The sequence below is a fragment of the Cygnus olor genome, chromosome 3, assembly GCF_009769625.2.
Source record: "Cygnus olor isolate bCygOlo1 chromosome 3, bCygOlo1.pri.v2, whole genome shotgun sequence".
Taxonomy (NCBI): Eukaryota; Metazoa; Chordata; class Aves; order Anseriformes; family Anatidae; genus Cygnus; species Cygnus olor.
In genome coordinates this window covers 77,096,550-77,237,648 of record NC_049171.1, presented here as the reverse complement: position 1 = coordinate 77,237,648, position 141,099 = coordinate 77,096,550, and the positions used below count along the sequence as shown (strand labels likewise).

The 141,099-nt window shown below is 43.3% G+C and overlaps 6 protein-coding genes across 8 annotated transcripts; 4 read left to right on the top strand and 2 right to left on the bottom strand.

The window, feature by feature from the left end:
* Positions 1–24,235: 24,235 nt before the first annotated feature.
* On the top strand, positions 24,236–64,759 carry TRIM67 (tripartite motif containing 67). Of its 3 annotated transcripts, none has more exons than XM_040554412.1 (10): positions 24,236–25,251; positions 30,814–30,909; positions 34,772–34,894; positions 36,185–36,295; positions 38,349–38,502; positions 44,524–44,669; positions 47,666–47,804; positions 49,290–49,593; positions 54,657–54,819; positions 55,828–64,759. In XM_040554412.1, the coding sequence occupies exons 1-10, from the start codon at positions 24,364–24,366 to the stop codon at positions 55,891–55,893; spliced, it is 2,190 nt and encodes a 729-aa protein (XP_040410346.1). In that variant the 5' UTR covers positions 24,236–24,363; the 3' UTR covers positions 55,894–64,759. The 3 variants fall into 3 exon arrangements, with proteins under 3 accessions (XP_040410346.1, XP_040410345.1, XP_040410344.1); XM_040554411.1 differs by having other exon boundaries at positions 38,349–38,508; XM_040554410.1 differs by having other exon boundaries at positions 38,349–38,508; positions 44,512–44,669.
* Positions 64,760–64,894: 135 nt separating this feature from the next.
* Positions 64,895–70,276, bottom strand: C3H1orf131 (chromosome 3 C1orf131 homolog). Its single transcript, XM_040554416.1, has 7 exons — positions 70,075–70,276; positions 69,665–69,969; positions 68,835–68,885; positions 67,627–67,722; positions 66,915–67,001; positions 65,867–65,922; positions 64,895–65,221 (listed from the first exon to the last, which is right to left on the bottom strand). Exons 1-7 carry the CDS (start codon positions 70,217–70,219, stop codon positions 65,092–65,094), a joined length of 870 nt encoding a protein of 289 aa, XP_040410350.1. The 5' UTR covers positions 70,220–70,276; the 3' UTR covers positions 64,895–65,091.
* A 97-nt stretch (positions 70,277–70,373) lies between these two features.
* Positions 70,374–90,531, top strand: GNPAT (glyceronephosphate O-acyltransferase). Its single transcript, XM_040554413.1, has 16 exons — positions 70,374–70,463; positions 72,903–73,091; positions 74,443–74,619; positions 76,042–76,171; positions 78,607–78,734; positions 79,184–79,259; positions 79,850–80,001; positions 80,092–80,222; positions 80,893–81,116; positions 83,449–83,694; positions 84,665–84,744; positions 87,103–87,243; positions 88,210–88,309; positions 88,404–88,497; positions 89,671–89,732; positions 90,040–90,531. The coding sequence occupies exons 1-16, from the start codon at positions 70,407–70,409 to the stop codon at positions 90,081–90,083; spliced, it is 2,031 nt and encodes a 676-aa protein (XP_040410347.1). The 5' UTR covers positions 70,374–70,406; the 3' UTR covers positions 90,084–90,531.
* Positions 90,532–90,720: 189 nt separating this feature from the next.
* Positions 90,721–96,022, top strand: PDCD2 (programmed cell death 2). Its single transcript, XM_040554414.1, has 6 exons — positions 90,721–91,081; positions 91,163–91,411; positions 92,470–92,655; positions 93,700–93,815; positions 94,774–94,890; positions 95,603–96,022. Exons 1-6 carry the CDS (start codon positions 90,784–90,786, stop codon positions 95,780–95,782), a joined length of 1,146 nt encoding a protein of 381 aa, XP_040410348.1. The 5' UTR covers positions 90,721–90,783; the 3' UTR covers positions 95,783–96,022.
* Positions 96,023–97,495: 1,473 nt separating this feature from the next.
* LOC121068832 (TATA-box binding protein) lies at positions 97,496–106,527 on the bottom strand. The gene is made up of 8 exons (XM_040554415.1): positions 106,402–106,527; positions 104,872–105,113; positions 103,880–104,211; positions 102,862–102,949; positions 100,830–100,921; positions 99,484–99,651; positions 99,087–99,181; positions 97,496–98,159 (listed from the first exon to the last, which is right to left on the bottom strand). Exons 2-8 carry the CDS (start codon positions 104,923–104,925, stop codon positions 98,080–98,082), a joined length of 909 nt encoding a protein of 302 aa, XP_040410349.1. The 5' UTR covers positions 104,926–105,113; positions 106,402–106,527; the 3' UTR covers positions 97,496–98,079.
* Positions 106,528–106,530: 3 nt separating this feature from the next.
* On the top strand, positions 106,531–112,914 carry PSMB1 (proteasome 20S subunit beta 1). The gene is made up of 6 exons (XM_040554417.1): positions 106,531–106,717; positions 107,565–107,672; positions 109,055–109,136; positions 109,577–109,706; positions 111,208–111,314; positions 112,638–112,914. The coding sequence occupies exons 1-6, from the start codon at positions 106,611–106,613 to the stop codon at positions 112,821–112,823; spliced, it is 720 nt and encodes a 239-aa protein (XP_040410351.1). The 5' UTR covers positions 106,531–106,610; the 3' UTR covers positions 112,824–112,914.
* The last annotated feature ends 28,185 nt before the right edge of the window (positions 112,915–141,099 follow it).

Here is a 141,099-nt window from a genome sequence, read left to right as displayed (position 1 = left end):
CCATTAGATTATAAGTGCATTTTTTTTCACACTCAGGGCCTTTAGGCACCTTATTGCCATATCATTACTACTGCAACAATCTTTATGCTGGCTTGCTGTTCAACTTTGTCAACCGAATAGTCAAAAAATTTACTTTCTGGGTTCTCGGTGACTCATCTCTCAGTTGGCAACCTTATCTAGCCTTTGTTCATATTAAACAAGGACATAAAGCTATTAGAGAGTGTCCAAAGGAAGGTTACAAAGATGGTGAAGGGTCTAGAGGGGACGATGCCTGAGGAGCCGCTGAAGTCATTTGGTTTGTCCAGCCCAGAGCAGAGCAGGCTGAGGGGAGGCCTCATGGCGGCCTGCAGCTCCTTCACGAGGGGAGCGGAGGGGCAGACGCTGAGCTCTGCTCTCTGGGGACAGCGACAGGACCCGAGGGAACGGCATGGAGCTGGGACAGGGGAGGGTCAGGCTGGGTGTTAGGGAAAGGTTCTGCACCCAGAGGGTGGTCGGGCACTGGGACAGGCTCCCCAGGGCAGTGGTCACGGCACCGAGCCTGACGGAGTTCAAGGAGGTTGGACAACGCTCTCAGAAATGTGGTTTGGTTTTTGGGTGATCCTGTGTGGAGGCAGGAGTTGGACTCGATTCTTCTGTGTCCCTTCCAGCTCAGGATATTCTGTGAGTCGGAGTTCTTAGCTAGCCTTTAAAATCTAAACCAACTTCTTTATTTAGTCTGACCTAGTTATAACACGGTGACAATGGAAGCTGGAATCTTTTGCAGTTGTCTGTTGCGCTTTTGTGGAACATGCTTTCTTTAGCTGTATACATCTCTCAGTCTGTGCTATTTCCTAGGACCAAGATGCAGAAATGTTACTTACAATTGTCCTTTGTTAAGGATACAACCTTAAAAAAGAAAACACATTAAAAGTACATCATGTAGTTTGTGTCATAAAGAACTAGGAAGTGTCAGAATAGAGGTGTCCCAGACCATTTCCTTATGCAAATGCATTATGGTATATTTTTAATTTCATATTCTTATGTGATTTTTTTTTTCCTCATTCATTATGAGAATAGACAATACTTGTGTATCATTTATACCTCATTTCTAATACTCTCCTTTCTGGATGTGATGATATATATTCACTATAGAGTACAATGGATTGATAAATTATGAGAGCTTCCTGCAGCCTTTCCTATAATGCTCTCCCCTGTAATAACTGACTTATCTACAAATGCTGATGGATTCTTCTTTATGACACCCCTGTGATAGTAGATGGTATTATTATTCGTGCTGTGGATAGGGAACCAGGACACAGAGAGCTAAAGGTAGGTCATGGTAAAACATGTCTACTAATTTTAAGTGTCTACTTTGTGATTCTTAGGGATGATTTTCCTTAGAACATAAAGCTTTTTGCAGCAGTTTAACATGTATTGTAGCAACCCCAAAATGTCTGTATGGCACCTTTAATTGAATGTTACCCCACCCTTCTGACAGAAGGACGTGAGCCTCAACTTTAAGCTACCCTGCACAGGGCAGCACCTTTGCTCTAAGCCTTTGCAGTGTTGTGGCTAAGGTCACATTTTGTCCACTGTGCTGCAGGGGTACCTTAAACTTGCCAAACAAGATGCACCAGAGCTCACCTGTCACTGCCATTGGCATTTTGAAGTCCTGTTTGTTTGCAAGATGTCTCTCATTGGGTCAACTTGCAGTCATGACTGCTTGCAAATGACAGGTCAGGATCCAGATATCACAAACTAGGCGTATAGAAGACAAATTAATAATTAGTGACGCGTGGTTTACTCTTCCATTTCCTCCTGTAGTCACAGTGCCTGAACATACTCTGTTTCTCATGAGGCTCCTGGTTTTCATCACTGATGTGGAGAAACAGAGATCAGATGATGCTGTTCTGTGATGCTCTGGGAATGCTGCAAATTTTGGTCCTTTGGCTAAGGAGAAGTTGCTGGGCATAATTCATACACGATACACAACTCCACGTAGTGGCATATCCAAGCAGAAGTTAGATTTTCAGCCAAAGATCGTTCAATTCTTAGGTGTCATAAAACCACATTAAAAAGTGTTTTAAAATAAAATTGTAAGGAGTCCCAATTTTGATACTTGTTGCTGTTTTTTGTCCCATGTTGCTGTTTTTTCACCAGTTCCCGTCCTTGCATGGACTCTGTCCGAACCAGTGACTGCTAGCTATGATCTCTGACCCCTTAGTTCCTACACCTGCCTTTTGCTTTTGTCCCTTTTTCAACAGCTGCCACACATGCATTCTTGCTGCTGCCTTCCTCAGCTGTTCTTTAATATGTAACTCTGCCCTTTATTCTTCTGTAGAGAAGTCAAACTGCTAACTCTTCCTTTTTTATAGAGAACTAGAAAAGCAAACTTTTGACAGCAGGAGGATAAAAAATATATATATAGGGGATGGGAAGGGTAGATACAACAAAATGCTGATTAGGATTGGGAGAGCAAGGGCAACAGGTTCAAAAGGAAGGAAGAATCAAAGAGGTTAAATATAGGGACTGGTATGTACAGGTCTGTCAGTGTGGATGAGTAACAATTTCTCCACTGAAGGCATCTGCCAGCCAGCAATAATGTGCTTGTAGGTATGTTTCTTCTTTTTGTTCATGGATAGCAGCTACTCCAATCAGAGCTCCCTTCTCTCTCTCTCCTTTTCGCAATGAGGATGATATGGATTTTTGAAATAATTTACGCCCAGCAGAAAGCAATGAGAAGCAGTATGAAAATCCAAAGGCTGGGTGCATATGGCAAATAGCCAGTTACATTTCTGCAATCACTACAGGTCTAATTCCTCTCTCACACTGTTTTGTTTTTCTTTCTTGGTTTGTTTCACATTTTAATCTGTTACCAAATGCTACTGGTTTGTGTGGTGGAGAGAAAAGACACAATCAAAGTCTGTACTTTCATATCAGAAATTCTGGCTTCGGATTATAGAAGGATCATACTCAGGATAAACGTTGACTTGGTCTGATAGTAAAATTGATGGGAGTTAAGATAACCAACCATTTATTTTCCTAACGATGCCAAAATCTGGCTTGTTCATGTCTCTGTTTAACCTTAGATCAAACTATAAATCTTCTTCATAGTACATCACTGTGCTCTGCAAGTCCAGTTTTAAAATCTCCTGTGTCCTCTGACTTCATTAAATCAGCTGTAACAGTATCAGTCTATTCTTCCTACCTCTCTGGTCTCATGGATTCTTCCCCATTATGTTAACTAGCAGAAAAGAGAGTTGTCATTTAGACCCCACCAAATTCATATTGCTGCAACATCCTCCTCTTCAGAATGAGGCTTCTTTCTGTTGCAATTAACAAAGAAAGTCATTTTAGTATTTCCTATCAGCTGGTAAAAGCAAATCCACCAAAATGAAATGAGAAACAATAGCATGTTGTAGAAATTAATCATTCCAGTATTATGTGGAAATTCGTAGGCATAAAAGAACACGTCAGAGTTTTGTGAGATAATTACGTAATAAACGAGCCTCATGCCCGCAGCTCTCAATGGCATTGCACATCTTCCCTCAGTCTCCTTCTGCATCAAAAATACAAAAGGAACTAAGGACTTTAAAGTGCCTTTTGATTTTTTTCCCCCCATGCTTCCTGTGAGCTCAGTATAGTTCTGATAAGCTTTGGGCTGAATCATTTGCCTCTCCAAAATGATGGCTTGAGTGGGCCTTTATTACTGCTGCTCCACCGTTCGGTTCAGTTTGTTAGCCTCCCAACAACAGGTTGCTTGCTCCTAACTTCCAGTAACAGCTTTCCAGAATCTGATTACTGAAAGTAGATAGCCAGGGGATCAGAGCTACAGGCTTTAAGGGTATTTGTCTTATTATCCTAGTGACACTGAGCAGACTCTTTCCTTCAGTGAGACCTGCATCGGGGTCAAACCTTGAGGATGCCGCCTAAGCCGTGCCGAGGTCATTTGAGGTAAAAATGACGGAAGGTCTAAATCTGCAGGCAAAATTGCAGGGCAGAAATGAAGTGCTGCTGAAGAGGGATGCCTGCTGATGTGCACAAGTAGTAAGAATGATTTGTGCTTACGGATTGCAGAATGCTGCAGATTCTCTAGCAGTCTGGTATCTGCCTTGCAGTATTTTTGAGTGGGGAGTTGTAGTCAATCACTTTTTAAAAGAATTATTTCTCTGCAGAGTGTCCAGTTGTAACCAAACATGGAAGTTTCCATATACTATCATGTTCAGCTAATGTTAATAAACATAATGTCTTGCTTCTTTCTTCTGCATTCTCCCTTAATAAATCTACAGGTGACATTTTTTTCCAGGTTGAATGCAAAAATCTGTGAGATAACATATTTCCACAAGATAGATGCAGGTTACGCTGCTCAGAAGATAAATACTCTTCAGCCATGAATAGCTATAATGTTTGCTCTTAAAGAGGGGTAATTTTATATTCAGACATACCTCTGTTCTTGAAAAATGACCTTCCTCTTCCACCAATGCAAGTGGAAGACGAGTGCTGAATAATCAAAGGCAAATCTGAGGCCATAAAAAAAAATTCGCATCCTTCAGTTGAGCCAGGCCAAATTCCATTAGCACCTAGCACCTCCCGCCTGTGCTGGAGTACTGCCTGGTGGTGAAAACAGCCTGCACGTCTGTGCAAGCTCTTGGAAGGGGAGAGCGATTAGCAGATGTCAGTGGTTGCCCTACCTTCCTGCAGCTCAAGTTGCACAGAGTTCATGAGGCTAAAGTGCACGTCTGAGAACAAAATCTGAGTGCTGAATCGTGGCTGTGACAAAGCCCGTGGTCAGGTATCCTTCCATATACCCAGATCTCTTTGTCTATTACTGAGGTAGGTCAAGGACAGTAATTTAACAGTGCATAACATTATTTCTAAATAGTTTAGAGGAGAAAAGTACTCTTTGTAATTGAAAGTTCATTTAGGTAGATAGAATGTAATTACCTGGCACACTTAGAGGAGCAAAGCTATTGTGAGTCTCTGATGAAAACTGTCATCAGTTATTTAATGGCCAACAAGTGATTAGAATTTTTGTTTCATATTTCATACGAGAACAGCACATTCAGCAGCCCAGTGACCCCTGAATTCAATGCAGGGGCACTCAGCAATTACTGACTCAGAGGCAGATGTTCTGCTAGCTGAGTTATGTTCATTGCCTCTTGCAGCATTTGAGTACGTGGCACCCAAACAGCAACAAGACCGAACCTCACTTAGTATGGGAAATCAACTTTTGTAATGGTAGAGACGAAGGAATAACTTTGAAATATAACCAGCATTTAAAACTGAAATATATTCCGTACAGCAAACATAAAGCTTGAAAATAACTTCTTGGCTCGAGTACCTGTGATACCAGATTTCTACCCAAAGTGAACCTGTCAGAGAAATGCCATCAAAGCAGTTCACGTTTCAAACAGCAGAAAAACAATTCACACACACACACACACACCCCATCAAAAAAAGCCCCCTCTCAGGCTCTCCAAACTGAGTGGTTGCTTCCCTGACTTCTACCCAACAGCTTTAGCTGAGCCTGCCAAGAAGGAGGATGCCTCTCATCACCTGCTGAGCTCTTTGTGCTTCGCAGCACAGTCACCCTTCTCAGGTTATTGCATGCCGGCAGACATCCCTGTCCCAGATAAACACCTAAATGGAGAGAAAGACATCCAAAGCACTGGGGGATCCAAAGGCTCGGCTCAGCTCACCTCTGTGAAGTCCCTCTGGTTTCCTTTGCTCCTCAGAGCTGTTCTTCCTTAGTAGAAATGCTGGGGGAGAACAGTATTGGCAAGAGCCGTAGTTGCTGAATGAAAACTGTTCTGGAGTGCAATGATTCCTACCCATACCTTAGGCACCTGTTGTATTGTTGGAGACAACATGTAGCAGGATCAAACCATATGATAATTCAAGCCATTTTGCCACGTTACAACTAGGTGCCATCTGGAACATCACACACACAGCCTTAAAAGAAAGAAAAAAAGCAATCTACAGTATATATTATAGTTGCAAAAGGAAACAAAAAATAAAGCAAAGCAAAACAAAACAAAAGACCAAAGCCCTTCCAGGGGGAAATGTTGTAACAAATATCCACAAAGAAGGGAAGCTGTGAAAACCCGATATCTGTGCTGGAAATGAGATCAGATCAGGCCAATCACTGCAGCACTAATCAGCCACTGACGGGAACAAACAGGTGTGCAAATGAGTTAAAAGGCAACAACATGGATTTTTGAAGTTTTTTTGGCAAGTTTGGCAAAATAAGAATCGTTCTGCCAAGGCAAATATGAACTAAAGCATCCTTTGTCTTTCTTTGATAAGTCTGCCAAGGAAGATGGAAGCCTTCAGAGACTGCTTGAGGAGGAACCACCAGAAATACAATTACTACGTCTGCACTTGCCATGAACATGAGCTTTTGGTAACAGGACATCGTTCAAGTTCATTGCTTCATAGGCTCCTCTTTCTTTGTGTGTACTTTGTGTATCAATAACTAGCAACTTTGTACTGATGTATCCATGTAGTTAGGAAAAAATACATTGCTCAATATTTTTTTGAGTGTAATTCATCCTAAAAGTCATTTTTAAGGCCCATCAATAACTTGATTTCTGCTTCAATCCAAAATGAACACTAATGAGGAAAAGCGGTGGAGATCTTTAACAGACCTTGAGTTTACAGATCTGAAAGGCAAAAGGAGCACTTGTCTTCTCACTCACCTTTCTCCTTCAGCATTTTTTTTAAGAACTGTGACAGGTTAAAAAACATAATTTTTGCAAGGCCATAAAGCCACTACAATATGAAAAATAGGATTTAGAGTGCAACGTTTACATGCTTTGAGTTCAACTTACCATTTTTACATGGTCAATTACTGGAGTACAATTGCTTTTTAATTAATTAGGAGTTTTCAGAACTTTTTGGAATACCAGTGACCTGAAATAACTTCAATATACTTATCAATTCTTGCCAGTTTTCAACTTCAAGCAAAAAATAGCAAGAACTAGCTCTTTTATGTTCCGAAAATTATGTAAGTGTTCAGAATAGAATCAGCATTATTCTGTCAGTGTTGCAAGAGCAGGTTATGTGCACCCGGAGGCACCTGCTTCTTTGATGAAGTTGTTTATATTTACCAGCTCTGTTCTTGCCGAGTCATTCTTTGCTCTGATACTGCTGTGAGACAGCTAGAGAGAGACATAAGATGATAATTTTATATCACTTTGGTGAATTGTCACAGATCAGAAGATAAACAAGAGCTAACTTAAAAATACCATCATTTTTTAATCATTTCAGAACTTAAATACTTTTCTGTCTCTGCTCTGGACTTGTTTCTGATAATGAGTTTAGTTACAGAGGGAGCTTGGTGAGGTCCTTGGGCTGGGATAAGCTCCATATAGAAGGCCTGCACACGTCCTGCTCATTGTGCAAGTGGTCCCCAACCCCGAAGTGTTAGGGTTTTGCAGAACAGAGGTGGACAAGAAGCTTGGGAGCTGGCTGAGGGAGCCAAGGAGAGATGCTGACTGCTCAAAGTGGATGCTCGTTCTCTAATGAAGTATTGGTGGAAGTTGAGAGGTGAGTGACAGCCCCATAAACGGGGATCAGGAAGGAAAGACTGTGTCATTTGTAGTACCGGCCTGTGGAAAGCACGCTGTCAAATAGTTTTATCACAGAAAATGTAGGGAATTTTAGGAGGGATTTCATTAAACTAAATATTGATAGGAATGTTTTATCACATTTCACAAGCACCCACTAAAATGTGTTGGGTTTTCTTAGCTGAGGGCACTTAACATGTGCTCTGCAAATGTTCCTACCCAGTGGTACCAGATGATCTGAAGGACTGCAGGCGACCAAGCCCTAGGCTGCTGTACAATAGCACTGTTTCACTGCCAAACCCCCAACTGTGCAGATAATCTGTCTTTAGCATTGTCCTGACCGGTTTTCAAGCATTAATGCTCGCCCATACAATTGAGTGCACCTCAGCCTTTCTCAGTTTTAATCTTCTTCAGCTTTCCTCAAGTCTTTTTTTTTTTCTTTTCTTTTTTGGTCACGTAGGAGTATCTTCACCTCTGCAGACTGAAAAGCCTGGTTTGAAATAACCACTCCTTTTCCTCAAAACTTCTCCTTGAAGCATTAAGTGTGCTGCCACATCCATTCGACCATCGGCATAGCAGGAAGACAGCAGGTTGCGTAACGCACTTCTCTAAATCAACTTGAGCAGATGGGAAGGCAAATAGCTTGAGCCAGCAAAGCGCAGCTCCCCTTGGGCACTTCTCAGATGGCGGTGGAAGTGGCAGTGCCCTGCTGTCTCAGTGTTGTCCTCTCGGGTGACAGAGCCAGCCTTGCCTGAAGAAAGTGTTGTCCCCCTCTGGCTGTTCTTCTCCTTCCCATCTACAGGACTGCACAACTACATTCTTTTAAACGTTGCTTGTGTGGTAATTGTTCTCAACCACCATGCACTGCTGCATTTTGACTGGTATTTAGGTGAAAAATAAAGGATAAATAAATAATAGGCCACTTAATTAAACACACAAGTAAAATATAAACAAGAACAACGTAAGTTAAAAGATGGCTAAAAATAGTGGTATTAGTCTTTTAATGTTTTACGCTCATGTGGTAGGTAGCCCGCAGCTGTAAGAGAAAATTAGACCTTGTTTTTTCTTGTGTTGTCAGTTTATTAAAAGCCCACAATCACAACTGATTAATTGATCAAAACCAGAAATATAAATATCAGAGGAAGGAGGCACTACGAAGCTAGCCTGAACAAATCACTGCACTCTATTGAAGTCTTACAGGAATAAATTTCTGTTTAGCTCTCATCATCTGTTCTTTGGTGTAGAAGCAGATGGTTATATAAAAACAGTTGAAAGATCAAGCTAAAGCTGACTGTTGTAATGGACCTGCAGAGAAAACATGCTATATTTTAAGACAGTTGAAACTGAATCCATTAGCTTTGAGCAGAAGTTTAACCCACAAAATTTGCTAATGCAAAATGAATTGCATAAATGAATGTCGGTGGTGGTGTCACGCACATAATTTTAAAGCTCCGGGTGAGCTAGGCAGTGAAGGAGGGACACATCCATGATGCGGCTGGCTGGGTGTGCCGTACATTCATGCTGCCTCACGCTAAAAGGCGGAGGAGCTGAGGACCATTTAGCACCCTTGCCCCAGACAGAGCCACGGTTCATACCTAAGAACCTGTCGAAAGGCTGTAAGAAGATCACAGACCATTCTCCTGTCCCTGCTTTGATAAGACAGCAGCAGTATCTGACCTCTTTTTCTTCTCATACTTCACCCAAAGACTGAACTCGTTTCCAGCCTGCTTTCCTTGTATAATTTATTTATGTCAGTGGCTGGGAAATTGCTATCTACTTTAAGCTTTTAGGATTTTCAAAAAGACTACAGCCCCATCTGCAAGGATATTCCCTTACGTATGCCCTCTGCAACTTAAACCATGCTAGACCTACTTTAGGATGACTGCAATATGGGCCAAAGAACTAATAAAGCTGCAGAGGGCTTAGAGTGTCGGATACTTTATAGTCTAGGGACAAACACTGAGACAGCCTGGGGTGGCAAGGTGCTGAGATAGACCTGAGTCTTTCCAAGCTGTCTTGGTCCTGATTGCCTGTATATGCAACGGTTGGGTTAACTGAACCTTGAATTTCCAAGCTCTGTTTTCTCCCTATCTCCTGTTTTTGCTCTGAGGTTTCCTAAGTTTTATACCACCCTGTTCTATGTTGCCCTTGCATCTTAACCCAGTGCTGTGCATTTCCATCGCATTCCTGAAGCTCCTTTAAATGAGTCATTCTGGAGCATTTTGCTGTACTTCCTCGTCTTGCAAAGGTTGAATACATTTATCCGTATCTTTTTGAAGCCTCAGTGTAATATGAAGCACCAGGGGAGCCCTTCCGGCTTTTATTTTCTCTGTGGGAGTCCATGCTCAGTTTATCATCTTTGCAGGATGCCATGTGAGCAACAGAGTTCATAACTGACACGGGAGGCTTGAAGGGGCTATCGCTATCTGTGCAGATAGAGCCCATACATATTTCATCACTTTGGCAGGGGTTTCTGCAGGTCTTGTGATCTTTGCAGGGATCCTTCTGGGAAATTCAATGAGGAGAGTCTAAGGAGGGGTTGGAAGACGAGAAACATAAGGGCAGCTTTGTGGTGGTTGCGTTGGTGGTGGAAAAGAGAGATAATGACATTGAAAAAGAAGTAGTGAAGTAAGAACAAGGTGAAGAGATAAGAACAGCCTCTTCTAAGGTTAAGACTTCTGCAGAGAAGAAGGAGCTGAGCTCAAAGAACATCAGGGATTTGGCTGGAGCAAAGAAAATGGGGTAGAATAAGCAAAAGCCAAGTGCTTGTTCAGGGGATATCACCCCAGCAGCTGGGTGAGGTGTGTAGCAAGGGATAATGAAGGAGAAGAAGTAAGGAAGAAAGATGTGCCAACAGGAAATGAAAAGTTTGCGGGAAACAGTGCTGAGAAAATAGGACCCACAAAACAGTTATTAAAAGGGTCATCAAGGAAGAAAGGAGAAGCCAAAAGGCGGGGGGGTGGGGGGAGGGAACAAGAACAGTTATGCTGAAATGCATGCAGGGGAGAGGGTGCTCTCTGATTCTCCTGTTTTTCCCAAAATTTCAGTTAATGTGCGTAGTGAAGACATGTTTTAGGGACATAGTTTAGTGGGTAATATTGGTGGTTGGGGAACGGTTGGACCAGATGATCTTGGAGGTCTTTCCCAACCTTAATGATTCTGTGATTCTGTGAAGAGTTCTTATTTTCACCTCTCTTTGTTTGCATCTTTGCATGTAGCTTTTCCATGCTTACCCACTTATACGTGACTTTTTGGCAATTACCCTGCAGCGTTTTCACAGAAGTTGCAGCTGCGACAGGATACAGCTGTCAAAACCCTCTGACAGCTCACAGTGTGAGCAGTCTTCGGTGGACAGTAACTGATGGACATTTCTGACACCCTCTTTCTCAACAGCTGCAGGAGTTTCTTGTTTATTTCTGCATATACCTCAGGATCTGACTTTTGACAGCTACGGAATCACTTCTGTCACTGAGAGCTGATGGGGGTTTCCAAACCAGATGCCTAGAGCTAATGTGCCATGGCTACACAGTGGTCCTGGTGGAGGCCTCCTCTGTGCCAATCTCTGTGGACTGCCTCTGAGGGAAAGGTCAGGATTTCATCTGTTTCACCAGGTGTTTGTCTGGAGGAGCACGGAAAGATTGGATAGCTGGGGCTGTGTTTATTTTGGGAAACGCTGTGTTTTCTGTCTGTGAGAAGGAATACATTTGGAGATGTGTTAGTGTTAAACTGGAGATGTGCTCTCTGAAGAGTCTTGCAGACAACGTACCTTATCTGCCCGTAAAAGGAATGAGCAGGTACATGCTGGTACTGCACAAAGCCAGCGTCTGCAACAAGAGCTCAGCTCTTCATTGACAAGCAAAGTGCAGCTGACATTTGCACAGGACTTTGCGGCAGTTCCTCACACAATATTACACAGATTGGAAAAAGCAGTCCCTGAAGAAACAGATGAAGACACGTTCCTCGGGGATTACTCTGTGACAAGACTTCAGAACACGTCGAGGAGCAGCGCGCAGCATCTGTAGCCAGAAGCCGGGAAGCAATAACAGTTCTCTTGCCCAAGGCACTGCAGTCACAAACGGGCAGCCTGCCTCTGTGAAACTGGGGGGCAGAGAGAGTTAAAGGCAAACCTTGACATTTGGAAATTAGTCAGCCACTCTGTATCACTCCTGCTTGCCTGCCTTTTTGGCAGCACAGCAGACTGGTGAAAATGTTCTCCTGTTCACTGACAATTTGGAAGCAAACTGGCAGATCTGTAACTGGAGCATATGTCAGCATTACCTTCGATCAAAATGCCTCGTGGAAATATTCATTTTACTATCACAAAAAATAAAGACATGGTTTATCATTTTGCCCCACTCTTTCTTGTCTTGCTCCTTCCCCTGAAGAAACATTGAGCACACCTTAGTAAAGGGGAGGCAGATTGAAACAACATCTCACAAAACAGACTCACCAGGCTCCCAGGGCTCTTACTCACCTCCCACCAGTTCAGTTCTACCCCAGAATTCTCCGAGGCACCCAATTATTTTAAGGATAAATCAATTTCCACCCAAGAATCCATTTCATATACTCATATAGCCTGAACACGAACCTAAGGCTCGCCCTTCTCAAAATTGTTGCCCATCTCTATGTCAAATGTTACCTTTGCAAAAATTCTCATCCCAGTTAATCTTTCCCTTCTCCATCCCCGTCCCACTCTTTTCTCTTTCCAGTGTCATATGTGGCTCAGGATCTTAGCTCAGCCTCCCTCCCCGTGGAGGTCACAAGTCCTCAGGGTGGAGGAAACTGCTGCTGAGAGATGAGGGAGAGCTGAGAAGCAGTGAATCCCCCACACATTTGAGGTAGACAGGGCTCTTCTCAGCTCTCTGTTTGCTTTCGGATGTGTTTCTTGTCCATCCTGCAGCTCTTGGGTGAAAGTGAAGGAAGGGCTTTTTTCCATCTCATTTGGTGAGGCAAGCAGACAGTCAGGCGGGGCAGAAGGGTGAGTGGCTACAGACTAAGAAGCAAATAAAAATCTGAAGTCACTGCAATCAAGTTGCACAAAGCCAGAGACTGACTGTGAGAGAGACGTCAGACAGCTTTGTGCTACAGTTAATGTTAGAAAATAGGTTTTTGCCGTTGTTATGTTAGAACTCCTGGGCTTTGACAAACACATCTTTCAACTTTTTGTGTCTTCTTTCTCTAACAGAGCTCTCTTTCAACAATTCAGATAAAATCTCTTTGGGAGCTGCATTTCTGTATTGAAATAATTGGGATCTTAAATTATTCCCATAAACTGTTAGTGCGGCATCAATCATGTCTGTCATAAAAATTACGTCTACCTTAGCAGTAGGAATATTGTCTCAGGAGGGGTCTGCAAATGCAAAAGAAGCAACATATACAGGGAGACAGAATGCTTTTTATTAGCCCAAATGATAGACCTGACGAAAGGCCATTGCATCAAGACTTGTCCATTTTCTCCAGTACTGCAAGCTGGTCTAATAAAAGATACTGCTTCTCCCCACTAACCTTATGTTGCTGACAGTACCTGTGCTTTGATCAGGGTCTGCAGTTTGCTTCAGACATCTCCCCAGGACATTTGCTTGTTTTAATCACCACTGGCTGTCTCTTTTGCTATCAAAGGAGTTCCTTTTGCTAGCTTTTGATATGGGGAATGCATTACCCTGTAATCAAAGTGATGTTAACTCATCCCTGGGCATCTGGAAAGAAACCTTGAACAGCAGTTAGTGGCTAAATGTAAAATACATATTTATTAACAGCTGTGCAGGCTGAGCTGTGTATGCATATATATGTGTTTGTATGTATATAGTTTGTAATGTTGTATTTGTATTGCTGGAATATAAAGACAGCTGCTTTTCTGTAATCCAGATGCAGGGCATACTATCTTTTTAAATAGAGATGTAAAATAGAAAATTTTAATGCGTAGGAAAAATAGTCTGGATTTCTTATTATATAATACCATTCAACTGAGTGTCTTAAAACATCACAAAAGCACACCTGAATACTTCCAGAGATCTTGTGACCATTATTGCAGTTATTAGTAGTGGACTGACAAATGGCACAGTAAAAATACTAGACATTTTAAATATCAAAGTGGAGGAAACAAGTAGAAGAAAAATCATAAAATCACAGAATTATTAAGGTTGGAAAAGACCTCTGAGATCATCTGGTCCAACTGTCCCCCTACCACCAATATTGCCCACTAAACCATGTCCCTCATTGCCACATCTACCCTTTCCTTACACACCCCCAGGGACGGTGACTCCACCACCTCCCTGGGCAACCTGTTCCAATGCCTAACCACTCCTTCTGAGAAGAATTTTTTCCTTATATCAAAAAAATGCCATCCTGGTCTCTGTTGGGTCACCTTAGCAGCCTCTTCCAGAATTCCTGCAGCTCTTGTTCACCCCTAGTTCCTGTCCACCTTCTCTAGGTTGTGGTAGAGCTACAGAAAAGCAAGCTGAAAAAAGCTCAGAACTGACCAACAGGAATTTCTTATGCAAAGATACTCAGGTAGAACAGGTTCACATGCATTTAAAAAAAGTTTCAGCTTAGAAAGTCCCATCTTTTTCCCGCATGGGAGATTTTTGTCAGTGGTGGTTGCACCTTAGTTTGAAGTACAATTACAGCTTCTGCTTGAGAAATGAATGAAGATATTGTCCTACCCAGCAGCCATCACAGTGAGCCCTCTGGGACTAGTATCAATTTCAGAAAAGACTGGGAAGACAAGGGGAATGTGCTTCAGTGGGCAAGAAGCCGTGGAGGGGAGCAGTGCCCTCGGGGCCTGGGGCAGGACCAGCTCTGGGGACACTAGGAAGGCTGCCAAGGGACATACGGCCCTGCGCTCTCACCAAGCCCTGGGCAAGGCAATGACGTGCGAGGTGACGGGCTCTGTGGACACGGTGTGTGGCCTGTTTCCATGCATTCAGAGTGTAGCCCTTCTTTGTTCAGCTCCTTGAGTGATGATGGTCCATTAAGTCTGTATTTCAGAGCAGGCATTGCTACCCACAGTCAGCACGTGAACAGCAACGGCTGTCAGCAAGGCCAGGAGCAACCTGGTGCCCAGAAGCAGACAGGACAGTGAGCAGAGTGAGGATCTGTCGTACAAACTGTTTTCTCACCAAAAGAATGATGCACCCCTCTCCTCTCTCTTCTGCACAGCACCACTCCAGCTCCTAGCCAGAGCCTTTGCTGTCGCTTCAGCAGGCAGAGTCCCCAGAGGTGGCATTGGGACCATCGACCGTGGCCCACCTGAGGGCTGGCGTGGGCCTGACCTCGTCCTCTGGGCTCCCTCTGCTGTCCTTGAAGAGGCACAGGCCGGGGACTTACATACACGTATATATGTGTTATTATATATATATATATATAAAAATGTAGAAATGCCTGCAGAACAACTGAGGTACCTAGCTGAGCATAAACATCCTTACCGTGACAGTTGCAGTGTGGTGAGATGTGTCCCACCCTTGACCACTGAACTCCAACTTGCTGCCCTGTGCCCTTTGCACATCACAGATGGAGATTTTACTAAGAAAAAACAAACAAACAAACAAACAAACAAAAAACCACAACACCCAAACCAAAAATAAAATAAAACCAGCAGCATTCAGATAGGAAACATTCCAATTATTACAAGCAAATGTAAATCACCACACTGTCCTCACACAAAACATGTGCTGTGCTGCTAAATGAGCCACTGCAAATTCTTTAATATTCCACTGATTTTTGTCACTCAGCAACTACTGTGGCGGTTCAGCAGTGAGTAGGCTAAACTGCATTTTCCTAGCAGAAAAATAATGAAAGAAAATGCAGAGATAGAGATGTAGAAAGGAAACAATGAAACTGGTGGCACAGCAGGACGGAAATGAGGAGAAAATGAAGTTTGGCTGTCTGAAAAGGTTAAGTTGCAGGCAGCACTCCTGGAAAAGGGATCAGGGGGTCACCATCCTATTAGGAGATCAAGGGGAGGCAAAGTTGTGAAGCAAAGTGGAATAATTTAAAAGAAGAATAGTGAGAGGGAGAGATTAGGACAGCACAGCATACTACCAGGGCAGAGATCTGCTGAGTTTGTGACAAAGGAGTATGGTGGGATTGGTATAATGTCTATCTTCTGACCAACTGGATGGTTAAAGAAAGGTGTCAGCACATACTTTGAAAATGCACGATTTCTGCTTGCATTTAAAACTGGTTGTGTCTTAGGGGAGATAGCTCAAGTGAAAAGAAGAAAAAAAATAATACAAATGACTGGTCAGGCAAACACCCACTACTCTGCCCTGGCAGCCTGGCCAGATGGTCTTCCCTCTCCACAGCCGGATATCAGAGTGCCCCTGAGCAGCAGAGCTGATCTCAGCAAGTGCTGCTTCTGCACAGAACTGCCTCCACACAAACGTGGACTCACCCATGTGAGGAAAGCCTTGCGTGCATCTGTACGATACATGTATGCCACTACCTACAAAACTGGGGGAATTCTTTTAGCTCCTCCACCTGTCTTATTTTTTTTTCTCTTCCTCAGATTCTCTTTATCATTTTTTTTCATGTCTGTTTTGTTACACTCCTCTTTTGTGTTCTTCCCTCGGTATCCATTACTGGCTATTGTTAAAGACAAGAGGGACTGGGTTCATCTTTGGGCTGCTGTGATAGTCTTTTTTTATGTTCTTCCTTGAGTAATGCCTCGCTAAAAATTAAAACATTTGGTAAAAGGACAAGTGAAATAATCAGCTGCATTCTTTTTTCTTAGGGTAACAAAAAAGCATTGTTTGAAATTAAGTTTGAAATTAAGTTTGAAATTAAATTGTTTGAATTAAGGCTATACTTGTATACACATTGCCAGGGCTGTGATGTTTCGTAAAGTGGCCACAGTATTTCCTGCACATTTTTCTTTGTGTGAGGAGTTTTTCGTTCTGTTAAATTGCATATCCATAGAGGATTTTGGGGCACTCAGCCAGTCAATCCAATTTGGAGTTGGATAGTGGCTGTTGTGGACTAAGTCCCTTATCTGTCCCCTTCAGCTGTCTTATTTCTCTGCTATTCACAGAAATGTAAAATTAAAAGTGGAATCAACTCAGAGGCAAGAGCCCAGCAAAAGACTTAGGAAGAAAAAGTTAAGGGGGGAGATCTCTCTGCAGCTGGGATAATGTGCTGACATCTTTGTTTTTAAATATGCGTGCAGAAGATTTTGTATTTCACATATATTACCATTTCATTTATCTTTGTGGGTATCAGAGCAAGTATGAGGAGAAAATTGAAATCAGATTGATAATGCCTTTTTTTTTTGAAGAAGTGGGATTTATGGAATTCTGGTTTACCACATGCTGTGTACTGAGAAATGATTAAGCTAGAGGAATGAATAGGGGGCCTGAAAATGGCTCGGCCATTCCTACAGGGCTATAGCAGAAGCAGAAGGAGGGACTGGTTAGCATACATACTCGATTCCATTCATACTTCATATTATGTCCACACTATGGTGAAAAAGGAGCTCATGCTATTGAGATCAGTGGTTACAATGGTGCAAAATCAACGTAAATAAGAATTTAAATCTGATGGACCAGACTGTCTGGTGTGCTTTATAGGATTCACAGCTGTCTTTGCACCCTTTAACTCTGGACTAGGGAGGGCTTTGTGTTTCTTCTAGCCTAATGCTTCTCAGTGCTGTAAATGATGACAGCTTCATATGTCCCTTGATGGCCTACATTACAGGGGGTGCAGAGGGATCTGCTCATACCAGAAGGAAAAGGGAAGCAGCGTCTCTACTTCTTTAATAATGTGAAATAGATTAAATGTCATATATTATTTAATATATATAATTCATATATTATACTATTATATAATATTTATATATATTATATATAATTATATTTTATTTGTTATATAAAATAGACAAAAGTAAAATGTCACAAAGGGAAAGAAAGTACAAAGGCAGGAATAAATTGTTTTTCAAGTCAGAAAATGTAATGAAGCCATAAAACCCACTGCTGACGCGAGTGTGGTTGATTTGGCTGGCTTCCACTTCCTACCTCCTGCTGGGCACCTCCGCTAACTGCTGAGAGAGAAGGGACATAAAACTCAGGTACGTGAGGTGTTGTGTTGACGAAAAAGAGTATATCAAGCTTGGCATCTTGCGGGCCTGCCTCCCCACCTGATTAATGCCAGTGTCTCAGGCCATGGTCACGCTGCTCTTTGAATCACTCTCAGAGCTGCTGCTAGGGGCCACTCCCTTCCCCTCCTGTCCTTGTGGAGTCACCAGCATTTGGGAATCAGAGTGCTGATGCTGGAAACCAGCCCGCCTGAGCCCTTCAGAATTATGCTGTGGCTGTGAGAACGGGTGGGTAGGGGTGGTGGCACAACGGACCTCCCTTTACAGCAGTGACATGGATTTACACCAGATTACAGTGCTCGTATAGTCACCAACTGATGAGGCATGAGTCCCAGCTGGGCCCAGGCCTGTGCTCACAGGAGGTCTCTTCTGTCTTGACTCTGATGCATACAGATGTATGAGTTCTTGCCTGCTCAACAGAAACCAAACTAAAAAGAGAAGGGCAAGCCCAAGGCAGTCCCCACACCTGCAGCCTGCTCCAAAGGCTCTCTGTCTGTGCCTCACTCATGATTATCTCCTACATTTCTTCCTAGTGATCCTGCTTCCTTGGCTCTTACTCCTTGTTCCTCCATGCAGCTTCCAAGTCTCCTCCTGATTTTTGATGCTCCTGGATGATACTGCAAAGGATAGAGGAGGCTTTGATCAAACCCACTAGAACTTCATGGGAATTTTATCCCAGTAGCTACAGCCAAAGCAGGTTGCACGGGTCTCCAGGTCTTTTTCCAGTTTCTGGAGGCCTTGTGAGAAGGTCTGATCCCTAGTTACTTACAGAATAGAAAAACAAAGCCCATCTACTAGGGTATTTATAGATTCTTTATGGCTCAGGGAAATTTACTCACTATCTGTTATCTTTTGCTAAACAACAACAACATTTTCTATCTTTTCTTATGTAAAGTCGAGCTGGAGTAAAGCTACTTAGGAAGGGAAGCCTCCATTCTTGATAAAAGACCTTTCTCAGTGAGTCACAAAGCAATCAACTCCCTAGCTCAGTTCACAGTATATTGCCTGCTCTTTCAGGGACAAAAATTCACTATCCCCTTTAAGTATTTTCTTTGTATGTGGAGAGGTTGCCACATGGTGGCAATTTACATCCACTTTACAATTGTATACACACAAATACCTAGCCTAGCCTTGTTTCATTTTCAAGTGTCTGTTGTTTTTTCAGCCCATCTTGTGCTCTTAGGAAATGCTAGCACTTCCGTGTTAAGATCGTTTATTCTTCTTCTTCCCCTGTTTTTGTTGAGGGAGTTTGTCCTTCTCCTCTCACCCTTGCCCCCCTACTATGCTTTGAATACCATCATTTCCCACTCTACTCTGCAGTGGTGCGGCCTCACCTTGAGTACTGTGTGCAGTTTGGGGCACAACAGTATAAGAAAGATATAAAACTGCTAGAGAGTGTCCAAAGGAGGGCTACAAAGATGGTGAAGGGCCTAGAGGGCAAGATTCATGCAGAGTGGCTGAAGTCATTTGGTTTGTCCAGCCCAGAGCAGAGCAGGCCGAGGGGAGGCCTCATGGCGGCCTGCAGCTCCTTCACGAGGGGAGCGGAGGGGCAGGCGCTGAGCTCTGCTCTCTGGGGACAGCGACAGGACCCGAGGGAACGGCATGGGGCTGGGACAGGGGAGGGTCAGGCTGGGTGTTAGGGAAAGGTTCTGCACCCAGAGGGTGGTCGGGCACTGGGACAGGCTCTCCAGGGCAGTGGTCACGGCACCGAGCCTGACAGAGTTCAAGGAGGTTGGACAACGCTCTCAGATATGGGTTGATTTTTTTGTGGTCCTTTGTGGAGCCCGGAGTTGGGCACAGTGATCCTTGAGTGTCCCTTCCAACTTGGGATATTCTATGAGTCTATGATTGCTTTCTACCTCTTCCCAGTCTTCCTGCGAAAAGTGAATACAGGAACAGGTTTGGATTTTACGTACTCCTTGGCTAGCTTTTCAAAAAAGCCTGGTAAGCTTCTTTTCCTTTTAGCCATGAGTGGGATGACCATGGGGGCAGCTGGGCAGAGCAGGGAACTGAGGCAGACCCAAGGCAGAGAGTTACGACTGACTGCAAGTCCATGCTCAGCACAGCTTTCTGCAGCCCTTTGCTCAAAAGGGCACAGTGAGCGTGCGTTTGTGAAATGCAGTCGTGTTTCTCAGAAATTTGCACAGTAGCTTAAAAAAAATGGGGGGGGAGGGGGGGCAGAAAATGCTACCGGAGTTATCTGTAATACTCATGTTGTGAAGGCATTGATGATGATCCCAATGTCAACAGTGGTTTCCATTATACGTGGAGGTGCAAGGTCCAGCGCTCCCTTCTCTCACCTCTTAAGAGCACCGTTCTGAGGTCACTGCCTGCAGTTTGAATTCTAGCAGAGAAGGAAAGGATCTTACTCCAGAAACAGAAACAAAGAGAGGGCTCCTCACATAGCAGAAAAGCCAGAATGTCCCTGGAGTGATTCCAGAGGCTTTCAGTCTGAAGGATTTTTACAGCATCACTGAAACATGAGATCTTACTTTTCAAGAGTCCTGATTATAGATTAGTGCCTTTTGTTTTTCCTCATGATTTCTTTTCAACAGAAATTTGTTAAGAAGTGTTGAAATGGACCTCTTACAGTAATTTGTGCCAATTTACCTTTCTGTTGTTGTTGTTGTTGGCATATGTGTTTAAAGCAGCATTTTCCTCTATATCAAATTTAATCCTTAGATTGCCAGAGTACAGTTAGGAGTGTATTTGTCAAGAAATATTTAGGATCAAGCATTATTTTTTGCTATTTAACCATCATAACAAACATACACTCAGCAGACAGTCTGAATAAAATTGCATTGTATAGAATTGTCCTCTGTTGTGAGTTATATTTTTTATGGCAGATTTAATCCTCTGACAGAGAAAATTCAATACGTAGCTGCATTTATATTACAGATACAGTCTTCTGCTAGCCAACAGATAAGCTTTTTATCAGCAGCCATGCTTCTGTGGCACTCTTCTGGGCTGCTGCCAAGCTCTGCCTTCTTTTCTTTCATGAACGGATCAATGTGCAAACATTTAAAAAACCTAAATAACATAATAGATACTTAAATGCAAGCTGAAAAAAAAATCAAAACTGTTGCACCTACATAATGTAGCTAATGCAAATCTACAAAAACAAGGAAATAAGGAAGAGTGGTAGCACATAGCTACCATTTCCAAAGCTGCCCTGCCCCAGAGACTGCATGCATCAGCTTTTCCTCTAATCCCCAGCAGAAGCAATCTCCCATGCTTCTGCCACATCACCCCTCACACAGAACGTACACCAGCCTCAGCTGCGGCTAGTAATGCTGGAAAGAGGAGAGGTTACAGCGTGGCTTGTTGTTTGTTTATGAGCAATGGCAAGGTGTGATGTGTGTGTGTACCAAAACACACATCCACTGGTTAGTACTCTAGCCTAAAATTCAAAGATAGTAGCAGCTGCAACTGCATTGTCCTCGGTGCTTGCTGAGGGCATCCTCCCCTGCTAAATGAGCAACATACATTTATAACGGTGCAGCGAGACTCTTCACCTTACACTGCCAGACACACGCTGGCATTAGCCCAGATGTGTTTTGTCATCTTCTGTTTTTGTGAACACTCTCGCTCTGTAGTTCTTTTTGCAATGGAATAAGCGCCTGTGGAGAAAAGATTTTTTTTTCTCTGTTAACCTTCAAACTGCAGGACATGTGCTTTGAGTGATGCCCGTTAGCGGGAACAATGCTGGAATACTGGGATCAAAAAGTTCCCCATGGGTGAGGAAACAGCCGTGGTAAAAGAAGAAAACTGAAGAAAGTGAAGTGACCTGCATGGACAGCTTTAGAAGAAAAAAAGCTGAGAAAAATGAAAAAAAGGAAAACTAATTGGAAAGGGGTTAATGTGTGAGGGCATTCTAAAATATAAAGAAGTACAAGAAAGGAAATGGGGAAACAGAAAAAAAAGATGTAAGCAATAAAACAAGAGAGGCAAAAAGATGAATCAAATCTCTTTACTGAGGGCTTGTACTGCAACCTGCCTCATCGTCTTTTTAATACATTTATAAATAAACTTCATTAGCTTTTTTTTTTTTTCTTTTTTTCTGCCAGGAGGATATAAAAGATGCTAATGAGTTCTTACAAAGGGTAAATAGTTTAAGGGGATGATATTAGTGATACTGAAGTACTAAAATAAAGATCAAAGCCGTGACTGCCAGAATAGGGTTTCTAGGTTATTCTATGCCGTTACAGTTCTAACAGATTAAAGACTCATTTGAACATGAAAAGAGGAAAAATCATTGGGATCATCTCTGTTATAAGAATGGCTTGATTACAAAACATAGTGAAGGCCCGATTCTATCGGGCTGATTGGGCTGCGCAGAGCTTTAGGAATAACTCCATTAACATCAGTGGGACCTACTCAGCAGGATCTGTTTCTTGGCAAAACTAAGGGTGTCCAATGTTAGTTAGTGGGATTTGCAGGGATCACTCATGCTTGGTGCCAGTTTTCAGTGCTTAGATCAGTTTCTGTTCTGGCCTCTGAAGCAGCAGAGATGGTACTGGTGTCTTGATTGCTCACTCCCATCGTCACTTGCCGTTGTATAGATTAACATTCGTCATGAGGAGGAAAACCTGTGCTCTGCAACCTAAACCCCTCAGAGCGGTTAGTAGAGCAATTGTTGTTGCTAATTTGGTCAGCAGCCGATGGTGCCATGTGGCTGCATGTTTCTGTGCTCACCCTCTGCAATCGCCTGGAAGCCAGCTCTGCTTTGACAGATGAGCTGAGCTGGGACACCAGCCCACACGGCTCTCCCTTCTCTCAGAGACAGAGCTCTCCTGGACACAGACGTTTGAGGCAAGCTTATGGAGCAGGTGGAAAAAGATAAAGGTCACACCATCAGGGCAGAGAAGACCCGCTCAATTTTTTGGCTTGCATTCCAAATGTCATCTATTACGGATATACACTCTGAGGCCACATTGGGCTTGTGGAGGAGTTCAGCTTGACTGATCACAGTGGCACTTCACAGATGCTTTCTCCCCTCTGTAGCCAAGGGCAAGCAATATTACACTTTTATGTAAACTGTGGAGTAATGGTCAAAATGGAAATTTAAAATTCACTGTATTAGAAGTCTGGAACTTGTCAGCCATGGCTAAAAAGCACCTGTAAAGGTGTACTGGTAGGGTTTGGTGTTTGTACCCATTCGTTTTCACCCCTTCCTGTCTGATAAGCCCAGTTTTGTTTATGTCTCAGAGCTGCTATTACCAATATACACGTTATGATCGCTGGCATCTTAACACACAAGACAGGTAAAGAAAGAAAACAAAAGTCCAGGAGAAAAAAATAAAAATAAATAAAAAGCTACTGTTTAGGATTGTGGCTTCCAACATATACTTGAAAATTGTGATTTGGATTCACCTATAGAGATGCAGGAAGTCTTTATTATACATCCCTCCCCACTGCTGACAGATGGTAAAGCAGAGAATGGAGACCACAAAGGTAACAGCATTTCACCCACAGCTTTTTCTTGCAGTGTAGTAGCATAAGGCAGCTGAGAAATCAATGGTATTTGAGAACATTTCTTGCACGGCTGAGGTTTCTGGGTGGAGGTAGCCCAAACACAACCCTTCTATCAACTCCAAGTCTTGGCACAGAGGTCACATGAAAGAAAAAGATACCTAGACAGAAGACAGGCGGGTTTATGTGGGTCAGGGCTTTTTTCTTTTGTGTGCCAGAGGACAAACCTGCCCCTTTCAACCTTGAACTGAGCAGCTACAAAGCTTGAAGCCACCCGGGACTTTCTTCCCCCTCAGCTTGTCATGAGAATGTCTAGGCAAGAAGGAGAGCTGCAGAGAGGAAGGAAGGAAAAAACGGGAACCTTTAGTATATTCGTGCTCTCTGTCCCCTTCCCTCCTTTTCTACGCATCAACAGTTTTAATAACCTGGCAAAAACAAAACCCGAAACTGGAAAATACTTTCCTACCCAGTACCACAAAATGCTCATCATGTATTAAGAAACATTAAGGAGAAGTGATGTGTTTAATATGGACTTTTTCTTTTCTTTTTTTTTTTTTTTCATTTTTCACGAGTTAGTAGTGCATTTTTTAAAAGCTGCTCAGACACAACCAGCTTGCATTTAAAAAAAAAGGAATCTGCTTAGGGAACTGAAGTTGATGGAGATGCGGCTTTTGGACAAGATACGCGAGTGAAAAAAAAAATAAAAGCGGAATCGCTCCTGCGCGTAACCTCTCCACTATGAAAATAAACAGAGTAAACCAGACGGAGGGGGGCTCCCACTGCTGGTTTTTCTTCCGAGGGGGCTGCTTTCAGCCCGTGAGCTCCCGTTTGCCACCCCCCCACAGCAGCGCCGGGCATTTCGTGCCCGGCCGGGTGCGGGTGAGCAGAAAGTCCCCGGGGCGTTGAGGAAAGGCAACCCCGCCCGCCCGCACAATGGGTTTACTGAAACGGAGGGAAAGCACCGCCGCCCAGAGACCCTTTAAAACATGTTTTCGCCGTCCCCAGCCGCGGCGAGCGCGATCACTTATTCGCTGCGAGGGGCTCCTCCCGCCTCCTCCCGCCCCCATAAAGCCGCCCCGCGCCGCCCAGCGCCACTGGGCCAGGGCGGGCGGGCGGGCGGCGTCCTCCGGGCTCCCAGCCCCCCGGCCCGGCCCCGCCGAGCTGTCCGCGCCCGGCGGGTGCTGAACGCCCGTGGGCGAGGGGGGGCGCCGGGGGCAGCCCCATCCCCATTCCCCCCCGCGCACGAAGTCGGCGGCCATGGAAGAGGAGCTCAAGTGCCCGGTGTGCGGCTCGCTCTTCAGGGAGCCCATCATCCTGCCCTGCTCGCACAATGTCTGCCTGCCCTGCGCCCGCACCATCGCCGTGCAGACCCCGGAGAGCGAGCAGCACCTGCCGGCCCTGCTCCACCCGCGGGGCACCGCCGCTCCGGCCACGGCCCCGGGGCCGCCCGGGGGCTCCGCCGCTCCCCCGGACCCGGAGTGCGCGGCGGGCGGCGGCGGGGACCACGCGGACAAGCTGAGCCTGCACAGCGAGACCGACAGCGGCTACGGCTCCTACACCCCCAGCCTCAAGTCCCCCAACGGCGTGCGGGTGCTGCCGCTGGTGCCCGCGCCCCCCGGAGGGGCGGCCGGGGCGGCGGCTCCGCGGGGCGCCGGCCCCGGCCCCGCCGGCTCGTCCCTCACCTGCCCGCAGTGCCACCGGAGCGCCTCCCTGGAGCAGCGCGGCCTCCGCGGCTTCCAGCGCAACCGGCTGCTGGAGGCCATCGTGCAGCGCTACCAGCAGGGCCGCGCCGCCGCCGCCAAGTGCCAGCTGTGCGACCGCAGCCCGGCCGAGCCGGCGGCGGTGCTGTGCGAGCAGTGCGAGGTGCTGTACTGCGCCGCCTGCCAGCTCCGCTGCCACCCGGCCCGCGGGCCCTTCGCCAAGCACCGCCTGGCGCCGCCGCCCGGCCACCCGGGCGCCCCCGGCGGCGACGGGAAGGGGGCGGGCGGCGGGCGAAAGCCGGCGACGTGCGCCGAGCACGACCTGGAGCACTACAGCATGTACTGCGTGAGCTGCCGCAGCCCCGTCTGCTACCAGTGCCTGGAGGACGGCCGGCACGGCAAGCACGACGTCAAGGCCCTGGGCGCCATGTGGAAGCAGCACAAGGTAAGCCCCCGAGGCGGGGGGCCGGCGGGGTTTCGTTGTCGCGACATCGCCTCGCCACCCCACAGCCTCTGCTCGGGTTGTTCTGGCACCAGCAGGCTCCCTCCCACGGTTGCCTTGCCTGATCCCAGGTATCAAACCTCAGCCTGAACCCCGGCAGACACCTGGGGTTATCAGCCCCGCCAACTTGCTTGTCCATGCCATCGTCCTGTCTGGGCCTGAGAGCAGTGGAAGGAGAGGGGATGGCCTCCGTTTCTCCATTTCACCACCTGGGACTCAGTGGGAGCTGCCGCAGTCTCATCTCACCACGTCCTCTTCCCTGTCAATGCCTCAATGAGGGCGAACGGCCCGCAGCCACCCAAAGCTCTTAGATGAGAAGGTGTGGTAGGGAGGCTCACAGGACATTGTGTTGTCTCCAGGGCCTCAAGGAGATCTTCCATTCCCCTCAAAACCCAGAGGCCAGAAGGAATGGCTGGGCGACCTTCATGGCACAAGAGTGAGGAATAGTAGGATGGGCTCTGGGGACAAGTACAGCCTTTTCCAATTCCCATGATGTTGCGGTCTGATTCATTCTTCTCTGCAAATGATGGTCCTTAACCCTGTCTGGAGCCCCCCGTGTGATCTCAGTCAGTGACTTTGCAGCACAGGTGGTACAAAATAAGTCTTTGCAACCATTTGAATAAAGAACAAGACGTGACCATAAAAGTTTATAAAGTGTATGAAGTTAGCTCACTCTTGTTAAGAACAATGGATGCTGGGAAAATCATTTAATACACATGAACATTTAAAAACCTCTGAGCTGAGAGCAGTTCTTTGGAGCTTCCAGCTACATTGGGGGCAAAGGAGTCCTATGGGCCACGCAAAGGGCACTTGGCTAGCTCTGCTGGCCGCAGGATTTCCCCCTCCGCTGCAGTTAGCACTGAGAGGAGCCCTGAGAGATCCTTTCAGACGGTGCAGGAAAGGACAAAATCAAGTCTGGTCTCATCTTCTAGCCGTGGAGTGGCTGAGCATGAGCTAGCAAAATGAAAAACAATGCCTTTTGGTTTTAGGACCTCCAAAAGATGCCACTTGGGGTTGAAATGCATAGTTTGTCCATCTGAGAAAGACAAGCTCCTTCCAAATGTGTGTCCATTGCATACTCTTGGCCAAGGACTCAGCTACCTCCTCACTAATGTGACTTGCTTGTGCAGGGGAGAAGTTCTCTCGACTCAGAAGGAGCAGATCACAGATTCGCAACTATCACTGATCTACTAGTGGCAGATTCCAGTTCTGAGCAGAATTATTTCCATGAGCAGCAACTAAGCTCACTGTTCACATGTGGTTAACATTTTGTGTGTTGTGAGGGACCAGCTTGCGTTGTGTTACAGTCTACTTTGAGTGAAAACTGGTTGGTGCCTTTTTGAACAGTGTGATAAACTCTGCTGCGATCAGAGTGTGCCATTGGTCATTTTACTTCTTTTCTGATGTCAACAGAATGAACAAGAGCAAGTTGGTTTCTATTTTTACTGCATGTTTTCTGGGAGTATGGTATCACTGAATGTGATTTCTCTTGATTTATAGATTCAATCTTAATGTGAAAATGCTAGTGAAAGCCAAAAAAAAAAAAAGACTCAAAATTAACTGATCTGGGGACTCTGAAGTTGGTCTCTTGTGAATATTACTTTCCCCAGAACAATGCACTTGGCTGAAAGTAAATATAGTGGAACCATACAGTCAGACAGCCTAAATCAGCAGCTCACATTCACTCAGATAAATTGCTCAGGAGTTAGATACTTGTGTTTATAAATAGTTCTCATATAGCTTATTACCTGTAGTTACTTCGGCCAAACCATAAATTACTTACACTGAAGTACTGTGCATTGAATGGTATGCCGAATGAGGTTCAATTCTGTGTTCTCCTCGATAACCCAGCATAGCTGGCAGAGAAGCTGGTGGAACGGCTTCTTGGTGAGCACACTGAGCCTGGGCAGCTTGGTGGCTTGGCAGTTGTTCCCCATCAGCTGCCTAGCACCTGCATATCCCATTCTAAGGCAAGGGGCTGGTATTCTTCCCCTAAAAAAGGCAGCCAATGCCATGTTCCCTCCTCTCATAGGGCACGGTTTCATCCCACAACAGCAAACTTCAGACTAACAGTTTTCCTACAGACCCTAGAACTGTTTGTCCAGAGCCCCTGCCCATCTTCACCTTCAGGACCGTTTACAGCCACTTCTGCGTTAGTCTTCTTCTCAGGCTCTTTGACTTCTCCATTGTCTGAGCCTTACATAGAGATTCGTTGGGAAATTACAGAGTGTGCAAACTCATCCGTGCAGTGTTTCAGACCATGCAGTGAGAATTGCATTTACCCTCAGCCGTGCTGCTAGCCTGATGGCTGTTCAAGACTGGTTGGCCCCTGTTAATGGTGCAGGTTTTTCCCCGTTACCCTGCTGCACGTAACCTCTCCTTCAGAGGAATGAAAAATGGTGGAAAACAAAAAGAGGGCCCCAATGGCATGAATCAGTGTAAATAAATCCACTGAGTTAGGTGGGCTATGCTCACTTACATGACCTGTGCATCTGGACCAACAGCCAGAGAAGTTGGTTGAGGCCCATAACAAGAACAGAGGACCCATGAATATGAGGAATGATGGTGGACATGTTTCAGCTCAAATGGTTGTATACGCATAGAAGTGGAGTCTGCACACCTGCTTTTATTTGCTGGTGTGGAGACTTGTGTTCCCCAAAACATGCGGGCTCTTTCAGCATTCAGCACCAGGGTAAGCTTATCTAATCAATAGCCAATCTGCTGCTAAAGAGAGAGAGAGGGAAAACAAGCTAAATGAACACGAACTGTGCGCTTGAAAAAGGACTTTGGCATTATCTGGTTCATTTTCTACAATCAAAGGAAGCATCAGTCTTCCATGCCTATCTGGATTTAATTACTCACCCTCATTATCTCCCTGTTCCTGTGTTTGATAGAAGTAGAAACTTGGCATCCAGAATCCTCACTTTTTTGTTGCAAGAGCAGGTATTATAGTAAAGACAGCCATCGGTAGAGTACCGTTTGTCAGGAGTTATTAATTGTCGTAAGCAATGGAGCTTGTAACGTTTCAGCTTGGCTTCAAGTAAATATTCTGCAGCACGCAAGACTGCTCTGAGCGTACAGGGCATTTTATGGTTTGGTTGGTTTATTGAGGGCTTAGTCATCTAGCTGTGTTTGATTCTAATGGGAAGTGCAGGACCAGATGCCACTGCTTTGTAAGGTATCCTTTACAATCACTTTGAAAAACAAGGCTATTATCTCTAAGTGGGTTTCGTAAATGGAGATCTGGTCTTCTCTGTGGTTCCGTGCTGCAGTCACGTTAATGCAACTGCAGTTTTTAGTGAACACGAAAATTCCCTTAAGAGCCATTTGATCAATGACTTTGTCAAGTGTCTGCTCCAGTCCCTCGCAGTGGTAGCGTGACTGGAGCCGGGCATGACTGTGAGAATTGACGGCAGTGCCTGTGGTGGCCACAGTTCATCTGCGTTGGCTCAGATTTCTACCTGATGGCCACAAATAGTTTTTGGTTCATCTTATCTGGCAAAATACGCTTTGGTTTGTAAGTGAGGGTTGATGTTGGAAAAGTTTTACTTTTGTCAGGACCAATCCTTGGTTTTTGGTTTGACAGAAACACTGGGACAGTTGTGTTGGACCAGTTGTTGGCAGAACTTACGATGCTCGTGCCCCCTATTTCTTTCTTGCTTCCTCCCCACCGCTTTGTCATATGCCAGCTCCACCTTGTCATATGTCAGCTGAACAAACCAAAGGCCCAAACACCTTGTGTGTGGGGTGGAAAGTGCCATCAAAAAGGGTGGGCTTTAAATTATGGCAACCATAACCAGCACATGGAGGGCTGATTTGCAGTCCTGATCAGCTGGTCTGGCCGAAAACGGGGGCCCTTTCAAGGAATTAGAGTTTTTTTTGTAGCCTCAGGTGGCCTTCCTATCAAATACGCTTGCTTTACATTTTTGTGAGGTGGCACAAGTCTGTGTAAGAGAATGTTAAATATTTAACTGTTGAGCAACTAACGCTGTAATTGTTGATCTTCCTATTACATTTGTTACAAATTAGTTGTAGTAAAGCATATTTTATTTTCAGGTTTAGCACTGATGTGATGCCTACAGCTGGACTTAAAGGGGAAAATTTGTGTGACTGTGAGGAAATGGTGTGAGGATGGCTTCTTTCTCTATAATTCAGCCCCAGTTGTGGAGAATGTGTAGGGGACGTTCAGGCAGGAGGTAAACCCTGAACAAGGTCAGTGTGAGGAAGTGAGCTGTGTCATTTTCAGGGATGGGGTAATTCACTTCCCCTCAGGAACAAGAGGGAGGCAGAGAACGAGTGGGGACTTCCAGGATTGCAACTAGGTCTCCTCTTAGGGGCTTGTAGCTTTTATGCCATCCTTCATACGAGGCTCTGTCTCAAGACACCCTCTAGTCCTAAGGAGTCAAGAGACTGCAACCTTTTGGGAGCCTGACATCAGCAAGAATACTTAATTTTCCTTTTCTTTGTCAGTTATTGTTTCTGTTTTGTGAGGGTATTACTTGGATGTTGGCAGTCTGATGGTTACCAAGTGCGACTAAGGAGCAGACCCAGAAGAGAAGGTCCAGCCAGGAGGACTTGGCATAGGAGCCCAGAGCCCCATGCTGGGTGCACACCCTTGTCAGGGAGGCCGAGTATGACAGCAAAAAGAAAACGTCCCCAGTGACACCCACAAGGGGACCAATCCCATCTCTCCGTGTTACGCTGGATTTGGGCTTGCCATGGGCTGCCAGATGGAAGAGCATGGTTTCCGTAGTCCCAGCCAGGCTCCGAGGAAGCTGCTCAAGGAGTGTGCACTCAGACCACGGGTTCCTCCAGACGGAGTTTCCTTCCGACATGGAAAGTCCATCAAGAAACCACTTGTTCAGTTTAGAGATCTCAGGTGCCAGCTGAGCAAAGGGGAAGTTGGGTCTTCAGTGTGTACTTACACACTGATCAAGTCCTCATCTCTCAGCAGTAAAAAGCTAACAGAAGATTTTTTTTTCAACTTTTCCAGAAATATTCACCCATTTGTTGGGTTGGAGCATGGGAAACTGAAGCCCCCATTACTATGAAGTCTGAAAACACAGATTTGTCTTTGAAGTCGTAGGTTTGGTAGAATCTACTACATTTACAAAGATTTCAGGCTTTGATGAAAAAAAACTACTATTTTTGAAAGCACTTGGGGATTTTTTGGCATGACAGATGCTACTGTGTAAGACTATTATTTCGTTATATATGTGGGTAGTTGTCTTGTAAAAAGTATTTTGAGTTACAGAGTCACTGTAATAAAGTGTAATGTGCAGACACAATACTTGACTGCCCCCACATGCATATTTCTCCTTTATTAAAACTTATTACAATTAAAATCTTAACTCTTCTCTTCAAGCACAAACAGTTTGTGTGTGTAAGAATACATGTGACAGCACGTAAGCCTTTTAGCTCATTGTTAATTGTTAAAAGCAAGGATTAGTAAGAGATATTTTGCATTTTATCTCCAATTTTTCCTTCTATTTTTTTTTCTTGCAGGCACAGCTGTCTCAGGCTTTAAATGGTGTTTCAGATAAAGCAAAGGAAGCTAAAGAATTTTTGGTTCAGCTGAAAAATTTATTGCAGCAGATACAGGTATGTAGAATATTAGCTGTTGTGATAATATGTGATCAATAGAACTGAGTGAATAATTTATCTGATGACTTTGTCTCCTTTGCTGTTCTCATATTTCCTGGAATCATCTAACCTTTCTTGAATGTATTTGCTAGGCAAAATTACTCATCAAATAATGCCTGTACACCTCTTTTAGCTTCTGGATTGTTTGCTGTTTATTGCATGAAGCTGATATTCAATACTGGACACTGGAGCTGTGTTGATTTGTATTTGATTGAATCCAGCCTCCTGCCTGATGATAATTCCTTGAATTTAGGATAAGTTCTCATTTTTACCCACTCAGAACTTACTACTTGTTTTTCATCTAGCAATTTCTAAAAATGTACTCATTTCTGGATAAAATCCAGCCAACCTGTTTATTGGAGAACTTGTAGGAAGTCAAAAAAAAAAAAAAAATGAAATGAATGCTGCTAAATCAATTTGGTTGTCTATTGAAGGAGAAGATATTTCCATGCATGTAATTGCCCAGCTTCAACAGTGAGAATAGGGCTCATGGTGAGTGCAATAATTGAGAGCACAAACCCCAAATGAAACAAGTTATGTTTTCAGCTAGATTTAAGCTCTGATCAGTGTTGGAGATTAGGTGATCCTCAACTTCCTTCTCACCCTGCAGAGTGGGGCTGGGGATGTGCTGCTGTACTTTGAGCTTCACTGATTCCAGGAGGGGACACTTGCTGTGTGCAGCAGCAGCGCTCTGCTGCCATGTGTTTTGTGTGTGATACGCATCATCTGCTCTAGGATACGCCTGCTCATCTTCCATCAACAAGCAGGTCCTGTTCCTGTTACTAACAAAGCCAAAGCTCAAAAATCTGTATTCGGTTTAGAATGTAATCATTAAAAAGATGACACTTTATGCTGCAAATGATGGATTCATACCACAAGTGCTGCCAGAGCTCGCGGATTGCCACAGAGCAGCATAATTACCCACCCTCACAGCCTTCTGTGACAGGATGGGAAACAGAACAAGCGAAGACTAGGAAATTGGTTAAAGAAAAGAATGTCTAGCTGAAAGAAACCAGCATGCAGCCACTGACTGGTACCTGTCACGTGTCATGTTTTGGATGCAGTGTGAGGTTTTTCTCAGCTGACCTTAGCTATCTAAAAGTTAAATAGCTCATCTAGCCTAGTCACTAGAGCTTCTGTCATTTTCCAAGGAGAAGGAGAGGTACCTGTAGAGAGCCGTTCTTCCTATATGTACTGGCAGCTATTTTAGGCTGGGATAACTCATCCAAAACAATAGTCTGTCACCAGTCTTCTCTTGAGTCACCTACCTCCATTAAAAATGTATTTTTTCCCTCCTGAAACCCAAAGGTGGCCTATTACGACTATTTATGACTATGTTGTAAAATCCTTTAATGTGTTTCAATAAAATCACTGGCAAATTGCTCTGCTTAAGGGAGCTGCTAGAATTAGATAAAAAGACCAAGTAATTTCTTTGATGCTGCTCATTGCTTAAATGCTAGAGGAGGGCTTGAAAGAGGAAATAGTATCTACCAACCACTGTCTAAAATTCAGGTGTGTCTGGGCACAAAGCTGGATGTGACCTCACATGTCGAGCCAGTCTCCAGCATGAGTCTGTCTGAATGAGGAAGGACATCAAATTTCAGCAAACCAGAACATAAGGACTAATCAGCTGCATGTGTATTAGTAAGTGAAACAAGGCTAGGGTATAACTGAGTGCTAGATGATGATCACTCACACCATCTGACATGGCATGGTTTGTCCCATGACAAATTGCACTCGTTCCCAGGTGATGCCTGGGCAGCATTCACCAATGGCACATGCTGGGGATTACTCCCAGGAGGCAGGTTTGGTGCAGCTATGCTGTTTTAGGGGAAGGGGTTTAGATGTGTCATGAGCTGATCTGTGCCTTTTGGCCTTTAGACGAAAGAACAGTTCTTGGACTGTTCTTTGAGGGGGTAGATAGATGTAATTTGCATGTAGGTACTCAGAACCATATATCTCAGTGCAGGGTATTGCTAATAGCTGTCTTATGGTTACCACGCATGCATACAGACACTTACCACTCAGCTAAAATGTATTTTTACACAAAGGAGTGAGCCATATGTTCATTTTATTATCCCGTTTCAATGCATACTGGACCAGTTAGCCATCCACTCATCTCTTCTTTGAGTGTGTCAGAACTACCTGGAGCTGTGCTTTTGTCTTGCCTGGGGCAGTTTGCAAATTCATAATCTATTCTTCTTTTTTCTGTTTTGCAGATCTGTTGGTTTCTCCTCTTCTTCATTCCCTTCCCCTTTCTGAGGTCACTTTTAAATCTTGTAGTCTTTTCTCTTTAGAAACTGCCTGTTCCTTCCTCATTGCCCCTGTTGCTTCCTTGCTCCTCCTTGTTGTGGTCATTATCCGATTTTCACATTTTCCCATCTGCTGTAACAATTTCATCCTTTCTCACTCGGAAGAGGCATATCGCCAAACACCCTGTTTGATGTGTGAACAGAAAATTAAGAGAAAAAACGATGCTCCACAGCCATTTACAGAGTCAGGCTCTGTACACATAACAGTGTGTCAAGAGAAGCTTGACAGAAAGAAGCTTAAGAGTGAGTCAGGTGTGATATAAGCCGAGGAGGGAGAGATACGAACAGGAGGAGTCTAGAACAAGCCTGTGAACAGTAGCCGAGCTGTGTGGTGTCTCTCCCTGCTCCCCTCTCACTGGCTGGGGCTAGGACAATGAAGAGTGAGCCTGCTTTCCTCAGCCAGAGGAAGGGATGCAGGTGTTGTGCTGCAGGGAAAGGAATACAGTGCTGAAAGATCTGGTCTCAAAAGAATGAAGACAAAACTAATGAACAGAAGAGAACACTATAAACAAAAGAACTGGAGAAAGTAAGGAGTTAGGGGTGTGTGATGGCTTTCCATAGAGGTGCTTCTCCTTAAGCACGTTTAAAATAGTCTCACTCTTTTTTCTTTTCTTCTTAATGATGTGGGGAACTGGGAAAAAAGCTGATAGGACAGCTGAGCATCTCCTGGAAAGAGGAGCTTGAAAGCTTTCTCCTTCTTGCCTCACCAGCAGACAAAGCGAGGGAGAGCCTCCCTTTGATGGGTGTTACAGCACCAACTCCACAAACAGGGGAAGCCATCCCCTGGAGGAGGGTCGGCACAAGACACATTTGTACCATTCAACCAGATTTCTACAGCTGCAGTGGGTGTCCAGTGGTAGCAGAGTTTGTGCCATGTTTATTGTATAGGAGTTTATGCAAGGCTGAGCGATACCCAGGCCTTGTTCAAGGCTCAGCAGGGGTACACATTGTGCACCTCACGTGCTGGCCCCTGCCCAGCAGAGAGTTTTACCACAGCATCAATAAAAGACTGCCAAGTGCTTGCTATTTTTGAAAAAGTACTAGAGGCAATACACAAAATCTCAGGAATAATATTCGTACTTGATTAATTTCTCGGTAATCAGCCTACGGACTGCATCCTGGTCCATAATTCTCTTCTAGTTGTCATAATGTAGAGCTAGTGATTTCAAGGGAGCTACACTGCGATAATTATACAGGGTGGGACAGAACCCTCTTACATATATGTATGGTAGGTTTAGATTTTACATTATGTTGTACTACATCTGCTGTCTGAAAAGTGCCAGTAAATCAAGGTTTTCATATTAGCCCACTCTGTGGCATAGCATCTCACTGTTTCGTTTTATAGCATGTGGATATTAATGATACAGCAATAATGAAATCAGAAAGGCAATAGGAATGCTAAAATCTTGAAAAGAAATCTTCTCTGAATGGAAAAACAGGTAAGAATGAGCAATAATGTAAGCTATAAAATGGGTTCTTTGATTAATATGTTTCTCAACTTCTTCTAGGAGAATGGGTTGGATTACGAAGCCTGTCTCGTTGCTCAATGTGATGCCTTGGTCGATGCGTTAACACGACAAAAGGCCAAACTGCTCACAAAAGTTACCAAAGAACGTGAGCACAAACTAAAAGTGAGTGTAACTCTCATCAGCTGTGAATATTCAGCTGAGCGTGGCTGTTGATACCTGGTGTTACTGAACATTTTGTCAAGTTCCGAGCCCTTTACACGGTGACAATGCCTAACAACCCAATCCTGAAGTCCTTCAGCAGGTTCCAGCTTAGCAGTTTAATGGAAATGTGCTTATACACTTAAAATTAGGCATGTACTTCAGTAGTTTCTTGAGTGAGGCCATCATTCTATGCATCTGATGTTTTGGGGCTCACTTTTGAGAGCTGCTTGTTAGTGTAACCTCTGTGATTTGGATTGTGGATCCTTCCAAATGCAAGAAACCCCTTCTGCCCAAGTAAATCTTTGAAGATTTTGGTTTCTGTTCAAGTCTCTGAAATGCAGGCAGGCCACCACCAGATATTGATGTGCTACTCGAAAGATATTAAAGAAATGCTGTAAAGGGAAGAAAAGAAAGCTATGGCTGGTTAAACCAAGTGGCAGTCATAAAATAGACAAATTTTTTGAAAAGGGGAACTGCATAAGTGATTTTGAGGTATTACAGTGCTGGTAACATTAATAGCATCTAAGACAGAAGGAAAAATCAAAGTGAAAAATATAAAGTGAAAAACAATAAAATCTACCTGAAGTAAGCATTCAAAAATCCCCATGCTTAACAAGAACCAACATTTAGGACATGCTTTTAACGGCATAGTTTTATCTTGCTTTTTATTCTCCTTAGCCTGAGGTAACTGTGGAGTTCTGTGACTGAACACAATGCTATTAGGCCTAATTTACAGGAGAATCTAGCCCAAAATCTGGAAAAAATGAGAGGCATTCTTAATCCTAGCAATGCATCTTTAAGCAGAACAGGATCAATGGGGAATTGTGAAGATAATGGTAGAGTATAATCTGCAAGAAGCTACCCCTGCAGTTATCCTCTGTAATATTTGCCTTTTAAGTCAAAGGTTTTTTGAAAGCTCAATTTTTAGTGAAAGCACGATTGTAAATGTGAATACTGCAAATGCAAAAACATGTTCTGTGCTCTTTCTGCCCCAAGCAAACCTGAGCTTTGAGCAATTAATCTGCTCTGAAAATTGAGATTCCCCGTGCACAACATTTTGCCAAACTAATTATCGGTATTTACAATACAGAGCAAGTGAGTGTAGCTGATGGAGATGTGGCAATGGCCATATGGCAGCTAAATTAAGCATAGCTTTAACACACTCATCCGTTTGTTGTCTCTTCTGAAATAATTTTATACATTTCACTGTAAGCTGAGGCAATTATCAGAACTGTACTGATTGTTTTCCAGGTTGTTTGGGACCAGATAAATCACTGTACGCTGAAGCTACGTCAGTCAACAGGGCTTATGGAGTACTGCCTAGAAGTTATCAAAGAAAATGATCCCTCTGGGTTTTTACAGGTATTTTTCTTTCCAGTGTTCTGGGAGAAAAAAATTAGATTGATATGTAAATCTAAAAATGGAATGCTTTGCTAATTAGCACCTTCCACCTCCAAGGCAGGTTCATTTTAACTCCTGTTGATAATGTCTAAAAGGCCAGTTGCAAATACTGTTTCTTAGGTGCAAACTTTTTTTTCTGTACAATTTTAATATCACTAAATCTGATAGTTTTATTCCATCTTCTCTACAACAGACAACTCACTGGAGGTGCGTGCTAAGGTTTGAAGAGTTTTTAAATGTATAGAAGGCCCCTTAGCCTCTGCCTCAGTAACTATTGAGTGAGATTTTATGGCTAGATCTCATGTAAGCCTACAACATGAAGGATTGGCAGGTCTCTCTTCTTTAACATTTGACTTCCTCTGGCTCAGTTCCAGGAGCTGTGCAGCCCAGGTCCCAGGGAGGAAGCAGGAATCTTTCATGGTTACCATTGCCAAGAAGAGGGAGGAGATTGGGCAAATCATGAAAGGGTCAATTGATGAAAAAAAAACCATAAGTTTTACTATCCAATTAATTACTTGGCCTAATTAATCACATTATTAACTGTTTTCCTTAATTCTTATTTTAATGTATTAGCTTTATTGCCTTATTAATTGCCTAAGAAGAAAGGCACATCAAACAAAATGGTTTGTATGTGGCTGTCAGCTGAACAGGGCATGCTGCACACATGAATGCATGAATGTCAGAGGGCTGTCACAGTATCCCTAAAAACAGGATGAAAATTAGCCAATGTAAACCTATTAGCACTCCAGATTGATTGTTACTGTCACGTCTGGTCTCAAGAGTTAGGAATGTGTGGTGTATGTTAATCTCAAAGACTACACAGCATTTTAGCAGGCTGTCAGTTGGATACTACAGAATGAATGCAACCTTTAGGTCTTACACACATGCTTAGATACGTGCTTTCTTTTTGTTTCAGCTTATTTTTCCTATAACCTTTGTGACTTCATTCTTTGCGCTCGCCTTTTATGTAAAAAAGTACTTTTGTTTTCACATTTTCCTGGTTTATTTAACAATGATTTCCAGGTTACCAGCAAACGCTGAAGCACTGCATTACTTAGAGCAACTACTCCTGCAGCCAGGATATTGAAACACAGCCAAGGGATCCAGCACCCCTGTAAGTGACTCCAAGGTTGTAGGAAGGCTGTTAAGATGCTTCTCCACTTAAGGCACAGACTGGTTAGGAGCTGTTGGTGCAGGAGACCAGACAAGTGTCTTACAGTAACAGTAGTGAGGAAGAATATCTGAACTCCTGCAATACAGAAAAAATATCTCTGACCTATCCAGAAGAAAATTCTGCTCTCTGTGATTTGCAGGAATCTCACTGGGAAGGATTCCAGGTATCCAAGCGGTGTTGCTGAACTCAAGGACAGTAGAGTTCATTGATTTCCTCAGAACCAAGATTTTGCTTACAGAGGAGGCCATTGGGATCATCTTAGTGTGACTTTTGGCCTAATTGTCTGTGGGCTGAGCTAGAGCAAAGATTTAAAAATGAAATTCTGTTTTGATGTATTGATAGCAAGTCCATCATATTCTAAGGAAATCTGTCTGACAACTTACTTCCCTCACTGTGAGAAATACCCACCTTCTTTTCCTTTTGATTTTTTATTCCTTTCAGCTGAATCATTTGTGCTAAATGGAGAGACTCTGACATGTAAGCCTCTGTTTGTGCAACTGCTGTTTAAACAGGAGAGCAAACCAATACCGTGCACATCAGAGAACGGAGTTCACAAGTGCATGAGGCTTTCAGAGACATGATATATAACTATCTTAATGGTCTTTATGAATGCAGTTTTTGCTTTCCTACTCTAAGATGAGATTGTTTTTGAAAGGAGGAGACCAAAGGATACCACATAAATGGAACTCACCCCAGAATTACTGGATCCCATCTCAACTCTCATGCTGTCATATTCCTGGTTTCCTTGTGCTGTATCTCAGAGCCATTCTGTCACTTCTAATGTCTTCCAATGTGCTGCTTCATCTGCAGCTTCATCATAAGCCTGATGCTGTCTTTCAGATTTCAGATGCTTTAATCAAACGTGTTCAGGTATCCCAGGAACAGTGGGTCAAAGGAGCCTTGGAGCCAAAAGTGTCTGCTGAGTTTGACCTGACACTGGATAGTGAACCTTTACTGGAGGCGATTCACCATCTGGATTTTATTCAGATGAAATGTAGGGGTGAGCTTTTGTGATTTTGTTTTTCATGCATGTGTTGAAATTGCACTGGGAAGAGGGGGGGGGGACAGAGGGAGGAAAGAGGAATGACTTGAAATTGCTGGATATTTTAAAGTTTTCAAGCAAATTAAGATCACTGGGTGTTTCTGAGAAGGGTGTGCTCACCTCACATGCAGTGACCTGGACAGGCTCAGACAGTGATACCATGTGCAGTTGCATATTTGAAAAGATGACTTCTTCAAAGTAGGACTGTCTGCTAGCTTTGGTGATTCAAAAGACATCAGCTGCATGAAACTTTATGCCATTTTATAGCATTCATAGATTTAACACAGTTAATCAAAATACCAATTATCTCTATCTTGTCAGGAACAGCTGAAGTAGTAAATAAATATTCCCCCCCACACACACATGCTTCATAGGGAGAGAACCCCTTTGGCTTATATCTGGAAAGTGCTGCTAACAGTGCTCAGGTTTTAAAATAAAATAAAATTGGGAGGTGGAGAATTACAGGCAGAAACTAGTTCAATGACTGTAGTGTTCCTTGATTCCAGTTGTCAGAATGATCCTGAGGGGCACAAATAAATGGAAGAGGAGGTTAAGGACATTATTTAAAAGCAGAAGCTGATAAACAGTAGATGCCATTGGCAAAAAAAATATATTAACAAATATGCGCTTGTAATGTACTTGGTGCAGAGCACACAACTGCATCAGGATTAAATAGAGAGATACACAGGCTGGCTAGATGTTAAGCCCATGGAGGTTTCTGTGAATCAGGCCATTTTCTCCACTCAGTGGTGAATCAAGCCTTAGCTACGCAAGTGGGCAACAGGCTAGAGGCTGTCAGAAGTTCATGAATGAGTTAAGGATAATCACATAGTGATGTTGGATGTATTTTGTTTTTTTTTTTAACTCCAAGTAAGCATAAAGATTTCAGTTCCGTTTATCTGTTCTCTCTGAGCTTAATTCTGAACCTAAGAGGCCCAAGATGGAGTGGGTCATTTGGCAGATAAATCTGTGGAGAAAGAATGGGTAAACAGGTAAAGGCCAAAGTCTGCTCACCAGGAATGGCTTACATCTTGACAGGAACAGACTGTGTTAGTGTTAAAGAAGTTACTGAAAAAAAAATCTACAAACTGCTCCTCTGAAATGCTTACAGCCTGCAAAACAGTCAAGAAAGAGTAGTGCTGATAAAGCTTCACCAAATATTCTTGCATTTATCTGTTTAAATCAGTTTATATTTAATGCTGACCATATTTATTATTAAATATATTTAATAATAATCTTCCACCACTCTCCATCCCTAACATTTAAAGAATTTAGCTAAACTATCCACTTAGATTGCTCATTAACCACAGGTCACTTGAGGTGAGAGCAGCTTAGGTATTTGGCTTTTGGATGTTCATCTGGCTTTAAGTGTGAGGACTTAGAGACTAATTGAGCCAGATTCACTGGAGCTTTATGAGAGATAGTGCTGTCAGTTGACAAACCCATTTAAAGTACTATCACTGTTAAGCTCTGGCACTGAGCTAGACACAGCCTGAGATGCAGAGGACAGGGCAGGACTGCTTCTGCTTAAGCCTGTGGAGAGCTTACAGACCAGCTTGGGCACTGCTCCCCAGCGGCACCCTGATAATTAGTCTTTGGGAAGAGCTTTTCCTTGGGCTGTCTTGGCTTTGACCAGGGAGTACCTGCTGCAAATCTCGTCAGGTTGGTCAGTACAGGTGGCTGGTGGATGCTGAGACCTGGCCTGGCTGTAGAAATGGTGCAAACAGGGGTGGAAATGCCATTTATCCTGGTCACCGTTACTGCAGATGCATAAGGGACTGCATTATTCCCCCTGGCACCGATGTGTGCCCAAGCAACGCATGCCACCAACTGGTCCTGAGCCAACATTCGTAGGTACTGAGCATAGTTTAGTATAAGCAGTATATTTTTCAGTTTATGACTGCAAATCTGTTTGTATTTGAACTGCTCACTGTCTGACACGTTGGCATTTTTGTTTCTGAAATTTGCCTCTATGGACATCATTGTGGACATATTTACCTCTATGGACATCAGCCAGCTTTGCATTATCTTCTCATGCGTAGTGGTCTTGCATCTCAACATACAGCTACTACAGAGTAAACAACACAGCATTTTGGTAGTGAGCACCCAGACCCACGAGGATTACCGCTTTGCAGACTGAGAGAGGGAGCTGTTGTTGGTTCTGTTTTGCTATTTGTAGCAAAATCAAACTCAGGGCTTGTATACTTCTGAGTCGCCAATTCCACATACAAAAAATCTGTCTCTTCACATCTGCTCCTCTTTCTCGAATCTTATTTGCCCCAGCACACCAACGAGTCATCAATCTTTGCCAAATGCTTGGTGTTGAGGGGAGTGTTACTAACTCACTGTATGGATCGATCTGACAAGAGTAGATGCACTGAAGACATCAGAGACCATCTGTAAAGGGATTTTTGGGGGAGCCTAAGAGAACAGGGCCAATGTAGCTTTTCCAGCTGCGTGCTGTTTCTTTGCAAATACATTGCGATGTAAGGTCTGTAATATTGTTATCGATGCTTAATGCATGACTGAATTTCTAAATTTTTTTTCAAACTCTGGCCTCATTCAACCTCAGTGAGCTTGCATGGGTCATTTAGAGTGAAAGCTTGCTTGTAAGTAAACATTGATTCACTGTGTTAGACAAAGAAGAATGAAAATGAGAACAAATCACATTAGATTTGCTCTGATGACTTGTTCATGTACCTTACTGGTGGATTCTGTGTAAGCCTGTATCTAAGGCCAATCTCAGTGAATAAAGATCAGGGAGTGTTGTTTTCTTTTCTTTTTACAGAAAGAAAAAGCAATTCAGTACCAAATTAAATGTGCAGGGAGCAGAAATGTGATAGATGCAGAAGTGATGCTTAAGCAGTCATATTGACCAAAGCGTCTCACTGATTGTTCTTTGGTAAGAGTCCCGCAGTCCCCTGTCTAGCTGACCTGCTGAGATACATGCACAGCTCTAGTATTTGGTGGTATGCTGAGCTTTCCCAAATCTCCTTCCTCTGTCTGTGTTTTCTTCTCTTTATTGCTTTTTCTGAGTGCCTTGGCATGAAATTCCTGTCTTCTTCAATGACTAGCTCATTGTGTACAATGAATTTTCTCAGTTCAAGCTATGGACACAGGCAAATAATACATGTTTGAGGTTTGCTTAGTTCAAACAGCTGGAATTGCCATGCAGTCTTGGTTTGTTGTAAAATGTAGACCAGGTACAAAACAGGAAAGAATATAGCTACTTGCCACTTTTCTGTACCACCTCTGAACAGTCACTTATATACTCCTTGTCAGAAGTGACTCCCCTCTTCTACATACCAGTCCCTGAGGATTCCCTAGGCACATCTCCTGCAGCAAAGTCTTTCTTCTTCTCAGCCAAGAGATACACAGCCCTGATAAGGAAACAGGAACTGTTTGATAGTAGGCTTTATCCCTGGGTCAGTCTGTTCTGCATCATGAATGCAGGTCTTTGCCTGTGGTCTTTCCTTCTCTCTTGATAACACCGTTTGTAGTGCTCTTGCTACAGCAGTGACTCAGGGATTTATGTGGCCAAGATGCAGTTCTGGAGGATGTTAAAGGTTTCATACTTCTGAGGGTCCCATTCTCCCACTGCATTTACTCATTTAAAAATTAATCTGAGAGGGTAGAAGGCACCCACGTACAACTTGCTTTGTCAAGATGACAAATAACAAGCAAAATCTTAGAACAGCCTTACTCTACCCTAAGAGAAGATCAACTTTGAAATGCATTGAGTAACGTGTTTTTGAAACTGCTGAGTTGATGTTAGACATCAGTATCACATTTCTTAGCTAAGCATGACCTGCGTGTAGCACTTCTACAATAGCAGGACATTATTCAAACTCATTAATAGGTCTTTTTGTGCCAATGCAGTATCATTTCTCCCTTTATATTTTCATTCTTTTCCTTCAAAAACGCTCTAGAGGACTTTTTAAGTTGAACAAGAAGTGGGACAGCACTGTTATTTAACATCTGAAACTTCTTTGTTTTTCCTGACAGCCTATATTTGTCTCTTCTTAGTGCTGTCCCATGGCTCTTCACTATGAAGTGCATCCCCGTGTCCCACTTATTCACCTCCCTCCGTACTTTCTTATGACTTTTACAGCAAGAGTTCACCCTCTTTCTTCCCAAAGGGAGTCCGAGGTCAAGATAAATCTCTGACCATCTGTGTCCAGCTGCTCCAGGAGGGAGACAGGAGGGTGAGTGCAGCAAGCTTAATCCAGCAAGGCTGGACACCTGCCTGGGGGGAGCTTCTTAGCCTGTCCTGGACCACTGTGCGGTTGTGCAGCACAGGGATTTGGGCAGTTTGTTGAGTGGTGTGGGAGTGTTGTCTATTTTGCACTTAGTAAGCTTTGTGAATGAGGTTTTCATGTAGTTTTGCCAGAGGGAGTCTCAGAAGTAGGGGGGACCCAGCAAATGCTTCCTGAGAGAGTTAGCAGGCTAGCCAAAGTGGCAGGAATGGGAATGGTGGCTGATACAGCCCTATCTTCTCCCAGGTTCATCAATCCCTGAAAATACACATGCTAACAAACACAAACAAAACCCTAAACTAAAAATGGTTTGTTTAAAATTCTCTTTACCTCTGAATTCCTTGCTGTCAGTTTTTTGGCTCCTATAATGCCACATTTCTGTAACTTTTCCAGACACAGTGCCTTCTAGAGAAAAGTCTGAACTTTTTGTGTGGGGAAAAAAACAAGTAGGTCTTTATTTATGATACCCTCTGAATCAGCCTTAAATATCAAGGAAAAGCAACAAGGGTTTCTATTTTGTTTTGTTTTCAGAAAATCCTTCAAGAGCTAGTTTGTTAAGCTCCTTTGTTACAGACCACGCTCATTCTGCAGGGCTACTAACCACCTGGGTTTGCTGCAGTGATGGTAATGCCAGCGGGAAGCCAGGGTAGCGCCTGCATTGTTCATCACAAGTGGGGTGTTGACTTGTGTGTCACTTCCAACGTAGGGGTGAAGCCTTAGCCTCCTGCCACAGTAGGGGGCATTTTCCCCCTATTTTCCCACAGACTGTTGGCTGCACGAAACATGAGCAGTCATTTTTATGCTGAGAGGTTAAATAGAACGAAAGGAACAGCTCAAGGGCTTAGCTCTCTCACAGGCAGAAGGAGGAAAATAAACTAGAGGCTCAAAGTGGAGTACATAAAAGAAGAGCAAATTGACATTGTTAAGAGCTCAGTCAATGAATGCTCAGAGCACTCAGCTCCCTGCAAGACGCCGTGCAGCTCTGCAGAAATGATCCTAACGCTGAAATTAAGCCTTGGGCAGAAGATGAGGCAGGCCCTGTGCGCAACGTATATCCCACTTATCCTGTGTAATTTCAGTTGTGCACAAGACACGTGCCAGATCTCTCCAGGAGACTGAAATTTCACTTAATAATTCCCAGCAAAGGGCGAACAGGGAGCGTTTAGGTGTGCATGGTAGAGAAGGTGTGGTGGAGGCCTCTTTTCCCACAGAGGCACGGCTGAATGTTGTACTCTGTTTACTTTTATTTTTAAGATGTTGCTCTGGTCAACAGTCTCTTGGTGTGTTTTTTTCCTGGGCAAGTCAGTAAAAAAGCGTGTCTGTAGATGACTTCACGGCTCTAATTTTCAAAAGGACGGAGCCGCAAGCAGTCTCCTGTGATGCAGAAGCTCCTTTTGCTACCTGAGCTGAGGGATTTAGATAAACGTTGCAATTGGAACAATTTCCAAATGTTTTAATTTACATATTTCAGCCAAATGGTTTGTCTAGCCAAGTAAAAACATTTAATTATATCATTTTTACCGGCTTTTGTTTCAAGGGCCATCTTTGGGGTTTGGACTAGATGATCTTTAAACCCTTCCAACCCACACCCTTCTGATTCCCCACTGCCACTCACTCCCCACGAGGGGAGGGAAGCAAGCGGCTGTGGTCCTGCTCCCAGCACAGACTGAGGGGGTAGGGCAGAGCTACACTAATCTGTACTCAGTTCCTGTTACAGTGCCACCCGTCCCATTACTGCAGCTGGAGAAGTGTTGCACCAGAAACAACAGTGTGACATTGGCCTGGAGGATGCCACCTTTGAGCCACAACCCGGTGGAGGGTTATATCTTGGAACTTGATGATGGAGATGGTGGCCAATTCCGAGTGAGAATTTCATTCAGCATTTATTTGTGTTTCTTTGTATATAAGTTTCCTCAGGATCTGAATTTGTGTCTGTCTGAGGGTGGGGAGAGGGAGCAGGAAAGGTATGGTTTGTCAAAGCATCCCTGCTTTCATTGCGTGGGTGTAGAAAGCTCTGGATGTGGTTTCTACTCCTTAGAAGGAGACCCAGCTTGGGTAGGAACTTGGTTGAAGCTCTTCCTGGGCAGCTGGCAAAGAGGCCTTGCTGAGGTGAAAGGTGGAATTTCAAGTCACTAGTGTATCTATTGTGTGTCCTCCCTGGAGAACACCCCCACAGAAAATCTCGTACCAACCTACAGGGGCTGAAAGTGCTTCGTGCCATGGAGCAAGGATTTCTTTGAAGCCCCTACTCTTGTCTGTCCATATTTTCTCCCCTTCCAATAGACAAAAATTCTTGGTCCAGAAATGCATTTTTTTTCCTAGTGTTCAGATTTAAAATAGGATCCTGCATAAAAATACAGGATTTCTATTTTTTTTTTCCTCTGAGAGTAGATGATATGAGGCTGAGGGAAGTGTTCCTCAGACATGCTGCGGTGGCCTCGCTAAGTATGGGAGGACATCCCGAGTGCCATCCTCCCAGACCTCCAGGGTGATTCCACAACTGCTCGCTTATGCCTGAGGATGCAGGATGCTTCCATACTCCTGTCCCCTCCCTCCACACCTGAATAAATGAACCACAGAAATAATTCAGCCATCTTTCTGCCAGCCACGTCATGCTGGAAGCAGTGGTCTGCCTACCACAGACAGGATTGCTGCTACTGTGCGTACTTCTGTTACTTCAGGACCAGGCTAGGCTGATGCATTCCCCAGGGGCTAGTGCCTTGAAACCATTACTACAGAGCACATCTGCTCTCTTCACAAGTAGGAAGTTGTGCCTAAAACATGTGATGAGATTTCTTTGGGAGCTGTAAACTGGCTTCCCACCAGAAACCTGAAGGTTAGTAAAGCTGAAAATGGCCTGGAGCTGGCCCACCTAAGGAACTGCCTCCCCGTACCAAACTGCTACTTCCACAGCCAGCAAAAGGCACCTGGTTTGGATGCCCCTCATTAGAAAAAACAGCAATGTTGGCAGGGTGTTTTGGAGAGGGCACAGTGTTTCTGGAACTTCTCAATTCCTTGGTCTGAGTATCATTTGTGAAAAGGTACCTTTGAGAATGACTGGCTGGAAGCTGCTGACAGAGTTAATGTTAGTAGGTGAGAGTGGTATCAGTGCATGATGAATAAGTGCGGGGGATGAGTTGTGACACATTCCAGTGTCTTGAATAAACCATTTCAAGTGTTATTTACATCTAAATAAATAGTTGTGAATAGACAAGATTTTAGGGTGTGCATATCCAGGGTGTGAATGAGCCTTGGTCCATTTGTGTGTGGAATTTTATAACTGGCAAAGGCTTTAGGACTGCCAGTGCTGCCATGACAGGATTTTGGATTGAAAGGATACAACGTAATCTCAATCCTTCAAGCTCAAGGGTCACAGTTTCTAAGTGAACCACTTTGTTTGCAGGGGTAGGAACATCCTCAGTTTTACCCACAGAAAGATAAAATGCAGGCTTCCCAGAAATCCCATTTCAATAAGAGTTTGCTGACCATTTTCCTGAAGGATTATATATCTGAGAGCAGTGATACCAACTGCACTTCACCAATTCTTGATGAGTAGGTTTTAAGAATGTTTTTTGTTTCCCTTCGTAGTGGAGAGCATCAGTCTGAATAGACACAAGCAGTGGTAAGACTATAGTAAAACAACTGTAAAAATAGATGGATTAGAAAATGGGAGAGTTGTCCTACAAATACAACGTTTTGCACAGGCAGCATATTCTATAATACACAGACGAAAAACGGTTCTGTTAAAACTCTTTCTCTCCATGAAAGTTCATAGACAAACTCAGGACTCAAGAGATTTTGTTATTGTAGCAGCCACAATGATAAGCAAGGTGGACAAACACATGCCCTGCTGCGTACTTAAGTAATCCCTTTCTTATTCATTATATACTCCATTCACTTCAGGTTCCTATCAGAGCTTTAATCATCAGGACTACTTCTAGGCATATACTTAAGTGCCTTAATTGAACTGGGGGCTGAGTGCTCTGCTTACTCACAGCCTTAAGCTGTTTACAGCCTTTGCTACCACAGATCTGTGGATTTCACAGAATAAGAGAAGTCAGAGGTGAGAAAGCTTTGGAACTGGGGCTTTCAGCCTGCTGCCGAAACAGGATTATTTCCTTTTCTATCATTTTCTATTGCTGTATTCAGTTTTCCAAGAAACATGAGGTTTCTGGGCTTCTTTCAGTTCATCACAAACTATCATCTGACTGATCCTGTTAATTATTTTGCCTAGCTTTTCCTTCTCCTGAAATATTTTACCTTATGCAAGTGGTTGCTCTTTAATAAATCTTTGCAGACTTTTATTATGTCTCTGCTGTCTAGTTGCTGTTTCATCAGGTGATGCATGTGATCCTAATCTTCAGAAGACTGGATTCTTCTGTCTCTGTCTTAGCAGGTTTCAAAATTATGTATTAATGCAGGCATGAGACAGCCTTTCCAACAGAATTAAACTGTGCTTACTTGTTTTTTATTGCTCCTTTCCCCCTTTTTATGGTCCTATATAAATACAAGAATGGCCACAGTGGTTGAGATTCTAGGACTATTGCCTAAAATAGTGTTTTGGAATAGGTGTTTAGGAAAAGAGGATAAAAAGTAAAATCTTTTCGTGTTCCCTTTCCTGCTGTACCTTCCCAGCTTTACCTTCACCTTAGTGTCTCCAGTGCTGACCTTACTTGATGTCTCCGCTTCTGTAGCTATCCATGTTATAACAGCCTAAACTCTGCATTCACTAAAACCATGAGAAGTTGTTTACTTGTGATTTCTGTTTAGAAGTCTTATCGTGATCATGAAACACAGAAACAGTTAAACTATGTCCCTCTTTCTCTCTCTTTCTCTTTTTTTTTTTTTGGTGTGTTTAGGAAGTATATGTTGGCAAGGAGACTCTCTGCACTATCGATGGCCTTCATTTCAACAGCACCTATAATGCGAGAGTCAAAGCTTTTAACTCATCAGGAGTTGGTCCTTACAGCAAGACAGTTATTTTACAGACATCAGATGGTGAGTTTGTTTTTTCGCCAGTTTTTAAAGTAAAACCTGCAGCCCTCAGTGTTGGGACACTTGCATCCCATTATATCCATTGATATATGTGGCACTTGCTGGCATGGAGATTTTGGATCATCTCAGCGGGGAGGCCAGGGACAGAGCTGCCCTCCAGGCGTGCACCTCCAGGTCAGGGCTGAAGAAGGCAAGTCAAGTAATGCAGGGCTGTGCCCCTGCTGTCTCTGCTGTCCCCTCTGCATGTGAACTAAACGACTGCACAGCATTTGCATCAAGCTGCATGCACCTTTCTGTGTGCATGCTTTTCCAGTGCTGATTGAAGCTAATCCACGTGCAGGTGACCGATACTGCCGAGTGTACGTGCAGAAGGCAGTGCCAAAAACCACACACAGCTGTAGGTGTATTCTGATGGCTGCTGCAGTACACTTGGGCGGAAAACCAAGCCTGCTGTCTCGAGGGGGAACAAACCAGCCCTAACTTCACTAATGATAAAATTCAAGTAGGCCATTTCTTTACACTTTTGGGGGATTTTCCATTGTCAGTAACACTTCAGGTTTCAAATCTGCAGTTTTGTTTGGTTATAGAAGTTTGGTGTCTAATTAGGGTCTTTATTTGTTTTAGTACACAGAAGCAGTTATGCAACACACTGGATATTTGTATGCCGTGCTGTCTCCACTTCTCCATTTATCTTTGGAATTTGTGTTTTTCCTCACTACTGCTTCAATTTCAGAGCAAGGTTTGATAAGACAGAGATGGGAATTTGTGTTTGTTCCTCTGTAATTACACTTGACATCCATAGAGGCATTACAAGAAGTTCATCTTCAGTAATGATATTGTAATGAATTGAGAAGTATGTGCTGTCCTCACTTCAACTTTTATGCTGTGTTGCCAAAATAGGCCAGTATAAATTATTAATACTTTAAGAGCTTTTTCTGTGTTTTTTTCCCCCCCCCCCTTTGATAAACTGGTGGAATCAGTCCTAACCAGCATGGATACAGAGGAACTCCGTTTCTGCTAGAGACAATCCTGAACCAAATCACACTTGTGAGCATTTTCTGCATTATGAAGAAGCCTTTGTCTCCTCTGTGACTTTCTGGTTACTGTATGAGAACAGCAGGTCACTGTCCTTAGAAGCCTCCATTCAGAGACACAGATGACATAAGGCACACGAGTAATTATCACTTCGATACCACCTTAAGCCACCTGGACTGAAAAATGCCTTTCAGGTATTCCTGGGTTATGCAGATTGCATGAAGCACTCTTTTCTTTCTCACTCAGTCACCAGTAGTCACTCTGAGCTGGGTCTCAGTGCAAAGCAGTCCTGTGTAACCTCTAGGATAATGAGAAAAGATCGTCCTTGTTACTTGAGAGTGCGGTAGGGTCTTCAGGAAGGCTGAACCTCATTCACCTAGTGGAAGTAGGGCAGCTGATGGGTGCGTACAGCCAATTCTGTCATAAACCTGCATCTCCTCTTCCCCTGCACAGTGGCGTGGTTCACCTTCGACCCCTCCTCAGCTCACAGGGACATAGTGCTGTCAAACGACAACCAGACCGCCACCTGCAGCAGTTACGATGACCGGGTTGTTCTTGGCACAGCCGCCTTCTCCAAGGGCGTGCATTACTGGGAGCTGCATGTGGACCGGTACGACAACCATCCCGATCCAGCCTTTGGCATCGCCAGGATTAACGTCGTCAAGGACATGATGTTAGGCAAGGACGACAAGGCTTGGGCCATGTACGTTGACAACAACCGCAGCTGGTTCATGCACTGCAATTCTCACACCAACCGGTAAGCACCATCTGCACAATTTTCTCCTTATCGGTTGTTTTTCCTCCTTGTCCTCAGAGGAAGAGATCTCAACGAGCCATAGTCCACCTCCCTGCCAAATAGTTATTTTATTCCTGACAGAAGTCTGCCTCACCTGTTCTTAAAAGTCACCAGTGACAGAGATGGCATCTTGTCCCCTAGCAGTCTGTGTTGGTGTATGTTATCCATTCTGTTAGCAGTTTTTTCCTGAGATCTAGCCTGAATCTCCCCTGCTGCGATTAAACCCGTGACTGCATGTCCCACCCACAATGTCAGTAGACAGGAGTGCCACACAGTCTAAATCCCTTGTATATTTGGAAAACACTGTATTTGTATACCTACTCTACCATGATGGGAGACTGATGTACAAAGTCTGGCTGAGGATATATAGCAGGTCTGTGGCAGAGTGGGAATCAATTTTGATTTAGTTTTCTACTGCCTGTCTCAGCAGGTTTTCCATACTTACTAGGTCAGATGTTGTTTCAGTTATATCAAATGATTAAAAGAAAGGTTTGCAGTCATTTTAAAAACACTAAAAATGCTTGTATTATCTCCTTAGAGGGAAGTTTCTGCCAACATTCACGGCATCCTAAAGCTGATAATAATGTCTCCTGTTGAGTAGTCATTCAAACTCTAAAACATACTTGTATTTTGAGTATGTATACTGCAATTGATGGTAATTTTTGTTTGAAGCAGTTTGATTTTTTTAGTTCATTACAGACAGGTGGAAGAACCTTATAGCTGGACCCAAAGCTATCTGAAGTAAATATGAATATTTTCATTGGCTCCAAAGGCCCATGAAAAGTCTTTTTAGGACATGACTTAGGTCATGTCCTAACTAAATGCAGCATAAAATAACATCAGAATGATAAATATATCAAAAGGTTCTCTGTCCCTTTAATATCTTGATTTGATTTAGGGTGGAAGTAATGTTAAGCTGTGTAAATTTTAATGCTCTGTGAAACAGCTTATGTTTTCTGGAAAAAACTGGCAAACGTTCTGTGTGCTGCTGTCCCAGAAACCTCTTTTATGGATTTGGTCCTAGGCATGCTTCTTCCCGCGAACAACACATGAGCAAAGCAAAAGCTTTCCTTCTGGGAAGCACAAACAACGGAAACACTTTGGATTTCCAATCATCCTGCTTAAACAGGAGAACAAAGTACTTTGTGTTGATGAGAGCTTCCCTCTTTTTACTAGGTAAAACACAAAGGTTTTGCAGGCACATCCAAGGAATGGGCAGTCCAGCAGAATATTCTTTTGAGTGAAATACACTGATGAAGGGCATGTAGTCTCATGAAATCACATGCGCTTCAATGAAATTAGGTCTGGGCATTATATTTTTAACCGTGACAGTCAAGTAGGTCAGGTTTTTAACTCATTAGCTGTGGTAGTCTAGTGGAAACAATTGTTGCTGCCTTGTCATTTTTCCCCACTGGAGACAAGTGCATGATAGCACAATGTCAGTGCAAAGAAAATTTATTGCCAGCTTTTAGCCTCTCGGATGTTATTATATTGGAGGCTTTATCTTAGTAATCATTTCATCCATCCAAATCTTCATGAGACTAAATTAGGACTATAAATAAATGTCTAGCTTCAAGGATAAGCTGGGGTGGAGCTTGAAGGACTGAGGCATGGGACCTGCCAAGTTTAGAGAACTTCCCTGTTCTTTTCGCTCACAGCAAGCACACCAGGATCTGTCTGCATCCTTAAAACTGCCAGGCTGGGCTCGACCTCTGTCATGCTAGAAGAAAGGGCATGAACAGATGAACCTAATGCTATAAAAATAGAGAGACCTTTGAGAACAGGTTATGCAGACACCGGTTTGATGCTTCAGGGCAGGGATATACCTCTGTCAGGTACCTTTCAGCCTTGTTGTTCCTGGAAATAATCAGTTCACACCAGAGGTGTTGTGTGCCCATTGCTTAGAGGCATCGCCACTCATTGCAGTAGATCTGTACCTTGGCAAAGTTCCCAAAGGCAGGAGTACCTTGTGCTACAGGCAGTATGCTAGCTGCTGCATTGGTACATGAAGAAAGAGATGGAAATCACACTGAAATGCTTTATGCTTAAAGACTGTGGGACATCAAAATCTGGACAGGTAATCTTTAAGCCCCCTGCTTATAGAGAGTCTCTTCACTAACTTCAGAGGTCTCAAGAACAGGTTCTCATCACACAAAAATATTACAATTGACTGAAAAATACTGTCCTTGACAATGGACATGGCAAAGTTGTTAAGTTACTGTAAAGTTCATGAAAAAAATACTGCTAATGTGGAGTTAATTCTTCAGTGTATTAAACAGTGTTCATAGATTAAGATTTATTTTTCAGTAATAGTGAAATTTACTCCTATTCTTAAGTCCTCAAGCCAATTCATTCAGTCCAGTTTTGCAAATTGTCCACACTGCTGCTGAAAGCACTCTGAGAATATCAGATCTCACTGCAGCAGACAATGGCATATTTCAGGGTAGCCCAATTCCTGTGTCTGCACTCAGACCTTCCAGCCCTGCACACAACACTGGCAGTCAGTACTTATCGTTGTGCACAGAGATAATGTTTTCAGGACTGTGGGAAAAGGTGTGTGAGAGTTGGGATTTACTTGGAATAATGAAAGTGGTGCGTGTTTTCAAAAATGGATCATTGTTGCAGAAGTACTGTACCAGGTAGCTGTCTCTTCCTTTCACATGGCCTGCAGACTATCAGGAGCCTGTAGTATAACTACCATTAAGTAGTTTTAAAAAGACATTACAGAAAAGTGTCAGCTCTTGGACATGCTGACACAGAAGTGCACGAGGTAAGAGCATCAGTTTAAGTTGGCTTGAGCTAGCAGGCTTTTGTATTACAACTAAGACATTTATTAGAATAAATATCCAGTAATACCGTCTTGATGTACGAAGAGTGAGGAAATGTTTTGTACAAGTCTGCTCGTGAAACTTTAGCTGTCCCATCTTTCCTCCTAAAGGAGGTAACCGTGACAGTAGTCCCAAAAGCACTGGATTTCTCAAAATAAGTTCCCGGAGACATCATGGGATGCCCAGAAGGAGCAGCCGTTCAGCCTCAGAAGCCTTGGCTTCATCCTGCCAGAGCTTGCTGCTCCCTGTGGGGAGGTGGGTGCTCAGTAACGAGGCAGTTGACCTGCTGAAGTCCTGCAAGATTTGGGGCAAGAAAGCCAGGGAGAGCCTGGTGCCTCTTTCTCCTGTCCTGGGCAGTCCTCAGCTGGGTCGTGTGCTGCAGGCAGCATCTTCTTTTCAGCAGGGCTTTCCCCAGAGGCTGCAGAGAAGTCACTCAATGTCACCATGTAGCACATGGCTAATTAGCCCACAAGAAGCAAATTAGTTTATTATATAAGAAAGAGCACAATAATCTCAAATAGGCAAAGTTGCCATTTCTATTTCCCCGAGAGAATCAATGTCATTTAAAAAGATGTCATAAAATCTATTTTAAAACACTGCAGGATATAAAACTTGGTGCACTACAATCAAAGCTGTCCTCCATCAGAGGAAAAAAAAAAAGAAATACGTTATCCATTTGTAAATAGTTCTAGATGGTGGTAGTGACACTTTCCACAGTCTCATTATGAGTTTTATGATTGAGTGCTTTTAAAAAACAACAACCTAGTTCTAAAGATACTGAGGCTAGGTAAGCATTTTAACTTCTTTTGGAAAATAATACGCTTTATGGTTTTGAAGAGCTCAAACACAAACCTGTTAATGCTTATAATACCAGAAATAAAGGGAGCTCAGAACTGCACAGTTTTAAATCTAACACATCTGAGAGCCCAACTCCTGATTCTCAACTGTACCACTATTGTTTGAAGAGCTTTAAATAGAGAAGGCAAAATACTATTGCCATTACTATCACAGATAAAAAACTACTTACACCTTAAGAGGAAATTGTATGTGCCACATTCAGTCTAAAGGAAAACAGTTTATGACACCTAGTGGACATGATGAAAATCTTACCCTGCACCATATTCCTAGTGTATTTGTTTTATCTACGTGATAAAATTTATGTTAAAATTGCATTTATCCTGTGAATTTTGCGTGCCTGAGGGAAACTTGTGGGATAAAGGACAGTTGCTTCCTTTCCTAATGCAAATGACTTGACATCTGATTTAGCCTGAACAAATTGTGTCAGGTTGTAAATGCATGGCAGAGCCCCCACCCCATGACATTAGTGAAGTAGCAGTGCCTGTGGCCAATTTGCATATGTAGCAGATTTCTTGCTCAGCGCTCTTTAAAGTAATACTGGGTTTGACTAACCCCCAAATCAAAGTGCATTACTGTCAAATCATTCATGCATGTAATGGCTGGATCTGTCCTGGCATGATCTGATACCATGGTAGCTCTCAGCAGCTGCTCCTGCCACAACCAATTATCGCCAATACTAATAACTGTGCCCCAAAGCTTAGAGCAGCTCCCAGCCCTATAGCTGAACACCTCATCAGCCACAGATCTACGTGTATCCTTAACCGGTCCCACCTTCCCTTCCTCCCTGAAACCAGGATCTGTTGGACCTATGCTGGCTCCCTGGCCTCTGGAAAATTGGGTCCCCTTAGGAATTGCAGAGGTGAGTCTCGAGCTGTTAGCAGGCATAGTGACTAAATATGAGTACCTAGGACACAAGCTTTTCTGCTTGTTCATTCTCTGCTGTGCATCACTCCACCACAGCAGGGGCACTCTCAGGAGCTGTCTCCAGGACTCCTGTCCTGCACCCTTGGCACTGAACTGATCTGCTTGCCTGCCCAGCTCTTGTCAGCCTAGGGCATCTGTTGGCTTTGGACACCATTTTCAGCACAGAGTTTACAACTGGAGGAGAAATGGACCTAATTTCTCTTGCAGATATCCCCTTTAGGCTCTGATGAATGTGGTACATATATTTTGGGTAAAGGTGCGGTTTGGTCGTTGCCAAAGTGGTGTGGGGCTAATCTTTTCACTGTGCTGCTCCACTCTCCCCTTCCTTAGTAAGACTGCTTGTCCTAGAGAGAGCAGCAGCGGTGTAGCATTCTGCCTTCACTAAACCAACTGTGTGGTCCCTTTGTGCCTTAGGACTGAAGGAGGAGTCTCTAAAGGTGCCACCGTTGGTGTCCTCCTGGATCTGAACAAGCACAACCTGACCTTCTATATAAATGGGCAGCAGCAAGGGCCTCCAGCTTTTGAAAACATTGAGGGTGTCTTCATGCCTGCACTGAGCCTCAATCGAAATGTCCAGGTAAGTCTTCCGTAGTTCCATACGACTTACCCTGCTCAGCTAAAGGAGGGCATATGCTACTGGCCGTTTCTGCTGTGACCAATAATGCCATTTGTAGGTAGTCACTACAGATACTGCCTCTCTCCTTCTCAGCCTGCACTGAGAAGGCTAACTAACGCTTTCTTGAAAACTGGATTTGACCTTCTGTCTTGCCTCAATGATGTGAGGGGTAATGCTGTAAAAGCAAGCAGAAGTGTCTGCACATCCTAATGCCAACATTATTCTGCTGCAAAACCCCCCTTAGAAAGCAGCAGGTCTAAGGCTTCCTCTGCCAGTTTGACTAAAAAGCTTGAGTATCCAAATTCCACATAGATCTTGTGTTTAGAGATAATTAACACTGGCAAGAGACAGAAATGCCAACAGCACAGTTGAGCAAAGCAAAGAGCAAAGACAACATAGGTCAGAGAATTGGTTCAACAGAAAGACCCAGTTGGCACATTGTTCATGAAGTTCAGAGATTTCTCTCTGTTCCCAAGAGATCTCCTTTTGGAGGAACCCTCTTTCAATATAATGCATTTTTTATTTCAAAACCACTGTGTTTGGCTAGAAACAGGAGGTAATGTAAGGGAGAACCAGCACTTCTACCAATGGAAATACCAGGAGCCTGAGGACTGAAGGCTGGTTTTAGTCAGGCAGGACCAACGCAGTCAGGGGTGGAATATCCATCATTTACAATCCCCAGACTGAAGCAAGAAACCTCACATGGCCTTACATTAACATTAGCATTAGTTGCTGATGGCATCCAAATTTTTCAAGGTTTTGTAGCTTTATTGTATTTGATGCACAAAAGTGGAAGACGTGCACTTTCCTGGGCACCTGACTGCTATTTTCAACACAGATTTTCAGTTGCAGCCTTCCTACATCCTTTAAGTACCTGGCTTACATTTACCATGACCAAGTTAAGGCAGAGCATGGCCAAGAAGGTGTGAGGGGGAAGTTCATGGCCAGTGTTATTTCTTCTTCGCACAGGTGACACTGCACACAGGACTGGAGGTGCCACAATGTGTAAAGCAGCCAAAGTTGCCCAGCAACTAATGAAGCTCCTGCCTGAGCCCCTGCTGGATTCTGTAAGCTTTCTCAGTATGATTTGGCACCTTTTAGTAAGTCAGCAAAAAAGCATTCTCTTCCCTACGTAAAATGTTGTACACCATGTTGCTCACTGAGTACTCCACTGGTTACAGCTCGCCCACTCCATCTTTAATTTAACAAGCCACAGCAAGCATACCCACAGAACTGGCACGTGATTACAAATGGGTACCTGCACATAGCTATACTGCACTGCATACATGTGCACACAACACGCATACACATATTTATAAGGTGAAAAGTTAAATGAGTGTATTTTCTCTCCCATGGCTGGATTTGTACTCTAAAGATACTAAGGATGCTTGAAAAAATGGGCAAGACTAGGACTGGGGAACATTGGCTGTTGGAACAATTCACCAGTTGGTGAACTGGATTCCTTTGCCTCCTGAAATCGTTAATTCAAGACAGCGTGTGTTTTGGCAGCTGAAGTGGAGGCTGTGTGCTCAGTTAAAGAATTCACGTGCAAGATTCTTTTGTCTGTTACTTCCAGGGGCTCAAATGACCTTAACTATTCCTTCTGGCTCTAGACTACAGTAAGCTGTGACTCGTGTTCCCCTAGAATGCAGTGGCAGAACGAGAATAAGATTGTTTTCCAAATGCTGTCACATAATAGTTGTGCTCGTTTGAGCTTGCACCATGATACCTGCGCAATTCAGATATGAAAGGTAGAGAGAAAAATATTCTTGATACATTTTCATATTTCTTATTTAAGTGTGATTGTGGGGACTATCACACAGAGAAGATCTGGTTGGTGGTTATCAGCACAACTCTTGAAAAATGATGCAGGGTAGATCCTTTTGAATTTAACTGATAAGAGATTTATTTAGATATGGTATATGCAAAGTATTCCACACAGAAATGCTGCTTTTCAGCCTTGATCCTGTAAGTCCTGGGCAGTTGTAGTTCCAATGTAGCTTTGAGGTCAAAAGCCTTAATTTTCTATTAGATTAGGGTGATGTAACTAATGTCTTGACTTCCATGAAACGTTTGAGCAAGAGAAATTTATAGGATTAATGCTAAATCCATTCTGAAGATTTTTTTCTGGATTGGGACATAAATACTTTGTCTGACTTGACCGTATCCTGAATCTCCCGTGAAAGTAAGAAGCCATTTCAGATGCTGTCCATGACAACGTGAGTCTGACCAACGTGGAACTTCCCATAACCACGGCACTACCACCTGCATGCTGTTGTCAGAAAACATATTGGTTTGTGTGTTTCTTTTCCTCTAAAACAAGTTAACATATGCAGTGTGTGTGCATAGCAGTAATGCATAAGAACAAGATGCAGCAGACTGTGTGAGCCCATGACATCTCAGACTTCGTCATTTGTCATTTTGTCCAATCCTACATAAGTGCAGTGGTATCAAACAAGATACCACAAGCATCAGCTCTTATATCCTATAGATGTACTATGTCCTTTTCTTAAATTCTGCTGCTTATACAGATTTTCCCCTCTAAGCATATGTATAAGCACTTGCGTACTGTTGTCAGACAAGTAATTATGAAGCCTGAAAACAAATACCCTAACCCAAATCCAGCTAACTGCCTTGCATTAAACCACAGCCGCAGGACCAACAGCCCAGGCTTCCCTTAGGGCAGCCTGGTGCAGGTGCACTTTCAGTCCCTGGCCTGAGCACATCACTCAGGTAGTGCTGAGTGCTGGCAAGGCTGCACTGTGACAGAGCAGCAAGCGTCCTCACTGGTGGCATCCCACCCTGCAGCCACTGCGGGGAGCGGAAGGCAACCCGGCATGAAATAGTCACGGGCTATTTCACAGGTGAAATGCAGCCTGCCACCACAGTGCCTGTAACCAGCTAAGCATCTCGTAGCCCACCTCTCCTGCACAACAGCAATGCACCTTCAGGGATGTCAAGACTGAAATAGGAAACAAAACCAACAACAGGAAAAAAATAACTTAAGCTGTTAAGCAGGAAAGCAACTGTACTTTCTTCAAAGTCTGAAATGGATTGTATTAGTAACCTTTTAAACATTGGAATAACTGTGCTACACTCATCTTGATTTCTTAAGGAATAGCAGAGACCAACTGTGTTTTAATTTTGGTTGTGTTTAATGCCATATGAACTCGTGCAGGATTTTCTAATTTAGTGGGTCTGCTTTAACCTACCTCAGCTAGAATGCTATTGGACCCTGAATTTCCTCTTGAGCATGCTCATCGTAAAATTGTCTTCAGTGAACCTGAAAGCTGAGTATTGCCAGTCAGAGCAGTGTGTGGGAATACTGTACATAAGTTGCACATAGTTTTTTATATTGAGGCACATCCCATGATAATTTTAATACAGAAGGCACTCCACTTTCACTTTTCTTATTAAAAACAAACAGACGTTGTTTGTTTTGGGACTGAACCTTTGTCTTTACTCCCAGCTTCTGTGAAGGGAATTCAAATGAGTTTAGATCTTTCCACTCTTCAACCGTTGCCAGATGTTTAAAATTAATTCTGAATGGGTTTTAGAAGCGTTGCAGTACTTGAGTTTGGTTTGCATAGTTGCTTTGGTATAGGTTCCTAGTGTTGTACCTTGGGGAGAATGCAGTGAGTGGTGCAGGTTACTAAGTTTTAATGGAAATACGGATGGTAGGGACCCGCATCAGCTCTGTAGAGAAGCTCCTAGAAGCTCATTGTTGTTCTAACACTCATACAGGTAGGGTACAGACTAGCTACCATTACAGTCTCTTTTTAACCTAGTGGAGATGCAAATAAAATAAAAGGAATACATACAGTTAGAAGTAGGTATCCTGCGTTAGTAAGACTAATTTAGCCTAGGTCTAAACCTAAACTAAGTGGGTGTATGTGTTGGTTGTGTACAAATTCAGCAACTTGGATTTGGCATGGTCCATAGCAATAAACCAAGTTACCACAACAGAGTGTAGTCTCTTGACTTAGCTGGATGCATTTTGGTAGTTTAACAGAAATAACGCTTAAGTAGATAGAATTATGCTAGGAAACGAATTAGTCCACACGTTATATTTATGCAGAGCATCCAAATGGCAGCGGGAGCCATGTGAACATAGAGCAGAGCGGAATTTGCTGTTTGCAGAACAGCGTCAGGTGGGGAGAAGCAGGGCACTTTCACCTCTTTGCTCAGGCGGGAGGTAGCTTGTTTCTCTGCAGGTAACTCTCCCATCTGGTTGTAAACCCAGCAGTCTGCACGTTCTTCATCTACAGCATCTCTTTTGCCAGCTTTTATTTCCTCCAAATCCCTTCTCTGGGAGGGAGCCAGCATTTTGTAGTGCGGTCCTTGCAGAAATGGTGTTGCTGACTATCCAGGAGGAACCCAGGGGACCAAAGGGTGACATAGATACCAAAGGGGACCGCTTTGGATGTCTCTTGCTTCCTTTTGATTCCTTGGGATATTTGTGCAGCTCTCTGGGGCTCCAAGCTCCTGCTCCTCCTATATCCCAGGCACCTGGACAAGCACAGAGCTGTTTTTTTTTGTGGGATGCATCTGTTCCTGGAGCACAGGCTCTTCCTTATAAATAGGAAAGCAGAGCCTTTTGCACTGGGATGAATTTCATCCCCTGTGGTACGGAGTCCACATAAGGCAGTTGTAAATTGACTAAATGTTTACAAAGAAGCAAGTCCTCCTCTAATAAGCACAATGAAACTTGATTTCTGAATATGTCAATTTGGAACATCTGCACAGCTGCTAAATAAATATTGTAGGCAAACTTTTTGTCCTGTAGAGCAACAAGGGACTCTTAGTTTTCACCTATCCACACAAACCCAAACATTATCCTTTGTGAACCATCGTCCTGTCCTGGCTCTTTCCTCTGCAAATTTCCCTATTAAGTTTAGTGGGACCAAACAGAAGAACTGTGCCATCAGGGGCATTGTCAGATCTCCCAATGCGTGCAGTGCTACACAATTTCCTGAACCTGTGTTTCCCTCATCAGCCCAGAAAGAGTTCTTGTGAAGATCTCTTACTAAGAGCACAGGCCTAGCTGACAATCTCTTACTACTTCTGAGGCTGAAAGATGCGCACTAAAATACGTGTCAGTAAGGACAGTAGGATACTGTGATGCATCTTGAATTTGGAAAGCAATTTGACTTCTAAAACATAGAAGACAGGCAAACAGCCCTGTCACCTCCCATATTTCCCATACTGTTAAGACATATAAAGAAAAATATATTGGACCGAATTAAAAAAAAAAAAAACTTACATATATCAGAATTTAAGAGGAAAAGTATCAAATGTAATTTATTATGTGCATAGTGTTCCATCATGTTGTAAATACACCATTACAGTGTATTGCTGTAGTTTGTTCTTGGCTGGTGATCAGAGGTCTGTTGTAGTGCTGTATGAATTCTGTTTTTTAATTTTCTTTTGAAAGTATAATTAGTAAAGATGGCACAGAGCACCAATACCCTAGTTTCCTGGTTGTTCTAGAGCAAGAAGAAATGTGATATGCAGATTTTTTTCTTTCTTACATATTAACATTAAAAGAAGAAAGAGGAAGAGGGTCAAGGTTAAGCTGCCACTACCACCACGTGAAAAATGCTATGTTTGTGATTGCCAACGAGGTGGTGCATTTTGGACCACAATTAAGATGACCTGTTCCTGTGAGAAGGGATGCAAAGTACAACAACCTGTTAACAGCAGCTTACTGGTACCATCTAGTACATCCTTTGTTCACAAAGATGAGAAAATAGAGTTGTTAGACCTAATCTCAGGCTTTATCAGCTTTGCAGCATTCTGCTTAAATAGCAGAGAAAAAAATTAACCTTTGAATCAGGTAAAATAATCTGAAAAAGCCAAACATCTTGGCTAGCTCAACTCTGGAAGGGAGATCACAAGTCCATCAACAGGTTATGGTAACAAATCAAACACATTGCAAACGTAAAGGGCACTTGTCACAGAAAACTATCAAAGATGGAGTGTCATCTTACTATTATTAATTTTTATTAACTTTTTTTTTTAAGTGAGCTGCTTCTAGTTTTTATTGACAACATTTCTAGTCATTCCTCTATCCGGTATTACTGAACACTGCACACACAAATGGCTGGAGTGGCAGCTTGAAGCACAAATCTGCCACAAATAAGATGCACTCAGTCTTCTTATGTGTAGCAGCCCTTATGCAAGCCACAAAAACTAGATGGGTGGGGTTTCTGCATCTTTGCACAATACAGGAGACAGATGTGTGTTGGCTGAGCTAGATATTCAGCAGCATTTTCCCTTTCTGTTAAGTGACTTTCTGTTGCGTTTGTTATTGGAAGCAAATCCAAGCAGACCAGTACTAAATTATTTTTTTCTGCTGATTGAAGGATTTTTAATATTTTCTTGTAAGTCAGTAGATCTAAGTATTTATGGATCCAGATCACATTCTTTCATCCCGATGGCTGCTACCACCTTCCTTTAATGTTGTCAGTAAAAACTAACCTTTGTAGGTAGCATGGTGAGAAGACATTATGTGATGAATATTGAAATAAATGCATGAGGTAAAACTGCTGTTATTTCTGAGTGTTATATGAAGCATGAATAACACTAATTTAAATGTTGGCAACCAAAAAAAGTGCAAAGGAATAAGATCATGGTGTTCACTTCTGGCTAAGTGAAGGATGAGACGTTTCTTCTGTTTTCTTCTTAACCACAGCATTTTTTTCTTTAGCATCATTTCCCATACCTTATACGAATTTGGACCTGGTGAAATATACATCTCTTCTGCATGTGTCTGTCACCAGATCAAGAGGAAAATAGAAACTTTTATAATTTTGTATCTGTAGCAAAAGTTTGTATTTTTTGAATTGGAAACAAACTGCTTTTTGTCTTTTGGTCTAAAACTTTGTGTATTATTATTACTCTTTTGGAAAAACCTGACATATGAGTTAATGCCGTTTTACAGTTTCTAAATAAATTCTTAAAACATTGCCAACAAATTCAGCATCAGTGGCTTTCTTATTATTATTGAAAAGACTGTCACAGTGCACGCCCGGCTGTTGATACCTGCTTTGTTACCAATCAATAACCCAGAGAAAATCAAGATCTCTTCTTCAAAGAAACCATCCATGTCTGAACTTAGCACATATGACGCATCTCTGTCTCAGCACCACCTGATTACCCCTGGCTCATGTACTCTATAGGGTACAGGGGATGTTATGTAGCTCTCACCCATCTTAGATGCTTTCCCAGAGACAGTTTCTGAGTCTCCAGAAAGTCCTGATGGTGGAGGAAGTACGGCTTGAAAATGATGACAGCACCAGAAGGATCTGATTGGAAAGGCCATCATGTAAGTGTAAAAGTCAGACTGGGCAGGAAAGAGAAAGCTTTGTAATACAGTTTAAAATTACCTACCACACTGGTGCTGCACACCTTCATCAGGCAGATGCCTCAAGAAGGACTGAGCACTGCTACAGAGGTAGCACACTCAGACCCTCCAAAAAGGCACTCGTTTAAGCTACACAACCTCAATGAGCACCTGTTAACAAAGAAAAAGAAAGCATAGTGACATGGTAAGAGCAATGCTGGGGAAAGAAACAAAAGCCTGGCCACAACGAACAATTGAGAGTAAGCACAGACGAGAGTGTGGAGACACCATCCATCATGGTGGTAGGGTGCTTTTTAAGCAAGAGACAACTTTGCATCGCTCTTTCATTGTAAAGGCTCTGACTGAGAGGAAGGATAATGACAATGGCTTCAGCATATGTGGAAACAGGAATAACACTGATTGTATTCTTCCTATCTGCTCTTTCTTATGCCTTTTACTGTGACAAAGTTTTCTCCTTTTCTCCCTTGTTCTGCTATCCGACCGCAGGTAACAGGGAAAATTAGATGGTCCTTGCTCTTCCTTGCCTGCAACAAATCTGTTATTTGGTCAATACTGACTTTCACGCATCAGTACATGCCCCCAAAACAACTGTTTGCTGGTTGAACATCCTAAATAACAGAGCATGTAAGTGTAACACATTCTAGTCCAGAGAAACATTAAGTGCATAAAAGGTTCTCAACAGTTTAGTTAGCCAAATGCCAGTCATTATCATTTTTGTTAATGTGTCCAGTAAAAAACTGGACCTAAAGCTATCACTGTTTTACTGAGAACACGATCCTGAAGGTAGGATGGCCAACTTAAGTCACCTTGACAAGGTGATATTAAAAAGCAACGTAGCACCATGTAACAGCAACTTTTTGTAATGCATCCACAGCACTGTGTGTTTGCATGCTTACATGTGTGAGGAAACAACATTCTGAATAAGCTTTTGCTTTTTTCTAAGGTTTAATGTTCCACTGTCACCTTGGCATTTCAATTTTCAACTGTTTATTTTAAGAACTGAATTTCCTTCACCTCTTCTTTAACAGCACTTACAAAACCCGAGACCAGGACTGCATTAATTAGACATTCCATTCTGACCAAAGTTCACCCCTAAAAACCTTTCGGGAGCTGTGGAGGTGGAAAATGAACCCTTTAAATTATCTAGGCTGAGTCAGGACACAAGCTCCCAAGTTATATTATACCCAAAGCCAGATAAACAGCACTTTATCTAGAAGTGGGCACTGTACACTGTAAAACCAAGCTCAAGGATCAACCAGAAATTAAAAGATACAGGCTGTTCTGTAACATCCAAAGCCCATCCTGCTGCCTCAGCAAGTCTTGATGCTCTCTGTTCAATCCTGCTTGGTGATTACACCTTCACGTGAAATTGTGATTTGATATTTCTGCAGTGTGCATATTCAGTAACCAGATGGGATTATTAATTCCGGTTTGAATTTGCAACCAATACCGAATAAGAAGAAATCCAATTAAGCAATTATGAAACGTGGTAACAGTGTTTAGCAATCCAGCAATCCAGTTCTGGAGCTGTGTGGGAAGGGTGTGCAGAAACACTCCCTTCCTCTTTTTATCTTGCTCTATTTTCCCTCTAGGCTTGCTCCTTCCCTCTTTTTAGTCCTCTCTGTGTTGGCACAGCATTATCTCCAAGACTTGAAAGTAAGGTGGAAGGTACGGGGGAAGAAGCGTGTGAGAAAGCATCCCTTTCCGTGCTGTAGTTCTCCCTACCTCAGGATAATTTCTTATCTTGGGAAGGGAGCAGCCTCTGGTGCTGCTGTTCTCATGCTAGCTGTAAGCTGGCTTGGACCTCATCACTTGATGAGGTCAGAGCTCACCTTATTCAGGCTCCCAGGAGGCAGCTAGGAAGCATGCTTCCCAAACCCTCCTGGATAAGCTGAAACTCAATGAATAACAATTAATTCCGTTTCCAATGGAAACACAACCTTCAGAAACAAAAACCCACAACAACAAAACAAACCAAGCTAGAGAGGGCAAAACTGTTCTTTCAGACCGACCAAATTGCTGAAATCAAAATAGCGCAAAAAATTCAGTTTTGACAAAGATTTCATAGAAAAGACTTATGAGGCACAGGAACACTGATCAAAACAAACCTGAGATAACCGTGAATGATCAGGAGCTACTGGGTGTCTATGCCTCATCTGGCATTTGGCTCAGGTCTTGAATCTTGTCTGGTTTTGTACACTGTCTTAATCACTACGACCCCCGAAACCGCGATCTGAAACAGTGACTATCTGGAGTTTTCTGGAGATATTCAAGTTGAGTTTCTAACTCTTACCTGGGACAAAACTTCAGAAAAAGCGCATTTTCATTCTCAAGCAGGTAATTTTGAAGCCTTAAAAGGCTTTGCTGGGCAGGAGAACTGTCTGTTGTGCAGCTCCTCTATCCGCTAACAATTCAGATAAGCAGAAACAGACGTATGCCTGGTAAGCGTTTAAACACGTAAGAACACCTCCTTCAGGTTCAGAGCAAGTAAGTTACTGCTTTTGCCATATTCCTTCCAGATGAAAGCAAAGAGCTATATATTTTAATTCATTAACTGATGGATTAATCTTTTGCTTAGAGCCAATAATTTAGTTCTAGATACTGAAATGAAGTGAAATGCTTTCTTTAGCACATACTGATTAATAAAAATAGCCTGTGCAACCTTCTTAATTATTAAAAAGTCTTACTTTTATTTACAAAATGGTAAATTCTCATATTCCCCTGAAGAACAAATGGAAGATAGAAGAACCTGCAACAAAAAATAAGGTACAAGAATTACAACACGGTGACAGGGCAAGGAGCTATGTTTTGGTGGCAGTGTGAATTCTGTCTTATGGCTTTTGTCCATTTCCTTCTGTATCATAAGTTCATTTGATAACTTTAGATGATTTAATTTTCTTTATGTCACCACTTTGTAGAATCAAAGTCCCATCTCTGAATTTTCCGACTTGTCCTGCAGGCCAAATGCTAGGCACTGATTTCTTCCTTTTGGCCTTCCTGAAATACGAGGGGGGGAAGAAATGTATCAAGAGAAACAGCAGAAACTCATGAAAATGCTCAATTTGGTGAAAAACATCACTTATTTATGCAGTCAGGGTTGGTATTATGGAATACCAAATCATAGCGTGTAACAACCCCAGAACGTTTATTACCATTCGTCATCCAAACTTGTAGCACATTACAAAATGAACTACATTAAAACAAGAGTTTAAAACCACAAAGACTTTCAGATAGACAAAGGAGATAAAGAGTTTCACATGCCAGTGAGCCTGCTGCACTATAATTAAGGATGTCACTTTACCTTCCAAGCCTCTCTACGTTGTAGCTTGTGTTTTGCAAACATTATTTCTCAGTGCAAATGGTCTCAGTGGCATATCGTAGGTCCCCACACAGGGATTCCCAACCATCCCACCTCCAGCTGCAGTCTTAAACATGCTAGAGCAGTACTGACACGTTTTCAGTTAAGCTGCATACCTAAAGCCTCTGGAGCTGCTAGACACAGGTCATCACTTTGCAACAAAGAGTTCTGCAGTTTGAGAAATTTGCGCGTGACTTGTGGTATAAGACTGTGCATAGTTAGACATGGGCAATACACTGGGAAAGCTATACAAAATAAATTAACCAGTCTTAAAACTGTCTCACCTCTCCTTCAGGTCTTTCTTCTTCTTCTTCAGAGAATCTCCTTTGTGTTCCTGTGTCTAAAGATACATATTTTAATGGCAAAGGAACCGAGCATCTCGGCTAAACAACCCTCTGCACAAACAGCACACAGTTTTTTGTTTCACAGAGCGCAATGCGTTAAAACAGGTTGGGAGACCTCCTGACAGGACAAGTGATGCAACGCATCCGGAGGCACCACACCATGCCCACAGCCCTTCCGTCACCTTGTGGAAGGCACAGCCCTCTCATGGCCAAAACGCTGCCCCTGCCACGTGAGGAGGTGCAGATCCAGCTACACGAGGGGAGACCTGCCTTTTGGGTATGTGATAGATCTTTTGGTCAAAAGATCTACTTGCTAGCAGGCAAAGACACCTAGCTGCCTGCCTGAGCGTACCTGTCACACAACAGGGCTCGCCTGCGTTTGGCCATGCACTGGGTTGTGCTTTAAGCCACGTGACAGAGGAGGAGAAGTAGGTCCCCTGGAAAAGAAGGTGGCAGGAGACAGGCTGGTGGAGCAGAAACCTGCCCTGCAGCCTGCTCCCACCTACAGCAGAGGCAGGGAACAGGCTTGGGGCCAGACAGGCCATGCTAGGGGATGGATGCAACAGAAACCTCACCCTTGCTTTAAATAGTGAGCAAGATCCTAGATGGAACTGTGCTGATACAAAACCAGCTGAAGATCTGGCTTTCTGTGGTTATTCAATATGCAACCAACACTATTTGGAGGCAACATTTTTTCTCTTGAGAGGCGTGAAAAAATAAATAGCTGCTGATTTCATGTCATCAGTCTACCAGCCTCCAAAGTTGGGGCACTGAAGCCCACCGTAGCACAGGACAAATTCTGTGCCTTTCATACTGCCCACAACCAGCTTTGACTGACGAGGTGAGTCCTGCTGGAGTCAGGAACTCACTCCATGGGGAGCAGCAGGTGTCAAGCCCAAGCACTCCTCCTGTGCCTGAGGCATTATCTGTCAGGCTCTTGGGCTAGCTCTTACATGCTGAATTGTTAAAGACAAAATTTCACACAAACCTTTCCCTTATCATCCTCCTTCGCTGCTTTTTTCTCTTTCATTTTCTCTTGATATGTCTTGTAGTTGATGTGTTCCTTTTTGGGGGGCTGCAGAAAAGATTGGGAATGATACCACCAATGAAATTTTCAAATAGGTTCAAAAAAAATATTCACATTTGCATGGAAATAATTTTTCAGGTGGTGGGGAAGAATGAAGACATGGTTTATTCCATTTTGGATAAGAGGAAATGACTTAAGGTAGATAAGGTAGTTTCTTGGGAGAGAGGGATGTTTATGTTATGTAGCAGACCTACAGAGTTTCCACAATAACACCAAGCCTGAAAAAAACTATAGTCCCTTCCCCACTCCCAAAGACCTAGAAAAAAATGTTAAGTCATTGGGAGAGAGAAGCTTTAAAAAGCTTCAGAAGAAGTAGTTCCCCCTCCAGCCACTTAGTTTTGAATAGTCTGATTAAAAATTAGTAAGTGGTGTTTTTCATCCCAATCAGTCCTATTTCACCTAAACATCTCTGATAACACAAGCATACTAATTTTCCAAATGTCTATAGAAAATAGACAAGACTGAACAGAAAACATAAAGTAAGCATGAGGTGGGAGAAGGGGCATGGGAGGGAATCTGGTGTTTTAAAGTAGTGCCAAAACCCCACAGTGTTTATCACCTTCCTGCATTGTAAGAGCTGGGTCACCTCCGAGCACAAACAAGCAAGAATTACCTTGGCTCCCAGCATGATAGCCCGTTCCCGTTCCCATAAACGTTGCTCTTGTTTCTCATAGCCCATGATCCCAAACCTGTGCACTTCCAAGCGAGCCTAGAACATCATAAAAATATTGCAAGCGTTTTGTAGTTGTCTGACCCGTTGTAAAATAATACTTGACAGACCACAACAAAGTCACACTCCCAGAGAAACCCTGGCTAAAACCTGAACTCGGCACGCTATAAAATAATACTAACTGAGTTTTGAATTATACTGCAGAACAGTTAACCGCTGTCTATCTAATGTCTGGACAGTAAGGACTAACAGAGGGTCAGTATTTGATTCTCATTTCACACAAAACTGGACACATGGGAAGGACCTACTTTGTATAAAAGTGAATCATGTCGTGCTGTACAAACCTGAGCAATAAAACATGCTACCCACAGCACCCAGCAATTGCAGAGCGCTCCCATTCCTTGGCTGCAGAGCTTTTGACCAGTGAGAAACACAGATGGGCATATGGTGCAGTGGTTCAACTACATAAATATACGTACACAGTTGACACTACACCAGAACTCCCTGGCAAAACCAGGATGGAATTCATAACCTTTATAGAGGTAGTAGTTGAAGCGCCAGTGTTTCCACCAGTACAGCACTCCACACAGAATCTCCACTGGAAGGTCTTGCTGGATCACAGCACGACCCTAGGCAGAGATTGGGCATACAAAACAACTTGCACAAATCTGCAAAAAAATATGTAGCTAAGAAGGCCAGTGCTGGTTACACTTATAGAACAGGTTAGCACAAAAAGACAAACGGAAAAAAGTCATCTGTTATTTCAAAAATGGAAGCCAATCTGCTTTTTTTCCTCCCATTCCATATGGGATTAGAAATGCAAATTTAACACCACGTGCCTAAAACAGTGTATGCTACACATTATGGGTACTCACATAGTTTCACACCACTGACATACAGTGCACCTCCTCAAATTATCGGTGACAAATCAGAAAGAAAGGACACAGAGTTGTAACATGCCTCTCTCCATACAGAGCTGTCCACAACAGCCAGCATACTCCTCCTCCAGCACAGCTCACGGCCGAAGTAACATGAAAAGATACCTTTTTCTAGCAGTGCTTCTCCTTGGTCCCACTGTACCTTTCCCAAGCATGTAAATACACACTCCTGCACAATAAAGTGCTGAGATTAGATAGATCCTGGTGACTTACTTTTTCGAAGTTAAATTCTTGCTTGTTTTTCTTTTCAGCCACTGCTTTGGTCTATAAGCAAAATAAAACATTTCCATTGAATATAATAAGTAAAATTATATTTAAAAATTATACTTAAATTATATTTAAAAGCTGATTGTGATAGTTCTTTGGAAAGCAGTGAAATGCTAAATTGGGTGGTAGCGGTATCTTTTTCTGGCTTTACTACCTTGATTTATTAAAAGACAAGTCTTAATGGTATTTTTAACGTGTAGATATTGTAGGGTCTTACTGAAACAGCCTTGCACAATTTGCACAATTGCATGTGAGCTATGCATCATGCACACTTTCATTTCAAAACTCATACCAAAAGTGCTAAGCCATGAACTTTAAGCCATTAACGCAAAGAGAAACACGTCCAGAGGAAGCAGTATCTACAAAAGGTAGGTCCCATTAAAACCATCTCAACGTCGTTTAAAGAGCACACTTGTTCAAAGCGAGACTGGCACTCGGTGGCCCATGGGCTCCGGGCCTTTCCACCCTTTGGGGCAGGAGAAGCAGCCACTTTTGGTACTGAGCCTTTCCGAGATGCTTCGGCTCACACAAAGCACACAGCGATAGCTCTGAGGATCTAACGAGAAGCCAACTTTGTTTCTCCTACTTTTTAAAGTCTAAAGCCACGTGTGTCCCATGCCTGAACCCAGCAGGAGCTGGGCCTTCTCCCCGAGGTGGTCCTGGGGCAGCTCCCGAGTGCCCAGGTATAAAAAAGAAAAAAAAAAAAAAAAAAAAAAAAAAACAGAAAAATAAGAAAGAAATAAATCCGTGCTTCAAGATCCCTGCCCTGGGCCTACCTGTGGGCCGCTGCCGGGGCCCGGCCGCCCCTTCTCCTCCTCCTCTTTCACCTTCACCCTCCTCTTCCTCCCGCGGAACACCACCACCTCCACGGGCTGTAGCGGCGGGGCGGGGGGCGGCGGGGGGCCGGCGGCGCGGAGCTCGTCCCGCAGCCCCACGAAGAAGCCGCGGGCGCCCCGCTGCCCCCCCGCCTCTCTTCTTCTTCTTCCTCCTCCTCCTCCTCCTCCTCCTCCTCCTGCCGCCACCGGCTCCTGGCTCTCCTCCTCCGCCGCCTCCTCCTCGCCCCCATTGCCGGGCTCCTCACCTGCGCGGCGGAGCCCCCGGTCAGCCGTCACTCCGCTCCCGAGTGAACGCCCCCCCCCCCCATCCCTTATTTCGGGGAGCCCCCGGCCGCACCCCGCTCACCCACCCAGGTCGTAGAGGGCTCCGAGCACCGCCTCCAGCCGCCGGCAGGGCTCCCTCGCCCCCATGGCCTCTGCCTTCCGCGGTGGGGCGGGCGGAGGCGCCGCTTGGTCCCGAGCGGCTGCCGTCAGCCCTAAGATGGCGCCGCCCATGGCGCGGCTCCTCCGCCCTCCCCTGCGCCCGCCCCAGCGCTGCGGGCAGCCGGGCCGGGACCGGGGCCGGGGCAGGGACCGGGGCCGGGACCGGGGCACCGGGGGGCCATGGGGGCCGCAGCCGCAGCGGCGGGGTAGGGCGGGCGAACGGGGCGCGGCGAGGCGCGGCGGCGGCGCTCCTGGCACCATGGCGGCGGCGGCGGCGGTGCCCGGGCGGGCGCGGCGAGGGACGCCCATGTACTCGGTAGGCTGCCCGCGGGGGGCTGCCCGCCTCGCCCCCTCCCCTAACCCGGCCGTGCTCACTCTGAAGCGCAGTGACGGCCCCCGGCGGTGCGGGGGGGGCTTTGGGGCTGGCTGCGGGGGCAGGGCGCCCCTTCGGGCTCCTGTCCCTGCTGGGATCGGGGCGAGGGGGCTGGAGAGAGGGGGGCGAGTCCTGGTGTCTGCAGAGATCCCCGAGCTTCGCTTCTGTGTCCCCAGGTGCCACACCGGTGCATCGTGAATGCTCCCATTTTATTGTTTTGAAGGCATAGGGAAAGCGGAGGTGTTCCAGGCTCCCACCGCTTCGTTTCTGTCACTGCCAGTGCCCCCGTAGCCACCTGCCCCACTGGGTTCTCCGACTGGAGGTTCCCGGTTGTGGTTTCTCTCAAGGAGCTCTCTCCCGGCCTGCGCTGGAAGCCCCCGCAGCACCTTGGCTGTGGAGCACGAAAGGAGCGATGCTCTTCTTCAGCCGTTGGCTCCCTCAGTGCTATGTCAGGCCAGGACACGAAAATAACTATTGCTGCGGGAAGAAATCCGTGGCAGGTCAAATCTAGAAATGTGAAATGGAGACGAGTGGCAGGGAGGTGACTTTTCCTTTGGCCGTGGCCTTTGTGAAGCCTCACTCACCGTGGACGCGTTGTGGAACGGCTGTAGCAGTGCAGCGGCTCCTGATGTGGCTAATGATACCGGGGCTGAGTGCTGGATTTCCTCCTTTTTTGTTGTTTCTTGTGTTCTTTTGCATGGGGTTGCACGTTGTAGGATTTAAACTTTGGTGATTCCAAGAAATGTTGCTTAGTTTTTCTGGGTAATGTCCTGTCACGTACTGATTTAAGCAGGTGCATGCTTAGAGCCGACCACTGTTTGCTGAGGCTATTTTGAGCTATCTTTTTCACTATTAAAAGGCATAAGTGTTTTTTTTTTTTTTTTACTGTTTTATTTTTAATCAGGAGGGTTGATATAAGGTATCAAGGCAACCGGTGACTAATACAAACTATTTCCAGTCTCCTTGTCAGTTTGTGGCTTACATGGCTCTTGCAAAATATCAGCCAGGTGAAAAGTATGGAAGAAGACAGATTGAAAACTGTAATACTAAACTTCCACAGTTATCTTGTGCTAATGAATGGACAGGAGCTAAGTGTTTGCTCTGTTTTCGCTTTAAATGTCAGCTGCTTTTGATAATGCTGCTGATGTGGCTGTGGTCAACCAGCAGTGAAAGCTGACTCCCTCTCCCGAGGCTGAAAACCTGGCTGATGCTGCTGGGCATTTTGCTTCTCTGTTCCTGGTGTTCTCCTGTGCGTTTGCTGACCAGGCTTTCGTCTTGAGGCCAGAGAAGGTCGCTCTGACAGCCCGTGAAGCAATGTGTTCTCTCCTTCGCTTTCAGACTGATTCTGCACAGGTTGTATATGAGAGAAGACAAAATGAGTGGAAGGGGTGCCTGTGCTGCAAGTTGTGCTGAAGAGGAAGACATGAGTATTTTTATCTTAGCATCTTCTTCTAATAAATGTGCTTAATCATAACTGTTTCCTTTGTGTTGCACTGAGCCTTGCTTGTCTGATGAACTGTTGCTGCTGTTCTGAAGTTTGGAGGAATATGATTTAAAGACTAAGGGGTCATTCATATGATCTGTGCTGTTAGAGGAGATAATAGGAGAGATCTCTCTCCAGCACAGGGGATGCCTACTGACTCAAGGAGAAGAGTTTTGTCACTGAGATTTCTACAGCGGGATAGATCCTCAACTAGCTCTGGATGCACTGCTAGCTTTGCTGCTTACTAGTGATGCTGGTCACTCAGGGACTGCACTCTCTTTATAACTCTGTGCGCACCATGTTGCGTTTTTGGTCTTCGTGTGGCTGGTAATAGTTTTTTGGTTCTGTTCCTACCCGGCTGTGTTTTCTGTACCTTATGTCCAAGGCTGGTGAAAGCCAGCACCAAGGTCCCAGACGCAACTTAAAGCAGAAGGGATTATTTCTGGTGTTGATGGTTGTGTTTTTATAATGTCATGCGTGTTATTGCATTCATGCAGCTGCAAGAGTAGGGATCAAAGCTGTTTCAGTTAATACCTCTTAAGCACGAGGAGGCTGGAGGCAAGGCATTTTAGCTTTAAAGCTTAGGTGTTTCCTCAGCCTCTTCCTGTTGGACAGAATTAAGTAATGTGGCATATGGTGATTTGGGGACCTTTGCAGAGGGAGATGGTTGTTTCTTTTGTCTTTGCTTTCTTTTGGTTTTAGTTTCTAATTGCAGCATTGTTCCAAGCAGGTAATATTTGTTCATGCACTCAGAGCGTTGAATGGAGACGTTATAGAAAGGTTAACAAAAAAAAACACATTGCAAAAAATTTGCACGCTAATATTTTACTGCTGTAGTCAAGCAGATCACTGAATCGCTCGAGACGGTGTCTCATTCTTTATTGGTATGTTCCCAGCAGAAAGAGCTCACGTCAAAGAAAAGGGATGAGTTTGAAGATATCTTGGAGGAAAGGCGATTGTCCAGTGACTTGAGATATGCAATGAAATGTTATACTCCTGTGATCTACAAAGGACTTTCACCTTGCAAGCCAAATGCTATTAAAACTGCTGTTCTGCAGTCAGAGCAAGTTCAGTATGTTATCAAGCAGGTGAGCCTGAACACTGAGCTGTAAGACAAAGTAGATTGAACAGAGCCGAATTTTTTGTGGCGACGGGAAAAAATAAAAGTTACTGCTGGTCTTGTCAAACACCAGAGCTGTAGTTTGGAAAGCACTCAAATAAATCAGTAACTAGGGAGGCACGCTCTTCTGGCAGGAAGAACAAATACTGGTTTACCACAGAGTTGCCACTAAAGCTGTTGTGTTGTAGTGTTTTTATTTTCTGTATATGACACTTTACATTCAACTTAACCAATGTGCTTGACTTCTTTTTTTTCCTCCTCCACTGTCCTTGATGCAGAGCAGGTTTGTGAAAGATTCTGCTTAGTAGATGTTTTTGTACTTTGAGGATGTTTTGTAGCAATTTTATAGGCTAGTGATGTATTTATGAATTAGTCATTGACACATTCCCTAAAATGAGAGTTATATTTTGATAGAAATTTTTCAGACAAGTGTCCAGTGGTTAAAGGGAGTTAGTCCTGCCATTGCAATCTAGTTCTCAGCTTTGGACTAGAAACTACTGAAAGTATTGCTGGCCTCTAAACTGAGCTGTGCTGTTTGGGAAGCTTTTTCCCCTGTCACTCTTCCTCTTTCTTCCTACTCCATGTTCTGTAAAAGGCATGTTCCTCATTACATAACAGAGAAAAAAAAAAAAATTTTCAGCTAAATATTTCTATATTTAGGAGAGAATATAAATCTCTCCTCCTATATAAATAGATGACCATTATTTAAGTCCGTTTTAAGAAACTTCAAAAGGGAACGTGTGTAAGAACAGAAAAAAAGAACATTGATATGCAAAGCTGGTAGAGACAGCGCTTTGTATGCATTTCAGCTGGAGATTGCTACAGTAATACATCACAAAGAAAATCAAGCTTGATAGGGCTGATGTTCTTCAGCCAAGTCTGAAAATCCAGTCCAAATGCACTTCAGAGATTTACTTAAATATCTCTGCAAACATAAGTTTCATTTTACTCGATAAAGAAAATTGCACGCAGCCTTCTTAGACCAGTAATCTATGAAATATTCTTAGAACTGAACCTCCTCTGAAGATGCTACAGGCTAAAATATTCAGATGGTGTGTTTAGGGGGGGAAAAATGTTGCTCCCTACTCCCTGTTGACAGCTAAGCTCACCATTGATTTTGAACAGCTTTAACTTGGCTTTTGCTTTCTGGTTAACAACAAACAGATTCTGTGAGATTAGATGTATGCCTATCCCATAAAATAAAATCTTGCTGGCTATTGCATTAGTGTTGGCATAATTATTGTGGCACATTGAGCAGTGTGCACGGGCAAGGAGAAGGGAATCGCATCTGACTGCTCTTTTGTTTGTTTTTTCTTTAGTTAGCAAAAGAGATGGGAGAATCACCTGATATTATTCAAGAAGAAGCCACAGAAATCCTGGATGAGATGGGTCACAGTATGCAATTAGGAGCTGTCAGATTTTTTGCCTTTACTCTGAGCAAAATATTTAAACAGCTTTTCCAGAGAGTTTGTGTGAATGAAGAAGGAATGCAGAGAGTGAGTACTGTTGGGGAAAAATAAAAAGGTATAATATTTTCATGCTGGTTGCTTAGGCAAAGACTCCCATCTTCACTTCCAGTAAAAAATACAAAAAAAAAAAAAAAGACTGCACTTGTGTTTATTGCAGCTTTTCTAAATAAAGAGGAGAAAAGACAGATGACGTTTAAGTTTTTGAGGCAAACAGTCAGCATCGTTTTTTGTACGCTTCCAAATGTTTCCTGTGGTAAGGAGATGTTTTGCGTAAAGCATCTTGCAGCTTTTGCAGAGATTATACAGGCCTTCACTTGGGATACATTTGGCAATGAGGAATATACGATCTGTAAGATTTAAATATATATATATATATTGCTTGTGCCATGTATTTTGATGCTTAGAAGGAATTTGCTTAAACCTTTTTAGTAGGATAAGAGTAATTGTGATCTTGCAAAAGTGAACTGTTCACGTTATTTGTGTTTGCATTTTTTTTCAAGAGGGCATTAAAGGTAAGTAGTTGTCAAAAGAAGACACGTGTGACTGTCATTCTCTTTCTCTTGTTGCTTTTTTTCACTTCTGTAATTGTTTTGCCAGCTCTTCAGGGATCTGAATTCCTAATTAAAAAAAAAAAGTTCTCTGTATGACTAATTTTGATCAAGTGATTTATGAGATGTAAGAGATGAGAAACCTTTATTCAACAGTTTTGTTTCGAGAATACTTTGACCTCTTTTCTTTTAGCTTGGTTTGCCTTTTAAAATGGCAATTAATACAGTACATCCTGGAAGCAATTTCCATGTGGGGTGGAACGTGATGATAGCTACCTGGGCAGTAGATAAATAGAAATGCTGGAACTGTTTCTGGAGGGAAAGAATGGTATGTGGCCAAGAATATTAAAAAAAAAAAAAAAAAAAGTTAGAGTAAGTTTTTTATTGCCTAATTTTATGTGGCTGAGTGGGTTGGCAGTTCTGCAAAACCTTCATACAGCTAAGATCCATGAAACACTGTGTACCACTGTAAGATGTCTTAAGTTTGCCCCAGTCCGGTGGGGATTTGTTGTGCCCTGTTTCATTGCAGGTTGTCACCCCTCTGGAGGAGGGTACAGTCCATGCCCTGCAAGACTTAACAATGTCAACCCTTACAGCCCCTACTGGGCTTCCCATTCCCATCAAAAGGGATTTGGATTGTGCCATCATGTAATGAGGTGGCCCTGTCTTTCGAGTCCTGTGGTGCCTACGAATCACAGGTTGCTATTCTGGAAACTACTGCTCCAAATTTCCTATGACTCCATGCTGAAAAAGATATAAAGTATGTGAACAGAGAAACCACCCTCATCAACAAATCAGCTTCTGTTTGTCTGAAGCCACGTGAAGGTCTGTATTTGCAAATTCCAACAGTTGTTCCACAAATACTGGAGCAATATTGTTTGTTCTGGTTTTCTTTTTTCAGCTGCAGCATGCCATTCAAGAGCACCCAGTTGTACTGCTGCCCAGTCACCGAAGCTACGTAGACTTTTTGATGCTGTCTTACTTGCTATACACGTATGACTTGGCTTTGCCTGTCATTGCTGCAGGAATAGGCAAGTATGTTGTTTTAGCGGTGTTTTCAGGATTCAGAGTACTGGTAGCAATTGGTCTGGTATCTGCTGCTATAAATACTTGTGTTTAACTTCTGTTCCAAGTACATTTTGTTAAAACCCGCTTGGGTTAGATGTTTGCAGTGTACGCGCCTCTCCTCTGTGTTGAGTGCCATCAAAAGTGAATTTTTTCATAGCAAGTTCAACCAGAAGCACCTCACCTGCAGACCCAAGGCTGGGCAAAGATAGGTGTTTGAAGCAGACTTTGATATTACTTTCCTCGCCCAGAAACAAGCAAAAACTTGGCCATGAGCTCCTGTGTACACAGAAGGTTTTGCAATACCTGATACAGTTTTAAGCACAATCATAGTAGCCAGATATGAAGTGCCAATCACCTTTTGCCAGTTGGTGGTGTGACTGCCTCCCTTGAAAGCATTGGCAGAACTTCATTATGCGAAGTGCTGAGAGCAGAGCTGGCTGAGAAACAGAACTTCAAAATCTGGACAGTTTGCCCTCTGACGAACATAGTTCTAAAGCAGATGAAGCTGGTTTTATTTGTGGGAAACGGTTATTGAAAACTAACAGTCAGTATCTTCTCAGTCAATGTGCTTTTTGAAACTCCTGTCTCTATGGCAGCCTTTAACCAAGAAGCCTGATCTTGGAAGTCAGGAGTGTCAACCAAGTCTTCTAAGCAGGCAGATCTTCTAAGCAGGCAAGCTAGCAAAGATCTGGGAACCTAGTACTCTCTTCTAGTTTACTGGATCATCTCTTTTAAAGACTGGGGAATGAATGAGCCTGGAATAAACAGATAAGATGCTCCTACCCCATGTCATTTTTGTCAGATGAACAAATTTTGCATTGTTTTCAATGGAAAAATATGTGAAAATGCTCCCATCAACCTAAACTGCTTTCCGTTTTCAGTAGATGGTGTTTCATATCAGGAACTTTGTTTTGAGCCTCTCACAGAAAAGGTGTCACAGATTTTGGAATTGTTTTATTAAGTAAGCACCTGTAATGGTGAGAATTTGTGGGTATTTTTTTCAGGTCCGTATTATGCTTACGTTTCCTCCCATAAAAAAAAAAATCGGGGCAGGGATGATTTATGCCATTTTTTGAAAAATTTCACCTAATGTTCTTCTGATGCTCTAATATAGATTGGACCAGATGGGAATTTTTCAAGGGTGCAGGCTAGATTGTTACTGTCTTTTCCAATTGGGAGATTGAGAATACCAATAAAAAATCAGTGGAGGCTGGGAGAATAGTGAAGATAAGGTTCTGCTGATCTGTGAAGTAGGGGTATCTTGCCTTCTGTGTGATGCAGGTTAGCTTCTGGTGAATTCGGAATTTGATGTCTCATAGCTGCCTTTATCAAGGTGCTGCAGCTACTTACCTGCCACACATTATTCTGAAACTGCTCACGTGCTGACGTAGGTATTGGTGTAGTGCTTTGTTAACTTTTGGATTAGACCCACTATTAAGTTTGGAGCCTCAAAGTAGTAGCTACAGATACTAGTACTAAAAAAAAAAAATTGCATATGTGTATTATTTTAAGTTCCTCGGGTGAAAATACAGTTCTCTGATTGTAGTCGTGTACAATGTGTTGTTAGATGTTCACAGGATGTGGTACACAAACTAACTCAAGGTGGTACTTGTGCTGAGTCTTCTGATTGAGGAATAAGTGCCTCTGCTTTGTTAGTTGTCGTTTGGTTTCAGGTAGCATACGCCTAGATCTGTGGGGATTTGCTGCTGTTGCCACCCAGGGTCCTGTAGCCAATTTCCTTTTATCTATTTTATATAGTGAGTGAATCTCCATTCTCAAATGTTTCATCGATTGAGGTTGCAAGAAGGCGGAAGCAGCAAATGGCCAGCTGCTTTGTAGACTCATTTTAAATACCTCATGAATAAATTTAAGTGTTTCCTAGTTTTGACAAGTTAAACGCTGGTCGTGATTGCTTGAAACTAGAAAATTACCAAAAATTTTAGCTGATTTAGTCTACCATTCCTAAATTGATGAGTCAGGCTCTCAAATGGTATAAAGTAACATAATTGGTTAGTTAATTTCCAGGGTTAATTTCTGTGTCTTCTGGGATACATTCAGTGGTAACTGAAGATGAGTGAGTCAATGTACTTAAAAAAAAAAAATATATATAAATATATATATATATAGTCTTCATTATGGCTGAAATCTGGACGTCTAAATTATTGAAACAAATTGCTCTAAGTGAATGCTCTTTCCAAAAATAAAATATAAAACACTGAAAGCATATTATAGCATGACAATCACATCTTCCAAGTATTTACAACAGAATCCTTGAAAGAGATCTCCTTTATCCTGGTAATTGAATCACTTTATTACATAAAGTGTTTGATTCTGCTGAAAGTTATTAATCAATAAGTTTTGTGTTTGTGGTCTTGTTTTTTGTTGGGTTGTTTTTCAGATTTCCTAGGAATGAAAATAGTTGGTGAGCTGCTGCGAAGGGCAGGTGCCTTTTTCATGCGGCGTTCCTTCGGTGGGAACAGGCTCTACTGGGCAGTTTTTGCTGAATACGTAAAAACTATGTTAAGGGTAAGTAAATTACTGAACTCTCAAAGTGTATGCTTAAGAAATACTGTATTGCAGTGATTCATGTTAATGTGCGTGATGTAGGCAGGAGATTGAAAGTCTTCACTGTGATCTGAGGAAACGGATTTTACCTCAGAATTCATGTAGGTGAAGAGCATGTTTGCTGTCTCTTCCTGCAGTTCATCAGTGGGCGATAAACAAATTGTTCACCTTCAGTTGCTTTGGCTCATGTGCCCATATCTCATAACAGACAAAATATTTTTTTTAATTTAGCTATATGTTGTGGCAAATACAATAGATGAATACAGGCTTTGAAATGACTGAAGTTAGAGATGCATGGCTTCCATTAAAAAAAACTGCTTACATTTTAAGTACTTGAAATTGTTTGTGGGCGGTAAAGATGAAATATTTCAATGTTTCTGACAAGCTTTTTTTTTGTTTTACTTTTGTAGAATGGTTATGCCCCAATTGAGTTTTTTCTTGAAGGGACAAGAAGCCGCACTGCCAAGACTCTGACTCCAAAGTTTGGTAGGTTTGTTGAAAACTTGGAACTTTTTATGATTAATAATGTTTTCCTTAGTGGTTATGTTTCTCCAAAGTCCTTCAGATAGGAAGGGATGTTGAAGTGGTGGGAAATTGGTTAAGTCTGTCCGAGTAGTAGAAAACGCTATAGTTTGATTTCCAAGGCTAAATAAAGAAGGGCAATACATGCCTCTTGCACTCTGCTGCTTTCTCTCCCATTGTGTATATAATTGCATAACTCTTCCCTCTTTCCTTTCTGGAAAATAAGCTTCCCCTTACCTGCACAGAAGTATTTTAAGCTAACTGTTTGTAAAAGACATGGGGAATCTTTAGAAAGATGATGATGTGCAAGTGCAGATAAGTGCTATTGAAAAGAGCACAAACAGCTGTCCACGTGCATTGCTTACATTTACCTTCTGTTTTAAAGCTTGGACAGTGTCTTCTGCTTCTGCTTAGTGAAAGAGAGAACAAACATAATGTTCACCTATTCACAGCTTCTAAAAATTATTTAACTTTGAAAAAGATATCTTGCAGCTGCTTTTCCCTTCTTGAAAAAGACAAGCGTTTCACTTTTTTTTTTTTAATCCAATTTGCAGGTCTTCTCAGTATTGTGATGGAACCATTTTTTAAACGTGAAGTCTTCGACACGTACCTTGTTCCCATCAGCATCAGCTATGAGAGGATATTAGAAGAATCTCTCTATGCATATGAGCTCCTAGGAGTCCCAAAGCCCAAAGAATCTACATCTGTGTGTAAATTCCTTAAGAACAGAAAATAGGTGGATGTATATACACCCTGCAGCACTAAAATTTTATTTTTGCTCCTCCCATTTTTGTAGGGGTTGTTAAAGGCCAGAAGGATCCTCAGTGACAATTTTGGTACCATACACATCTACGTAGGCCAGCCGGTGTCACTTAGAACGTTGGCTTCTGGGAGAATCAATCTATGCCCATATAACTTGGTTCCCAGGTATTACATCTTTCTGTGGTTTATGCACAGGAAAAACATTTGTTTAGTCCTCACCAATGTAAAAATAATTAAGAAGTTATTTTTTTTACTTTGGTTTTGATTTTTCTCCTCTCCTGTCCATTTGACCACTGAAGAAGTTTTGTCTGTGCTCAGAGTTATCATGCTTGTGACTGGCTGTTTCTGAAACAGGTTGTTACTTCCATTGCTTTGTTCTAGGTTGAGAACATGCCGTTTTAAAAGTTTATGATGATGTATCAGTCAGGCAACGCTTTGTTTTCTGAGAATTCAGTGGTTTTGTTACTTAAAAAATCTACTTTCTTTACCTTCTTGCTTTATTACTGCAAACAGTTATGTGATTGTGTACCAAGAAGCTGCAGCTATGGCTGGATTGGGTGGGTTTGCAATTTGTTATATAAAGTTACAACACTTTTGAATGTTTTTGAGAATAGCAAGTGTATAGCATCAATACAGAGTTCTGTTTCAAATATTTTTGTGAATTTCCTCACATTTTTCTTTGTACAACATAGTGCATAGGTAGAATTACCCTCCAGGTGTTCGGTGCTGTAAAGTAGTTAGGGATCTGGGAGCAATACAGAAGAAATCTGGAATATAAATCACCCTCTTCCCTATTTTGGAGCTTTTTAACCTTGAGCTGCATGGTTCTTTTCAGACATCTTCCACAAAAACCATCTGAGGATATCCAAGAATTTGTCAGTGATGTGGCATATAAAATGGAGCTCCTGCAAATCGAAAACATGGTTTTGAGCCCGTGGGTGCTAGTTGCTGCTGTCCTGCTCCAGAATTTGCCAGCTATGGATTTTGAACTTCTAATAGAAAAGACCCTGTGGCTGAAAGGCTTAACACAGACTTTTGGAGGTTTCATTGAATGGCCTGGTATGCACATAAAGTGTTATTTCTATTTCTTTTTTTTGTTTGTTTATGAAAGATAAATTATTTTTCTGTGGAAGCAGTGTATAGTGACAACGTTACAGATTGTTTTCGTGGGTGCTGAGTCATAAATGGATTTTAGGATATGCCAAAAATGATGCTAAAATAGAAGGGGTTTTGCCTTAGGGCTGTAGAAGATGCTACTCTGAAAAACAGTTAGGTTGAGGCAGGACAGGTATTTTACTGTTATTTCCTGAAGCATGGAATGAGGGAGAAATTATAGACTGCTTATAATGTCTTTCTGAAGGCTGTCTTAAGTCCTAGGCAATTAATTACCCAGTTTGCAACAGTACCTCAGTAAAATGCTACATTTGTTGCTTGATATTGGCTGTGAGTTGGTACTGTGATAAAGAAGTAGCCTAAACAAATGTGTGAAATAAATAAAACCAAAACTATACTTTGACTATTTATTTTGGAATTTGACTTCATCCTTTTGGGGATGCAGTGATGACTTTTGAGGTAGTGGCTTCTGTGTTTTTATATTATACACACACATACATAAAAATATATTTGTGTGGAAAGGTTGATTCTTCTTCGTCTTCTGAACAATTGTTTTAAGCATCTCTCTTTGAGCCAAGGTGACACAGGTAATTTGTTTTGGAGCCTCAGGACATAAGTGGATAAGTGGGCAAAGAAAAGTAGTGTGTGGTGCAAATACCTTTTCACTGTAGGTATATTTAAACTATGGATCTTTGCTTTTGTAGTCATGTGTATAATCAAGGATCACTCTCAGTATTGCAACAGAGAAATATGAGCAGGCCACAGTTATAACAGAACTCTCATTTCTGGAAAAATACCGCTTCTCCTTTCAGGTATCTTCACTGTAGTAAATGCAGACGCAGTCTGCTCCTGCCAGACTGTGAAAGGAAAAACTTCATGGTGTTTAAACATCATTTAGAATCTTACTGCACAGTAAACTGAAGAACATACTGCATTTGGGTTTGCTTATTTATTTTTTCTTAGTAACAATGAATAAACTTCTGCTTTAGTAGAGTTGTAGTCAGAGAATGGAAAATAGGCAAGGTATAGAGAGAGAGGCAATAACTGAACAGATTTTGTTTGAGTGCATTGACCCTGCACTAGCTGTCATTTGCATAGAAACAGGGTTTGTTGTTTGTTTGTTTTGAATTGTCAATTATTTGAAAGAATAAATAATTTTAAAGGTTAGTTTGGAGGCATCATCATGTCAGCAGCTACATGCATCCTGTCCGTTCTTCTATCTCCAAACAGCTAGCTGTTCCTCCTGCTACCGTGCTGCTTGGTTGTTACAGGCAGAACATTTGCTTAGGTATTAGAAATTTTATATTAAAAACAGGAACTGAAAAATGACTCGCTGACGCTTCTTATTAAACTGAGAAACGTGAAAATGTTGGCAAAGCTGGAATGCAGTAGGCTGAAGGAGCAAATAAGGTGCAAGGAGGTTCTATGTGAAAGCCAGCGTAAGGGGGAAAATGTATTTTTGTTTTCCAGTCAAAGTCTGCAGTGATTTGATATGCGTGTATTGCTCTGATCATGTAAATGGTATTTTCATGTTCAGTTAACAGTTTTTATTGCTTCTTTCCTTGCTTGCTAAAGAGTTCACAATGCAGGGAATTTTGGTAGTGTTTAAAGCCTAAGATATTCTAAAAAAGATGACTGTATTTCAAGACTTGAGGTGCTGTTCTTTATCTGCCTAAAGTTCTTTGAAGGACTTTCTTCTTTATAGAAAATAACAAACCCATAACCCACCCAGTTCCTTGCTTTAGACTTTTTAAAAGGACTTTAATGAAACAAGAGTATACTTGGGTTTAAGTGCAAGCTATTTCCTTTTTGAGCAGGTATATTATGCAATGACCCCTCTGTTAGAATTTTCTTAAACTTAATTATGATGAGGAGTTCCTTGTTTATGAGAGTTGAGGAAAAAAACTTGTGCATCTGATTCAAAAATTACAGTGTCAGAAATTCCTAAGCCAAAGTGTTTCCTTAATGATGACTGTTTCCATCAAGTAGTTCTAGCCTCTTTTATTTGGAGGCGCAGAATCTTTGTTCCAGAGACAAAGGATTTACTTGTTATTGTTAGCAAGTGGAAGAATTTAAAGTGCTGTAATGACAGAAATGTCTGAAATTTGTTCTCTCCATTGCATACAATGCCTGGGCTGAGAACATTTTTCTAACTGAATATTTGATGTAATAATTGGTCCTAAAAATAAAGCTTAACGAAATACTAGCATACTTTAGACAGTATCAACAGAGACATATTCTCTTTTGCATTTTCCTGAATCTTGCATTTTCTTGCTAGATAATCTTTGTGCCAAAAAAGCAGTTATGTCTGCCCTCGCCCTGCATTCCAACATTGCTCGCCTCGTCAATGGCCACGTGGTCCTCAATGACAAAGGAGAGGAAGATGGAGCTGCAGGGGAAATTGTCTTTAAGCGAGCTCTGGCCATCCTCATGTGTGGTACCTACAGAAACCAGTTGCTGAATGTCTTCGTGCGTCCCTCTCTGGTGGCACTTGCCTTGCAAATGACGCGCAGCTTCAGGAAAGGTACGTTTGGGTAGCTCGGGGAGCCCAGTGGCTTCGTTCCCTCTCATGTCCTCTGTGAGAGGAGCAGGAGGTTCCTGTGATTGACAGTGGGGGCTACTTGACAACGTTGTGCCAGAATTCTGAATAAGGTCCTGTGACATAAAGTGGGTGTGTTGGGAGGGGACTTTTTTTTTTTGCCGTTTTTGTTTACCCCTTGATACCTTTGAAGGGAGGCATATTCTGGTGAGACAGCAGACATGAGATGATTCCAGTTCTTATTTACATTGTTCTGCAGTCCAGAAGTAGTTGAGTTTAGAAAAATGTATTTGGGAGTGCTTGGGTTGCTTCCCTTGCAGTATACATTATGAAACTGCCAGAGGGTAAAATGGCCCCCAAAGTGGCAAAAATCACCTCTTGTATTTCAGCTGTTAAATAAAACTATGCTTGGAAGTGTCTCCTGCCTCTCTAGCAAGGCTTCATTTCATGACAATGTAAAATAACCTACAACCATTAAGTTTCTTGTTTTGTTGGCATTTAGCAGACCTGCTTTTTAGGTTACAAGTTACCCGCGGCTCACATTCACATACAGTGCAGCCAGTTCTCAGCCTTTTTTCTCTTCTCAGTGCTGTTCCTGAAGTGTTTCAGTGCTTTCCAATACTTATTAAGTAAAATTTCAAAATATATGCCTTGGTTTTGTGCAGCATCTCATTATATGGTATTTAATGCATGTTCTTAGAAGCTACAGTCCCCCGTTCTTTCTTTTGGTAAAATCTGAATCGAGTACTTCCTGTTTCACTGTGGTGATTTCTGTTGTATCTGTACTCGTGGTTTTAATGTCAAGTTCAAATTTTATTTGGGGTAGATATTCTCTCTCAGGAATAATAATAGAGAGTAAATATTCTCCCTAAAATAAGGAATAAATGGCTTTTCAATGGCGTCCTTTTAAATTAAGTTTTTTAAAACAACAATACTTTACAATATTTTTTTTCAGAGGAAGTCTACAGCTGCTTCAGCATCTTGAGAGATGTGTTCTCTGATGAGTTCATCTTCTTTCCTGGTATTTCATTGAAGGTAAAAACATCCTTTATACAAAAATGCTGATCGTCCATAGCACAGTCAGCACAGCATCTGATTTTGGAGCTCTGCTTAACAAATGCCTTGTGATAAATACCTACAGAGATATCAGCTTGATCTGTAAGTGGGAGGGAGAACTTAAAAGAGGGTCAGAGTGGAGGTAGTCATTAGGTTAGTTGCAAAACATTGTGTGAATCCACAAGGTTGCATATGCAATCTTTTTTTTAATTCCTCCAGTGTGTTAAAAAAAAAAAAAAAAGGCCTGAAACTTCCTAGTTCTGAACTATTAAAGTGAGCTGTAGCAGAAGTTTGGCTTTTTTGTGTAAAACTACCAATCTTCTAGAATGGATATAAAAATGAGTAGAGCAGTCTTTTTTTTTTTTTTTTTTTTATTAACGAAGTGTAAATACTGTCCTGTTCCTCTGCAGTTATGAAAGAGACGTTAGGCTGTGAAGAAGAAAGTGTTAACATAGGTCTAATTGGATTCTTTCACAGAGTAGGTATGTTCTGTCAGCACAGAAGCAGAAGAGTTTTCGCTGAGGTTATAGCAGGGTCATTTTTCCTTAAAGCTCTTGCAGACTCTGTAGCAGAGGGGGCACTGCTGCTCTTTCAAAAAGTTAAACTATGGGTTCTATACCAATTCATGATCAACCATTGTATGTCCTTGTTATCTTTGACAAATAGAGTATGCAGTTCTAAATTTAAGTCCTTATTGTCTTCTGGTTGATTATAGTGCTTCTAGTGCAGCTGTGATGGGCTGCTTTGTGTAGCACTATACGTGTGGTCTGTGATGGTGGGGCTGCCGGAGCACTGTGCCAACACCCAGTGCTGTGTGTGTTAAAGCACATCTCTGTACCACCTCTCCTCGGATGTGCAGCATGGCCGTATCGATACCTCTGTAGCATTTATATAGCAGCTAGTGTTCCTCTTATACCTTGAAATCTGAATATTACAGTGCATATGTAAACTTTTTTCTAATATGTAGTGTTGACGGCTTTGAGGCCTTTTAGATTTTTATTACTGGCATTTACAGTGTCTCATGTAGATCCAGATATTACACTATGAGCACTAGGAAGGAAGTACTTATAGTAAAACCTGATTTAAACCTCTGCAGATGAAATCTTACAGAGCTAAGAAGGTACAGCCTGTGAAGGTTTCTGAAGCGAGAGCCTTCCTAATTGCACAACAGTGCCCCTAGCAGAGTCTTAGGGAAGCTTGGGTTCTATTGCTTGAAAGCAGCTTCCCCTCATTCCACCCGCCTTCCCATATCAGCATTACTGAGACAAAGCTGGTATTGTTCATGCGTGCAGCCTTATTACAGCACTCAGTGTGTCTGCACGCTCTCTGAAAACAGCTGGACACAGAAAAGATGTGAAAACTGCAGGCAGTACTTTGCTCCCTGCAGGACTTGCCTCATCAGTTTGTACGCATCCTGCAGGGTTGGACCTGGCTCTGGTCCAGCCAGCCTGAAATGCAGGTGAGCACAAATTTATTAGTGAAAATTGGTTTGACATCATACCCAATACAAACTGGTGCAGGCGCAGTTTTTATTTGGGATTAAAACAGATTAAATATGATTTTTATCAAATGTTAAGGCTAAATATCTGATAGCGATATTTGTGATCTTTCCTGCATTTAAAAAAAAAAAAGAAGATAACTTTCATAATATAGTCACAAATCCTGAATATTCTTAAAATCTCAGCAAGCCACCCCTCTAGTCATCCACATGTCTATCATGTCCGTTCCCTCTCCCCTCTTCTCCTCTGGTAATGCAAGGAAAATAGTTTTGTCACTGACATTTCCATAGTCTGTAACTTTTGGCCATTGTGTTGCTTTTTTTTTGTAGACAGCAAGTCAGTGAACTATGTTATCACTTATCACTAACAGTGTGTGTGAGATAAAAGCAAGCCCTGACTTAAAAAAAAAAATAAAAAAATAAAAAAAATTAAAAAAAATCTGCCACCATCACCAAACAAACAAAACAAACAAAAAGTCCCTAAAATAGACAACTTGTCCGTATTCTGACAAAATCCAGGGGAATACAAGCTGGCTGTTGCAATAGCAACCACAGCCTCTTCCTAAGGTCCTAGGCCTGTTGCGCTTCCAGATTTGCTCTGTTTAAGATCATGTTCCCAGTGCTTTTTTAGAAGGGTATTTCTGGTATACAGGAAAATTTTGGTTCATGTCTCCAGAGAACGAAAGTGAGAAATGGTAGAAGTGTCATGCTCTGTTTTTTGTTACTGTGGTTTTGTTTTGGCTTGTTTTTTTGTGGTTGGTTGGTTGGTTGGTTTTGTGGGAAAAGGTCTCCGCACTTGCTGTAGAGGTTAACATTTCAGTTGTGGTTCTCTCTCCCAGGATTTTGAGGAAGGATGTTTTCTACTCACAAAATGTGATGCGATTCAAACAACTCAACAGGAAATCTACCCCACTGACAAAGGAAGTGTTATAGTATCTTTCTTGTCAGCTATGTTCAGACCTTTTGTGGAAGGTTATCAGGTATGCTGTTTGCCAAAAAAATTATCTTTTTTATCCTGTGTTTTATACAAAAAGTAGTAGAGTAGTGATAGTTCTGCAGTACAAATAGTGACCGTTTCCACGGCTGGGGAATGGAAGAGTTGAGAAATAGCAGTAACAGGTATCTTAACATCACCTTCCCTCCAGGAACCTGATTTCAACTTTTGGCTCGGACTTTTCAAAGTGACTAAAGCAGTAAGCTGCTTTGTAACGTGACGAGCTATTGTGGGTTTACAAGTTTCACAGGGAGTATGCTGCTGGCAGGCTCCGTTGCTCTTTCGTAGAGGAACTCTTGCTTAATTCATTTTGTGGGCTGTCCTGCCACATGCAGAAATGAGTTTGTATCTCATATCTGGTAGGGTTGTGGTTTTTTTTTTTTTTTTAGAATCGTTAATTCCATTGGTTTCTCTGTAAATTCTTTTTATTTTTTCCAAAAGGTTGTAATATGGCTAAACACACTTACAATCCTGTAATACGTAACCTGTACAAAAATAGGAGGCTAAAATCTCTGATATGTCAGCATAACATTGGTGGGAATGTAGATGTTTGAACCTGGTAGATGAGGGAACTGCTAATGATCTGGTGTACGACTTAAGCTGGTCTGTACTGATTTGCCTGATTATATTCCTATCTGTAAAACAGATAATGCTTTAATAAAACTATACTGGGTTTGATTGCAAGAACAGAAATGTTAAATTGATGTCTAAGGTAACCATTGCAGTAATGAATGCTGAATCTTCTTTTAATATTAAGATTCTCATGCATGCTAAAGAGTAATAAAATTTTCAGATGTGCTACCTACTGATACTTTTTGAGTTCCTCTCCTAACTTTTCAAAGTGTAATAACATTACCTCCTTATGGGGACATGTTTGTTTGTAACTAATAACAAATTGACAATCACAAGGAAATAAGTGCTGATGTTTGTTTTTTTTTTTTTTAAATGTTAGTTAATTTTCAGATACCTATCAAAGGAAACAAAAGAAGCCTTTACGGAGAAGCAATTTGTACCTGGAGTCCGCAACTTTGTTTTTCAGCTTCTTGAAAAGGGTGCGTACAGCTGTCATGCAATATGATTTTACAAACTTAACCTGTTAATGGACAGTGGTAACATTTTTGATTGTTTTCTCTGCTTTCTCTGTAGGGAACACACAGTGTTATGAAGCGTTGTCTTCTGACATGCAGAAAAACGCCTTAGCAGCTCTCGTGCAACTGGGTGCAGTGAAGAAGAAGAAAATGTAAGTAACACAGGCTTTTTGGTATATAAAAAGACAATGTGCGGTCTTACTGGAAGTTCTTAACGACTGAGCTATTAGCATTAAGTAGTACAGCAGACACCCGATGCCCTGAACATCAGTCAACTGAAGGCTGATTGGATTTACCTGAGTTGTGGTGAAGACCCAGGTAGTTCCTTTCTGTATGCATTGTGGAAACAGAATGGCAGCCCTCAGAGTGAAAACACCCCCGCGGGACCCAGCAGCAGAATTTAATAACTCGCTGGTGGGCTTCTTCTGACTCCCTTTTCTAAACCTTTTGGTTTTCAAAACCTTTAGCAGGGCTTTGATAAGCAAATAGAACAGCCCTGCTTATTCTGTGTGTTATAATAAGCCTCATCAGGCAATGTAAGCAATTATCAGGAACAGTAATACTTTTTCGTGTGTTTCGGCACTGACATCTCAAATCAATTCAAATGAAAGCTTAGACGTTAAAGTTATTTAACACAGTTCCCAGGCCTAAGATTAAACGACAGCTATAGTTATACAGAAACATGGTCACATATATTTCATGTTAACAGATTAATTTGTGTTGAGGTGGTATTTTTTATATTTAAAAGTATAACCATAGAAGACCCTGCTACACGTCCCCACATTGTCTTGAGTGTTTCACAGAACAGTGTTGGCAGCTGATGGCCCTGAGCTATTTTCTTATGTGTCTGTTCAGGAAATGAACTGGTTAAGGTTTGTATTGCTCTTGGAAAGCACACAAAGTGCTGTTGTTGTATGTCCCCCTGCTATGTCATTGTGCTACATAAATGTCTGTGGCTAAATTCCCCTTTCCAAGTAAATGGAATAAATCAAGTGCAGCAGATTTTGAGATCAGCTGAAGGTTTGATTCAGTTTCAGAGATACAGTCTTGAAAATTGTACAATTGAAAACAAATATTCTCTTCTTGCGGTTATCCCCAATAAAAACCAAGGGAAGACAGACTCAGGGAGTGTAAACGGGAGGAAAGATAAACCCTAACAATCCTGGAGTACAATTTGTTTAAAGGTCTGCTGTGACCTAAAAATTGGTAAGTATGCTGGTAGGATGAAGAATATGATGACATTATGAAAATGTTTAATTCAGATTACTTGTGTAGAAATGACTGAAATAAGAGATATCCATTGAAGTTATTTGTTTTAACTGTAGGTCCAATGGATTCACTTACAATGTAAATCAAGAGGCTGTTAATAAAATCCTGGACGTGTTTGGTAAGTGTCGTGAGCGGTCTCTAGTTCATTTGAAGAGAACTTTTCAAGTTACAAATGAGTTTGGACAACGAACATACATGTTAGACCTACTGTTTTTTCCTAATAGTTCCTCAGAATTATCTGCATAAAAATACTAATGATATTTTTACAGTACTTCTTCCTGTGTAACTGACTGCAGCTTTGAATCTCTCTCCCTTTTTTTTTTTGAAATACTGTGCAACTCAATGACCAAAAAAAAGTAAATCAAAAGGAACTTTAATGGAGTAGCTGCAAGTAAGTGATTACTTTTTCTTCTTCTTTTTGTCAGATGCCAGGATACCTGTACAGAAGCCCGTGGCTGCAAGACTCTAAGTGGTTTTTGATGCTGTGACTGGACGTAAGTACCTGCTGGGGGCACAGACCACCGCCGAAGCGGAACGGGGACGGCAGCAGACCAAGTTCACGTCTTGTCCGTCTGTCTGGGCGTTGTCAGCGTGCCAACCTGCGAGGCAGGAGCGGGTGCCAAGGCTGTGGAAGGGTGGTCTTCACCTGGGGTACTTTCCCTAACTGCTTAGAGACTGCTGCCTCCGGTGGTTAGAGTTGTATTTGTATACTCACCTGTGGTTTGCTTTTTAAAATGGATTAAACCTCTTTTTTTTTTTTTTTTGGATACCTATTTAAAGAGAAGCGCACAGTAACGGCTACTTAAATACATTTTTTTAGACTCGTAACGAGCAACGTGGTCGGTCTCAAATGTTTCCCTGGAGTGAAGCTGTAACGGGGGAACTGAAGGCTGAACATTAAAAACGAGCGTTCAGACAAACGCGTTGCCGGCTGCCTGTGTGCGGGACGAGGCCCACGAATAAAAAACTCCTGGCCGGCGCTGTGCGTTTAAGCACGGTGGCGGCGTTTCGGCCGCCCCACGGCCGTTCCCTTTCCGAAGGCGGCCGTTGGGGCTCCCGGCGCTGAGGGAGCGGAGCGGAGCCGTTGACGCGGCGGCCGTTGGGCGGCGCTGTGCTGCGCTCGGCTGCCTTCCGCCGGCCGCTCCGCCCCGCTCCGCCCCGGTGCGGCCATGGCGGGCGGCGTGGAGCTGGGCTTCGCGGCGGCGGCGGCCCCGGAGGACGCGTGGCGGCTGCGCAGCGCCTACTTCCCCAGCAAGGTGGGCGGGCGGCCGGCGTGGCTGGGCGAGGACGGGCTGCCGGGCCCCGGCGCCCTGCGCTGCGCCCGCTGCCAGCAGCCCCGCGCCTTCCTGCTGCAGCTCTACGCGCCGCTGCCCGGCCGCCGCGACGCCTTCCACCGCAGCCTCTTCGTCTTCGCCTGCCGCGGCGCCGCCTGCTACCGCCTGCCGGGCCCCGGGGGGCCGCTCTGCGGTGAGGCGGGGGGACGGCGGCGGCGGGGGGCGGCTCGCCGCCCGGCGGCGGGGCCCGACTGAGCGCCGCCTCTCCCCGCAGTGTTCCGGAGCCAGCTGCCGCGGCGGAACCGCCTCTACCCCGAGGAGCCGCCCCCCGAGGAGCCCCCGCCGGGCCCGGTGGCCCCTCCCGCGCGGCTCCGCAGCGGCGCCCGCCTGTGCCGCGTCTGCGGCTGCCTGGGGCCCCGCGCCTGCGGCCGCTGCCGCCGCGCCGCCTACTGCGGGCCCGAGCACCAGGCGCTGGACTGGCGCGGCGGGCACCGCCGCACCTGCGGGCAGGCCGGCGACGCAGGTGGGTCCCCGCCGGGTCCCCTCGCCGTGCTGCCGGGCCCCGCTGGCCTGGTTGCGAGAGCGCTGGGGGGGCTGGTGTGGTGACGTTGGTGTAGGGATGGGGATGGAAGGGTCTGTGCTGCGGGTTGGCTGTAGGGGTTGGCTTCGGTGGTAGAGGAATGCGGGGTCTTTGTTGTGCCTGACACACTGCTTGCGCCCTTTGCGGGTTGCTTTTAAAATACCTTCTTCATAAACTGTAAAGGAGCGCACGAGGTGATGCCTAAAAGGATACTGTGAAGGTCGGTAGATGAAAAAAGTACTTCAGATTTATTTAAGAAGACACCCTTTTCTTACACCAGCCCTTCCCTCTCACTCTGGCATCTCATTCACATTTGTTTGCGGGATGTTCGAAGGACAAGTACAGAGTGTTGGAAGCGTTTAACGGTGTGATGTAACTTGGTGAGCGTGTGCTGTATCTTTGCTCAGGCATTGCGCTAGTCCCCCCAATGTGGGCTGCAGGAAGTGGAAGTAAACAGTAAGTAAAAAAAAAAAATAAAAATATATTCATACAAATCAAGTTATGGGTCAGGCTTTTGAATCACGTAACTGAAACAGTGAAAATCTGAAACATAACATAACTAATACCATCGTTACAGAAGGCATGGTCGATGCATCTGTGGAAACTTTGTCTACTCAAAATACGCAGTGGAAAAATACGAGGAATGGTGTGGCCTCAGGGTACCCGATGCAGACGTGACTTGTGTGCATATGCTACTTGGAATGGGATATGCACAGAGGTGTCAAACTGCAGTTTGGGACTTTTTAATGCAGCTGCTAATACTGTCTGTCTTCCGTGTCACATGGATTTGCAGAGGTTCAGAGCAACGCATCATCTGCTAGGTTTTCTACTCGTTACAATTTTTCTTATTTTTGTATCAGATTTAACAATGATGTATTTTTTTCACCCTTGCCATGTTTGGGCTGTATTTTTGCTACGCAGCTTGCTGTAGTTACTTCTGGGGAGAAGAGCGTGAAATATGAATTGGCGTTGTGAAGTGGTGCCTGTTTTCTGCTTTGCAGATGACTCGGAGAATGCAATTCCAGGCGATGACAAATTCCTGTTTCCAGAATATGAGATTTTGATAGAACCCGAGGAACCAGAATTTCCTGCTGACAGCAGTGTGGATCCTGATGATGACAAAGGAGCTGCAGGTACATCAAAGGAAGCGGAAGAACAAGAGGAACTCAGAGTTAGTAGCAGTACAGGTAAGAAACATGGCACTGCAATTCTTCGTAACGAAGCCTGCGTAACATCTTTAAAATATCACATGCTGTTGTTTTTAAGTGTTCCATCTAAACTGCTGGTGACAAAAAGCTACAGTCAATAGCGGTGCAGGTTTTTTGTATACATCCCATAATATGTAGTGCATTTGTGGGAAAGACTCACAGGGCCCCAGCCCAGGGAGTTGTCAGAGCAGCTGCTGCAGAGAGCTAGGAGCATACTGTGTCCTTGTGTGCTTTCCTCAAGTAAGGAAAAACTCGAGTGAGATGAGCAGGGCCCTGAGCATCTGCTTCTTTCTGGACACTGCTGGAATCAGGACACCGAGTTAGAGGCTCTCGGTTTAGCTCATTTTAATACACGGAAAATACTTAACGAACCTCCTTGTCTGTGCCAGAAGGAAACTGTTCTAAGGTTATCTTAGTTGCCTTTGAATTCAGAATTTGAAGTGCAGGCCCTTTCTCCACAAAATTAATGTTTGCAGTCACCACACGGGCTTTGCACACACCCAGGGTTTGCGGTTAAAAGGGAAAGCTGCTGGGTTCCCAGCTGTCCCTAAAGCTGTCTAGAGGCTGCTCGATGCTCCGCGTTGATGTGAACGTGGGAGGGCTGTGGCAGGAGTGTAGCAGATGCCCCCTTCAGTGATAGAAACTGAAAGTCTGTCCTGTGTGCAGCATGGGTGGCCTTTTCCAGATGTCACATTCTGAAGGTTCAATGCTTAGTGATCCCTGCTGGAAGCCATAAACGTTGGTAGATGACCTCCTTCCCTTTCTAATGTGCAACTACTGACATCTGTGGTTAAAATGCTACTAAAACTAATCAGTGGATGTGTGCCAGGATCTTAGATGTCACAAAAAAAAATTGTCTTAGAGTGATGTACACTGGCAATGGCTGAGAACAAAATACACTTACGGATGCAATGTTGTTTTTAATTTTTGGCTGTCTTGCATTAACCTGTAATGTTTGTGGATTGTTGTTTTGTTTTTGTTTCTTTGTTTGCTTGCCTTTTTTTTTTTTTTTTTCTTGCTTAGGTGAAGCGTGTCAGTCCTTAGATGAAGAAACACTGGAAGCAATGGCAAAACATGAGACTGAAGAAGACAAGATCTTCCAAATGTTTAAAGAGCGAATAGCTGCTGAACCAGAGCAGGTCAGAATATAGATATGTGGGGCAGATACAGAACTTGCAGATTCTGGCGCAGCATTGTTCTCCACCTGTTCCACTTTCATGCCTATGATTATAAATGGTGATGGAAATGCCTCCTCATCCTCTACACACTTTAATTAACATAGGCTAATCTTCCATAGAGGCCGGATCATATAAAATATCAACTATTTAAACAAAAGCACGGTTCCTGGTTCCATTTAAAGGAAGCACGTGAAAGGAAATGCATGTAAGCAGAGGAGGAAGAAGTAAGCCTCTGTCTTTTAGCTTGTAGCTCAAGCGTTAGGGTGCACATCTAGAAAGTAGGAGACCCTGAGTCTGTTCCCTCCTCTGCTTGGGGTAGGTGCATTGCTTCCCTCTCTGGCCATCCCCATGCTGACTGGTCTGCATAAGTGCCCTTTTGTTGATAATGCATCATTTGCTAAATAAGTATTTAGATAGCAACAGAACAAAAAAGAATATGAATGTCTGAAAATACTTGCACCTTGGACATTAGCACAGTCCCCGCGTGTGTTTAGACTCAGAACTGCAAACAGAAGGAGCTGCGTTGCATCCCTGACTTCTCTGTACACTTCCACATACTCAGCTGTCAGTCTCTCTGCCTCCATCTCAAACCTAAAATACCTGTCTAGCATTTATGGGTCCCTTAATTAGAGAAATACAAACTAAACAATGATCTAGGGATAAATTGAATATAAATTCAATTGATAAATTGAATAAGAAGGCTAAATTAATACCTACACGAGTTTTCTTAACCAGTTGAGTCATGCAAAGAACCAGTTTTGTTCAGAATACTGCATTTGCTGCTGATCGACTTGGTACTGCTTCAAGGATCAGACTTGTTTCTGCACCCATCTTACAGCTCTGTCTACATCAGTAACCACCTGTTTTAGAACAAGCTGAAACGGCAGTCTCGATAACTTAACCTTCTGTTTAATTCTAGATTATTAGATACTGCAGAGGAGGAGAAGGCCCAGTCTGGATATCAAGGGAAAATATTCCCAAAGAACAAGATATCCCAAATTGCGTATGTGGTGCCAAAAGGGTATTTGAATTCCAGGTATGTAAATTTGTTTAAAGGTAATACAGGTGATGTAGTTCAGACTTAACGGGTTCTAATTGTATAGGTATTGACTTATGCTTAGAGCAAAGGCGTTGAAGTTGCTACAAAATAATGATGCTAATTTGTACAGAGTCCATATTATTGCACTTGCTTTTCCCTATAGGATTTTCACATTTAAAAAGTATGTTTCCATTCTCATAATTTGTACCATGCATAAAACGGTGCACTTGCGAACATAGAACCATCTCTTAAGTAACAGGAATCTGGTATCGTTTATTCAGAAGAAAAAAAAGCATTCAGGATGTGAATTGGAAATTTGCCTAGCTGGAAGTACTGAACTGCTGAATTTTGAACACTAGAACCATCTGCATGTTGAATGCACTTCATGTCAGGCAAAGATGAGAAATGTAATTACGAAGATGGTAATTGGGAATGGAAAGTGGCTTGTAAGTCGGGCAGCACTTAGTCAAATAAAACTTCTGTAGCTAAAATAAGTATGGCCGTGTGTTTGAGTCTGCATGCATCTAATGCCCTCTGTCAGGCAGGGCAAATGAGAGGGTGTTTTGAGCTGCTGTGTTACTTCGTAGTTTTGACTGGGATTCTGGTTAAGTGAACATAAATGAAAGAAAAGCCTTACTTGTTGGGGGAGAGAGAGTATAGAGCTGTGGGCTATGTCTAACCCCCTTTTTTTTTTTTTTTTCCCCTGAAGATTATGCCACAGCTCCTGAACCACCTTCAGGTTGACAGCCTTGGAGAGAGCATTGACTGGGGAACGCTGGTGGTGTACACGTGTGCCGAGAACTGCGGGGACGGAAATGAGTACGTTGAGGAGTTCATATGGAAACAAGACTTCTCTGCAGGCTCTATTGAACTTCCATCAAGTTCCTAAGTTGCATCATCTAAATGTTACATTTTTCTTGTTTAGTGCATCTGTGCATTGCATTTTGCAAGCAGGTAACTGAACTAGCAGTGATAGCTGGCTATCTTGTAACAATACAACTACTAGACCTTGACGGCCTCTTTATGGTGCTGCAGAGGAGCACCTTCAACAGGCCAGATGCAATTATTATTTGAATTTTGGTTCAAATCTCAACTCTGAATGTTTAAATAAAGCTGAGATGTTTTTGGACTGGTAAGTGTCTTTTGTTGGCGGCTGAACTTTAAGAACGTAAATGTTTGTCTGCCAGGGTTTTCTTTGGGTTTCTCAAAAACAAATGCACGGAGAAAAGCAGACTGCGGTAAGGTCACGTAAGTGGTTATGCTCAGCAGGCGTACAGCAGTCACAGCTACGGTGAAACCGCTCAGCCTTTCAACGTGCAACCTAAATACGCTTCTTTTTCCAAAAGGCACACTGAAGCTGAAGTGGCAGTTGCTATGCATTGTAATTCTTCATAATTCAGGGTAAATGAACAGTTTGACGTAAAAACATTAACAGAGTTAAACTGTTTCTGCATTCTGTCTGACACAGAAGCAGCTTAAACATGTTCTGGAATGGCTGGCTTTGCTTGTCTGTTACCTACTGCTTGTGGCAGCAGATTTTCACTCTGAACTGTATCTTAACACTGCTGTCTTGGGTGAGGTTTAAAACAAGTGCCTCCTGTGGGGGATTAGTCTGATATTTGCTGTATAGCTGAGGCAAGAGGAAAAAACAAAACTGTAATGTTTAAATTACCGTAATGGTTGCTTAACTACCCCTGTGGCCAAGAGCTACGTTTGCAGTAAGGATCAGGAAAAAGCATGGATGGTGACAGAATTTGCTCAAGAACAATCAGTCAGGAATGTTGGCCAGCTTACGTTGTGGCGCTGGTGGTGATGCAGTTCTTGGGTGGCTTGCACTTACCTTGGGAAAGCTACGTTACTGAACACCGGCTTTCTGATAGGATCAGTGAAGACTAAGGATAAAGTAAGTTCACTTCAGACCTGCAAACTTAATGGCAGCAAAACCAGCTATCATTTCATCTTCTATGGAATGAAACATCAGTTTCATTAAGTAAAAGAAACTGTGGTTACACTGGGGTTAGTTTTAGGTAAAAGCTGTTTGAAAGAATGTGCAAGTAGAAAGGTTATTACTGGAAATGTACTGGAGAAAAAAAAGTTTATTTTTAGTTCTCAGCCCATTAAGCTTCAAGCACAGTTCAAAGGGAAGATTATGTACATGCTGACTCTAGTCGGAAGGGCTTTGACATTTTACAGGAACACTAATATAGTGAGACTGTCGTAGTTGGTAAAATACAAAAGTAATTTAAAAGAAAGTCTAGAAGCTAAGCAAGAATCTTTTGTTCCAATTCACTCAAGTGTAGCTATTTAAGACTTGCATAAATCCCATCTGTTGAATGTGAAGCAACACATACTTGAACACAAACTTCTTTAACCAATTGTCCCTTGCTGTAACATACTAGAAATACTCGAGCTAAATGTTGCCAAGGATATGGCTACTGGTAAGCAAGCCAGAGTATCATTAAGATTCTCCTCACACTGACAAGTCATTTACAGTAGTGTATGTGCTATTTATAAATCCGGATTAAATTAAAAAAAAAAGTTCTCAACATATTTCACTCTACCAGCTGCATAATTTTAAAATTCATTAAGACAGTTCCCATAATTGTATAAACAGGGTTTATTGTACATGTGGAGCTGAAGGAGGAAAGAGGAGGAATATATATATTATATATATATGTACAGTGAGCCATTTTCATTAATAAATTTATTCTGTCTTGCTTAATACTGGAAAGAGGGAATGTGTCTGGCACAAAAAAAATAAAATTGAAAAAATTTAAAAGCTTAAGTTCTTAAAAATTATAAAAACCATGGTCTTATGGAAGGAAATTAAAACATATATACATGGCAACTTAAGTGGTTTATACACTGAGTGACACAGTTGCAGTTGTCTTTTAAACCAATTTATGGATTTTCTATTAATAGAACTGGCATTAAAACTATTTAAAAGCTAGAATATAAATAAAACTTGAAGAGACTGCTCCAGGAACAGCCCAGTAAAGCAACTCACAGTAACTCAGTAGACGTAATCAATATAATTCCCCGTGAGCATCAGGGAAGTAGGCACTAACTGGGAAATAGTCCAAGTCCTGGTGTTGCAGTTTCACTGAAGTCCATCTCGTTACTGCTGTGCCATATTCAATGCCTTTTAAAATGTACCCCCAATTTCTCTGAAACTTGTAGAAACTGTTACGTTGTCTTTCTGAAACCCTTTAAAATAGGATAGATGTTTTCAAATGCTTCATAGATTTCTGCTCGAACTTTAGCGCCTAGAAAAAGAGAGGGAATTAAGTCAGTTTATGCCTTTCTCCAGAGTTAAATACTTCATTTTAGCCTTTAGAATGTTTATCTGAATGCAGCTTTATGTACATGGTCCCTATTTTTTACATCTATTTTTTAAATACACATTTCATATAAAGCATTCGTTATCAGAATAAACAGTGAGAAAGCTGGTAAATGAAAAAAACAACCTGAAAGGACTTTCATTAGCCTCTTCATGTTCACCCTATATTCACAAATTAGATTTTCTAGACAATTTCTTAGTAGCCGGAACTACGAAGCACAGCCAAGAGGATGTTTCTGTAGAAAGGCCTAACCAGCAGGGTGTTCCTTCCAAGAGATCGCAAACACATTGGGAAGGAAGGTCTGGAAACGGAGGCTGTTGCAGAAGCCTACCACCTGCCATAGTGCAGGGCCATGCTCCTCCTTTCAACTGCGAGCTGCGTTTTTCCCTACACAGCAAGGCTCAGCACAAGGGGAAAAGGAAGGGTGCAGGTGGAGTGCCTGAGGTGAAGGAGGTCCTAGAGCTTGTCTATCTCCCCCTCTTTGGGGGCTGTGCCAAAGGAAGATGGCAGCAGCCTCCAGCCACGCTGTTAAAAAGCAGTCAGCTCAGGCACGCACCCAGCACACAGGAACAGGCTTCCAGATGTTGCTAGGAGCATTACCTGTGCTCTTAACGGCTTTTGGGGCACCTGCATTCCCAATTAGGATTCATGATCACTGCTTATATGGATTTAGCCAAATGCATGTGGTTTGCTTCGTGGGTTCTCATCCGCAGAACGCTGTACTAGCTGTTCTTTCCCAGTGCTGTCCGCTTTAAGGAAAGCAACTAGCAAGTTGCATGCTCTTGGTATCATTGTTTTTAACACAGTCTAAATCCTACCCACTGGAATAAAATACCGTCTTCACTTACTTACCAGTTAAAACCACTTTTCCAGAAACAAAAATAAGCAGAACAATTCTCGGTTTGATCATTCTGTAGATTAAGCCAGGAAACAATTCTGGCTCATAGCTGTAAGAGAAGAGAGTCACAGGGTTTCAACATGCTTGCAGACAGATGTCCTAGCCTTTCATCTGCAGGACTGTTCAAAGTGGACAGAGCAGGTGTAGAGTTCACTGAAATTTGGAGAGAGCAGCAACAACTATCATTTTGATGGGTTGATACCGGGCAACATCAGCTACACCAGAGGCAGAGCAGTGACAGGAACAAAGGCGTAGGTTCCTCTCTGGTGTAAGGAAACAATCTAAACAGACGCCACTCTCTAAGCTAGTCAGTATGCAACAAGAATGAAACATAGGCAAGCTTTTATTTACCTGCTGAACTGCTGGTGTGTGAGTACCAGTCCTTCTAATCTGATAGGAAATTTCACATCACAGCTGCCTACCATGTTCTGAATTTTAAAATCCAAAAATTTTGCAGGAAAACCCAGTTTCTGAACAACTCTTGCATACTTCCTTGCTGCCAGTCTGGATTGTTCTTCACTGAAGGGAGAAAAAATATCCATTTTATTTCCTCACTTAAGTATTACTTGAATCAAAAAGCATTAAACCACAAATATTTGTCAGGAGAAAAAATGTGGTGCGTGTTGGGATGGGAAGGGGAGTCGCATGCAAAATTTTTACATCTAAAATTAGCAACTAACACTAGCTTTTACGCTTAGTTTTGGTACTATGGTCCTGAACACGACCGACATTGTATTCACTGTTTATGAAGCAGCAAACACAAAACTAGAAAGCCATGTATTTCACAGACTTCATATATATGTACCTGAGTCCCTCCAGTAAGATGTGAAAGCTTACTTAAGTTTTACACTGAAAACAACTTTGAATTACTACTGCTACAAAATGCATATTCCTATAAAAATCTGTAAACTGCCCAAATCACCTGCTTGATTCAGCCCAGGCACCCAGACCTGGGTTTAACACAACTGCACGGCCTTACTTGCTATTGCAGAAATCAGTTTGCTTCAGTTTTGTGAAGTTTTCAGTTGTTCCTAAGGCAGAGTAAGACAACTTGAATTTCAAGCATCCCCAGGCAGAGAAAGTGTTCCCTGTGGGGCTCTATTCATTCATCTCTGCCTATTGGCTTATTCCTTCTGGATTCCTAAAGGACTTCTTCAGAGCAGAATTTCTCTTCTGCCCACTGGAGTTAAGCTTATGTTTAGTTTTCAATTCTCATGCTTCAATGATCACATTAAGAACAGATCAGACTAGAGGGACCGGAGACTTGGAGCTCTTGGCCTGTGATGAATGAAACTATTCAAATGCCCAATCACTCTTACTCTGCCACTGCCCCTACAGTTTAAATGGTTTTAGTGCAGTCATTGAAATTCTTAAATTACCAGGAAAAAAAAAAGATGACTGCAAAGCCAAAAAAAGTGAATAATGACCTCCTCAGCCAGTTTATCAGACTGTATGAAAGAGCTTCAGAAACAGAACTCTCGTTTCCTCTTTAGGAAGGAAGTCCTTTTAGTCACAAAAAGACATTTTGTAAAGAATGTATACATTTGTCTATTTGAAATTATTTGGGAAGCAAATAGCCTATCTGTATCTGTATGATTTTATATAAATACTATATTCAAGCATCAGTATTTTTAACGCATCACGGTTTCAAAGGAAAAGACAGCTTTAATTAGTTTGCTTGTAACAGCTAAACATACCTTTTTGCTCCTGTGCACACCATTTTTCCAGAGCTGAATATAAGCGCAGTAGTACGTGGTTCTCTTATTCTCATGATCACAGCAGCAAAACGCTGAAATGTGAGTGTTGAGACTATCAGTGACACACCGCTGTAATCATCACACCAAACCCGAGTTTGCATAACATAAGCCATTGCAAAGAAATACTAAATTCAAATATACTTGCAGATCGCTCGTGATTCAAGCATTTTGAATAAATTTTAAGTAGCTTCCCACACATGCAGAGGTGGAGTCAAAGAGGAAGGATTTTTTCTGTTGCAATCCTATTTTATTAAGATCATCTTTCATTACTAAGCATGTGACAGAAAAATACCGCTAGCATTTGCAACAGAGTGAAAGACACAATCTTAACACCAAGTTTTCCTCCATGTCTTGAAATTTCATCTGTTATAAGCGGGATGGAAGACTAAGTAAATATTTTATGATCCATTTTGTTTCTTTACCTTAAAAAGTTGGACACTGTTATATTACTGTCAAACAACAGCCGATTTTATGCACTGTAACATCTCTACCTGCATTTACAAATATTCTTAATCTCCGAAGAAAAAGATACTGTAAACTGATCCGGGCATCAGACAAAAACCCTGCTGTTTGTTTGGTACATGTAACTTGGACCAATTCGCCGTGTAGTCCCATAAATGCTCTGCTGACATAACCAAGGCAGAAGCGTGGGTTACCTAACAACACATTTGACAAACTGTGGCTTAGATAATACAGCCAAGCAACATCTTTTTTTCGTAGATGAATGCACTGACTAAAAGTCAGGAGTGTATTACATAACCCTTCTTTCTCTCTGCTGTGGAAAACAGCATTTCCATATTGATCATTCTGGCCTACAAGCTTACACAGACACCTACCCTACCGATAGGGTATGCTCAAATTTTTGCCTCACTAGCATCTTACTCGCATGCAATCGTGTAACAGCATCACTGGTACAAACTTACACTAACAGTTATTTATTATATTTGCCTGCATGCACACTTCAACTAAGCAGAGCTCAGGCAAACCGTAGCAAAATCCCACCTCCTAAAACAAAACAAACAAACTAACATATCCCGAGAAAACCAAACCCTTCCCAAGGCGAGCCAATTCAATTACACAACATCTAAACTGCTATCAGACACGGTGTCCAACTGCTGTGGTTGCAAAGATAACATTTCCAAGAGGAGCCACCCAGAAGAAAAATGAAGCGACAAATTTTCTTGATTTGCTGCTCCAGGGCCTCTGCTGTTGTTCGAAGCTTTCCAAATTAAACAACTCTCATGGCTTAAGTCCCTGCTGTTCCAACCTGCTAGTTGGAAGCAGTGGTCAACTTGGAAGTAGACATGAAAAAATAAAAAATTGCCATTCCACCAAACCTAACCATCAGGAGCAAGGAGATGGTAGGAGCACTGGGCGACAACATGAAAGAAGAGAGCTCGGGGGGGGAGTGAGATGATAAAACAACCAGTAACTGCACTGCTGCCACAGGAATTTCCAGGGGAGCAGCTGGATGGAGGAAGCCACTGCACACGCAGAACAACCGTGGCTCTGGCAGGAGCCCAGAAATTGAATTCTTCCTTCCGTTCTCCTTGTTGGGAGACAGGGAACAAGCCTTCAGAATCAGCCATTTTGTGGTAACAGAAAAAAGGAACTTTCTGAGCACAAGCAACAAACACGCCCACATGAACAGTAGTTCAGGATAGCTCCACAACAAAAAGCTTTGCCAGTATATTACACCGTTAGTTAGTTTCTTTCTAAACACGCTGATCTTTCCACATCTACCAAATTACAACCTCATGTAAAACATAGCTACATCAGCATAAAAACATTTCTTACTGATTTAAAACAGAAATCTTTAATAAACTTAGACCATTCTGTTAACTCTATGATAAATCTGCATATATATGAAGAAGTTTTTTTTTCATTTGAGCTATTACAAAGTACGGCCCAAACCCGTGCTTCTGACATACCTGTTATTGGTTTTTTCTAAGTTCTAACACACTGCTCTTACCTTGGGATTATATTCAGCATTTCGGGCACGAAGCGCAATGGTTTTTAGGTCAAGCTTGCAGCCAAGATTCACCGTGGACACAATATTCCTGAAGATAGTTCACAGAAATACAATTAAAAAGTAAATTAAAGAATGCATGCATCTTAACACATTTTAGCATGCTTGACTCGTTTTATTTCTTGCTTTATTTAACTGAGTTTGAATGACATCTTTCCTACCGACAGGAACACCGAGCAGTGTTTTGGCTCAGGAACCTCCTTTTTTGCCCTTCAAGGAGGAAGAAGAGGTACAGGACTAAGTGAGAATGCACTCACAGATAAACCCCTTGCCAGGTGATAGGAAAGAAGGTCTCCAGAAAGTTTAAGATAAATTATTAGATGCAAAATATCCTTTGACATTTGTTTTCCAGGAAAACTCTGAAATCTAAAGGTCCTCAATGGGGTGGAAGTGTGTGTGAGGTAAAGTACTAGGAACTACTCTTTCCATGCAAAATTCGCTTTGATTACCACCCATTTCTCTTTGGGCCTTCCATAAGTTGCTGCAGAAGTCTCTTTAAAGCCAAGGTTCAGTGAAAACACTTTCATACCTGAACCTCAACTAGTTCTAGGTTGTTTTTTTCTCCTCATCATAAACTCAACAATAGTAATGAAGTAGAAAATGGAACGTGTAATATTAAAAACTATTCAGCACTAGCTCCTAGACTAACAGCTAGTTTCTTCCCCTCTACCCATCTAACTCCTTTTCAGCTGTGATAGTTCCTGCAGTCTGCTTTAACATTTCACTAACAAAATTCTGTGCACAATGAAGTGGAGCTATCTACTTTTCTGTGAAACTGCAAGTTACAAATGAGAATATATTTCAAGGTATAGATATTTTGAAACACTAGATTATCAACCCAGACTATTTTATAAGTAAAGCATGCTGAACTCTTAGAGTGTGTGTTGTTAGAAGTTACAATGCTGATAAATTAAGCATTAGAAGTCAAAGCACGTCCTGCGGAAGGACGCAACACACTCACTGTAGCTGTGGCACTATCCCAGAGCTCTCAGATGCCGGTGTCGCAGGAGTTATGGGAGTCATCGGAGTCATTGGAGAGGGGTACAGAGGCGTGGTTCCCGGTAGGGGGGCTGTGGTAAGAGTCTGTGAGTGGAAGAGCTGGGGGGTTTGACCAGATGTTCCCTGCGTCGCTTGCTGTGATGTAGACTGCTGTGCTGCTTGCTGCTGCTGCTGCTGTCGCTGCTGTTCTTCTAGGATGGACAGGCTGTTGGTGCTTTGGACAGGCTGCGGTGTCAGTCCTGTGCCATATGGCATCATCGGGCTAAAAATTGGAATCCCGGGAGTCATTGCACCCTGTGGAAAAAAGCACAAAAAAGAAACCATGGATCCTGTGGTGATCCATTTTGCTTTTAAGAAAAAAAGTCTGAAGGAGTAGTCTAAAAATAAATCATCTTAGTTGATCATATCAAGCCTGAGGCATATTAGTAACTTGCTAAAAACAGAAAATCCTTGGAGGATGCAGTTATTACAGAAAATGAAACATGACAACCATCGCTTTGTCAGTTCTAGCACTGTTTGTCACCAGCCAGCGATGCCAATATGTTTCTCACAGTACCTTGCAAGCATGTCACAAATTTGACACACAATTTTTACTTAAAATCACTTGAATGAAGACTGTACTCATCGAAACAAGTCCACTTATGGCACAGCTGCAGTCCATTATGTGTAAAGTAATTTACAGGGTTCCAACAGCAATGACCAAAACTAAATTAACATTTACAACCCGTCTGTCATGCTCCAACTTCAGGGAAACCAATACATCTGTACGTTTCTTAAACCTCCGGATATATAAATCAAAGGTTTTACAATTCTGCTTTTAACTAGTATTATGCTATGCGTAGTAGAATTGTTCAGATCTGCAAACAAAAAACCTAGAGATTATATGCAAGAAACAGCAAACACTTTCACAAAGCAATTCAGATCACAGTTGCATATTAAATCGTTTCTTTTTACCTGAGGAGAGGCTAAGCCTTGAGCGTAGGGTGGCAAGCTGTTGTTCTGATCCATGTTTCCAGTTATTTCTTTGGTAAGATCAGAAATATTTCCCTCAATTAACTGAAATTGGATTCAAACCGAAAAGGTTTCTAACCCTTTAAAGCATTCCAGCAAAGCAGCTTTTTAGCCAAGCTGAAAACGTTAGGAAAACATCAGCTCCAGAGAAATGCGTGTTGCGAGTCTGAAATACTAAACAGAACCTGAAAAGCAAAGAAGTAGTATCTTGAGAATAATGGCTAAACAAAAAGCAAACCTATCAGCTGGTTAGTTAGATAAGAGACACCCACATACAAATATATATAAGAACCCTCACCCACGCATGCGTGCACATACGCACCATGTACACAACCACCTCTCTCAGGCACGCTCTGCAGACCCTTGCAGACCCCTGGAAGTCCCTAAAACCCCCTTCACAAACAGCTTGAGACATCCAAGTTCATTCTGCAAGCTTTGCTTTGGACAAGCATTGATTTTTTTAGAATTGAATTCCACCAGCTACAAACTGACAAGCTTAAAGCCCCACGCTGCTTGCTCGTCTTTTCCTGGGCAATTTTACAGCTCGGGCTTCCAAAAATATTTTTATTTCTAGGGGGAAAAACATCCCTGTTCAAACCAGAACTAGGAAGTTGCTGTCCAATTCTATAAAGTAAAGCTCTAACACATCAAATTGCAATGAGGTGCTTTATGAGGGGAAAAAAAGTGAAAGCCAGTTTCAGGTGTACACATGAAGCGTATGCATGATTTGTGTGGTGGTTTTTTTTTCCTAACTGTATCTGCGTTACTTGTTATATCTCTATGCTATGGAAATAACCAACGCAAGTGGAGAATTTAAAGGTTATAATTTGGTATCAAGTGCTTTTCCGTTAATTTACAGCTTGCTTAACGGGATACTTATTGTTTGGAGCCCCAAGGTCACTTTTAGGCCAGAGGCAGGCCGTCAGGAAACCATTACACCTGAAGAAGGCCTAACCAGGCTGTTGTTCATTATTTTTAAGGTATGAGGGCTGAGAAGAGCGCTACCCCGGTGGGAAGGCACACGTTTCCCCCCGCGGCCCCGAGAGGCCCGGACCCGCGCTGCCGGCATGCGGCCGCCCCCGGGTTCAGCCGGCGGGGGGCAGCGGGCGGCCGGGCCCCACCGTTCCCCCGGCACCGCGGCGGGCTCCCGGTGACCGCCACCCCCGGGGCCTCCCCCCCGGCCCTCACCCCCGCCACAACCCGCGCGGCTCCAGGCCCAGAGGCGCAGAGGCCGCCCCGCTCCCCCCGCCCGCCCCCTCCCCGTTACCGGTCGGCAGCCGCTCACTCCCCCCGCCCCCCGTTCCCCCGGCGGCCCCCCGGCCCCGCCGCCATCACGGCCGCGGCCCTCCCGGCTCCAGCGGCGGCCAAGTTTCCCCTCCCGGCCCCCCACCCCCGGCTCGGCCCAGCCCCAACCACCGCGTCCCGGGGGCACTGCGGCGGAGGCGGGGGGGGCGCGCGGGGGCCGCCCGGTACCTGCCGCGCCCGCCGCCGCCGCCCAGCCCCGGCGGGAGCCAAGCTGCGCCCCGCGCCCGGCGCGCCCCGACCGCGACACTTCCTCTGCGCCGCCTCCGCCGCCGCCATGTTGGGTGCGGGCAGCGGCGCCGCCGCGGGGCCGAGCTTCCGGTGGCGCGGCCGCCATTTTGCCGTGAGGCAGCAGCGGCAGGGAGACGGGTGCCGGGGGGATGCTGTCGGCCGCCGGGGGGATGCTGCCGGGGCTCGGCCTGGAGCTGGGCGGCCCGAGGGGGGCTGCCCTGCAGTACCGCTTCTCGCCCTACACCTTCAACGGCGGGTGAGCCCTCAGGCAGGGGCAGGGACTGGGACCGGGATCGGGCCGGGCGGGCCTTTGCGTGTCTGGGTGGGTTTGGTCCCGCCCGGGGTCCCGCAGCCCTCACGGGTCGGTGCGGGCGGTTTCCCCTACCCGCGGGGCTGGGTTTTTATAGCGCTCGGTACACCCGCTAATGGTCGCGTTATTTGCTTCTGAGTCTGTAACTGGTTTGAAAACTGCTTTGTCATAACTGTTACAGGTAGGTGATGTGTAAAGGTGCTTGCCTTGAGTTGGCAGGACCGAGCCAGCTTAGCGTTCTTTAGATATATTTTTCATAATGCCTAACCGCTTTTTAAAGGACATCTATTTATTACTTAATGGTAGTACGTGTGTGGCAATCACAAAGTTATTATTTGGAATTGAATAATGTAAAATAATGTCAAACTGAAAGAGTGATAATAATTCAAGAGGTAACTTAAAGCAATATTGGTGCTTGATACTTGGCTGGAATGTTTTTGCTTGGAAATCCAAGCAGTTGTAGAAGGTTCAATCTTTCCTTATCACACATCTAAAATTTGTAGTTAACCGTGTCTCTAGTTTTTGTATTATACATTACCAAGTTTCCATATAATTTATAGTCAACGTAGAGAATCACGTATGTTCTTTTCAGTGTGTAGTATTTTCTTCTCTCCAATCCTGAGTAATGTGCAGGAAAATGCATAATGGGAAGCATACTAAGGAATATAGTAAGATGCTTGACACAATGTGAGTCAGGTTAAAGGGCTCTTATCTTGTCTGTTCATTTGTCACCTATAAAAAAAAAAAAAGCTGCGTCACAAAAGTCATGATTATGTGAATTAATCTTTTTAAGGACTGTGTTGGCGATTGCTGGAGAAGACTTTTGCATTGTTGCCTCTGACACACGACTGAGTGAAGGTTATGCAATTCACAGCCGGGACAGTCCAAAATGCTACAAACTGTAAGTCTATGCCTTGTAAGAACTGAAATGGAAGAAAGATTGATGCGTAGCGATGAGCATGTCACCTGTCTGAAATGATCTGCTACTTTCCTTATGCTGAATTCTCAGGAAAAAAGGATAGTAACAGAATTGATTTTCTGAATCGTGGTGTCTGTTGCTGTGATGTGTTGTTCCAAATGCAGTTGGATTTCTTGTTGCATGTTGTAGAATTTTGCTGATAACAGAAAGTTTTTAGCATGGTACCAGACTTTGTAACATAAGCTAGGTTCTAGCGGGATAATCATAAGCTATTATCCTAGCAGGATAATCAGAAGAACTTTTGTCTTAACTGCAGCAAAACTTAGTTCTGTAGTAACTAGTTCTGCTTTGCCAGTTCACAAGTGTGCCCGCCACTGTCTGTGGTATTGCGTCCCTCTAGTCAGCCATCTGTCACTTCGAAGGGTGTTTATTTTCAGAGAGGTAAACCTGCCCATAGTTCAAAAATGGAACTTTTTACGTTTGTTGTATGCTTATGTTGACTCACCTAGATAGCATCCTCTTGGTTTCAAAAGAATATAAACAGTATGTATTTTTAATGTAGTAGGTGTTTACCTAGTAGGCTGCCATCAGCTATATAAACAATTTTTTTTGTTGATGACACAAAATCATATGAGCTGATGCTTTTCCTGACTAACTTTGTCCTGTATCTTTGATTCTCTGTTACTGCCTAAATGGAAATTGCTTTGGCACAATCTGTGTGCAGTACCTGGTGAATTCGGGTAGTTCTAGTGGCAGTGAGAGACGATTCTGAAGTTATTTCGAAAGTGACTACTGAGGGTTAATCCTATGAAATATATGTCAGTTTTTGTAGGTTGTCACTGATTTATTAGAGTTTAAAATTCAAATGTGTGTTCCTGTAGTTAGCATTTATGAAATGCTTTGGAACTGAACAAAGAGCTAACCTACCTTACCTCTGTAGCCAAGTAACTTCTGTTGTGCTGACACCGAAAACCACCTACGGTATAAATGTTACATAACCATCTTAAAATCTTAAAGCAGTCCTCTGGCCAGATGGAGTAAAACCCGGCTGACTGATACTGTGTAGCTAGGTAATAGCTAGGGTTAGGGGTACGTGAAGAAGTTAACCTTTTTTCGGTCTTGCTGTGGAAGTCAGTAGACTGAAGAATGACATCTGTGTGGTCCCGCACTGAATGAGTCCTTCCCAAGATGTAGGCTGCAGTTTCCTTGTAGGTGCAAGGAATACATGTTACTACATTTTAGACAACAGTTTCTGATCTCGTTAGAGAAACTGGCAATATATTTGATGTTTTCATAATCTGCTGTGTAAGAAAGTGGTATAGTTCATAGTAAATCTAAGATCACAACAAAACTTGGTTTTACAGAACAGAACGAACGGTCATTGGATGCAGTGGTTTCCATGGGGACTGCCTGACGCTTACTAAAATCATTGAAGCAAGATTAAAGGTAGCTAAGTATCTCAATGTATTTAGAAACTTATATTCTTAGTATTGCATTTGAGACCCATGATCTATTTAAATACGGCTTTTGCTGTTTGTCCTCAAGTGTTTATATCACAACTATAGCTGTATTGCTAGCGAAAGATCAGGCAGGTGAAATTGATGCTGTGTCCTTCCAAGTGTAACACCACAAATTTAAAGAATGGAAGCACTGAAGAGGCTAATGTTAATGAGGCAACATCTATTCTTTGCAAAATCTCACAGAAATATTAATTTTGGCTTGTGATAAGACTTTACTGTTAGACCAGTGTGTTTTTGTTTATCTTGCTAGTTGATCATCTTGCTAAGCCTCAGTCTCTACTGTAACGAGGTTTCAAAAGTGTAATCCTGACTGACTGTAAAATTTAGTGTGTGACTTCTTTCTTGGATGTGGTGTGCCATTTGCAGATGTACAAGCATTCCAATAACAAGACCATGACTACTGGGGCTATTGCAGCAATGCTGTCCACAATTCTGTACTCCCGACGTTTCTTCCCTTACTATGTTTACAACATCATTGGTGGACTTGATGAGGAAGGTAAGACTTAAAGAGACTAAATTTCTGCAGGTGGATAGCTGTCCTTTTGTGTCTCAGGTGTACTGAAGGAGTGATGAATTTAACATGCCTATTCTGAACACCTGCCTTTAGGTATTGGGTACTTATGTAAGTGAAATGCATATTGTGCAGCTGAACCAGTTTCGTCGTTTCCTGTACTAACTTGATCTTCCGTTTCTGAGGAGCCTAAAAATCTGAAAACTGTTACAAACAAAATCTGCCAGCATTGCTTACCATTCATATTTTAATTTAGACAGGAACACTGTATTACAACAGCTTTGCTGGAATTCTTAAATGCCTATTTAAAGGAAATGTTAATAGTAGAATTGTATATATTTTATTCATGCCTTTCCTTGTGGTAGAGATTCTTAAATATGAAGACCTACTCCAGAGAGGTTCCTCTAAAGAGACTTTTAAATGTTAACTAATCTCTAATGAAAACTACGACTTCTATGTGGAAGCTACAGTGCAATGTACAGGACTTCCTGTGTTCTTGTCCAGTGATGTGGCTGAGCTGCTAAAATCCCGTGTTCTCTGACTTTGAGCAGGAGCTCAGAGGTGGTTGTGTCTGGATAACTTCAACCATTCCCCAGGGTTTGTTGTTAACACGAAGTTATACTGCTTTCCTAGTCTTGCTAAGGCATATCTACGATATGTGGAGTCTGGAAGGGGTTTTTCTGGCCTAAAAATGGTGAATCTCAAATTAAGAGGATGCTGTAGCATGCGATTAGAATCAGAGCACAGGTTTGCACACGTGGATCCGGTAAGATTTATTTCTGATTTAATGTTACTTCCTGGATTTGCACTAGCTTCCTTGGGGCTGCTCAGCTACCTGTGCTGTGCTTCTCAAATCAGGTGCAGCCTGGCTGAAGGAAAAGAATGAGGGTGGCCGGGTGCTGTGTTTTCACCAGTATGTCCTCATGAAACCCTGATGCTTCAGAGCTACAGGGTGTCTACGCCTGTAATGCTGTACAAGCTAATAAGCATTGCACAGTCTGGCCTGACTCCAGAGGGAAGCGTGTAAGAAACGAGAGCATCATCCCCCGTTCAAGCAAGGCGCCACAGAGGCATCCAAGCATGCTGTCTGGAGGTAGCTCAAGAACTATGCATTGATGGCTAAAATGCCTCTGTGCTAGCTTTAGGACAAGTAGAGCTCTTTGTGCAGCACTGTGCTTTAGCACATTCTTCTGCTTTGATTATTCTGCATCGGGACTTCTGTGGTAAGTACCATAGGCAACACCTGTTAGAGAATGGTTATAGCTTAAATCTTGAAGATAACCTTGCGTATAGTAGCAGACCGTGGCCACAGTGAGCCTACTGTGCCAAGTACTGTCTGACTGCTGCGGTATTACTTTGTAAAGGTTTGCTGGGGTCTCTGCTGTTCTAGAGACTCCTTGTGGAGAGAACTGGTTTCTGATGTAAATCTGTATCACTGTTGAGAATCTCTTTGGATTGTGATTAGGTACTTTTTTTTTTCTTTAAGGGAAGGGAGCAGTTTATAGCTTCGATCCAGTAGGCTCGTACCAGAGAGATTCTTTCAAAGCAGGTGGATCAGCAAGTGCCATGCTGCAGCCCTTGCTTGATAACCAGGTAAAATAATTTTAGTGTGTTTGTTTTTCATGATCTCTGAAGATTTGTGACATTCAAATTAATGTAGTTTTACTTTTGAGGAACACTACTTTTGAGAGAAGGTTTAAATGTATTACAGGTATTATTAATCCTACCTAAGTAAATTTACAAGTTATATGCTTCCACCCTCTCAGGAGAAGTCCAAAAGTGCTGCTTTTGGATTCTGTTCAGGTTTTTAATAAACTACAGTGGGCTCTGTTTAAAATGTAGTTAAATGTTTTAATTGAGAAATTGCTTCCCGTAGAAGCTGATTGTTTTTTCTCTTCTGATAATGTAAATATGCCTACTACTTAGCATGGAATAAATCTAAATTAAGATGATAGAATTAATTGGGGTATATAATACATTTTAACACCTTAACATATCTCTGTTTGAGATTCTCAAGTTGTGTACAAGTCATTTACTATTTTCTAAGAATATTCTTGCATAAAACTGCTGGAAACTTACTCAAATATTTGACAGATATAATTAAGTATCTTCATATTTAGTTGAAACTGTTAACCGTTGAATTAGAGAAATACCAAAGCACATTTTACTGATTTGGTTCTTAGATACTGGTGCTGGTATTGTTAGTCAGTTGAGCCTGATGCCAACATAACTTAAGTGCTTAAAAAAGCAGTAAGCACTGTTAGTTTTTGTCAGCTAATAAAGGAATAGCATCTTTCCAGTTTCCTTAACAACTCGAGTTTCTCAGCTTTGTTTCAGTTTTAAGCTTCATTAACTGGAGAGGATAAAACATCTTCTGTCATGAGTTGCTTTAAGTTATTTTTTATCATTTCTGAATTTGAGGCATAGTAAATGACTCTTCCAATTCTGACGTTTACTTAATGGCTAAAATATATTTAATGGGGCAGATCATGCTCTGATATGGCCTATTTTAAATTCTAGGTGCATTTAGGAATACTTGCTTTTAAGAAATGCTTCTAACTATGAAATGATTGGAGAAGGGGCTTGTGTGCAGTTCTGATGCTGCTAACCCAGTGAGAAGTTTCTGAAGAAATGGATCAGTATCTTGCATATGCTGAATATTAGTAGGAGAGGCTATGCTTGCTTTATACTGGATCTGCTTCCGTTTACTTATGTACGAATATCAGCGTTGGTAAAGTTCTGATCATGCAGCTATAAATTGTATGGAGGACTACTTTTGCCAACTTGGGTTTTTAAAACGGACTAATCATTTCTTTTTAAGTTGTCTAAATCTGCTTGTTCTAGTGCAGCGATTGAAACAGCTTTCATGCTCGATGGAACGTACTTCATTTAAAAAGCATTTTCATCTTTTCTTAGATTGGCTTCAAGAACATGCAAAATGTGGAGCATGTACCTCTGACCCTGGAAAAGGCTTTGCAGCTGGTTAAAGATGTCTTTATTTCTGCTGCTGAGAGAGATGTGTACACTGGTGATGCACTTAAGATTTGTGTGGTCACAAAAGATGGAATTAAAGAGGAAACTATCCAGTTACGAAGAGACTAATTGAGTTCACATACAAACACGTAATCTATGGAATACAATTTAACTGTATCGTGAAGATGTTTGTCTTATTAAATTTTTTCAAGAAGTTTGATGACTGTTATACCGAGTATTTTCTGTCTTTGGTAGAAGTGATAGTGGTGTTTTGGTGTGTGGGTTTTTTGTTGTTTTTTAGAAACCCAAACAATTTGTGGCAAGGATGATATTGTTTGTCTAAGTCAATTTGGTTCATCTCATCTTAATCTATCAATCTATCAATCTAATTACATTGTCAATTTAATCCTCTTCTTACAGTCCCATATGCTACAACATGGAGGATTGTGAACTTACTAAAATTAGACTGACAGCTTTTCTGATGATGCTTTCTGTTCAGCCTTGGTTTAGTGAGAAAAGCATTTGTTGTGTTTGTTCCTGCTGTCTTCTCTGTACTTCATAGCTTACTTTTCCCATCTTCTTGTTTATCTTTCTGACATGCTGTTCTGGCATCTGACCTCTCTGTGTTTATTTACAGACGATAAATCTGAGTTGCCTGAAACAAATTTATCTGCACAAGAGGGAAGAACGTTACATGCAACCTTTCAAAGTTTAGTCCTGAACTCAGCATCTTGACTCACCTCCACATGTATTTGGTTGGTGTCCAAAACGGAAGCAGCATCCTTTTCTGGCTTCTGATGGATAATAGAGATTCTTGGAAGCCTGTTAATGTTGAGGGTGAAGCTGTCAGTCCTACTAGTTTTTTATTCTTGGGAAATTGAATCAACCATAGACAGTCAGATTCATGGAAATTTGGCTTGGGTACTAGGACCTTCAGAAAAGCAGAGATGAGTAATCAAGGGCAAAATCATCTCTCGTACAGGAATCTATTCAGTCTCTACCCATTCAGAAAAGGACGTGTAAAGTATCTCTGCTTGAGGCACCATGCTTGATCTTTATAAAAACAATTCTGCTGGTGTGTTTGAGCCTGCAATAAGCTTGTGGCTTGTTTGAAGGTGGCTGACTGCCTTGTGTGTAGCATTGTGGGTGTCATGCAATTTTTTTTAGCTTTGGCTAGTCTTCATCAATGATGGTAGTTTCAGGCTTTCTAGACAGTTCAAGTAGCAGGTAACTTTGAACACCAGTAGTGAAACACATGGCGCATTTCAAGGGACTCTGGATGTGTTTGGGAAATCCAGTGAGTGACAACTTGAGTGCTCTGGGAAACTGCTACTGCTCATGAATACCCTTGACCACTGGGTGCCACTGTTGGGCCGAGTAAGGAGGGAACAGCTCATCCCAGATGGATCATCAGCAGTAAAGGGACACAGCATCCCGAGGGTGAGCATCACTGGCTGAAGTCACTTGATCCCACGAGTCAGAACTTCCAGGCACGTTCAAGTAACTTACAGGGATGCTTAAGATTATTTGCAAAAGCCATCTGAAATGGGCACAGTTAGTTGTATAACTGATTGTGTAGCTACAGGATGTTCCTTACTGAGCAAACTGAACACAATGCAGTAATTCCAAGAACTAAAAGTTTGCATCTATTTAAAATGCAAATCTGGAATGCCAAATTAAATACACACTGTTACTTCTATAAAATTCAATTAAAGCATCTTAAGTTCAGCTATCTTTGATACCATTTCTATGCTGAATTGCTCAAATGTTTCATAATAAATGGTTAGTTTTGCACAATTGCTGAACTCCGGTGAAACTGAGTAGTATTAAAGCTGCAGTGAAAAGCAGCTCATGATAACAAGTTGGCATGCCTGCCTTTTGGACAGCTCTGTTTCCAATATGCAAGATCTAAACGGTTATTAAGGAAAGGCAACAAACTAGAATTTAATCTGTACCTGAATGAATGTAGCATTCTTGATTGATGTCAAATGTGTAGGAGAGTTGCACTGATTCAATTAAAAAAATAGATTTTAAGTTTGGATGCTCATATATTCAAAGGTAAAGTTTATATGAAAACTAAATGCATGTCAAACAGACCTTAAAAATTACTTGTTCTAGTTTGAGGTGTCTAGGCTTGTCTCTGTAAGTTGTTTCAGGAGGAACACCAGGTGATTTGAGTGTTCAGGTTATAGAGGAGATACAGCAGGTAATGAGGATGCAAGTTTTCTTGCTATTGGGCATCAATGCTGTCCGGTTGGAGCACTTGTGCAGATGAGATGGCCATTTTGTGTCCTTTTCAGTTCTCCTGTGGAGCACCTCTGGCTTAAGAACCAGCAGGGGATGAAAGCTTTTACACAGGCTTGTTGGACTGGAAATACCGATGTTATTTTTTCAGGAATACCCTGACTTTCTGCAACCCTCCTTAGTTTTATGCTTGTACTTCCTGTATATAAATCAGGTCAGTAGTCATGTTGCACTGTCTACAATGTCAAATGTTTTATGAAGTACTTTGAGCACTATCTAGTTACAGAACTGCCCAGGGTGGTACACTGTGGAGGTGCAGCTAGGCAAAACAAATAGAAGAATACCACTTACAGTTCCTAGAAGCAGAGGTCTGGGATTGGCGGGCCTACTTGGCTAGGGATGAGATGTCTCAGACTTCTGGGGAAGGGAAGGGAGAAGAAAAACGTTTGTCTTGCAATACCCTTTCTTAATATTAAACAAGTTACATGTGTATTTCAAAAGCGAGCTGTGCTGCAGAATTTGGTTAATCTTGGTGTGAGCGCTTCTAACCGCCTTGATCAAGTGCTTGCATGCAAGTGACATGGTAAAAGAAGAGCAAGTGCACAAAGTTGTGACAGCTAGCTCCTCTTCATCTGGAGCAATGCTAACCAGGACCGTAAGATAGCAATTCTAACCAAGACCGTAAGATGGCAATAGTTAGCTGCTCTAGCAGGCTACACCACAGTTACACACGGGGTGGGTAAAAATAGTCATACATACTTTACCAGTTTCCCACTGTAACATGCTTTGCAGTAGTGTTTATTGAGGAGATGGGAGGCTTTATTTTGATCTCAGCCAAATGGCAGCGCACTGTTGCTTATATAAGGGACTGCACAAGGTCAGAATCAGCCCTGAAGACTAGGTTTGTAATAAAGTAGACCTTGCTTTATTTTAGACACATGTTTTCAGCAGGATTGTTTATGTGTCAAACCCATTTTGTGTACAGGGGAGGGGGCTTGTTATTATGGAAAGTGAAAGTGCTTGACAGGGCATATATATTGCATCCATGCTTCTAGAACTAGTTCACTGTGTCATTTCTGTGTGGAGGATAAGTTTAATTTTCCTTTATTAGGGTGATCTTAAGATTGAATCATAAAATGTTGTTTTATAGAACAAGCACTGGGCTTACTCACTCCACAAAGATATTTCTCCATTTTACAGAGAGATGTCTGCAACAGTACGTACCTCTGTGAGGTGGGAGGCAGGAGTGGGCTGCTTCTATTTTATTGCCATTTCATGGGGAAAAACAGCGATATGGGAATTATAAAACACAGTTTGAAGTATAGCAGTCTGAAGTGATCCTACTGCAACTCACTCCTTTCCACTATTTATATACTTATGGGGCAAAGCTGTAATTTCCCACACTTGGAAAAACTTTTTTTTTGATACCACAGAATTGTCCGAACTGGAAACCAAGGAAAAGTAGGCTTTCCAAGTGCTCTGCTGAGTGATTCAGGATTTTACAAACCTAAGCTTGTGGAGAAGTGGCAGGAGCACGTAGGGAATGATTAGAAAAGCATTCATGTCAATCTGAGCAAAACAAAACAGTCCGGTTTCTCCCGAGGCTAGTAGAAGATAGTTTTAAGAGCATACAGTAGCTGCTGCCCTGTTCGGGGCTCCTGATCTAGAGTCAGGAACCAACTTTTGACTCAAAAGGATTTGGGAGTGACAGCTTTCAAATTCTTTCTTTCAGTCAGCTTTTGTTTAATATGAATGTCCTTTGCTTTTAGGCCAGCTGGGGCAGTTGTAAAAAAGACAATATGGCACATAGGCCTGAAGTTAACCAAGATTTGTCTCCAGAACTGCCTTCTCAAGACAAATTCCTTTTGAGGAGGGGTTTTGTCTGTGTGGGTGCAACACAGTGAGACCAGCCTTATATTCTTTCAACTCTAATATGTAGTTAGTTTAATTGTATAGACCATTTTATGTGCACTTCCTTTTCTAAGTAATCTTAACAAAGTCTTCATAATTACAAAAACATGGTTTAACAGAAAAACAAACAAAAAAATCCTCAGTATCTTTCCTGTTAGATTGTTCTTGGCCCTGTTCCGAACAGTTGCTGGCAGAGTTCAACTTCACTGTTCGTTTCAGAGGCTCAAGTGAGGGTAGGGATGGACTCTGTCAAGCTGCTTAACTTTGCTGTAGCCTACAATAATTAATATTCTCTGGCACAAGACAAATTAAAGGGATATTAGCAAGGGGATAAGGATGGCATCCAAAATGCAACTGGTGCTTTGCTCTTTAGCCAAAGAACCCTAAAAGAGGGGCTAAGCAGAATTCTAATTCTTGCTGGAGAAGAGAAGATGTAAAAGACCGGGAGTTGTAGTGCGGTATTATAAAGACTTTGCTCTTGCTGTAAAATTTATTCGGCTGACACCTCTGAAATTTAGGTATTTCTGCTGCTTAGCTTTCTTTGGCCACAGGGGTTTGGAGACCTCCTCGGTTCTAGTCCAAGAAGTCACTGATGCGCTGACTTACCTGTGTGCCCACCTAGGGTGCAGCAGACAAGGCGGCTTAGCCCAGCAGAGTCACAGCTCCTCTGGACCGATGCCGCGTTTAACCAGGCCTTGTGCAAAAGGGCCGTAACCAGCTTGGCAGTCAGGTCTGGTGGGTCACCAAGCTGCTTACTGGGCTCTCATTGCTGTGCTCTTGTGTGTGAGACCCGGGGCAGAGCAGCTGAATGCCGCCTCTCTTCTGCATGACCACCTGGGCCACTGATGGAGCCGCACCTGGGAGGTGGGGATGCTGCGGAGTGCCTCGGGAGCGTGTACCCTGCCAGAAGCCCGTCCTCAAACCGCGTATTTGTTTGCAGCTTGCTTCTGCAGCCTTTGCGGAGAACGTCATGCACTGAGACTGCAGAAAGTTCAGAGGCCTGATGGCTGTGGGGAGGGGAAGAAAAATAAAAGAAGAGTGGGAAGCTTTTTCTTAGGTTTTATACGAGCAACCATTTTGGAGAAAGCTGCATTCCAGTGTCACTGCCTTGCGCTTGATCTGAACTTTTCTTGACATCTACCCTTGAATGCGGAATGGTTAACACAATCTCCATTAAGTCCCATGGCAAACAAACAGTTTGGTGCGGCTGGTATTTGTTTGCTAGTTGCAGACAAGTCGATCTCATTAGAACTGCATTTACAACTTCTGCCAAGCATTTTGAAACTGGTTGACATGCTCAACAGCTGCCTGAGCCGGAGCGGCATTCCATTCCCCGCCTCCATCTTATTAGCGCAGGGGATGGCTTGATTAATGACAATTAGATGGGATTTTTAAAAAATGAAAGATAATTTGTCTTTGGAAGAGCTATGCAGTGTGTTTTCATTCTCTGACTTAAAATAAGCCACAAAGTCTGGGGTTTTATGTCTTTTTACAAAAGCCAAGAGAAGTGCTCACCCTGAGCTAACCCACAAAATCCGAAGTAAAAGCATTTTAAAGGGTGATGCAAAGCGTTTTCATCAATCTGCTCTTTAACAAAGCGCAACCAAACGAGAAGATTTCAATGGTGACACTTAGATTTTTCTCATACAGCTCCAGCATCGGGAGGCTCTGTGTGAGGTGGGGGAAAGGAAAGCCTTGCTGTCCACAGCCTGTTAACTACTGCAAGCTCGGTGATGCTGAACAGAGTTCACACAAGCTCACATAAAGACTGGTCTAATGTGTGGCTCAGCCTGGACTACGCAATTTGTTAGACTGGTGTATAACAGTGTTCATCCTATGTTCCTTAAATCCCCAAAAACATCACCTGGGCAGATGGTGTCTCCTGGCCACCAGTCTGTTTCAGCACTCACTTGGTCACAGCTGAAGCATTTCCACAGGAAGGTGATGGCCCATTTGCCCCCCCCAATTCTCCAAGCCCTGAGCACAGAGCTATTGAGCTTACAGCCTCAGATAGACAGGCTGTTGATTCAGCACAGGCTGTTCCACCTAAACTATCACATGTATGCTATTTGGCTATGCAGCCTTTAAAGTCAGGGGCTGTGGTAACCTTCACCTCTGTTAAGACATGACTCTCACAGGGGCAGTCTTCACCAGACTCAGTGAAGCACCACAAAGCCAAGATGCTCTTCCTTGAGCAGCTGGGAAGTCACAGTGACCAAAACAGCATCTACACATAGGCATTCTCATGCCTAATTTAACCCACCGAACTCCTGCACAAACATTTCATAGAGGTTTCTGGCAGTTTAAACCCTCTGTTTGGTTTATGATTGGTGTTGGCAGGAAAGCTGCCCTCATTTTCGTTCTGTGCACAGACCTGGAGCTCTGCACTCCTGTTCATGCTCCCAGTTAAATTTAGCTGCGGTGCTGGAAGTCATCATCCAGTCTGAGATCCCAGGAGCAGCATTCACTCTGAACTGCAGTCTCACAGCCACCTGTTTGCTGATTTTAACTGAATTGCTCCAGTTAGTCTCACTGCAGAGCACATCAGTTTGGAAATGGCCTGATTGATGCAAGTGTCACCTCAGAAGCTTCTGGATGAGTCCACAGAGAAGCATGTTCCCCTCAGCCTCTGCATCACATCCCAACCCACATGCAGGCAATGGGAGCCAGCGTGGCTCTAGCTACAGTGTTGGGCTACAGGATCGCTGCCTTGTAAGCACTGATTGTATGGTTTAATGAGACAACCCAATTAGATGGCTTGACAGACCATCACAACAGTGACGCAACTGAGCTCAAACCCCATTACAGAAGCAGGAGAATTTCAAAGAACTTCTTTAAAAGAAAAGTCACAGAATAGCTCGCACACAGCTCTGCAAACAACAACATCACCCAGAGGCTGTGCAGAGCAAGGAGAAGGGCCGCGAGCGTCACGACAGAAACAAGACGAATCAAAGGGAATTAATTCTGATGCTGATGTCCCTTGCTAACACTCAGCATGGACACAGCCTGGATTTCAGGTACCATCTATGGGATATAACTGCTTACACAAATCCTATGGTATTCATCTAATGCTGCCTATGGAGAGTTATAGCATAGCCTTTGCAAAACTATGCATGTACAAAATTGGTTATGCCAGGATGTACGTTTTATTGTCCCACTGCTACTCACGGATGCTCAGGGCTGCGTTCACAGATTCACACCCTTAAGGCATTTCGTGGCAACAACCAGAGAAAGGTTTTTATCATTCCCCACCCCCAACTTCAGAGGATCAATAAGCCTAGCTTTTGGAATTTCCTCTCTTCTTCATCCCTGAACTGGGAATTGTTCATAAATCACCTACTGCCCTTCCTGGCTGGCACTGAGGCTGGCCATCCCCACAGCCATCTACAGGTAATCTCTGAATGCTTAGCAAAAAAATCATGTGTTAGCAGATTGAACCCAACATCTTGAACTTCTCTGAGCCACAAGGCAACTACCATAGTGTTTGGTGACACTCCCAGGACAAAACTCCCTTTTCAGGGCATGCATTGAGGAATTCACAGCAGTTACAGTCCTCGTCTGGTGACCAAAAGAGAGGCTAAGCACAAAGTCCAGCAGGCTCAGCAAACCTTGCTTGTCAAGCCAGAGGACATTTTACAAAGCTCTTCTTTCCAAATGAGCCCCTTTTGCTCCTTTTTACATGTGTCAAGGAGGATCCAAAACTAACGGGGAATGTAAGTTGCTGGCCACTGATACCACAGTGGCTTTTCAATGTTATTTTCCCTGGATTAAAGAACCATACACGCATCCCACTTGAACTGCATGACATGCACATCAGAGAAGGAAATCTCAAGGCCTAGGCTGAAGCTGAGAGAGCTGAGGCTAAGAGGTAGAAGACCTTTCCAATGCTGCTGACAGGCATAGGCTGCTCATCATGGTTCTGTGGAACATTTGCTCTGCTCCTGCAGATGCCGTCCCAGTCTCTCTGTCCACCCTACTGCTAGGGGTTACTCCAAGAAGCTGTGCACAGACACCCCCCCCACCCCGCCACCAGAGTTTCCTGAGCTCTGTCCCGGTGAGCTGTGGGTGGGATGCCCTCACTGAGGCCTGGAGACACCACACTGTGGCTTCACTCCCAGTGCCAGCAACCGTACTGCAGCTGGAGCTGTGACACAGGCCACCACAGCCTGCAGGCTGGTTTCCCTCCCTGCCTGCTTTCCGTGTCAGGATAAATCCCTTTGTGCCAGGAGAAGCTTTGCTGCCAGCTCTGCCAGCCTCTCGGGGGGATACAGCAGACGGCCGCACGTCAGTGGGAGTGCTGCCGTAACAAGCCCAGACCGAGCTGCCCCTGTTCTTGCAGGCACAGAGCCTTCAGGAAGAGCACGGATGAACTCTGCAGCACCAGGAACGTGTCTGTATTTGTTTCTGCAGGGGAAAATATCCTGTCAAGCAACAGGTCATTAACACGTAGCTAGCTAAGTTTTCAATAAACCCATGTGCAGCTATTGTAGTGTTAAATGACACCTCAGTGCCTCGTAGTGTCAGGGAAATCAAAGGACGTCCCTCTCCGTGCCACAGCGCAGTCATCATTCTGGAAGCTCTGACGTGCTGTGATATGGGATACACTTCAGGGACAGGCGATAAGGCTGGGCAGCATGGTACAGACCAGAAGTGCGGCAGCTGGAGAGCTTGCTGTAGGTGCAGACATGTAAGGGCTGGTAGGGGGAGACAGGCACCTGGGGCTGCCCAAAAATGCACACCTCAGCTGTGCGGGATGGTGAAGTGAGGTGAGGAGGGTCATGGACATTATTCTAGTCCCAAAGAAAGGGGATGCAGCCTTATGCTCAGGAGTGTCTGCTCTGAAACTGCATTACAGACACTGGCAAAGAGCCGCTGCTACCCGGAGGTGGGTGGGCAGCATGTGCATCCACCATTTTCTGTGTAGCACAGGTTTAACCGAGGGAAACCACTGAGTATGGCAAAACAAACACCTTGCTTTCCACAACCCACCCGCAGCTCTAGATCCAGAGGCAGCTCAGACCTGTGCAGGCATATGTCAGGGTGTGGGGGGGAGGCCAAAGTGCTCAAGAGCACTTTGTGGGCACGACATGAGCCCAGAGCCACACGCTGCAGGGGGCTGCCTACAGAGCACAGGCACCCAGCACCCTCCTGATGGCAGGCTGCTCGGGGCTGATCTGGGCATAACGAGTGCCACACGACACAAGGCTTTGCTCCCCACACCCATCATTCAAGTGACTTAAATATGAACTTGAAATAATATGGGCACAGTATAGTGCCCCTGCAGCTTTTCCCTCACGCCCCTGCACAATGCCATGTCACAGCACCTCAAAACACAGCACTGCAGTGTGACGCTTGAAAGAATTTGCCCCGAACTCGCCTGGAGTTGTCACCATGGTGGTAGAAAGGGAGAGGCCGTCCCTACTCGTACTCCCTCACACAGAGGGTCGCCCGGCCTGTGTGCGGAGGAGAGGGGCTGCAGCCCCTGGCCCTTGCATCTGTAAGGGCCGGGGAGCAGCGGGCCGAGGTGCAGAAATCAATGGGCTGGCGGATCAGAGGGCCCGGCCGCACGGAGCAGGAGCCGCTCCTCGCGCACGCACGCACAGGGGCTGAACATCTGTCAGGCAAACAAAAAGCAACCCAAGCGGAACAAAAGAGAGGATTATTTTCACTCAAGTTCTTCTTCAGTCGCAGCAGGCAACGCTCAAGCCGTTCTCGCATTCAGACACTAAGGCCTTATGGGGTACGGGCTGTCCGGGAAATGCCAAACGCTGTTACCAGAAGACAAAAGAGGGGAAAGAAGAAGACGAAGAAAAAAAAAAGTAGATATGGAAAATGCAGACTGTGCTGTTGGATTGGATTGAGCAGGGGGGCGGCGGAGGGGGCACCACTGAGGGGTCGAGGAGAGGGAGGGGAGAAGGACGGGGTGGCAACACACTCAAGAAGATGGTGACAGTCCTTGGAAACACTGCTGAGCACATCTGCTGTGCCACCAAAGCACCGAATGCTGCTGCTCCACTCTGAACGCACCCAGAGGGGCAAAGGACATGGGATCAGCTCGGGAGCAGCGTCCATGCCTCTCCCTGGTGCTTGGCACTAGGTGCGCTCACCTGTCAAATGCCAGCCCAGAGCATCCCACAAAAAAGGTCCACGTACCAGTCTCAGGAGTGACTGGCCATGAAAGACACAGGGTCTTGACGGCATTTTCGGGAGTATCACACAGGTGCTTCAAACCAGCTTCATTTTACTAAAACCTATTTCGTGGGGGGTAGGGATATAAACTGGAAAAGGGGCATGCTGAGCTGACCTCTTTCACTGCTGCTAGACAAGGAGAAAATTAAACTTCTCAAATGCTTCTGATTTCCAAAGGCAAGGTTGCAAAATGTCACACAAAAGATCTGCACGTATCCATTACTTGTGCTGCCTCCCTTTCTTCTCTGCTCCTTTGGTCCTTATCCAGCTTCTGAAGGAGTCATTGTGCAGGGACAACCAGGAGCAGATTGCTCTGGTAGGAAGGAAGGGACACAACCTGCCCTGTTTCACTGCACAACGTACTATACTGGTCCCTTACCATAAAACTTTTTATGAGGATGCTGTTTCTTGTATGAAACACTTTTTTCTCCTGTAAATGATCAACTTTTATTATTATTATTATTTATCAACATATCATCTAAACGTCTTGTTTCTGGACCCTCCCCCCCAAAGCCCAGCTTTATAGTATTAGTTTTATGGCTTCACATACTACTTGCACATAGTTCAAAGCTTGCAAAGAAAACCAGAAAGAGAAAAAAAAAACTTGAATGTTTTAGCTTTAAGGAAAAATATTTACTATGGACAAATATTAGTAATATCCTAACCACAAGATAAGAAGGTATTGATTTGCTGTTGATGAGAACTGCTTGCAAAAGGTAAATAAGGGACTCCTGAAATTCCTGAGACATGACCAAGCAGTCAGACAGAAATTCCTCTTATGAAAGACTGCAGTCTGGGCAGAGCAGCAGCATCCAGGGAAGGCTGAAGGTGAGGAACTACTGACCAAGATTGGCCAGAAGCAACCCTGGTAGGTCAAGAGCATGGTCGGGAAGCAGACTGCTCCAGGGCTTGGGTCTCTTCCTCAGGAGGAAGATGGGTTAGAGTGCCTGTAGCCTTGCAGAAGATGACAACTCCCTAGACCAGAAAAAATGCAGGACTGGTGAAGCTTGGATAAAGAGATGTCCAAGGCCAGCTTATGAATTACTTTGTTTTAGAAGGAGAGTTTGATCTTTCTGGCCTCTTGTGAGCCCTTTCAGCATCCAGAGAGACAGTCCAGGTGTGTGTGCGTGATCTGTGCAGGACATGTGCAGGGGGCTGGGTATGCTCTCTGTGCACAGACCTGTGGCTTAGCATGCAAGCTGTCTCTTGTTGCTTGAAACATCTTCTTGAGCAACGCTGGGGAGCCTCCTGGGGCAAATGTACCTGGGTCGGCAGTATCCATGGTTTTGGGGGTTTCTTTGATGCCCATGAGGTTGCTCCATGGACAAAGATGGCCCTGGAAGACAAAGGCCAGGGACAGGGATGTGTTCAGCAGAAGGCTCTGGGTGATCTGGGAATTAAGACTGGGAGAGACGTGCTGAGAGCAGACCTGACCTGTAAGCCTGACCTGTGGGTTTGATGGTCCCCATTTTCTCTGGAGCCACAGAGCACCCAGATCTTTCCTGCAGTCTATCACACCCCTTCTCAGACGGCTTTTAACTGACAAAGGAGAAAGACAACGTCAATGTGCAATGTTAGTACGGCTCTGCAGACTACTCAATGTTGTCTCTCAGGCTGCAGCTTGAGAACTCCTGCTCCAAAGGCCCAAAAAAGAGATGGGACTAACCAGTGTCTCTCAGACAAACAGCTGTGACACGTGCCATCACAGTAAATTCATGGTGGCCGCAGTTTTGACAGACTAAGTCAAAACAGAACTGAACAATCAGAGCAAGTTTTTGTCTTGTGGCTGCAATGAATTCCCTGGTGGCTGCATGAGGCCACTGTTATTGTCTGTGGGAGTCACTGCCCTAAGAGATGAGTTCTTCAACAAGTGAACAAATAACTCAATTAGAAATGAAAGCAGTACATTCCTGAGAGGAGCTAAGCAGCCTTTTTCTCCCATTAGCAACAGTGGAAGTTCCCAGGCTCTGCACCTCGCAGCCCTCAACCCCAAACCATGGCTCCTCGCTCTCCCTTTAGCAGATGACATCTACCAGTGCAACCGATTGCTTCACAGTGACATGCCAGTTTGCCTCTTTCGGGTACCATTTGTTGGTATGTGGCAATGCACTTATTTTTTCTGGTCAAATTTCAGCCTAGAAAAATAATCCAATTACACACAACAAAATGGAAAGGGCAGGGGAGAGGAGACCAGATTTATGAGTTGATGAATGAGCTTTTTGTTGAAAAATAATTATTGAGTACTCACTTTGTGGGTGAGCTTGCTCTACCAAGGAAAGGGGAAAATCAGTAGTCCTAGGATCTAAAAACAGTCAAGAAATCAAACTCAGGCAATTAGAGGGTGACAGACTGGCCAATCTGAATCATGTGATGAGTACGGATATAAAAACTTTCCTCCAAGGTATGAAAGAGAGGGAAAAGTATTTTCGTTAAATGTATTCAGTGGGCATGGGAAACAGGGACCTCCTGCAAGGAAGAAAATGTCCTTCGAGTGTATGTCATGGTAATCTCGTACTGAAAAGCAGACGGGGTGAAGGAATTGTGAACAGCTGGTAAGTGGCAGCTCTGTGCCAAAAGAATAAAGAGTGGAGGAGGGGGGAAAGCAATTAAAAAAAAAAAAAAAGCTAAAATGGAAACTCCTAATTTCAACAGTAAAATAAAAACCCAAACAGAAAAACAAACCAGAAGGGTTGGGAGTGTATTGTCAAACACCAGCTTCCCATGGATCCTGAGCTACAGAAGCCATTGTCCTCTGTTGGGGATGGGAACCATAAAAAACAACAAGCTGGGCTGGGAACGTAACTGCTGTGCGCTCTCACTCACATTTCTCAACCCAAACCAACACAACTCTCTATTGAATACAGGGGATGCTCCAGAAAGAATAAGTGTACCCCTCCTGCCTAGTGGGGGAAATGACCTGTGAGCACTCACCTTCCTTAAAAATAATCACAATGGTAAAACAAAATCCTGTATTCAGCTCATTATGGCTCTTGGGTGAGGAATAAGTGATGGCCCCGTAGCAGGGTGTGGGAGAAGGACCCACAGCCAAACCTGCCACGTGGCCAGCCCCGGCAGAGATGTTTGGGCAGGGAGAGCTGCGGGCGGCAGCGCCCTGCGCCCAGGCACGCGGCTGGCACCAGGCTCTGCGCCGGGGGCTTGAGTTTTCCCAAAGCTGTGCTTCTGCCAGCAGGAAGAGAAAGGTTTATCCTCAGCCTCGGGTGAGGCACGCTGACTTTGCCCTGCCTTACTCTGGCATGGGAAGAGTTCACCAGGGACCTGCCCACGGCTGGGGCGAGCGCGGCGCGTGCCGGAGGATGAGGCGCAGATCCGCGATTACTGATCCACCACGCGGGAGATCAGGTGAAAGCCTGTGTGCCAGGGCAGAGCAGGAGCTCCTGCACTGCTGCTTTTGGTCCCCCGGTGAAGATATTTCTCTTACCACTGGTTGTATGGCAGCAGCTTTCAAACTCTGCTCAAGAGCCAGGCATGGTTTTCGTACTGGCTTGGGCAAATCTAGATCCCGTAAATGCAGTTCAACACCAACACATGGCCACAACCTCAACTCGGAAGTCCTTAAATCACAGACTACCCGATACCAGGAGGATGCACAAAAAGATCTGTTACTCTTTGCTAGCCCTTTGCACACCGCTATTTACCACTGTTTTGAAATAGATGCATTAAAATTACAGGTAACCCAAGCTCCATGTTAAACTAACTGCCGTCTATTTTGATATTCAGAGTATTTAAACTTCTCAAAAGGATTCTGCTCATGGATGGGCTCATCGTTTTCAGGGCATGATTGACAGGGTTCTATTTCAAGAAACCTCCCCTTAAAAAAATAAAAGAGAAAACTACCTTAATGGTGAAGCGGGGAGTGACAGCAACAGACAAAAGGTCATTGCTTCTTTGTTCTTCACATCTGAAGAAAATACACAGGACTCCATTGTATGACTTTTCCATGCACAACATTGTCTCCCTTGATCCCATGCACATCTGCAGCCTGAAGTCCTCTGTTATCTCTGGATAACAGCTGTTCCACCACTGATTATTCGTCAGCTCCAGTTCAGTCTGCCTAAGGTGCTGTGAAAACTCCCCAGGTTGCTGTGTCTGCTGATGTGATTTCAATATAAAGCCTAAAACTGCTGCAACAATAGCATAAATAATGGATAACTCTTATTTGACAGTTTGTTGGGTTATCTCTACGTAGGTCTATAATTCAAAAGTTACGGGATCTTTTAAAAATCTCATAGAATCCCCTAGGCTGAGTCCTTTTGGTTTTTATTTGTCTTTTGAACAGCAAAAATGCAAGGTGAAAGAACACATACAATCAGCACTGGAGGAAGAAGAGAGCCCTTCAGATATATGATGTGCAGGAGCAGAATTTGCAGGACAATTAATTAGTGAGGATTTCCAGTTAAAAGAAAGTGACTGAAGAGATGGGATACGTGCAAAACCCAACCCCTTTGAATGCAAATGTGCCTTGATCTTTATTTGGGGCAGAGGAAGTCATTTCTCTTCTGTCTTCTCACACTTGCCATGGTGACCACAATTCAGTATGCACCTCCTCCCCAGGTAATTCATCTTCTGGGCTCTTCCACCCCCACACCCCCTGCCTCATCTTCCACCCCTACCACTCCCCAGTTACCAATGCCATTCCCACATGGGTGCTAAATCCCATCAGTCCCTCTGTCAGAAGGATAAGGATGGAAGAGGATTTCTTTGATCTCTAAGAGTCTTTCATGGGTCGTTTGAGAGGTGAGAATGGAAGAAGGTGAAAATTTCCAGTTTATCAGCAAGGTGTTGATGGCCACCAGATTGCTGGGAACATAACAGAGGACAATCCTGAAAAAAAAGCTGCTTTGCAGCCCAGCACTAAGTTGTTAATGAGCTCCCGGTGTAAATTCACAGGGTGCAGGGGCTGTACCTAAGCAGGTGGCTCTGTAGTGACAAGCAGGCCCCAAGTTACCTACTTTGGAGTTAGCTGTACAGCTCCTGTCCCCGAGATCTCTGCATGCTTAGACTTAGAGTTAAGACTAGCATTATGAGTCCGCAACATGCTAGGCATATTTCCAGAAGCGTGAGCCCACCTTACAGACTGTGGAGATGCAGGCTATTCTGGGGAGTTGGCTCCGAGTCCCGGTGCCCATGGCTCATTTGCCATGTGGCCATCTGTATGGGAGGCTGCTCAGAAGTAGCTGCTCTTTGATCTCCCCGATCCCAAAGGTGCGATGCATGCACAAATGGTGAAGGTAGCAGCAGTGTGCCTGTCACAGCAAAGAGCACTGGATCCCTGGCGCAGGATGCGGGCACGCGAGTCCACTGAAATGATACAGAGGGACAGAGTTAAAGGTACATATTCAACCTTTGTCCTAAATTCCCCAATTTGATTGCAAAACTGACTTTTTTTTTCATGCCCACAACTCTTCTTTTATCTCTTTCAGCCCATCTACATCACATCCCTTGCAATTACATCACACTCCCTTTGTCCGGGAGCCAAGAATTTGTCGAGAACTTGCAAAATCCTCATCCCCGATTGTTTACCTGTTTTGTACAGCATTTCTGCCTTTCTTCAGAAAGCAGTTCTACTATAGCCTCCTTCTGTTAGACAAAATTATGCAAATTGCGTAGATTAAATTGCTGTATAATGGTTGATCAGCTTTTCCTTATTGTTTGCCATTTGTTACACAGGATTTGCGTGCATTTAAGAGTTTTATGTGTTTAATAGTTATTTAAGAGGCTTAGCATAGCTAATACCTTCAAGCAGTTCTGTCCCTGCAGACTGCAGAGAAGTAAAGGCTACCTCTGTTGTCACTGGCTTTGACTCTGGGAGTTTGTAAAAATTGTTTAAAAAGCCCGAGAGGCAAAGGAGCTGGGGAGAAGTAGTGATGATTGCTGAAGGTTTTTCACGGTGCTGCTGTTTACCAAAACATCCCCTGTCCTTCTGCTGATAAAAGGAGCTACGAAGCAGACGCAGCTCCATGGAAAGGATCCCGCAGGATTCGTGCCATCCTGTTGCCATTCATGTCCATGCAAAAGCTTGGATTTGCTTTCACGCGAGCCTAGGCTCATGTTCCTGCTTGAGGCTGGTTGCAAGCGAACACAGAGGCATTTCCTCCGAGTTGCCAAATCCTGTTCTCGTCAACGTGCTGCCAGAGCATTAATCATATCTCAAAACTTGCGTGCCCCTGAGCAGCCTTTCCCTCCCAGATGCCTCATCCCCATTCCTTGATAGGCAGACTTTCATCTCTCCCCCACTCCTTACGCAGCCCTGATTTCCAAGAGCTGCAGCCCAAGCTGAGCAAGGAGGCCAGGAGCAAGGATTTTGCCGTGATGGAGCTGGCTGTTCTGCTTCCCAGCCGGCAGCTGAGCCGAGGCCACTCCAGAGAGCTCAGCAAAGTGCACACAACTCGCGCAATACCTACAGCTTTTCTGTAAGCAATTAACTGAAGAAGTCAGGTTTGGTTTTCTTAAACAAATTAGCCTTTTAGTATTGAGTTATACACACCGTTGAGAAAACAGAGAGTAAAGTAAATACATTCTTGAAAAGCAACCCTTCTCCCATGCAGCCCCAGAGAGCAGTACTCACACATTTGCCCACTGCAAACAGATGGGCCATTTTCTTGTGTCTCTATTAGGTAATAGGCTCAAGCTGTGAACAAATAAAGCAGAAAACACCCAATATGCCAATGTGTTAATTTTGTCTTCCTGTAGGTGTCCCTGTCGGTTGCAAAAATGAGGCAAGCCCAACTTTTTCAGTTCTTTTTTTTTTTTTTTTTTGCTAACAAAGAAAAAGACCAGTTGCAACCTTGTTCCTGTGCAAAATAAACTCGACTATTTTTCACACTAACACGTATCTAAGAAGTAGTGATTCAGCCACATGTGAGAAACAAAACTAACACTGCTTGATAGGCTGTCTGTATATGTATTATTTTTTAGACAGCTGGATTCTCCTTTAAAACCTACATCTCTGTACATGTTACTTACTAACTGTAGTTTTAATTACATGTCCAGAACCAGTTCCCTTAATGTGCATATGAATACACAGAGTATACATAGTTATTTCTCATTTGCTTGGCCTTTTTTGCTTCTGGTACATCATGAACCTCACTGGGATACAGCTCAGGACAGAATCTGGCTGAGGCTGTGCAGACCTGATAAACTATCAGATGTGAATTAGTTGCCATCACTTTTATACACAAGACTGTTTCCATGCTTGTATGGGAGTTGTCAGATTTCCATGGGGACCAAAAATGAAAGGTTACCAACCCTACGTAGGTCTAGCCATCAGCTAAAACTTTGTTGCAGGGAGAACAAAGATTCAAAATCATTTTTTCAAGGCACCCTGTCCAAATCTGCAGTTGGACTTATTTTTCCTAGCAAGTCTTTGCACTTGCAGGGCTGAATTCTTGAACCCAAGGAGCTCAGCAAGTGCTGAGCATCACAGGGGTTTCTGCACTTCAGAACACACACAGAACAGTTCTTAACGCAGTCAGGCCTGTACATGAGAGATATAAACGTGCTTCTTTAAAGTCTAACCTGATTAGAGTCACTCCTATGACTCTTAATTTACCACTATCGAACTACCTCTCCTATTGTTATAATCTTCTTTTCTTTCAGGAAGGCTCTGGGAGCTTTTCACATACTTGTTAAATGCTCCTGGTCACAAAGCCTGCTCAAAGTTCCCTTGATCATGTCATTGCTATGGTGTAAAATTGAATTACTTTTACAATGCATGCTGTACCCTGGCAAAGTGAAGCCTTTTCCCACAGTTAACAGAGCTAGAAGGCCTCAAAATAAATGAACAAAGGAGCACAAAAAGTGGATTTTCATTAAAAAGACAAAAATTTAGATTTTTTTCTCACTTTGTCTTGAAATGTGGGGAAGGCAAGCTCAAAGGGCTCTCTAGTATGCGCCAGCCAGCCACACTATCTCAGTCTTTCAAGAGAGAAATGAATTGACTTGTTGGGGAAGGGTTAATAAAAGTGAAAGATAAAGTATTTGCAGTTTGCTTTTTTGGGGGGTGGTGGTGGTGGTGGTGATGGTTATAGAAGAAACACCAAAGTCTTGTCTCCCACAAGGAATCAAGAACATGAACAGTTTCTCTGTTGCTGATAATGGCTGTGGGATGTTGTAGAGCTGCAGGTCACAAAGTTCTCACCTTATTTGGGTCCTTTTTATAGGATTGGACATCAAATGAACGAGGTTATCCAAAGTGCAAATAAGTATTAAAACCAGACAAGCCTACTCAGATCATGATCTGGGGCATGAAGTAGCTCCTGAAAAACATAGTCACTCAGGATTTCTTTTTACAAAGATGTTTCTAAGACCTTGTTATTCCCTATGGTCTTAACTATGTTCATACTCCTCCCACATACCTCATCCTGGAAAATAAGCCAGGCTTCTCTCACATTGTCTAAATAGAGGACCTTGTTCAGCCCTGCTTTTTTCAGGTTCCCATTATACATTTCTAACACAGTACAATAACAAGCCTGCACTGGCACTCCATTGCTTCATGTTGGAGACAGCAGAGTGCCCCTTGGAAATCCAAACTTCTTCTTGGGAGAGCTTGGTGGTGTGACACCTTCTACAAAGTACAAAACTCTAACATCTTTCTTGAGTACAGCATGGTCCCCCAGTGACTATCACCCTGCTGACCAACTATTTTACCTCACTAATTTTTCCCTCAGTTTCTCACACATGACCTGTTCATTGCTATTATACTTCTTTGTGGAGCTCCCTCTCCTTGTCACATCTATGTTGGCTTCCTTCAGCTTCAGGCCTTCATGTACTTGACACCATATTCGGCCCTCAAGCCCGTGGGCTGGGAGCAGAAGGAGCTCATAGCCAGGGGTGCAGTGGTCATCCCCAAGATCCCAGCTGGAGAGGGTCCAGATGCACCCATTCTTGTCTTTGGTAACTCAGAGCTGGTCTCAAGTGCCCCAAAAGTCCTATTTCAGTTCAAGACAGTCCCAAGTGGTTTCACTCCTGTCTATTCTGTAAAGGGGTTGTGCTACCAGGTTTATATACTCTGCTATACATATTCTGGTGAGAGCTTGTTTCCCACCTAGCAGGTTGATTTCATTGTACTGCTCCTGTGAAAGCCATCGAAGGTGTTTGAGGGAGCTGCTTCCACGCTGGCAGCACAGCAGTGCCCTAGGATGTGGCAGAGCACATGTGGGGAGATGAAACCTCTCTATTCTCTGGGATTCCCGGATAGCCATGCAGCACAAAGAACAATGGGAGCAGCACCCTTTTGACTTGCGTGGTTTTCATGTTTCTTTTTCTTCCCCGGGATTTTCTAAGGCAGGCTGTGCATACTAAAGTGTCGCCACTTGCACTTAAAGACTTTGCAGGTGATAGTGTGATGCTTGTTCACACCAGTATGAGAGGAACACCACAGCAGGAAGTCAGCTCTTTCAGACCTCTTTAGAAATGTGCGATAATCTTATAGTGCATCAACACTTTCTCCCTCACCTTTCTCCCAGCCTCTAATTTCTCTTCAACAAGACTATGTCAGTCTCTACGTTTCGATGCTGCTGCTGACATAGCTCTCCTTTCTCTAAATTTGCTCCATTTCACACTTCACTGCTCCATACCATTGCACTATTCAGTGTTTTGGGGAAAGGTTTACACGCCCGCTTGACACCTAGCCTGCTGTGTTGCACTCTTCATTTTTCCACATGCTTTGGAAAAGACACATTTGGTGACAGAAATGCATGCCCTTCTATATTCTCTTTCCTTTTTTTTTTTCTTCTTTTATTCTCCTTCATGTCTGGCCTTCTCTATATTGGTCCATGTTTAAATCTTGCTTTCATGCATCACATCTTTCTGTCATTACTGCCTCTGTTTACAGCCAGTCAGATTTATTTTTATTTATTTATTTATTTATTTATTTTACACAAGCAGCTTTTATAACCAAACACCCCAATTCTGAAGAGTTTTTCAGGAAAGGAAAACCCTAGGTTCAAGACCTTCTATGAAATGAGTTAGTGGCAAACTCATATTCAAAATGTGAATGCACATCCCATAGGAGCACACTTACCAACAAAATGATGTTTGTTCTATGTATGTATGTATTTGTTTCAATCACAAATCTAACAAACAACCTTTGAAAGATGGTTTTATCTTGATGTACAATAAAGTTGAAGGATCTGAGAAGAGTTTCCTGCCCAGCTCTATTTATATCACAGTAGTATCTGAGTGCCACTCAGAGCTTGATTAACTTGCTCATTCAATCCTGCAAACAGGGCAGTACCATACCAAGTTGGGTTTAGAGTTCGGAAGTAAAGACACAGAGGACAGGTTAAGCAATTTTCCCAAGGTCACACTCAAAATACCACTGTGCTCACCCACAAGATTCTCTCTCATGCCAGACTAATGCTTTATCCCCAAACCTGTAATTTTTAGTTAAGTATGTAGCAATATTTATGCTATCACCTGACACCAGAGCACTGAGACTTACTGAACTTTTCATTAAAGCTGTGCACAAGCACTGAATTCTTACAGTGTCAATCTGAAGTAGTGGTCACTACTTTGTCTCTCCTGTAGGTTGTGACATTGAAGGACATATTAGAAAGCTGACATGACCAAAACTCTGCTGAGAATAAGCAAAGTTCAGTCATCGTCCTTATCCTACCACATGCACACATTGGGTCACCTGTGGAGGACAACAGGTTTCCAGACTCCTTTTCGTTTGGTTTAAACATTGGATGCTAATATCTTTGTGCACCTTATTAATCCTGGTGAAGATCAGCATTTTTCTTTTTAGTGCAACTGTGGTGCATTAAAACCCACCAGGATTTACACATCACATGTGGTCCTCTCTTAAGAAGCTCAGCTGTAAAAATAATTCTCATCACACTTTACAAAGTTGACTGTGGTGTTAAACTCAGCAGACATTTGGTGAAGTGCACTCCTGGACAGGACCAAATAGTTGTTAAGCACGCTAAGAAACTGTTCTCTCATTCAAATAGAGGCTACCAAAATGGTTTTTGAATAAGAACTCACTGGGTTTTCTTCACCCTTTCATCTTGTCAGGAAATCTCTGTGAACTTCCCTCCTCTCCATTTGCTTTCCTTCCCCTTTCTCTGCTGTCATTTACCAGCCGGGCTGTTTTCTTCAAAGTACCCTCTAAATGTCACAACCACCAAACAACCACAGCAAATAATGGAAATGCCCTAGTAACCCTTCCCAAAGCACTTATACACCAACACTGAATAATTTGACCTGCTCTCATTCTAGGGAGCATTTTTCACTGTAGTAGCAGAGGAAAGGGAACAGTTTTAAGATTTTGTTCCCTTTTCTCTTGGTTCTCTTTTGATGTAAGACAGCTCTACAAACACGAACTAGAAAAACCCTACAACCCAAACCATATGCCCCTGGGAAGCAGTGTGCCAGCTAATACAGAATGAGGAACGTTCCCATTTCAAGTGCCATTGCACATGCTTCAGTGTGTCCCCCTCATTATAAGAAAATCACTTGGAAGTTCTCAGGGACCTCTGAACCAAATAAGCCATAACAATGAAAGGCTTGGGTAAAGCAATGGTGTCCACATGTTTATCTTTAAACTTGGGGTTTCACCTGGGAAACACAGTTTGTAAGACAGGATTTCAGGCAGAATTCCAGCTCTTACTTTGGTTTTAAAAAAAACAGAAGTGTTTCTAAGAGTCGTGAGAACTGTTCTTTTCCTGTCTGATTCTTTCTAATATATCAAAGGACACTTGATCTAAAGGCCCACACTAATAGGCATTTTAATGTGTTAAAGTATGTTAAGATACCCTACTTGACTAATCTTGGGATTTCTGTATCATTTTATTCAGTGTTGGCTAAAGTTCTCATCTCCCAAACAACTTATTTCTATCTCTCTCTTCGATCACCGATAAATAAGAATTTCAGGTTATTTAGAATTCAAGATGTGCCTGAAGCAATATCCTCAAACCAGCTTCTACCAAGATCAGAAAACAAATATTTAAGTCAGCTCTTAAGCTTTGAAGATGATCTTATTGCAGACCTAACAAGTCCTCTAGATCTAATCTAGACCAGAGCTTTGGTCTCTGCCCCTTTCTCTTTTACAGGGACAGAACAATACCGAATGTGGTCTTTCTCATAGTACTTTTCCCTCCTTCCCTTCAGGCTTTTCACTGTACTTAATTTGCCTTACCCTAAACAAGCAACATTGACTTTATCTACTCTCACTGGAGAGACACTTTAAACCTAACCCAAGTTACTCACTCTTGTCTCACACGTCAGGAGTGAGAAGAATTGTTCAATGAAGCTTTCAGAGGTGTGGATTTAGTGATATACTTATCTGTTCACACATAAACTCCTTCTGAAGTGCTCCACATCTATGGAGAACAAAACAGTGGCACTGATGGTGTGACCAAACCAAAGGCTAGGAGCTTCCTTGGACATGACTGCAATATGCAAGTGAAGGAAATTCAGAAGAAAGAAACATGAAGGAACAGCTCCACAAATTAAGCTACCTATGCAATTAGGTAATGAGGAGAAAAAATTGTTTCTGGATCTCATCTGTGACTTTTGAGGACTGACATAACCCTCCCCTGCTGCCTGCAGCGCCTGTTTGACAGCCTCCCACCAGGCCTGCACTGGAGGCTCCTCTCAGACCAGCTACGGCAGCCAGGAGCTGGAAAATATTCCTCCCCTTCCCACCGTAGCTTTGCCAGGAAAAGCCTTTTCTTAGGTACAACTAAACCAGTAGACGGATTCATTGCTAAGGATTCATCTGCTCAGAAAACGAGCAGGACCTATACTGGACAGAGGACGTGAAGGCTGATGGTTGGAAGGCACGGTTCAGGGAATAACTCTGCCAACATCCCCTTTGAAGGACAGACAAAGCCTTGTTCTTCTCACTGTGCAGTCACTCAAACTAGCTGCCTCCCAGACACCATGTGGCAGCAAGTTCCCCTGATTAATTAAAAGCAGTGTAAGCAGGAGACGTTTGCACACTCAGTCAGCCTCCTCTGTGTCTTACACAACTCCTAAGGAGACAAGTTGGCCTTGTGGTTGATGGTGACGGGCCAGTCTTGCTGGAAATTGGTTGCTGCAACACCCGTGCTACTTATATGCTGTAGCCCTTTGTCTCTCTTGTCTGTAGATTTGTGGCAAGGACTTTCTGGGCATATGTGGTGTCCACTGTAGCATGGCTCCCCTATCAGCTGTGGTTTCTGAACTCTTACACAAACAGTTGCTAATGATAAGAGAACCTTTGTTCTCAGTGTATAAAAATAAGCAGTTAAAAGCTTTAAATGGTCAGCTTTGGCTTTCCCCAACACAACGGCAAAGCAGTCAGTGGAGTTTGAAAGAAGCAGGCCCAAGCCCTTGAGCAGTGCCCTCGCCCACCTACCCACCCTTTCTCAATTTTTATTGCAGCCTCTTTGGCTGCACAGAGCTCTTACCACAACTGTTAATACACTGAAGGTCATAATTTCCTAACCTGCCCTGTTGGCTTCTCCATAGGATTTACAAGCTTGCTCCTTGTCCTTCTGTTGATCTGATTTCCATGTGTATGAGGTGAGGTGAGAGCATGGCCATTTCAAAGCCTCGGAAATGGACCTCCAGCACCCCAGCACCGGGATGCTGAAGGAGGGCAGAGGAATCAGCATGAGAATGTTATCCTAACACCTTGGCAAGAATGGGAGCCCTCGAACAAATGTTTATTCAGAGACAGAGGGATGGCCTAGCTGGGGAGCATTTTATTTTTCACTCCTAGGAGTGTGAAAGGAGGACGCATAAAGAAATTTACAACTCGCAATTCCCCTCCTGAGACCTAAAAGATGCTACAAAGTTGTGGAAAAACAAAAGAGTTTTAAGATGAGTGTGGGAATTTGCTGCTCACAGTGAGCTTAAACCTGCAGCATGTTCTTCTGCCTGTATTCAGGCAAAATTCAGACAAAAAGTTGATGTTAGTAGAAGATATATCAGAGAAGAGCAATGGGATTTTATCCAGCCCATGGCTTTGAAAATCAAACAGGATCCTTCTTTTTTGTGGCTGAGAATACTCAGAGGCATGACATGGTACGGCCGTGGAGCTGTGCAAGGAGTGAGATATCTAACAGCAATCAGCAAATCTGGTCAAGTAATGCAAGTTACCATCTGCCTAGGAAAAGCTGTGAGTACTTATCTGGTGTTCTTGAAAGAGCACATGGCATATTAATTAGTGTCAGACACTAATGAAAGGCTAGCCCAGTGATTACTGCTGAACCAAACTGGTGGCTGCTCCTGCTGCTGCTCAGTGCAGAAAAATGCAGAGAAGGTTCTTGTGCTCAGGTCCAGCCTGAGCTGGTCTCAGCTGTAACCTGGAGAGATGCCTTCAACTTCCAATAGCCCCTTGCTTCCTATCTGTCATGTTTTCCCCGAAAAACACAACCAGGGAATGTGCCTTTTCACATTAATATATCACACCTTTCTCCTGGACAAGTACACATATAGGTTTTATATGTATATGTATAAATGTTTTGTCCTTCTTTAGGAGAGTTTTGCAAAAAGCAAGCCTCTCCTGCCCCCACAACATTTCTTAGGAGACCACTCCATTAGTAGCTTTGACTCTCAGAAAACCACATCAAAATATAATTGGAACCAACTATACCTAGACAGGCTTATTGAGACCCAGAAAGACCACTAGATATTGCTGACCTGAACACCTGTGTCTCCTAGACCATGGAATTTCAACCCATTCCTCTGCACCGAGCAGGGCTTTCACTTTGGAAAGATGATAAATTGCTATGTCCTGGTGGAGATTAAAAGCATGTAAACAGACAGCATGGCCTTGACCTATTTCTCATACATTTCTCACAGGTGAATTCACCCAGTTTCTAAAGTTTACCTACCTGTCAATGATAAGCAGTTTACATTAGTTTCCCGTTTTAACCACCAGCCTCTGGCTACTCTGTGTTACAGGGTCATACTTCTCCACTCCAACTCTGAAAGAGGTTGCCTTACCTCCATCTTGAGAAGAAGTGAAGGGAATTATGAGGATAACTTGGATAACACTCACCTCAGATAAACAAGCCACCAAAAATTAGGCTTCTAGCTTATCTTAGCGCTGCAGGCTCCCTTTACAGTTAGAGACAAAACAGGCACCTGTGGAAGACAGTTTTCCCACCTATTTTAGGATAGGCTGAACTGCCATCTGAAAGTGCTTGTTGTGTCTCTACTGGCAAGAGAAGGAAAATGGAATATTAGTTTGGATCTGCAACAGCGTGAGTTTCAGGCAGAAAATGCTGGGTGAGAAAGCACCTACCCTTACACTCAGTAGGTTAGATGCCTCCAATTAGCTGAGGGAATCTGTGACAAATACCTTTGTCGTGGAGGAATGTTCACCTTTTTAATATTGCAACCCTTCTAAAACTAATCAGAGAAAAATAGCAGAAGAGATGAGACCATATTAGAGGCTATCTACTTGGACACTCACATTTTAAAATTGAATCATCTTCAGCTGTGCGAGGACAAAACAAGAGCAATCAGAAGCAGCTGCAATGATTTTGGTCGAAGGACTAAAGCTTCCAGCCTGAGCTAAGATCCTGCATACATGCTGGTCACTCTGGCTAGTGCTATGCTCACCAACATCTTGGAAGATCAGATGATAAGCTTGCACATCCACATGGAATTTTCCGCAACAGCCACAGGCAAAAATTTAATTCACTGATCCAACCTCAAACTGCCTAGGAAGGCATTGCAATTCTCATGTTACTGAACACAGAGCACAGTTGGCTACTGCTTTTGGTGGCAGTGAAATTGCATTGAAAAATCAGATCACGGACTTAAAGTACTCAAATAATTATTACTGGAAGCCCTGATGACCCCTTGAGTTCCACGCCTGACTAGCAAGTATCATGTACAAACAACTGATAGGAAAACTGAACCTCAGAAGTTCATCTTACCAATATTATAAAGTGGCATTCCTGATTTCTTTATAAATTATCAAGCTAAGACTGTATCTGAAGATATAGTCAGACAACCTGAACTGGTAGTCTGATCTGGTACAGCAAATCCCACTTGGTTTTTATTTCAGCCTCTTTATTTCCACCACCAATAGTTAATATTTGACATGCAGGGCACTGGGATAATTATCACTGCATCTGTTTTCTCTATTACAGAATGCATTTTTAGCCATATAATCACTTACAATTGGATGGAGGATTCTCAGAGTGTGTTTACCAAAGAAGTGTACTGAGAGGCATCTGTTTCATTTAGTCTGGAAGGAAAAAAAAAATAAAAAGTCAAAATTGAATACTTACCCAGGGGCAATGCTAAAATTACAGTACATACTGAAGTCCAGGCTACTACTCTATTAAATCCATTTTTAATGTCTCCCTGTTAAATCTACTAACCTCTCATGCACCAGACATGCACAGATCTCATGAGCATTGCTGCCAGTGCTAGGAAGCAACTGATGCTAACCAAGAATAAAACGCAGCAAAATTTAATTCCCAGACTAAAACCAGCTTGTATTTTGCAGTGTTATAATAAGCAAACTCTAATTAAGTGTACTAAGCAAAGCTCTGGCTTGCAGAAGCTCTGCACAGACTGCAAAATCTCTGAAGGGCAGGAGATGCTTTATTTGACAGCTTCTGCTAAAGAAAATAAAAATAAATACTTATACGGAACATTCACATAACCCCTTGCTCATTTCAGAGTCTGTGGTTTGCAGATCACTGCAGAAGAACTGAAATTACAAGACTTGGCTAAGTGATTTCCCACATATCTGTCTCAAAGTCTTGTTGTTCTTTGAAGATGGAGGAAGTTTCAAGTATTAAAACCATATATAAAATCCTTATGAGGCACTGTGACAAGGTACTCTGTGCTTGCAAGGAGATGGAAAACTGAAGATTTATAATTTCTTCCATCTTTTCTTGTGCTACTAGTAAAACATCCTTGTATATGGAGATAGTTTCCCCTCTCCTTTCATCCCCCTCCCAGTTCCCTGCACAAAGCTAGCAGAGTATGACCTTGGGCTGCAGAGCAGAGACATCCACGGCTTGAGAGATGACACTTCAAAGGTTATGGGCGTTCAGCTGTGCTCCACACTACACCATTTAGCCTTCTTGTAGAGTGTGGCCAAGTGGTGTAGCCCAAACAGCCACCACTTTGGGGAAGATCTGGGCAGACGGGACCAGAGGTGGCTGCAGCCTGACTCTTCCAGGGAGCTGCACAGCCCTGCAGGGACACAGGGACATACACCATGCCATCCAGCTCGCAGGTGGGGATAGGTAAAAATTTATTGTCTTCATTCCCTGGTAAACCCCTGCCTGTTGGCAATACTCTATTTCAGTGGGCTTCTCTAGCAGCAAACGCGGAGGTGTCACAGAGTTTGGGACAGGGTTATACCAAGGGTGAAGCCCTAGCCTCAGGGGCTTGTGTCTAGTGCCCTGCCACTGTAGCCTTTGACAAGAGGACTTGCAATGAAGTGAGATGGACTATCACACTGCTTTTTATGCTGATGATCACTTGACTGGAAAAGACCACAAGAAACCTGAGTTAATTCAACCTGGTTTGAACAGACAGTGGGACTAAACGACCTCCAGAGGTCTCTACCAGTGTGAATTATTCAATGCTTCAGTGATTTCATCCCCTTTTTGTTCCTCAGATTTCCTTAGTTTAAGAAAAAGTCACCTCAGGTTGAATGTGACTGTGTTCTTCGTATAAAGGCAACCTTGCAAGCATCCCCAGGAGCAAAGAAACAGCACCCCAGACCCAAACCCCAAAGGACCAGGTGTACTAAGTTAAAAACACCTTTTCCACTGGGGACACTCAGCTCATATATACATGTATATGTCTTGTTGAATTTCTTTGGCACTGATAGCTGCACTGTAGAAACAACTGTCCAAAGAGGTTTCTGACTTCAAACATTTAATTGTCCAATCCAGAAGTTGTTTAGCATGGGTTTTACATTTGCATGAAACCCCAAGATGTATGGTGACTTCCAGTGGGATCTGGAGCTATCTATCTACCCAGAGCTACCAGGGTTAACTGGTGTTAATAAAACACCGTGTAATATTTCAAGCGCAGCTCCAGGCTCATTTAATGCTATTTAGAAAAGCAA

Excerpts from the sequence above, each read along its gene's own strand:
- TRIM67 (XM_040554410.1), top strand. The coding sequence starts at position 24,364 with ATGGAAGAGGAGCTCAAGTGCCCGGTGTGCGGCTCGCTCTTCAGGGAG. Across the intron at positions 47,805-49,289 it reads TATTTTACAGACATCAGATG|TGGCGTGGTTCACCTTCGAC; the intron begins GTGAGTTTGTTT and ends TCCCCTGCACAG. Across the intron at positions 54,820-55,827 it reads GCCTCAATCGAAATGTCCAG|GTGACACTGCACACAGGACT; the intron begins GTAAGTCTTCCG and ends TTCTTCGCACAG.
- C3H1orf131 (XM_040554416.1), bottom strand. The coding sequence starts at position 70,219 with ATGGGCGGCGCCATCTTAGGGCTGACGGCAGCCGCTCGGGACCAAGCG. Across the intron at positions 69,970-70,074 it reads CGGAGCCCTCTACGACCTGG|GTGAGGAGCCCGGCAATGGG; the intron begins GTGGGTGAGCGG and ends TCCGCCGCGCAG. Across the intron at positions 67,002-67,626 it reads CTATCATGCTGGGAGCCAAG|CCCCCCAAAAAGGAACACAT; the intron begins GTAATTCTTGCT and ends TCTTTTCTGCAG.
- GNPAT (XM_040554413.1), top strand. The coding sequence starts at position 70,407 with ATGGCGGCGGCGGCGGCGGTGCCCGGGCGGGCGCGGCGAGGGACGCCC. Across the intron at positions 70,464-72,902 it reads GAGGGACGCCCATGTACTCG|AAAGAGCTCACGTCAAAGAA; the intron begins GTAGGCTGCCCG and ends TGTTCCCAGCAG. Across the intron at positions 79,260-79,849 it reads GACTCTGACTCCAAAGTTTG|GTCTTCTCAGTATTGTGATG; the intron begins GTAGGTTTGTTG and ends TCCAATTTGCAG.
- PDCD2 (XM_040554414.1), top strand. The coding sequence starts at position 90,784 with ATGGCGGGCGGCGTGGAGCTGGGCTTCGCGGCGGCGGCGGCCCCGGAG. Across the intron at positions 91,082-91,162 it reads CCCCGGGGGGCCGCTCTGCG|TGTTCCGGAGCCAGCTGCCG; the intron begins GTGAGGCGGGGG and ends CTCTCCCCGCAG. Across the intron at positions 92,656-93,699 it reads CAGAGTTAGTAGCAGTACAG|GTGAAGCGTGTCAGTCCTTA; the intron begins GTAAGAAACATG and ends TTTCTTGCTTAG.
- LOC121068832 (XM_040554415.1), bottom strand. The coding sequence starts at position 104,925 with ATGGATCAGAACAACAGCTTGCCACCCTACGCTCAAGGCTTAGCCTCT. Across the intron at positions 99,652-100,829 it reads GTGTGCACAGGAGCAAAAAG|TGAAGAACAATCCAGACTGG; the intron begins GTATGTTTAGCT and ends TTCTCCCTTCAG. Across the intron at positions 99,182-99,483 it reads ACACACCAGCAGTTCAGCAG|CTATGAGCCAGAATTGTTTC; the intron begins GTAAATAAAAGC and ends CTTCTCTTACAG.
- PSMB1 (XM_040554417.1), top strand. The coding sequence starts at position 106,611 with ATGCTGTCGGCCGCCGGGGGGATGCTGCCGGGGCTCGGCCTGGAGCTG. Across the intron at positions 109,137-109,576 it reads TCATTGAAGCAAGATTAAAG|ATGTACAAGCATTCCAATAA; the intron begins GTAGCTAAGTAT and ends TGCCATTTGCAG. Across the intron at positions 109,707-111,207 it reads TGGTGGACTTGATGAGGAAG|GGAAGGGAGCAGTTTATAGC; the intron begins GTAAGACTTAAA and ends TTTTTCTTTAAG.